Below are 144179 nucleotides of genomic sequence, written 5' to 3' on the forward strand. Positions count from 1 at the left end.
CATGACACAGTACAAAAACTAGACTGAACTACGTAAAAAAACAACACAGAGAGAAAAAAAACACACACAACAACTACACTAAACTACAGACCTACCCATAAAATGCACAAAACAGTGCAGGCATTACAATAAATAATAAACAGGACAATAGGGCAGTAAGGTGTCAGTCCAGGCTCTGGGTATTGAGGAGTCTGATAGCTTGGAGGAAGAAACTATTACATAGTCTAGCCATAAGAGCCCAAATGCTTCGGTACCTTTTCCCAGATGGCAGGAGGGAGAAGAGTTTGTATGAGGGGTGCGTGGGGTCCTTCGTAATGCTGTTTCCTTTGTGGATGCAGCGTGTAGTGTAAATGTCCGTGATGGCAGGAAGAGAGACCTCGATGATCTTCTCAGCTGACCTCACTATCCGCTGCAGGGTCTTGCAAACTGAGATGGTGCAATTTCCGAACCAGGCAGTGATGCAGCTGCTCAGGATGCTCTCAATACAACCCCTGTAGAATGTGATGAGGATGGGGGGTGGGAGATGGATTTTCCTCAGCCTTCGCAAAAAGTAGAGATGCTGCTGGGCTTTCTTTGCTATGAAGCTGGTATTGAGGGACCAGGTGAGATTTTCTGCCAGGTGAACACCAAGAAATTTGGTGCTGTTTACAATCTCTACCGAGGAGCTGTGGATGGTCGCTCCATGCCCTCCTGAAGGGCTTTAGATGGTGTGGAGTTTGTTAGGTGTGTTCAGGAAGGTTTCTTGACACAATACGTAGATAAGCCTACAAAAGGAGAAGACTGTACTTGATTTTGTATTGGGAAATGAACCTGGTCCAGGTGTTAGATCTCTCAGTGGGAGAGCATTTTGGAGATAGTGATCATAATTCTATCTCCTTTGCAATAACATTGGAGAGGGATAGGAACAGACAAGTTAGAAAAGCGTTCAATTAGAGTAAGGGGAATTATGAGGCTATCAGGCAGGAAATTGGAAGCATAAATTGGGAACAGATGTTCTCAGGGAAAAGTATGGAAGAAATATGGCAAATGTTCAGGGGATATTTGTGTGGAGTTCTGCATAGGTACGTTCCAATGAGACAGGGAAGTTACGGTAGGGTACAGGAACCATGGTGTACAAAGGCTGTAATAAATATAGTCAAGAAGAAAAGAAAAGCTTACAAAAGGTTCAGAGAGCTGGGTAATGTTAGAGATCTAGAAGATTATAAAGCTAACAGGAAGGAGCTTAGAAAGGTAATTAGGAGAGCCAGAAGGGGCCATGAGATGGCCTTGGAGGGCAGGATTAAGGAAAACTCCAAGGCATTCTACAAGTATGTGAAGAGCAAGAGGATAAGACGTGAAAGAATAGGACCTATCAAGTGTGATAGTGGGGAAGTGTGTATGGAACTGGAGGAAATAGCAGAGGTACTTAATGAATACTTCACTTAAGTATTCACGATGGAAAAGGATCTTGGTGATTGTAGTGATGACTTGCAGCAGACAGAAAAGCTTCAGGATGTAGATATTAAGAAAGAGGATGTGCTGGAGCTTTTGAAAAGCATCAAGTTGGACCAGTCGCCGGAACCGGATGAGATGTACCCCAGGCTACTGTGGGAGGCAAGGGAGGAGATTGCTGAGCCTCTGGTGATGATCTTTGCATCATCAATGGGGACGGGAGAGGTTCCGTAAGATTGGAGGGTTGCGGATATTATTCCCTTATTCAAGAAAGGGAGTAGAGGTAGCCCAGGAAATTATAAAATACTGAGTCTTACTTTAATGGCTGGTAAGTTGATGGAGAAGATCCTGAGAGGCAGGATATATGAACATTTGGAGAGGTATAATATGATTAGGAGTAATCAGCATGGCTTTGGCAAAGGCAGATCATGCCTTACAAGCCTGATTGAATTTTTTGAGGATGTGACTAAACAGATTGATGAAGGAAGAGCAGTAGATGTAGTGTATATAGATTCCAGGAAGGCATTTGATAAGGTACCCCATGCAAGGCTTACTGAGAAAGTAAGGAAGCATGGGATCCAAGGGGACATTGCTTTGTGAATCCAGAACTGACTTGCCCACAGAAGGTAAAGAATGGTTGTAGATGGGTCATATTCTACATGGAGGTCGGTAACCAGTGGAGTGTCTCAGGGATCTGTTCTGGGACCCCTGCTCTTCATGATTTTTATAAATTATCTGGATGAGAAAGTGGAAGGATGGGTTAGTAAGTTTGTTGATGACACAAAGGTTGGAGGTGTTGTGGATAGTGTGGAGGGTTGTCAGAGGTTACAACAGGACTTTCATAAGATGTAAAACTGGGATGAGAAGAGGCAGATGGAGTTCAACCCAGATAAATATGAAGTGGTTCATTTTGGTTGGTCAAATATGATGACAGAATATATATTAATGGTCAGGCTCTTGGCAGTGTGGAGAATCAAAGGGATCTTGGGGTCCGAATCCATAGGACACTCAAATCTTCTGCGCAAGTTGACTCTGTGGTTAAGAAGGCATACGGTATATTGGCTTTCATCAATTGTGGAATTCAATTTAGGAGCCAAGAGGTTATGTTGCAGCTATATAGGACCCTCACTACAGGAAGGATGAGGAAGCCATAGAAAGGGTGCAGAGGAGGTAAACAAGGATGTTGCCTGGATTGGGGAGCATGCCTTATGAAAACAGATTGAGTGAACTCATCCTTTTCTCCTTGGAGTGAAGGAGGGTGAGAGGTGACCTGATAGAGGTGTATAAGATGATGAGAGGCATTGATCGTGTGGATAGTCAGAGGTATTTTCCCAGGCCTGAAATAGTTGCCACACGAGGACACAGGTTTAAGGTGCTGGGGAGCAGGTACAGAGGAGATGTCAGGGGGAAGTTTTTTTACGCAGAGAGTGGTGAGTGCGTGGAATGGGCTTCCAGCAACAGAGAAGGATATGATAGGGTCTTTTAAGAGACTTTTGGATAGGTACATAGAGCCTAGAAAAATAGAGGGCTATTGGTAAGCCTAGTAATTTCTAAGGTAGGGACATGTTCGGCACAACTCTGTGGGCTGAAAGCCTATGTTTCTAAATACACAGTGCTGAATTGGCAGGTAGCAGTCCTGCCTCTTTCAGCCCTTATTCCACACAGTGCTCTGAGCGCATCATCTTCCTTATCGAGGAAGGCATCACTTAAGTCATGCCAGCAAACGTGCAAAATTGGTTTTCTACAACACGTTGAATGCTTAACGTATGATGATCTCAGCAACACTCATCGGGCCGACACTATCACTACAGGTATACTCTATTAACTGCGGGTAAGATGTACTCTCTTACTTTAAACTGTACTTTAATGGTTAAAAAAAAGTTTATGTTGGCTACCAATCTGCAGCTCTTTGATTATCTGGAAACTTATCACAACTTGGCAGAGAATCCATCACACTACTGTGTACACTGTATTATAGATTGTCACACACTTCAACACCAACAGTGATTAACTGCGTAAAGTGTGAGGAAGCTGGGTGTTGCTGGAAGTTCTGAGCCATTGATGTTGGTCAGTCAGCTTCTGGTCATGTGAGATAATCCCATGATGGAATCACTGAGCTAAGACATTAGAAGCAGCATGAGGCTATTCAGCTTCTCACGATTGCTTCTGCACTCAAAAAGATTATGGCTAATATTTTTCCTAAATACTAATGTATTTTCTTTACAACTCTACATTCCTTGATCCTCATAACTCTACCCATTGCTTTCTTCAATAGGCAGCAACTGGGGCTTCACAGGTTTCTGAGTGAAAATATTTCTTATTTTCTCAGCCCTTTATTTTGAGGCTGTAACTCTTAATTTTAGAGCCCACAAAGGAAAACATCCCCTCTGAACTTACCATGTAAGAATTGTATATGGTTTATTGAACTCAGTTCCCTTTTCTTTAACTCCAGGTAGACCTAAGCTACTTCTTCTCTCTGAATCTGAATCTGAGGAATCAACTGGTGAACCTCGATATTGTAAGAATATCTTGTGTACCAGACATATACAGTATTCAAATTGTGGTCTTGTAGGAGCCCATGTAAATGTTATAAGTCATCTTTACTCTTGTAGTCAATATTTCTTACCATAAGAGTCAGGACTTTGTCGAGTCCTGACGAAGGGTCTCGGCCTGAAACGTCAGCGGTGCTTCTCCTTATAGATGCTGCCTGGCTTGCTGTGTTCCACCAGCATTTTGTGTGTGTTCCTCCTTATCTTTGTTCTGACTGGACATCGCTCTATTTTGAGACAGTGTCCTCTCGGGACAGACTCCCGACCAATGGAAATATTCTCTTCACAACCACTCTATCTAGGCCTTTCAACATTCAATAGGTTTCAATGAGATCCCCCCTGCCCACTCATTCTTCTAAATTCCAGTGAGTAAAGACAAGAACCATCAATTGCTCCTCATACGATAAGCCTTTCATTCCTGGAATCATTCTTGTGAACCTCCTCTGTGCCCTCAACAATGTCAGCACATCCTTTCTTTAGTAAGGGGCCAAAATCTACTCTCAATACTCCAAGTGAGGTCTCACCAGTGCCTTACAAAGTCTCAGCATCCTTGCTTTTATATTCTAGTCCTCTTGAAATGAATGCCAACATTGCCTTTGCCTTCCTCACCACTGACTCAACCTGCAAATTAGCCATTAGGGAATCCCGCACAAGGACTCCCAAGTCCCTTTGCCCCTTGAATTTGGAATTTTATCCGCATTTAGAAAGTACTCTATGCTTTTATTCCTCCTATCAAAGCTCATGATCAAACATTCCATCTGTACATCTTGTCCATTCTCCTAATCTATCTAAATCTTTCTGCAGCTTCCCTACTTCCTCAACACTACCTGCCCCTCCACCTATCTTTCTATCATCCACAAACCTGACCACAAAGCCATCAGTTCAGTCATCCAAATCATTGGCATACAATGTGAAAGAAATCATCCTAACTCCGGCTCTTATGAAACACCATTAGTCAATGGCAGCCAATCAGAAAAGGCCCCCTTTATTCCCGCTCTTTGCCTTCTGCCAACCAGCCAATGTTCTATCCATGCTAGCATCTTTTGGGTAATACCATGAGCCCTTATCTTGTTAAGCAGCCTCATTTGTGCACCCTATCCGTACAGGCCAAGAGTCAAAGTGAAGTTATTGGCATATGCACAGGTGCAATGAAAAATTTACTGCATTGTCACTTCAGGCACGTAACATCAGCTAAGCAACATTCACAAGAAAATTATAAATCAAATATAAATGATACATAATTTTTACAAGAAAGAACACAATTAGAACAGAAAAGAACTTAGCCCTTTATAGCATAAAGTGATCAAAGTGCTTGTTGCGTTGCAGTATGTTATACGATTTTGTTCAGGAACTGACAGGTTGAAGGTGAGTAACTGTCTAAACTTGAGGTTTTGGGACCTATGGCTCTGTTCCTCCTGCCCTTTGGTGGTCGCGAGTAAATGGCTGGGGAAGATCTTTAATGGTTCATGTTGCCTTCTTGAGGCAACGTCTCATGCAGGGACTAGCAGTGGTGGGGAGGGATAAATCTGTGATGGATTAGGCTGAGTTGCTGCTTTCTGCAGCTTTGTACATTCCTGTGAATTTGAATTACTATACCAGACAATGAGAAGTCTTTCAACAGTGCATCTGTAGAAATTTGTGAGTTGTTTTCAGTGACATGCTGAACTTCCTTAACCTTCCAAGTAAGTAAAGGCTTCGGGTGCACTCTCCCTGGGATTGTTACTGTATACAGGGCCCAGGTCTGGTCATCAGAAAAGTTAAATCCCAGGAATTTAAAGCTGCTGTCTGCTCCACTATGGATTCGCCCGTGTAGACTGGCACATGTTCGCACACCTTTACCTTCCTAAAGTCACTGATCTGCTCCCATTTCACTGGCTTTGAGCAAGAAGTTGTTGCAGCACCGCTCAACCGCGTGTCCTACCGTGCTCCTGTAAGCTGGCTCGTCACCACCTGTGATTTGTCCACCAACAATGGTGTGGTTGGCCAATTTGTATATGAGCTATATGTTGAATTTATTCTACTTTGTTCAGTGACACTGGACTTTGGAGGCTTTGTATAAGACAGTGTCATTGTTATATCCTGTGTGTGGCCTTACGAGCAAGAGAGGAAATACCTTGGTGAAGATTTCAATGTTTGTAAGATCAGTCATGTATCTCTTACAAGCTGCTTATTGTATATTTTTAATAATTATTAAAAAGATTAAGTTAAATAAGTAAATATACAACTCTTATACTTCAGTAGTTCAATGGCTCAATTGAATATCATTGTATACATTACACAATTTGAAATTCTTCCTCTTTGCAGACATTCATGAAATAGAGAGAAAAAACCCAAAGAATGAATGGCAGATAAAGTTAGAACCCCAAAGCCCCAACCCCTCCCACACACAGAAGAAGCAGCAAAAGTTGTCAACCCACCACCCCCCACTTGCTCCAGCAAAGCATCAACCCCACCCCCACTACCCACCATGCAGGTAATAGCAAGTCCCCAGAGACCATGATGTGGAGTGCATCCCAACACTTCGACAGCTCAGCAGGCCCTCTCTCTCACTATTGAGGGAGAAAGAGATATCGCTCCTGCTACAGTGAGGGGAGAGGGGCATTAGGTCACTTTTTTGATGTTACAGTCTGCAGTGTCACTTATTCAAGTTCTCCTGACAACTGTGTCCGCTGTCTTTCTGTTTCAATCTCCTGCAATGCTTCCATCAGCAACATCAGGTTGTGTGAGGGGCCAGGCCGCTCAGAGAGTCCCAGAAATGAAAACCCCACTGCCCATGAGAAACGTGGTTTGAGTGCAGCTGTAGATCACAGGCTCTGTTGGGATCTCAGCAACCTTGAAAAGGAAGAATAATAGACATGAGAACAGGAGATTTGAACAGTTTCATGCATGAACTGGAAGAAGTTGCCCAGGTCTGCAAAGACCTCGGGTGCCATCTTTAGCTCCTCCCACTCCAACTGTAGGAAATTTGTCTTCATGAGTCTAATCTGCCAGTGATGCTCAGAGAATGGCAGCTCCCTCCCACCTCCCATCTTCTGACTGAAGGCATTCTTCAAAGAATTTTCCATCCTTGAGACAGGACGGGTCTAAAGCAAGGGTTCCCAACCTGGGGTCCATGGACCTCTTAGTTAATGGTATGGGTCCATGGTATCAGGAAGCTTGAAAACCTTTGATCTAAAGGAAGTCAAGAGGGACTCTGAGATCCACAAATAGCAGCAAGGATGGATGGGATTTGTTGAAGGGGTTAAGACTGGGGAGATTAAGGAGAAGATCTGGAGAGTGGACAGACAGCAGCGTGCAGGGGAAATAAATCGGGAACAGAGTGAGAGAGATGATTACGGTGGATTCTGAGGAATTGGAGTGAGGAGATTCAAGATCCAGGATTGGATTTTTCTTTATCACAGGTACAGTGAAACATTCAGTGAAATGTGTTGTTTGCATTCAACACACCCGCCACACATTCTGGCACCAACGTAGCAGGCCCACAATGCTCAGCAGGACAACACAGAACACAACAAGCAACAAAACAACAACAGCAAAACAAGGCCTATTCCTCCCTCCCATCCACGCTCACACATACACAGTCCTCTAACCCTAAGGAAATCCATCCTCTTCAACCTCCCCCTCCCAGCAGACTTAGGTTCTGACTCAGATAGGCAGAAGTTGGGCCTTTACTACAACAGTGGACTCACAGGGATTCATAGACATGGGGCTCTGTGGCCAAAGGATTTTGACTTCCAGACTTCCAATCCAACACATGGGCCTCAATCTCTGGCATCAACCATGGTTCATAGAAATTGGGATGAAAGGGAGGAGTTAGTGACAAAAAGCAACAACAGAAACTTAAGAAAATGAGTTACATGGAGATATGAGTCCGGGCAATTACTCACTGAAGGTTGCTCCCTTCTTCAGCACTCAAGGGCCTCTCTATTCATGGGTATTGAATGCATAGTAGAATTTTACACGTCGATCATTTATGGGCCATTATTCATTGGTGTTGCTGTTGTGGCTCAGCAAACTCCATCCACAGAACACTATTAGCAAAGGAGATTCTAACTAAAATATGGAATTTAGTCAGCTTGCATGAAGGATTTTGATAATCCTTTAGTGTTGAAGTTGTTGCACTGTGGCATAGAATGTCCAGGCCCCTAAATCTTAGCTTTGTCAGGTCAGCATTCTCTCAGCATTGTCATGGATTATATAACACCTTAATCCACCCCCGAGGCCTTTTCTCAGCGCTGCCATGACCTTTCCTGACTCTCTTGTTCCCATTGTCTTTCTCTTGATCATAATCTTCTCTGACTTCCAACTGTCTCTTTCCAGTGGATGCTAGCTGCGGGCTCCTGCCACTAGTTTATCCTCCCAGTCACCAGTCAGGCCTTTAATTTAGCTTGATGATAAGAGCAACAAGAGGAAAACTGATCAATGGAAGATAGTGGATCTGACAGGATTTCTGTCTTCCCAACCCTGCAGGATTCCATGAACCCTTCTTCTTCCCATAGATGCCAGGGCCTATGTGCTTCCTACTAGGGTGGGCATGGACGGTTAAAGTTCTGATTTAGCCAAACAAAGATGTACCTAGTGCAGGGGTCAGCAACCTTTACCACTGAAAGAGCCACTTGGACCCGTTTCCCACAGAAAAGAAAACACTGGGAGCCGCAAAACCCGTTTGACATTTAAAATGAAATAACACTGCATACAACGTTTTTTTTTGCCTTTATGCTATGTATAAACAAACTATAATGTGTTGCATTTATGAAATTGATGAACTCCTGCAGAGAAAACGAAATTACATTTCTGCATGCAACAAAAACATTTTGAACTCCGAAAAAAAGACGTTGGGTTGAAGGTTACTTTTAAGTAAAATACTCAACGTCTATTTGAGTCCTTCTTGTATTTATGAAAAACGCCAAACTTAAATTTGCCGCCAGCAGCAAACCAAAAATAACATCAGCCAGCTGTCAGCCTGAAAAATAAAAGGACTATTTCACTGAACAATGAAAAAATATGAATATACATAAAATAATAGGCAATTAAAATATTTATCATACTTGGTTAATGGGATTTCTGCTCCTGGACCTCAGCGCACAGCGTCTGCACATCAGGGCTGTATGACGTCACCTTCATCTTTACACAGGATCGCAAGCTGTCATCTGTGAGGCGTGCGCGATGTTTGTTTTTAATAAAGTTCATGTTGGAGAACACCTGCTCACATACAAATGTGGATCCAAAGATCGACAGGACTCCAAGCGCATACTTTTTCATGTTTACATAAATGTCGGGCATAGCATTCCATGTTTCGAACACAAGTTTGTCCGGTTTTGGAAGGTTTTCAATATCACTCCATTTGTGATTCTGAGCAAGAACGGCCTTCTGACGGGCAACATCTTCAAGGTCTGCTGTCAAGCGTCTAAACTTGGACACCCATATGTCTTTGTCGGCTATGTCGGCCAGTTCCATCTCAAGATCAGGTTGACTCACACCTGCCAATGCAGTCGTATTCAGTAGGGAAGGATCGATGCTTAAGGGAGTGACCGGGAAGGATAATGTGTTTTTTTCCTCTCTGAACTCACAGAAGCGTTTCCCAAACGATGTTTGCATTGCGATGATTGCAGAATGTAAATACTCCGAAATTATCATGTCGTGACCTTGTTTGAACTCTCTCAAATTGGGGAAGTGAGACAAAGTGCCTTTCTGTAAATCTCTGGCAAGCACTGTCAACTTGCGCTCGAATGCCAAAACATCCTCCAACATGTGCAGGGCTGTGCGTCCTTTCCCCTGAAGAGCTGTGTTCAGCGTGTTCAGGTGCGCTGTCATGTCTACCATGAAGTGTAGCTTTTCCAGCCACTCTGGCTGTTCCAGCTCAGGAAAGGTGAGCCCTTTGCTGCCCAGGAAAGTTTTCACTTCTTCCAGACACGCGACAAAGCGTTTCAGCACCTCCCCTTTGGACAGCCACCGGACTTTGTTGTGCAGCAGGAGATCAGAATATGCGCTTTCCATCTCGTCCAGTAACAAACGGAATTGACGGTGATTTAAACTTTTTGCCATTATTTTATTGACAATCTGAATGACAACATCCATTACTTCTGTGCATTCCGGAGGAAATGTTTGAGCGCACAGTGCCTCTTGGTGCAAGATGCAGTGAAAAGTCAGCAGCTTTCTGTCCAGCGACTTCTGCAGTAAAGCCACAAATCCCTTGTGCGTTCCCGTCATATTCGGAGCCCCATCAGTAGCTACTGACACCAGATGGGTGGTCTTTATTCCTTTGGCTCTTAAACAATTCAAGACAGCCTCACAGATGTCCTCCCCCCATGTTTGGTCTTTTAGAGGTATCAACTCAATCAGTTCTTCCTGTGGCCCGACAGAGTTTACATACCGGCAGAACAACGCTATTTGTTCAATATCACCTTTGTCTTTAGACTCGTCACAGGCAATCGAGTAGGCCACAGCTGAATTGATGTCTTTAATTTGCTGTCTTGTGATGTCTTCTGCCATTTTTATGGTTCTGTCTTTGCAGAGAGGGGCATATCCCTGATTTTCTGCACAATTTCACTCTTGTTTTTAAAGTCCGTGAATAGATGTTCTGAAATCTTAATGAAAGATTCTTTTATATATTCACCATCTGTAAACTGCTTCCCGTGCCTGATTATTTCCTGAGCGGCAATATAACTGGCGTATGTCGTTGATTTTCCAGACTTCATCCATTTCTGGAACTGATTTTTGCTCAGATCAACCTTCCGCATCAGTTCCGAAACGGCTTTTTTTCTCTCATCTCCATCCGGATATTTTTGAGCAAAGGCTGCGTGTTTACTCTGGAAATGCCTTGCGACATTTGACTTTTTGTTGTTTGCTAGTTTCTCATTGCATATTAAGCATACCGGTAAACCAGTCTCGTCAACAGTGAAAGCAAATGAATCTGTCCACATATCATTAAACGTTCTGTTTTCTTCGGTCACTTTTCTTTTTTTAGAATTCTCCATAGTTGGCTTACCTTGGATCGAAAAATTAAAGAAATCGCGCACTGGCAGGTGTCAGGTATTGGCAGTGGTGACGTATATTAATAGCGATAAAAACACGTTGTAGCGGTGTGCTCACGCAGTCAGTGAATAACTTTATTATCGAATAACTTTATTCGAACTAAACAGCCTTGCTTTTAAGCCTCCCTCAACCCAGCCCCCATGGACGCAGATGCTGCAAAAGACGCGTACTCACAAACCCCCGTAGGCTATCTCCCTTAGCCGGAATGCTGGCTAATTGTGAGCCGTTTCGGATGTGCCAGGAAATGTGTCGCCACACTTAGATTGTACAAGATCACCATAATCTTCAAATTTAGAATTACATTTCAAAAGCTAACAAACTAACATAAAATACATTTTAATTAAATACTGACCAATTATTTCCCAAAGCCACAGGGAGCCGCAGCACAGAGGTGAAAGAGCCACAAATGGCTCGGGAGCCGCAGGTTGCCGACCCCCGACCTAGTGTAATCAGATAATGGGCCATGTTTACAACGTGCAGATAACTTCAGAGCCTGCTGCAAAGAGCCATGGTTAAGTATTTAATTACCTTTTCAATTGATCACAAATGTCAAAGGATTTAACAACCTATTCTTCATTAATAAAACACACTGCACAGAATCAGATTACGCACAAAATCTGAGAAAACTTTTACTATGGATTTGAATGATGATGAAGGATCAATGAAACTGTAAGATGAGGGAACACAAACAAATCCTCATAGATGGATCAGAATTGGAGAGATCCAGGGAGTCGATATCTCTAAGGGCCTAACCTGGACACAATATATTGATGCAACTATAAAGAATGCAAGACAGCAGCTATATTTCATTAGACATTTGAGGAGATTAGGTTTGTCAACTGAAAGACTTGAAAGCTTCTACATGTGTACCGTTGAGAACATCTGACTGGCTGCATCACCATCTGAGATGAGGGGGTTACTGCATAAGATCAAAGCAAGCTGCAGAACCTTGTAAGATTTGTCAGCTCCATCATGGGTGCTAGCCTCTGCAGTATCTAAGCATCTTCAAGGAGTTGTGCCTTCGGAAGGTGATTTCTATCATTAACCCAGGGCATGTTATATGTGGGAAGGAGGAACTGAAACCTGAAGGCACATCCTCAGCAATTCAGGAATAGCTTTTTCCTCTCTGTCATCCACTTTCTAAATAGATATTGAACACATCAACACTACATCACTACCTTTTTAGTTCTGTTTTTTTGCAATGCTTATTTTAACTATTTAAAATATACTTACTGTAACTCGGTCTTTTAGAACATAGAAACATAGAAAACCTACAGCACAATACAAGCCCTTCGACCCACAATGCTGTGCAAAACATGTTCTTACTTTAGAAATTACCTAGGGTTACCCTTTATTTTTCTAAGCTCTATGTACCTATCCAGGAGTCTCTTAAAAGGCCCTATCATATCGTATCTGCCTCCACCACCACTGCCGACAGCCCATTCCACACACTCACCATTCTGCGTGAAAAGCTTACCCCTGACATCTCCTCTGTACCTACTTCCAAGCACCTTAAAACTGTTCCCTCTCATGTTAGCCATTTCAGCCCTGGGAAAAAGCCTCAGACTATCCACACGATCAATGCCTCTCATCATCTTATACACCTCTATCAGGTCACCTCTCATCCTCCGTCACTCCCAGGAGAAAAGGATGAGTTCACTCAACCTATTCTCATAAGGCATGCTCCCCAATCCAGGCAACATCCTTGTAAATCTCCTCTGCACCCTTTGTATGGCTTCCACATCCTTTCTATAGTGAGGTGACCAGAACTGAGCACAGTACTCCAAGTGGGCTACTCTCCAAATGGTTTCTCTCTATATTTATTTATCATGTATTTCATTATACTCCTGCCGTGAAGTTAACAAATTTCACAACATATACAGGTGATATTAAGCCTGATTCTGATTCTAACATTGGACCCTTTCTGGTTTGCTTACCACTCAGATCAGTCCTCTGATGATGCCATACACTCTGGACTCCACTTCATCCTGCCCCACCTGGCAAAGGGTGCCTCATATGCCAGGATGCTGTTTATTGACTTCAGCCCAGCATTAATACGATCACCCCTCAGTAATCTGTCCTTGCTGGGTCTCAACACCTCTCTCTGTAACTGGGTCTTGGACTTCTTGACAGAAACGCCACCATGAGTCCGCGTTGGCAGGAAGATCTCTTGCTCCGTCACGCTGAGCACTGGTGCTCCCCAGGGCTGCGTATCCAGCCGGCTGCTGTTTACGCTGCTGACGCATGACCTCTTGCACTGCTAGATCGAGGTCAGCAAGGACAAAATGACGGCGTCAGAGAAGAGGTAGAGCAGCTGGTAGAACTAATTGAGCACAACAACTTGCATCTCAACTGAGACATGAGCAAAAAGATGACTGCGTACTTCAGGGATGTGCAGGTTGACATCAGAGATACCTAACAGGAGTGCTGTGCATGCAGTGCCTTTGGCATTGTCAGTGATCCCTCCCGTCCGTCCAGCAATCTCTTTGAGCCCTACCATCAGGCAGGAGGGACCGCAGCGTTGGGACAAGAACGGTTAGGATGGGAAACAGCGTCTTCCCCCAGGCCTGAAGACGACTGAACTCCCTGCCACCACGCAGGTCTCATCACAAATGAAGCATTATACTGCTTACTTTTTAACTCGCGTCGTAAGTGCACTTTATAATTTGTTAATGTATCTGTGGTAATATTACCGTATGTGTTCTGTGTGTGAGTTGTATGTAATGTGTCTGTGCGCCGTGGTTCAGAGGAACGTTGTTTCATTTGATGGAATACATGTGTACAGTCGAATGACAATAAACTGAACTTGATCTTGAAGGAATCTGCCATTTACTTCCCACAGTCTGGAGTTAAAATTAAACCCATACTTAATCTGCTGCCAGTGGTTTCCAGCTGACACCTCACTGCTGGCAACACCTCCTGCACTCACCAACCATATGCTCTGTAGGAAACTGAGCTTATATTTTCAAAGGATGTTTCAGAATTTCCAGTTAACTGAAGCCGAACAAAAAGATTTGCATTTAATTCCAGCGCAAGGGCGATTCATAAGTAAGCAAGCTCATAAACATATTGTTGCCAAAGCACCAGTAATTCTTTGTTATATTGCAGTCAAGGAGTGTGCATTAATTTTAATAAGCTGGAGAGGGAAAGAATGGCCAGACAGCTTTATCTGCTAGGGAGTCTAACATTCATAAGGCAAAATTTTCAAGCTCATGATAAGATTTTGGTTGAAAAATAGCAGAAAAAAAGCAAATGAATTGTTAGCTAAAGGATGGGAAGTATAATTTAAAAATATTTAATACATTCAGCACGGCAAGTAGCATCTGTAGAAGTAGTTAATGTTTCAGGTTAATGCTCTTTCATCAGAATGCATGAAGGTAATCTGAAACGATAACTCCAGGAAGAAATGTAAACACCTCTTTTTTTATTTCATGTCAAAGATCACGTTGTGGAATGTTCATCAATGATAAAAGGGATGCATTGGAGATGAGTGTCCCTCCTTCTTCAGTAAATTGCTGACATTATGAAGAGAGATTGCTAACTAAATGTATGCAGGATACTTATCACTCGAGTTAAGGGTGATGTTCTCCTGAGGCTGCAGAGGCCGGCCCAGGATCTGTGTATTCTGTGCAGAGTGGGCGACAGTAAGTGGTGGCTGTGGTTAGTGGTGGGGTCGTTTGGTTGTTCAGTCTCTCCTCTGCGGCGCAGCGGAGGTCGCTGGGATGTAGCACGTCTCTCTCCTGAGCAGATTACCCCCTGGCGTATCTACTGAGTGCAATGCGTTCCCAGTTATTAGATGTGAAGTTGAATTTCTTCAGGATGATTTTGATGTTACTCTGTTCACGCTGACTTTCCTGCAACTGGTTCTGTCCGCGGAGATGTTAGCTTGACATCCAGATGATGGACCTATCCATAGAAATTGGCATTGCTTTATTGTTTTACTGCTTTATTCACGTTGGCTTTCACCAGCACGCTGGAGCTAGTGTATCTGTCAGAAGTTATGAACTACACTGAGAGCAATTAAAGTCAGGGACACTACAGAGCTATTTTTTCTTAGACAAGCACTAATTCATTGTCCCTGCACCCCACAGCACATTTTAAGGCATGGTAGTAATAATTAGGCAATAAAGTGATGCTGAGGCATCTGTACCTCTGTTCCACGGTGTTGTTTTTTGATCAGCATATCTGCGCGGTCTTGGAGAATCTTCCTATTCTGTAACTATAAATCATCTAGAGGTTTTCTCTCTTTCAAATTTTGTGAATCTAATGGAATGTTGTATAATGGAGGTATAATAGTTTCTTTGTTAATAGTGACTATTGCTGAGGAATATTATAACTTTATAACATCATTGGTTCAGTTTCTGCTAGCTAGGTTCAGTGGACTGTCACATACATTTATGACTTTGCACACATCATCACCCTCTGGAAAACTGGCATTGGCAGTTCGGTGTCAGATAATATCTGAAAGAACTTGTTTTAATTTCTCCAAGAGTAGGTCTTCCCCAAACATGGACAAAATTGCATTAAAACTGTGTTCTGTTATCTAATTCTTTACATAGTGATTTACCTTCCATGTTAACTGACTTTATTTCTATGAGCAAGTCCATTAATATGTATAAAATGCTGCACAAGGTCTTAATGTTGGATGTTCCAATTAAATGCAAATATCCATTAATTCCAGGTGTGCTGTCTTTCAATGTGTGACAAAATTAGCCAACGCTATTCAGTGCAATAAGCAATCTTAGCACATCAAGCAGCGTCTGATGGGGGAAAGGAATTGGTGATGTTTCGGCTTAAATTCCTGCATCAGTTCCAGAAATGTTCAAATTTCAATGTGAATTTATTAACAAAGTATGTTACCATACACTGCCCTTAGGTTCATTTCTTGTGGGCATTCACAGAAAATACAAAAAAGCACAACAGTATCAATGAAAAAACACATACAACAAAGATGGACAAATAAGCAGTGTGCAAAAGACAATGCAAACATAAAAGAAAAGGAATAATAATAATTAATAAATAAGCAATAACTATTAAGAACGTAAGTGGCAGAATCCTTAAAAGTAGGTCGATAGGCTACCCATAGGTTGTGGAATCAGTTCAATGAGTGAAGTTATCCCCTCTGGTTCAAGAGCCTAACGTTTGAGGGGTAATAACTGTTCCTGAACCTGGTAGTGGGGGACTCGACACTCCTGTACGTCCTTCCTGATAGCTGCAGTGAGAAAGGAGCACGGCCTGGGTGGTGGAGATTCTTGATGATGGATGCTGCTTTCCTGTGACAGGGATCGTGTGAATGTGCTCTGTTGTGGAGAGGGCTTAACCTGTGATGGTCTATGCTACATCCACAACTTTTTGTAGCCAGTTCCATGCAAGGGTGTTGCTGTTCCCATACCAGGCTGTGATGCAACCAGCCCGGGTACTCTCCACCGCGGATCTATAGAAGATTGTCAAAGTTCTAAATGACGCGCCATATCTGCACAAACTTCTAAGAAAGTAGAGGTGTGTTTGAACCTTCTTTGTAATGACACAATGATGACAACTGCTTTCTCCCCACAAACGTTATTTGACCCATTGGGTTCCTGTAGAAGATACACTCTTGCTCCAGGTTTTAGCATTTGCTGTCTCCGATTGAAATAGCTCTGTGTCTGCAAAAGGAACAAGAAATTGATCCTCTGTAGTCAGGATTGGGAGCCAAGCCTTGCCATCTCTGTATTCACTCCCCCTAATTCCGCTGAAAGGTTTAACATAAAATATCAAACGATGTGGCTGATGCTTCAGAACTTGCAGAATGAATTTCAACGATTAACCATAACTCAGGACTTGTGAGTCAGGATTTTCTAGAGAATAGGCAGGTATATGGTATTGATCCCGTGATCAGATCAGCAGGGATCATAATGAATATTAAAGCAGCCTACTGGGGCTTTATGATCCTGTCCTGCTCCTGGTACATTTGTTCTTACATTCCTATCATAAACAGCAGTGTTATGAAGTAGTTCGTCTGTTTCAGGGTGAGAAGCATAATTTTAAGTAATTAATATGCGAAAAATCAAAAGGTATTTCTACAAAAGTAAGTCCTAGTAATTCCTCCTCTCCTCCTTTGTCTGGACAGCGTAACAGGAAATACGTACCATTATGCAGTAAGCAGCTTGCAGCCATGTGATAGGCTGGAAACCCTGGAGACTTCTTCCTGCTATTCCTGAACAGCAGAATCTCAGAAACCGCAGTGTTCTTCAGATTTTGCTTCTTTCTCTGCTTATTTATTTCCTCTGCCGGGGAAATAAACATTATCCAAGCCTTACAAAGAGAAATATAAAGAAATTAATCACTATTTTTAACACTGTGCTTGCTGAAAAATATGAAGCTGACTTTGCAAGTTAATTTCTTGATCAGAGATGTTGTTCATATACCTACTAATGGTTTATGCTAATACTGCACCATTTTCACCACAGAAAACCCTTTTATTTTTTCAGCATTCGCCTTCAGTTGGCAATTTCATAATTTTGTAAATGAAGAAAATATCTGCAGTTGCTGAAAATATGTAATGAACAGCGAAAAGTCTAAGTAGGACAGGTGACATCATTTCAAGAAGACTAGAATATAAAAACAAGGATGTACTGCTGAGGCTATATTAGGCACTGGTGAGGCCTGACTTGGAGTATTGTGAGCAGTTTTGGGCCCCTCATCTTCGAAAGGATGTGCTGATAATGGAGAGAGTTTAAAAGAGGTTCATGTAAATGATTCCAGGAATAAAAGACTTATCATATGAGTAACGCTTGATGGCTCCAGGCCTGTATTTGCTGGAACTTAGAAGAATGAGCAGGGATCTCATTTAAACCTATCGAATGTTGAAAAGCCTAGACAGAGTGGATATGGAAAGGATGTTTCCTTTTGTGGGGGATTTGAGGACCAGAGGGCACAACCTCAGAATAGATGGATGACCATTCCGGATGGAATTGAGGAGGAATTTCTTTAGCCGGAGGGTGGTGAATCTATGAAATCCGTTGCCACAGGCAGCTGTGAAGGCCAGGTCACCGGGTGTACTCAAGGTGGAAGCTGATAGATTCATTTGATAAGTCAGGGCACGAAAGCATACAGGGGAAAGGCAGAGAATGGGATTGAGATAGAAATGGAACAGCCATGTTCAAATGGTGGAGCAGACCAAATGGCCAAATGGCCTAATTCTGCTCCAATGTTTTAAGGTCTTCAGGTCATATGGACTTGGACAGATGACAACAGTAGGACAGTCAAGTTTGCTGTTAATACTATCTAGATTTGGAGACTCTAAAGGACGTTTCAACCGGCTATAGAGTAGAGAGCAAATGGGTTTAGAGTTAGCGTGTGAAACAACCGAAGGCCATCCACCCTGGGTATTCATAACACTTGACACTTGGTAATAAGACCAAGTGCACCTTTACTTTTTTAGAAGGTGAAGGAAGTTCGGTGAGTTACCAAATACAGTAGCGAGCCCTACGGATGTACTATTGACTGGGTGCATCATAGACTAGTATGGCAGTTCAAATGTGCAGGAATGTAAGAAGCTGCAGACAGCAGTGGACTCATCACAATACATTAATAGCATATCCCTCACCACCACTGGTAGTATTTACGTTATGTTCTACCTCAACAAGGCGACATCTATCATTAAAGATTCCCATCATCTGCGCCATGCCATCTTCTCATACCTACCTCATACTGGACACATGGAAGCTTAAAGTCCTACCACACCAGGTTTGAGAACAGTTATTTCCCTTTTGCAAATTGGTCCTTGAATCAATCTGCACAACTCTAATCACTAGCTTGGTATAGCAATACTATGACCACTTTGCACTAAAATAGTCTTTCCATTTTGTTCTGATTGTGTCCCTCCTTGTAAAAATTGTGTTTAATTTATATTTTCTAGCAAATGGTGTGTATTCGATGCTGCAAATTTCCGGTGATTCTGCGGTAAATAATTTTTTCATTACACATCTCTGCATGCATGTAATGTACTGTGTATATGACAGTGAACTTGACCTTGATTTTGACTCTTGGAAGATAAGGCAGTAGGGCATAGGACTTTTAAATCAAAAGCAATTGAAATGTGTTGTCTTCAGAGAGACCTGGATGTTCTCGTACATAAAACACCAAAAAATACAAAGATCAAGATATAGCAAAAAAATTAGGAAAATAAATGATGTATTGGCCTTTATTCCAAGAGTTATTGAGCACAAGATTAAAAATGACTTACAACACTTACAACATCTATCAAGAGTATGTTTGGAATATTATCTGTGAGTTTGGTCTGCCAGATATTCTTTCAACATGGAGATTACAACAGAGGTTCACCAGTTGATTCCTGGGATTCAGGACTTGTTCTCTGAAGAGTGGTGAAGCAGATTGGGCCTTACTACCTGGAGTTAAATAAGGTAAGCTATTTCATTAAAACATATGAAGTTCTCGACAAGGTGGCTTCAGAGGTGCTCCCCCTTGTGAGCTCTAGAACTAAGGATTACTGTCTCAAAATAAAGGGTTGAGAAAAGAAGAAATATTTTTCCTCAAGAGAGCTATGGAGTCCCAGTTGCTGCAGACAGCAATGGGTAGATACTTGGGAATGAAGAGAATCAAGGGGTATCATGAAGTGCATTAGCATTGAGGTTCAGTATTAGCTCAATGATATTGGTATTAATGGTATCTTATTGAATAATGGAGCAAGTATCAGCAGCTGCAAGGCCACATGCTGCTTCTAATGTTCTTAGGCCAGCAATTCCACCATGGGACTGGTCACTGTAAGATACTGACTGATCACATCACTGCTTTGCACTAGTTCAGAGCTTCTTCCAACCCACCTCCTCACATGCACTTGCAGGTAATCACAAGACTCATTGACACGAACTGTTTGTGCTGATATGAGTGACATTAACAATACAATGTACACAATAGGGCAATAGGTGCTCTGTTAAACTGTGGCAAGCTACCAGGCTATCAAAGAGCTGCTAACTGGCAGCCAACTTAACTTCCTTTCTGAGTTAGAGAATAATTTACAGTAAGAGAAAGCATTTCACCCATAATAGAGAGTTACTGGTGGTGATAGCACAGGTTTGATAAAAAAAAGTTGCTAGGATCTCTTAGTGTGTTGTAGAAATAATTTAGTTTTGTGTGTGTGGTGAACTACATATACCTGTCTGGACACACCCTCCCCCCACCGCTGACTGCTCCTGTGGCTCCTCCCACAGACCCCTGTATAAAGGCAATTGGGGCCTGAGCCCTGCCCTCAGTCTCCAGGATGTAGCATGGTGGTCAATTGCTACTTGTTCTTTCTTCCAGTCAATAAAAGCCTATATCTCGCCTCACGTCTCAGAGAGTTATTGATGGTGCATCAGTGTGTTAGTGATCATTACTTGTGATGCCTCTGGATGGGGAAGGTGATGTGTTTAGAGCACTGTGTGAAACAAAGGATGAAATAGAGTGGGGGTACAACCTGCATTTTGTTTTTCATTTCTACTGTTGGGGATTTAGCCCTCTTTGCAGTGTCTGGCTGGGGGTGGCAAGTCATGGAATAATAAATTTGATGCTTCAACCTCATAAATCAGCTGCTGTCAACCTACCAGTCTGATTAAATTAACTGTCCTGTTTGTAGTTTGTGAACAGGTTATATACCGAGAGGCAACAGCAAAGGTTCATCATACAGGCCTTCTGCCTCTTACACCCGAAAACATGGACTGCTTTTCACGAGTTTGTTGATCCGAATCGCAGTCCAAAGTTGGATGCTATATCCTTATCTGATTTTTGTCACTCCCTTCTTTGAGCCCAAAAATACTGAGGCCAATTAGTGTGGCAGTCAGCACTATGTTATTACAGCTTGGGGCATTCTGGAGTGCGGAGTTCAGTTCTGGCCCCGTCCATAAGGTGCCTGTACGTTCTCTCCATGGTCCACATGGGGTTTCTCTGGATGTCCCAGATTCCTCCTGCAGTCCAAGGATGTTCTGGTTAGTATGTCATTGTACATTGTCCTGTGATTGTGATGTGATGGCATCTGTTAGTCTCGCGAGACCATGGGTCTGATCCTGGAAACTCTTACTTCAGTCTGTCACGGTGATGTGACGCTGCAGGGTCCTCTCTAGGGCGCAGGCCTGGGCAAGGTTGTATGGAAGACTGGCAGTTTCCCGTGCAGCAAGTCTCCCCTCTCCACACCACCAATATTGTCCAAGGGAAGGGCAAAGGCCAATACAGCTTGGCACCAGTGTCGGCGCAGGAGTTGCCAGAATGAGATTGAAGGCAACGTTCAAGCTCTGGATTTGTCTTCAGGGTTTACTCCCGAAGCCTTTCCCATAAATGGGCATGGCCGCAAGGCAGCGGAGGTTTGAAATCAGAGTTTTCCCTGTCTTAAACGGACTGCTTCCCAGGCTGACGAGCTCCATCTACGCAAAGCACTGGTTTTAAGGTGCCAGGACCCACGTTCACCCTTTCTCCTGTCGGTAGAAACAGTTCCACCGGGCTTAGAGGCTAAGCCACACGAGAAGGCCCGGAGTTGGACTTGGCTGTCAGAGGCTATTTGAGGCGCATGCCCTGAGGAGCACATTTAGGTAGTGGGAGCTTGTGTCCACTACCACTCCTCGGCTTGACAACATTGGAACTGTCCCGTGATTAGGCTCAGGTTAAATAGGTGGATTGCTGTGTAGTGAGGCTCACTGGACGGGAAGGGACTGTTCTGCCTGTATCTCCAAATAAATAGTTGTTCCACATAACGATCAAACGTAGCATCTTCTCATCTCACGTTGCTCTCAGACTAAACACCATCAATTTCTTAGGGAACCCTTTTACAATTTACATTAGCCCTCAATGGTTAAAATTTACTATTGATGTTGGATATGGTCCACTTGCGCACGGAGTAACTCTGTAAGGAAGCAGTCTGAACTCTGGTCTTTAGGGGACTTCTAATCCCAGTGCTTGGAATATATTCTGTGCTTGAACAAGTTCAGCACTAACGATTTCCATCTGAAAGTGGTCCACTTGCACACCGATTAAATCTGTAAGGAATTAGTCTTAATTCTGGTCTGTAGGAGGTTCTAAACCCAGTGTCAGAATATATACTGAGCTTGAACAAGCTCAGCGCTAACTGTTTCCATCTGGTTGGATATGAAGGACTGAGACCCGAGTTCACTGATAACACCACAGGGCCTTGAAGCTTAAAATATTATTTCCATTGTGCTGATATTGCCTGTATAGACAAAACAGCGCTGGACCGAAACTTGATCAAAATAATATTTTTTGTTAAGTGACATTGCTATATTAACAGCAAGCATAATTTGGTTTCTTTGTATTTTGATTTCACCTTCTTAACTATTATATCCATACCAAATAATAGCTAGACATTGGTGTAGTGTTATAAGTGCTCAAATGCAGTTGTTTATAGTGAAAACTATGGCTTAACAGTAGAGGTCACACCTTCAAGAAAGAAATTCTAGGTGCAAGTTTCTCTTCAGAATCTTAAGTACACAATCTCAGATCATTCTTTACCGTGGTACTGAAGAAATGTTAACTAACTGGCATGTCATCATTTGATAAAATGTCAAATTGTGGCTCTATAAAGGAATATAAGATTTTAATGCACAATAAAATAGCCATTCAACCTATTATACCCATGTAAGAATTAATATGCAATTGGTTTATTATTGTCACGTGTACAGAGGTACAGCATGCAAGCTATACAGATCGTTCCATCACACCAGTGCATTTAGGTAGCACAAGGGAAAAAAAACAAACATGAGGCAGAGGGAAGTGTTGCAGTTACAGAGAAGGTGCAGTGCAGGCAGACAAAAAAGTGCAAAGCCATAATGAGGTAGATTGTGAGTCGTCTTTTGTACTCGTTCAGTAGTCTTCTAACAGCAGGATATAAGCTGGCCATCAGCTAGTTTCAAACAGTAGGATAAAAGCTCTTCTTAAATCCTATTTTAATCAGACCTGAATACTTTTTGTAGGCATAGAGTTGTATTTTGGCTTACTTAACCATGATTCACACAATCAAGCATGGTATGTTTATTAAAAGACACGGCAAATTTCTGGAATTGCAATAATGGAATTTAACAACAAGGAATAAAAATAGAAAAAAATACAGAGCATTTAAGATATTTTCTTTTTAGATGTTCAAAAGAAAGCTATTAAAAGACTGGAATGATAACTGCTACTTGAACTAACAGTCTCAGCTCCTAATATCCTGGAGCCTGCCCACCATTCAGAAGGCTCAAGTCAGGAGTGTGATGGAATAGTTTCCATTTACCTGGATGAGTGCAGCTCCAGTAGCATTCAGGAAGTTTGATACCATACAGGATACAGTTCCCTGTTTGATAGGCAACCCATTGACTCACTCCATCACTGACTCAGCAGTTTGTACCATCGGCAGGATGCATTGTAACAGCTCACCAGGAGTTCTCAAACATCATCATCCTCTACAAGCAAGAAGGGTAAGGATGACATCAGCACCTGGAAGCTGCCCTCCAAGCCACGTACCACCCTGACTTCGAAATATATAACCACCCCTTCACTGCCACAGCATAGAAGTCCTGAAACAGACAATAAGAATGTGTATCAGAAATTCCAGCATTGCATTCAGATGGAAAGTTGTACAGGGAAAACTTCATGTTTGCATTCCCAGTGTGTAATCCTGTTGTGTGAAGCTCTGCATCAGAACCAATCTAACTTATGAGCAATAACGACTTGCAGCCCCATGGTATCCATTCAGTGTGTTTCGCAGACAAATAATCAGATAAAAATTGGGAAGCAACATCTTAGTCATAGGGACAGGTTTTAAGAGATGGAGGCAAGGAGCCAGAAAGAATTAAAATAGCCTAATTCTGCTCCTCTGTCTTATGGTCTAATTACTGCAACAATAGCACGTAACTCATCTGGTTTAGACTCTCACTCCACATACTGGATGGAGAACTACCTGCCAGTATATACAGTGCTCTCTATCAGCCACATTCAACATTATAACAGAGAATGGGCTGCACAGAGATTTGACAATGACTCAGAGCTCAGCTACTAAAATGTCAGATTTCATACATTAAATGCAGCACATCATAAACTTGCTTTCATCTTGGACTTAAGTAGCCTACGTTGAATGTAAAGACTGAGAGACGTTATAGATTTTGGTAAAACCCAGCAGCGAGATGTATTTCCTCCAAGACAGATCAGAAGAAATTTAGAACACTTTCACCTAAGAGATTTGGAAGCTGATCAGATGAAGCTTTTAGGACTCAGCTTGATATATTTTTGTTAGATCAATCAAAAAAAAAGAAAATGTAGTAAAGACTGGTGCGTGGAATTAATGTACAGATCATATATGCTTTAACAAAATGGAAGACAGACATGTGGAGCTGAGAAAGCTGTGCCAGGTTATATCTTCCTATAAGCTCTGGAGTCAGATATGGACAGTGACCTTGAGTTACACAAAGTGAAGCTTGGATCAAAGCAAGTGTTGTAATAAGCCCTGATGTGCGTGCATTGCTGATCAGATCAGTGGCTTTTGCATGTGCGTAATCTTGGCTTTATAAACAGAGACAAATAATGTAAAAATAAGGAAGTTATGCCAGTCCTTTATACAACTTTGCATAGGCTGAAGTGTAGCTTCTGAATCCTTCCACCATGGCTCACGATGCATGCAAATGCTATATGGAGCAGGAAACTGATTACCAAGAATGTCACCAAGGATAAAAAGTTTCAGATATATAGATTAGTCAGAGTAACTGGAATTAAAACAGTGAAGGTAAATGGGAGATAAGTACAGCCCCAAAGCCATACTTCAGCTTGTTGACAACACTACTGTTGTAGGCTGAATCGAATGGGCTGATGAATCAGCATATACAAGGGAGACTGAGAATCTGGCTGGGTGGTACCACAACAACCACCGCTCATTTAATGTCAGCAAAACCAAAGAGCTGATTATTGACTTCTGGAGAAGGAAACTGGAGGTCCATGAGCTAGTCCTCATCAGGGGATCTGGGGTGGAGAAGGTCAGTAACTTTAAATTCCTTGGCATTATCATTTCAGAGGATATGTCCTGGGTCCAGCCATTACAAAGAAGGCATGGCAACACCTCTACTTTCTTAGAAGTTTGTGCAGCTTTGGCATGCCGTCCAAAACTTTGACAATCTTCTATAGATGAGCAGAGGAGAGTATGCTGACTAGTTGCATCACAGCTTGTACGGGAATATCAAACCCCTTGAAGGGGAAAAATAACTATAAAATGCAGTGGATACAGCCAGTCCATCACAGGTAAAGCCCTCCCCAGCATTGACCACATTTATCTGGAGCACTGTTGTAAGAAAGCAGCATCCATCATCAAGGACTCCCACCATCTAGGCCATGTTCTCTTCTCACTGCTGCTATCAGGAAGTGGGTTAAGGAGCCTCACATCATGCACTACCATATTCGGGAATAATTATTACCCCTCAACCACTAGGCCATTGAACCAGAGGGGTAATTTCACTCACCACAACACTGAACTGACCTCACAGTCTATGAACTCACTTATAAGGACTCTATACCTTGTGTTCTCAATATGTATTGCTTATTTATTTATTTATTTATTTATTTATTTATTTATTTATTTATTTATTTATTTATTTATTCATTCATCAATCTGTTTATTTATTTATTTATTTATTTATTTATCTATCTATCTATCTATCTATCTATCTATCTATTTATCTATCTATCTATTTATTTATTTATCATTATTATTAATAATACGTTTTTCTTTTCTTTTTGCATTTTTACAGTTTGTTGTCTTTTACATACTGGTTGTTTGTCCATCTATGTCATGTGGGGTTTTTTCATTCTACTGTGTTTCTTCCTATTTATTAGGAATGGCCTCAAGAAAATGAATCTCAGGGTGACATGTATATATCTTGACAACAAATTTACTTTGAACTTTTGAACTTTAAACTTTGAGATAAGCAAAATTTTAATAACAATCAGTTAGCAAAGTTGTTGACAACCAGTGGCAAGAAGAGGAAATATCACTGCAGGCAGTTATTATAATCAGGGACATATTTCTAGAAAGGAAGGCAAAATAGATTCAGTGGCAATATTTAAAATGAATTGCACAGATTATTGAAATGGAAAAATGTGTGGGACAATGTGCAACAGAAATTGATCTAATTGGGTAGATCTTTTGAAAGAGGATGATGTTCTCCATTTAGGCTGCAGGATTCTATAATGAAACTGCTTACACCAGAGTTTATACTCTTATAAGTTGTCACTGCACTTCTGAAGTTTTACCATGGGAAATTACCCTATCATACCCTATACAGTATTAACATTTTTGCTGCTTGTTAACAAAAATGCACGCTCTTAACAGAATTCAACTTCAACAGAATGCAGAATTAGGTTAGCAAAGGAATTGCTAGGGCTAATCTCATTTTAACATTTAGGAAAGTCTGGTATTTAGATTTTCTTAATTTTATTTCTATTTGGATAAGGTATCCACAAGTATTACACAAACTTTTTTTACATATACAACCTTTTCCATTTTTATATATGTATAAATCTATATATATTTATACATTCACAAGTACACACTGAGATGATACTAAAAGAAAAATAATTTGCCACTTAAATAGATATTTATGTGCAATTGTAATTCCATACTATTATACTAAATAATAATAATTGTTGTTAAAAATAGTAATAATAATGGTTGAATAATAATTTCCATGTATCTCTTCTGGTCCATTTCTTTCTAGTCCAAAATAATATGAGTAACCCTAAGTAACTTCCATCGTTGGTGTTTGTATCTTAGCATGTTCATGTTTGCTCCTACGCATAAACATACTTATCCAATTCCTGTGTACTTATTTACTTCATTTTATATTTTTTTTTCCCAGATCTTTGTCTTTACTTGTGTTGATTCCACATTTTCCAGGAATAAAACCGTGGACATTTATAACTATAATAATAGCATCAAGTTTCTTCTATGGTTAATCAATAGTAAGCAAGCTATTTGCCAATCCCAGTTTCATTGTTAATTACATGGTTAGTTTGAGCAGTTTATCATTTAACTGTTATTGTCTAAGGCTACTACATCCCCGTTAGTGAGGACCTAGTTGCATTCAGTCAGTTATAAGAAAGGTCAAATCAAGTGCATGCATGACTCTAGACTCTCAAAACTGACACGCTACTCTGAATTCTGTCATGCAAGATAACAGGCAGTCAGAGAAAGAGACTGAAGGATGTAACTCAAGAACCTCACTGAGCACAGGAAAATTCTGGTCCATGGGGAGCATTCCGGTTGATAGTGAGAACATTAAGGCCATGTATCAGGACCACACAATGATCTTGCATGTGGAAGAAGGAATTGCCACCGCACAAGCCACCCACCTGTCTAGCCAGCCACCTGGCCCTCTGTGGTTCCCACATTGGCTGAAAAACCTGGGGTGGAAGTGAGTCATCCCTATACCCAAGGAACTGCCTCAGAAAAAGATGAAATTTTGTCATTCTTGAGCATTTTTTTTACCAATGTTGAGAGAGAGTGGAGATTCACCTAAGTACAAAAGTAAATTGCTGGTAAGTATGAAGATTTAGTGAACTGGGAGAAAGACATACTGCTTAAAAAATAAATGGTTAAGAAGGACGGATTTCAACCTGAGTGCAGAATTGAATAGTCTCCCCCTCAGTCCTATGCTCAGAGTGGGGAGTAAGTGTTGCTCTCTGTTAAAACTCTAAGATAAGTGAAATTTCATGAAATTCCTGCACGCTTCAGGAACTGAAAGCCATACCCTTCCAGAATTTAAGAAACCTCTATTCACTTTTAAAAAGTCTTATTAAGAAATATAAGAAATCAGTCATGTGGCCCACCATTGAATAGAATTATGCCTGATCTGGCCATGGACTCAGCAACACATAATTGCAATTTCCCCATAATCCTTAATTCCTCCGCAATGCGAACAATCTATCTAGTTGAGTATTGAGTGAGGTAGCCTCTACTGCTTCCCTGGGCAGAGAATTCTGCAAACTCACTGCTCTTAGAAAAGATGCTTTCCCACATCTTTGTCCTAAATCTATTTCCCCGAATCTTGAGATGATCTTCAATTTTCCTTCCAAACTGGAATACCTTGCAGGGTAATGTAATGGACACAAACATATGCATCATTCACAATCGCCAATGTTGAGTTGGGGTTCACTTTAAGAGGCTGGTCTGACTTGATGACACGCTTTATGTTTTGTGTTTGGAGGACAATGAAGGAGTTGTTACAGTTTCTCTTAAACTTAAAATACCTCAGCTGTTTTATTTACAAAAGCCTACATTGACAATTCCAGTGCTATTCAACCTAATGGAGCCTCTTCAAAACTACCAGAGTTTTGGGAGCAAAATGCTTTTGCTTGGTTTGTACAAGCCAAGGCCCAATCTTCACTGCAAGAGACCTCAGTAGACGACACCAGATATTACTACATTGTAGAGTCGGTGAGTAGATCTACAGCAGCAAGACTGGTTTGTCTGTTTGAACACCTGCCCAAACACAGTAAATATCCATCACTGAAAACTCACCTTTCACAGACTTTTGGACTTTTGGAGAATGAACATGCCAAATTTGGCCTTCAGAGCTAATAGACCACATGCTGTCACTCCTGTCATCTTTGTTTCATTTTTTTAAGAACTTTTCATGCAGCAAATGCCTGATCAAGTTCACATAGCCCTCGCACATACACCCTTGAATGACTATAGGGAGCTTGCTAAAATGGCTGATTGTCTATACTCTGCCAAACAGAGGCGCATAATTCCTCCTCCTTTCCCTGCCTCAATAAACTCGGTCAGAAAGCACCCCAAGATAAGGGAAGCCCACAGCTACGAAACAGACAGTGCTGGGTCTGTGCTTTTACCAAGCTCGCTTTGGTACAAACTCTAGGAAGTGCCAACCACCGTGCAGTTTGGACAGTGCCGGTGCATCGGACATCAGAGGTCCATGAACACCGTGGGTTCCAGCTGTCAGGATCGTCCCACGAACACCCTTTCAGGGTGGCGCTTCCTGTGTGACACGGGTGCTCAAACGAGTGTGCTGCCAGCATCACCTATCAATCGGAAGGCAAAGAGCGATGAAACCTCGCAGGAGACCTCCAATGGAAGCAGGATCCAGACTTACGGGACATGATGGTAACGCTGTGGGAAAAGTTACATATTGGACCTCATCCTGGCTAAAGTGGCTAGCCCTCTGCTTGGCGTCAATGTCCTGTGTACCCAGGGACTGTTAATTGATCTTAAGAACTACTGGGTTGTGGACGTCAAGGACTTTCAGCCTTTTCCCTGCTCCCCCAGTAAGATCCCCGCAATGACTCTGTCAAGCGCCTGCACCATTGCAAAGGAGTTTACTCAACTGCTGGGTGAACTCCCAAACCTCACCAAGACTACATTCTCAACTACAGTCACAAAACATGGGCTGAGCACAACATTTCCACAAATGGCCCACCAGTCCATGCCCTCGTGTAGACAGGACCCAGAAAAGTCAGCTTAGTTAGGAACTATACTCAGGTACCTGTGTGCTTGGAGAACATTCCCGAAATGGCTGTGATAACCCCATTTAACATGCCATTTGGGCTGAAAAATGCACCAAAGACTTTTCAACAGCTAATGAACTCTACATTAAAAGGTTTTCTCTTTATTTACCTGAACGACATATTTGTCACCAGTGCATCCAAATCCAAACACATATCACATCTCTGCACACCTTTCAAGCATCTAAGCCAACACTGGTTTATTTTGAATCCTGCTAAATGACAGTCTGGGTTGTCAGCCAAAGACTTACTGCCCCTACAGCTAATGCCCAGAATCACATGCTTGTGTTAACAGACATGACCAGAGCATTTGATGATACAAACAAGCTCTTTCCAACACAAATCTACTGGCACACCCACTCCCCAACACAACTATAGCCATTACTACTAATGCCTCAGACTATGTTGTGGGTGCTGTGCATTACCAGTTGTTCAGAGGTGTGATGCAGTTTCTTGCCTTTTTCAGCTGGCAGCTCCATCTCTCTGAAAGGAACTACAGTATGTTTGACCACAAACCTCTTGGTCTCTATCTGGCTGTCTGTCATTTTCATTTTCCTCTAGACCACAAACCCCTTGTGCACACATTAGCTAAAATATCAGACACTTGGTCTGCATGACAACAGTGACACATGGCCTACATATCAGAGTTTACAACTGATGTACAGCATATCAAGGGGAAAAGCAATGCTGTGACTGATTGCCTGTCACGGCCGGCCGTTGAGACCACATACATGTGTGTTGACTCTGCTGATTGCCAAACCAAGCAATTCAGATGCTGATGAATGCCCGAGTCATGTGTAGGGTACAGTAAGGGGTGGAAACATATGCACAGTTCACAACCACTAACACTGAGTTGAGGTTCACTTTAAGAGGCTGGTCTGACCTGATGACGTAATGATGTGAAGCTTTTTACCGCGCTTTATTTTCTGTGTTTGGTTGACAGTAAAGGAGTTGTTACGGTTTCCCTTAAACTTAAAACACCTCTGTTGTTTGATTTGTGAAAATCTACAGCCTAACATTTACCAGCGTTGAATTCCATCTGCTAAACATTGCCCACTCACTTTATCTATATCTCTCTGCAGATTCTCTGCATCCTCTGCACAAGCTGCTTTCCCACTGAACTCAGTGTCATCAGCAAACTTAGATCCACTACACTCAGTCCCTGCTTCCAACTTGTTACTGTATATAGTGAACAGTTAGAAACATAGAAAACCTACAGCACAATACAGGCCCTGTATTAACTTAGAAATTACCTAGGGATACCCATAGCCCTCTATTTTTCTGAGCTCCATGTATCTGCCCAGGAGTCTCTTAAAAGACCCTATCATATCCGCCTCCATCACCGTCACCAACAGCCCATTCCACACACTCACCACTCTCTGTGTAAAAAACTTACCCCTGACATCTCCTCTGTACCCACTTCCAAGCACCTTAAAACTATGCCCTCTCGTGCTAACCATTTCAGCCCTGGGAAAAAGCCTCTAACTATCCACACGATCAATGCCTCTCATCATCTTATGCTCCTCTATCAGGTCACCACACACCATCCGTCGCTCCAAGGAAAGAAGGCCGAGTTCATGCAACCTATTCTCATAAGGCATGCTCCCCAATCGAGGCAACATCCTTGTAAATCTCCTCTGTACCTTTTCTATGGTTTCCACATCCTTCTTGTAGTGAGGCACCCAGAACTGAGCACAGTACTCCAAGTGGGGTCTGACCAGGGTTCCATATAGCTGCTACATTACCACTTGTCTCCTAAACTCTATCCCACGATTGATGAAGGTCAATGCACTGTATGCTTTCTTAACAACAGAGTCTACCTGTGTAGCACCAGATTCTGCTCACCAGAGAAACACCTATTTTTCCTAAGTCTCTGTCTTCTACTATTTTATGAATTCTCTATTCAAGCTAATAGATTACCCCAACTCTTTTCATACTTATCTTATGGATAAGTCTTTTATTCAGCACCTCATCAAACACCTCTGGAAATCCAAAAATTCAGCATTTACCTGTTCCCCTCTTTCCATTTTGTTCTCCAAGAACTCCAATAAGTTTGTCAAATAGGATCTTCCCTTTATGAATCCATATTGTGTCTGCTTGATTGAACTACTTCCATCCAGATGTCTCACTAATTCTTCATTAATGAGGGCCTCAAGCAGTTTCCTGACTAATTGGCCTATAGTTACCAGCCTTTTGCTTACATCCTGCTTTTAAACAGTTGTTTAACTTGTTACTCCGATAGAATTTCTGTATTCTTATGTCCAACAAATGAGCACATATCCCAGTTTTCCCTTTGATTACCTGCCAGAGTGCACTGTAAATACTGTGACTGTGCCCGCCTCAGCCACCTCCTCTATCAGCTTGTTCCAAATACACTTCACTCCGTGTGTGGACAAGCAGACCCTCAGATCTCCTTTAAATATTTCCCCTCTTACTTTAACTGTTTCATTAAGTTTTACATTCATCTGTCTTTAGAAATACACTTTGACAACCTACCCTCTCTATGCCCCTCATTATTTTATATAACTCCGTAAGGTCACCTCACCACCTCCTGTTCTCCAATGAGAACAATCCCAGCCTATCAAACCCATCCATGTAACTAAAGCTATAATTCCAGGCAACATCCTAGCAAGTCCCTTCTGCACTCTTTCCACCTCCTTCTCATTTTTCTATGATGTTTCTATAGTACTCAGACATGAATCTGAATCAGAATCAGGTTTAGAATCACTTTCTAATATGTTGTGAAATTTTTAGTTTTGCAACAGCTGTACAGTGCAAAGGAATAAAATTACTATAAATTAGAAATTAATTTTATTACTATAAAGGAAAGGAATAATGAGGTAGTGTTTGTGGTTTTTTGAGCTGCCCAGAGATGATGATGGAGGGGAAGAATTTGTTCCTGAATCTCTGGGTGTGGATCTTTACACTCCTGTACCTTCAAACTAATATTAGCAATGAGAAGGGATATGTCCATCATCCTTGATAATGGCTGCCACCTTTTTGAAGAACTGCTTCTTGAATACATCCTCGATGGTGTGGAGCACTGTGCCCATGATGGAACGAGCTGAGTCTACAACCCTGGGCAGCCTCTTGCACTACTGTGCCTTGGAGCATCCACGCCTGGCTGTGATACAACCACGAGGAAGTCTGCAGATGCTGGAAATTCAAGCAACACACACAAAATGATGGTGGAATGCAGCAGGCCAGGCAGCACCTATGGGAAGAAGGCTGAGACCCAAAATGTCAACTGTACTTCTTCCTATAGAAGCTGCCTGGCCTGCTGTGTTCCACCAGCATTTTGTGTGTGTTGCTGTGATACAACCAGTTAGAATGCTTTCCACTGTACATCTGTAGAATTTTGTAAGTCTTTGATGACAAACTTCCAACTAAGTAGAGCAGCTGATGTGCCTTCTTGGACCCAGGACAGATCCTGGAAGGTGTTGATGCCCTAGAACTTGAAGCTGTTCACCATTTCCATCACTGATCCTTCAATAAGGACTTGTGGTGTTCTCCTGACTTCCCCTTCCTGAAGTCCACAACTAATTCTTTGGTATTTCTGACATTAGTTGTTTTTCTAATACCAATCTATTACTCTCTTGTAGCCTCCTTGTTGTTGTCTGAGGTTTTACCAACAGCAGTGGTGTCATCTGCATTTTTAAAAATGGTATTTGAGCTGTACCTAGCCACGCTTGAACTGTGGACTAAGCATGCATCCTTGTGGTTAGCTTGAGTTGATTGTGAGTGAGCGGAAGAAATTATCATTGATCAATTCTGACAGCAGTCTCCAGGTGAGGAAGTCGAGGATCCGGCTGCAGAGGGAGCAAATTTAAAGCTTGATGATTAATATTGATAGGATGATGTATTGAACGGCAAGCTGTAATAGACAAGCGGCAGTCTGATGCACAGTGGCATGCAAAAGCTTGGGCACCCTGGTCAGATTTTCTGTTACTGTGAATTGTTAAGTCAGTAGAAGATGAACTGATCTCCAAAAGTCATAAAGTTAAAGATGAAACATTCTTTTCAACATTTTAAGCAAGATCAGAGCATTATTTTTGTTTTGTACAATTTTAGCGTGAGAAAAAGGGAAAGGAGCACCATGCAAAAGTTTGGGCACCCCAAGAGATTTGAGCTCTCAGATAACTTTTACCAAGGTCTCAGACCTTAATTAGCTTGCTAGGGCTATGGCTTCTTCACAGTCATCGTTAGGAAAGGCCAGGTGATGCAAATTTCAAAGCTTTATAAATACCCTGACTCCTCAAACCTTGTCCCAACAATCAGCAGCCATGGGCTACTCTAAGCAGCTGCCTAGCACTCTGAAAATTAAAATAAATGATGCCCACAAAGCAGAAGAAGGCTATAAGAAGATAGCAAAGCATTTTCAGGTAGCCATATCCTCAGTTCGTAATGTAATTAAGAAATGGCAGTTAACAGGAACGGTGGAGGTCAAGTTGAGGTCTGAAAGACCAAGAAAACTTTCCGAGAGAACTGCTCGTAGGATTGCTAGAAAGACAAATCAAAACCCCCATTTGACTGCAAAAGACCTTCAGGAAGATTTAACAGACTCTGGAGTGGTGGTGCACTCCAGGACACCTGCACAAATATGACCTTCATGGAAGAGACATCAGAAGAAAATCTTTCTTGCATCTTCACCACAAAATTCAGCATCAGAGGTTTGCAAAGGAACATCTAAACAAGCCTGATGCATTTTGGAAACAACTCCTGTGGACTGATGAAATTAAAATAGAATTTTTTGGCCACTATGAGCAAAGGTATGTTTGGAGAAAAAAGGATGCAGAATTTCATGAAAAGAACATCTCTCCAACTGTTAAACACGGAGGTGGATCGATCATGCTTTGGGCTTGTGTTGCAGCCAGTGGCACAGGGAATATTTCACTGGTAGAGGGAAGAATGAATTCAATTAAATACCAGCAAATTCTGGAAGCAAGCATCACACCATCCGTAAAAAAGCTGAAGATGAAAAGAGGATGGCTTCTACAACAGGATAATGATCCTAAACACACTTCAAGATCCACAATGGACTACCTCAAGAGGTGCAAGCTAAAAGTCTTGCAATGGCGCTCACAGTCCCCCGACCTAAACATCATCGAAAATCTGTGGATAGACCTCAGAAGAGCAGTGCATGCAAGACGGCCCAAGAATCTCACAGAACTAGAAGCCTTTTGCAAAGAAGAATAGGTAAAAATCTCCCAAACAAGAATTGAAAGACCCTTAGGGGGCTGCAGAAAGCGTTTACAAGCTGTGATACTTGCCAAAGGGGGTGTTACTAAGTACTGACCATACAGGGTGCCCAAACTTTTGCTTCAGGCCCTTTTCCTTTTTTGATATTTTGAGACTGTAAAAGATGGGAATAAAAAAGTAATCTTGATCAAAATATTAAAGAAATCTGCCATCTTTAGCTTTATGCCTTTTGGAAATCAGGTCATCTTTTACTCGCTTAGCTATTCACAGTGACAGAAATTTTGACCGGGGTGCCCAAACTTTCGCATGTCACTGTATGCTTTGCTGTTGTCTTGGTGCCCCAAAGCAGAGTGGAGGACCAGTGAGAGTGCATGCATTATAGGCCTTTTTGTGGAAAATCAAGATGATCTTTGCTCAGCCAGGAGTTAATTTTATTCATAGCCAACCTCTCAAAAAACTCCATTACAGTAGATGTTAGTGCTGCCAATCAATAGTTGTTGAGGCAGCTCCCTCTGCTCCTCCCGGGCACCAGTAAGATTGCTGCATTTTTGTAGCAAGTGGGAACCTCAGTCTGCAGCTGTGAGAGATTGAAGATGTCCATGATGGGGACCAGGTGATCTGGACCCTAGGGTCCTGAAAGAGGTGGCGGAAGAGATTGTGGGTGCATTCGCAATGATCCTTCAAAAATTCATTGAACTCTGACATGACTCCAGAGGACTGGAAAATTGCAACTGTAACTCCACTCTTTAAGAAAGAGTGGGATTGGGAAGTCTTGAAGTAGTCTGAATCACCAGTCAGTCTTCAAAAGGAGAAAAGGGGGAGGTGGGAATAATTGTTGAAAGACTGAAGCGAATGGGCTTGTACACACTGGAACTTAGAAGGATGAGAGGAGATCTGATTGAAACGTATAAGATTATTAAGGGATTGGACACACTGGAGGCAGGAAGCATGTTCCCGCTGATGGATGAGTCCAGAACTAAAGGCCACAGTTTAAGAATAAGGGGTAGGCCATTTAGAACAGAGATGCAGAAAAACTTTTTCACCCAGAGAGTGGTGGATATGTGGGATGCTTTGCCTCAGAAGGCAGTGGAGGCCAAGTCTCTGGATGCTTTCAAGAGAGAGTTCTATAGAGCTCTTATAGATAGTGGGGTCAAGGGATATGGGGAGAGGGCAGGAATGGGGTACTGATTGTGGATGAGCAGCCATGATCACAGTGAATGGCGGTGCTGGCAAGAAGAGCTGAATGGCCTACTCCTGCACCTACTGTCTATTGTCTATAATTACCCAATGTTAGAGAAACCTTGCCATCAGGTTAAAGGCTACCAAGACAAAATTCCCCTCCATAAATGTTGCCTGCCTTGCTGAGGTGCTCTAACATTTTGTAATGTGTTACCACAAACAGCATGTACTTTCAGTCAAATACATCTTTAGATGTAAATAGCTTAAACTATGTTGCGAGGAATAAGTTACTGTGGAGTAAATGGTGTTTTTGCCGACTGTGAAAACAAGATTGAAGCTGCAGGGTAATAATATTTCCGAGTAAATAGCTTGACAACATCTATTTTTTGTTTCTTAGATCAGTGGTGAGGATAGGAGTTCTGCATTTGGGGCTGACGTTGATATTGGGGGAGATTTCCATTGTCAAATCCACAGGTTCTGGTTATTCGTCCTCTGCCGTTGCAGGAAAGCTCCCTGTGCCGCAGCACCGTGTGAAATGCCCCTTACCCCCGTCACTCATCACTCGTTCGATGATGTTCTCGTGCACGCGAAGTGTTTTTGTGCATCGAATCGCTTCGTGCTCATTAACATCTGGATCAGATTCAGAGAGCAATGGGGTGTACAATTCATCCCATTAACCTCGTCTGCTCGAGCCTATATTGCTGTACATTCTGCTTAGGAAATCATTCTAGCGTTAAAGTTTGAACGTTGAGATAGCTAACCACAGATTGTGAACTATCAAATCTTAAATTCCCCATGCAGACGTAGAAAAGGATGAAATAGCTATTGTGTTCCGTGATTGATGCACCATCAATAACTCTCTCTGAGACGTAAAGGCGAAATATCGTCTTTTATTGTCTGGAAGAAGGAACAAGCAGTGAGTGACCATCATACTACATCCTGGAGACTGAGAGGCCGGGCTCAGGCCTCAATCGCCTTTATACAGGGGTCTGTGGGAGGGGCCACAGGAGCAGTCAGCAGGGGGCGTGTCCAGACAGGTATATGTAGTTCACCACAGTGATATAGTAATCAAACAGAAATTTATTCAGAACTGGTCACTTTCTGAAGATAATGCTGCACACAGTGCATTTAATTCTATGTAGAAATGGGGATATACAGAGACTGGGGAGCACGAATTTTGACGTACAACGTGTTTGATATACCCCTCTCGCACATTTAGTTACCAAAATACGTCTTAAAATCCAATTAAACACAGATCCTGGGCTGGAATTATATTTTCCCTGATTCAGGGAAATAAATGTCTGCAGCAGCGTTACGGTCTTGTTCTGGATATTAGGTAGAGTACTTAGTGCAGCTATAAAGAACCAGCACTGCTCCCGGAGTCCAGATCAGAGCACCCTTGTCATTTTTTTGAGCTTCTTACTGGCCGGGGCTTACTTTCGCAGGGTTTAAGGTTGAGGGGATTGTTTATTTAAAATGACAGCATAAATTAAACGAAGGGCATCCACTTGATAATAGCAAACTCGGGAAGGCACTTCCAGTAAACCCCAAAGAAGCAAGCTGTCAGAGCAGCACCACGCCAACCTAATTTCTGATTCTCTCTCTCTCTCTCTCTCTCTCTCTCACACACACACACACACACACACACACACTCTCTCTGTCACATACACACACACTCACACACACACACACACACTCTCTCTCTCTGTCACATACACATACACACACACACACACTCTCTCTCTCTCTGTCACATACACATACACACACACACACACTCTCTCTCTCTCTGTCACATACACACTCACACACACACACACTCTCTCTCTCTCTGTCACATACACACTCACACACACACACACGCTCTCTCTCACACACACACACACACACTCTCTCTCTCTCTCTCTCTCTCTCACACACACACTCACATACACACACACACACTCTCTCTCTCTCTCTCTCTCTCTCTCTCTCTCTCTCTCTCTCTCTCTCTCTCTCTCACACACACACTCACATACACACACACACACTCTCTCTCTCTCTCTCTCTCTCTCTCTCTCTCTCTCTCTCTCACACACACACACACACTCATGCACGCGTGCGCGCACACAGACCTGAGCCACTGATGAGATGATTAGGTGCCGTTCGTTCTCAGCAGATAGCGTCGCCGCAAACTGTACTTCGACCCTACAGCAAATCCGAACGTGGGAAGTGAGAACATGTCAGCCAAAACAGCAAGGTTCTGCGGACAGGCTTTAAAGGGGCCAGTGAGAGATGGGTGAGCGACTCCCTTCGATCTGGTTAGTTGGAGCTGGGACCTGGCCAGTTGACAAGACTTGCGTACAGTGCGAGGTGTAAATGCCCTTTCCCAGCTCCGTATGGCAGCTGCACTTGTACAGACAATTAGTCCTCCGTCGGTGACCACATACATCGGACTGGATCATAACAGGTTTCCTTAAAGCGAAATTCAGCCGAGCGGAACGGGGAAAGGACAGCGCGGACCCACCGCCTCCAGCCACTCTCAGGCCACAGAAAATTCAGAGCTCGGCGCTTTCTCACCCAATTTAAGGATGACGGCAGCACAGGAAGGTGAGGCCGGGACCTTTCTCTTACTGGCGACCTACATCGGCGTGGAGGTGCTGATCGCTATGGCCTCCGTCCTGGGCAACGTGTTGGTGTGCTGGGCGGTCTGGATCAACCGGGCGCTCCGAGAGACCACCTTCTGCTTCGTGGTGTCGCTGGCCCTGGCCGACATCGCCGTGGGCACGCTGGTAATCCCCTTGGCCATCACTATCAGCATCGGGCTGGAGACCCACTTCTACAGCTGCCTCCTCTTCTCCTGTACCGTCCTGGTGCTGACCCAGAGCTCCATCCTTGCGCTCCTGGCCATCGCCATTGATCGATACCTTCGAGTCAGGGTGCCCACCAGGTAATGTGCCGCTTCCTGTGCTAGTTCTTTATTAAGTTAGTGGGAGCGAGTGAAGGAGTTGTGTAATTACTCTGAGAGGTACCTTGCCCGCTACTTCAAGGGCATTGCAGCCGGGGGGAAAGCGAGCGGCGTCTGTTCACGCGAGGTTGATCTGAAGGACAGATCTGATAGCGCGCTGCCATTCACAACTCTGAAAGAATGAAACAAAATCCGCAGCAATGGCTTTTCTTCCTTCTGTCCCCCTGTTGCCCGCTGCTCTCCCCTCCCTGAAGCAGGGTTTCGATCCAGAACCTTGCCCGCCCTCAGCCGCTCTACAGACGCTGCGCGACTCTCTGAGTTCAAACAGGAGCTTTTGCTGCAATAAGAAAGGCTGTAGCCTCAAATATGAAGGGATCCATTATCAGTTTAAACCCGCTGAGTTGCTTGTTTGTTGTTCTCCCTCCCATCCCATTTGACATGACATAGAAGCAGAATTAGACCATTCAGCCCATCGAACCTGCTCCGCCATTCCATCATTTACCCTCTTAATTAAACTTTTAATATCCTTTGACCCTCGTTTTATGGAGATAATATTACACCCTTAATAGGCATCGCCAATTTATGTTTTAATTAAAAATCCTTCAAAATAATTCTGAGATGTGGGGCCGTGTTTAAGGTTGATTGATACACAAGAAACGCTGCTGGTTCGCAGAGGTGGGGGGGGGTGGGGATCAGGACTGCCTGGTGTGATTGTAGAATGAGGGAGCTACTCTCGCCTTCGGTTTCTCTTCAAATACGCGGTGGGGCGGGGTCAATTTTTCGGTAGACTTATTCTGTACCAAACCGTGCGTAATCTTTGAAGTGGAGCTGTGCCTTGTCTGTGTTTTTCAATGTTCTCATTGAGATGCCTCTCCTGCACAGAGAAGGCGGGAGGACGGGACAGCCGCCCTGAGTCCTCCACGCTGGCAATACAGTTAAAACCGAAGGGCGAGTTGTCACACTAAACTGAAGAGCCTGCCTGATCTCCGAAAGATAGCTTCGGAGCGGTTCCGTTACCGGCAGTGTCTCGGAGTGCTGGCTTCCTAGTACACCTAACATCGTACCCTCCGCGCGGGGTTAGGAAATGCGGCACCGGCAAGTTTCATTTTGCAGCAGGGCAAAGAGAAGCGTGCAATGCATTTTGTTTTACAGATGCTGAACTTGCAATCTCCCCGAGGAGCTTTTTTGCAGGACCATTGTGTACTCTGATTTCATTCACTCGGTGTTACCGAGGGAAGTAACTAAAACTATGACAATCTGCTAAGGAACTGAGCATTCTTTGATTCTCCACTATTCTCACTTTCATTCATAGTTTTGTTCCAAAGTGGATAATGTGCATATTTCAAATATCCACAAAACCACACTGTTCTTTTTCCCCCCTCCAGCTTTGGAAGCTGAAGGGAAATCTTATCCTGAGGGACACAGATAAAGGTAAAAGGTCACTGACTTGTTGCCAGGTTAACGGAGACCTGAACAAGCAGCATAGATTTCAGGTGAGAGGGAAAAGCCTGGCAGGGCATCTAAAGGGCAAGATTTTCACAGCAAATGTGGGCATGTGGAATGAGCTGCTGGAGGCTGGTATAATTACAATGTTTGAAAATTATTTCGACAGGTGGATTGATAGAGGTGGGAACAAACACAGGGACCATCTCAGGTAAGGGTGGTGTAGTCCAAAGCTATTTTAAGCTTTTAAGCTATTTGACTTGAAATAAATAGCAAATATTGGAAAAAAAAAGACTAAAAGCCGATAAATATGCAGGACCAGATGAGTTATGTGCGTGCGACCGTGAGATACAGGAGCTGAATTGAGCCATTCGGCCCATTGAGTCGGGTTTGATTTTCATTTTTCAACCACATCCTCTCAGCTTCTCCCCATAACACTAACCTCCTTGCTAAGCAAGAAGCTGCGAATCTTTGCTTAAATACACACAATTGCTTAGGGTCCTGAGGCCTCCGTAACAACAAATTCCACAGTTTGGTCAGCTTCTGTTTAAGAAATTCCTCCTCATCCCAGACCTAAAGGGAAGTCCCTTCATTAAGGCTGTGTCCTTGTATTCCTAGTCTCTCCTAATGATGGAAACAACGTCTCTATATGATGCAAACCCCACCACTATAGGAAACATCCTCTCCACATCCACTCTTTCCAGGCCTTTCAATAGGTTTCAATTAGATCTACCTGCATACTTCTAAACTCTCATAAATACAGGCCCAGAGCCATCAAATGCTCCCGATACATAAACCTTTTTCACCTTGAAATCTTTCTCATGAACCTCCTCTGGACCCTCTCCATTGCCAGTACATCCTTTCTTAGATATGGGGCCAAAACTGCTCATAATGCTCAAATGGGGACTGACCAATGCTTTATAAAGCCGCAACATTACATCCTGGCTTTTGTATTCTAGTCTTCTTGAAATGAATGTTGTCATTGCATCTGTCTTCCTTAACACCGACGTAACCTGCATATTAACTTCTAGAGAATTCTGCATGAGGGTCTCTGCACAAATCCCTTTGCAGCTCAGATTTTTGAACTTTCTCCTCATTTAGAAAATGTTTTGTGCCTTTATTCCTCCAGCCAAAGTGCATGACTATACATTTCCCTACACTACATTCCACCTGCCACTTCATTACCTATTCTCCCGATCTCTCTAAGTCTTTCTGTTGACAGCCTGCTTCCTCAGCACCACCTGCTGCTCCTATCTCTGTAACGTCTGCAAGCTTGGCCACAACACCATCAATTCCTTATATTAACATATAACGTGAAAAGAAGTGGCCCCAACAACGAACCCCATGGCACACCACTAGTCACCAGCAGCCATCCAGAAAAGGCTCCCTTTATACCCACTCTTTGCCTCCTGCCAGTTAGCCAAACTCCTATCCATGTTAGTACCTTTCCTGTAATACCATGGGCTCTTATCTTGTTAAGCAGCCTATTGTGCAGCACCTTGTCAAAGGCCTTCTGAAAATCCAAATAAACAACATCCACTGACTCTCCTTTGTCTATCCTGTCAAAAGATTCCAACAGATTTGCTAGACAGGATGTCCCCATCCCCGGAAGGAAGAGCAGTAGATGTAGTGTATATGGATTTCAGCAAGGCATTTGATAAGGTACCCCATGCAAGGCTTATTGAGAAAGTAAAGAGGCATGGGATTCAAGGGGACATTGCTTTGTGGATCCAGAACTGGCTTGCTCACAAACGGCAAAGAGTGGTTGTAGATGGGTCATATTCTGCCTGGAGGTCAGTCACCAGTGGAGTGCCTGAGGGATCTGTTCTGGGACCCTTACTCTTCGTGAGTTTTATAAATGACCTGGATGAGAAAGTGGAAGGATGGGTTAGTAAGTTTGCTGATGATGCTAAGGTTGGAGGTGTTGTGGATAGTGTGGAGAGCTGTCAGAGGTTACAGTGGGACATTGATAGGATGCAAAACTGGGCTGAGAAGTGGCAGATGGAGTTCAACCCAGCTAAGTGTGAGGTGGTTCATTTTGGTAGGTCAAATATGATGGCAGAATATAGTATTAATGGCAGTGTGGAGGATCAGAGGGATCTTGAGGTCCGAGTCCATAGGATGCTCAAAGCAGCTGTGCAGGTTGACTCTGTGGTTAAGAAGCTGTACGGTGTAATGGCCTTCATCAATTGTGGAATTGAATTTAGGAGCTGAGAGGTAATGTTGCAGCTATATAGGACCCTGATCAGACCCCACTTGGAGCACTGTGCTCAGTTCTGGTGGCCTCACTACAGGAAGGATGTGGAAGCCATAGAAAGGGTGCAGAGAAGCTTTACAAGGATGTTCAAACAACAACACACACAAAATGCTGCCTGGCCTGCTGTGTTCTACCAGCATTTTGTGTGTGTTGTTGTTTGAATTTCCAGCATCTGCAGATTTCCTCATGTTTACAAGGATGTTACCTGGATTGGGGAGCATGTATTATGAAGATAGGTTGAGTGAACTCGGCCTTTTTTCCTTGGAGCAACAGAGGATGAGAGGTGACCTGATAGAGGTATACAAGATGATGAAAGGCATCGATCGTGTGGTTAGTCAGAGGTTTTTTCCCAGGGCTGAAATGGTTGCCACAAGAGGACACAGGTTTAAGGTGCTGGGAAGCAGGTACAGAGGAGATGTCAGGGGGAAGTTTTTTTACTCAGAGAGTGGTGAGTGCGTGGAATGGGCTGCTGGCAAAGGTGGTGGAGGCGGATACGATAGGGTCTTTTAAGAGACTTTTGGATAGGTACATGGAGCTTAGAAAAATAGAGGGCTATAGGTAAGCCTAGTAATTTCTAGGGTAGGGACATGTTCAGCACAACCTTGTGGGCTGAAGAGCCTGTATTGTGCTGTAGGTTTTCTATGTTCCTATGCTGTCTTTGGTCTATATTGACATGTGCATCCAAGTACCCTGAAACCACATCCTTAGTAATCGACTCCAGTATCTTTCCAACCACTGGTCAGGCTAAGTGGTCTATAATTTCCTTTTTTCTGCCTTCCTCCCTTCTTAAAGAATGGAGTGATATTTGCAATTTTCCAGTCCTCAGGAACAACTACATAATCTAGTGATTCTGGAAATATTATGACTAATGCCTCCACAATCCCTTCAGCTGCTTCTTTTAGAACCCTAGGGTGTAGTCCAGCTGATCCATATTATATATGAAGTTCTTCTGCCATTTGTTTGTCCCCATTACTACCTCTCCAGCATCATTTTCCAGTGATCCATTATCCACTCTCACTTCTTGTTTGCTCCTTATACTGTACATGCATGGAATGGGCTGCCAGTGATGGTGGTGGAGGCAGATACGATACAACAAGGTCTTTTAAGAGACTCTTGGATAGATACATGGAGCTTAGTAAAATAGAGGGCTATGGGTAACCCTAGGTAATTTTTAAAGTAAGGACGTGTTCGGCACAACATTGTGGGCCAAAGGGCCTGTATTGTGCTGTAGGTTTTCTATGTCTCTATGTTTCTACATACATCTAAAAAAAACTTTTTGTATCCTCTTTTATATTATTGGCTAGCTTCCCTTCATCTTTCATCTTTTCTTGTTTTATGTATTTTTTAATTTGGCTTCTGTTGCTTTTTGAAAGCTTCCCAATCTTCTACCTTCCCACTAATTTCTGCTATATTATATGCCCTCTCTGTCATGACTTCCCTTGTCAGCAACTGTTGCTTCATCCTTCATTTCGAATACTTCTTCACCTTTGGGATATATCTTTCCTGTGCTTTCCAAATTTCCCCCAAAGAAATGCTGCTCTACCATTGTCAAGCTTGAGCAACTTATCATTAAGCTCCAGTCCATGAAGTGGGCCAGTCCACTTCCCTCCAGCACATTGTTTCTTGCTCCTGCATGTAGAAAGTACTCAAGAAAGGAGCAAAAGTGAAAGAACCATTCTATTCTACCCATTCAACCATTATAGACAGCTACCCCAATTCCCCCCACCCCATCTATTACTCCCACTGTACTGTATACACTTTGCCACTTTTTATACTGTTTACATTATAAATACATGCCAGTATTTATGTATTTCTGCACATTTTATTCCATATCCGTACTTTAGCCTCTAACTTTATTTAATGTCATTCTTTAACCTTTATAATTGTTGAATGTTGTTTTTCATTGCATGCCATGCCTTGACCAGGACCCTACAGCAAATTCCTAATACATATACAGTAAATATACGTGACAAATAAGGTTTATTCTTGAGTTGATCTTCGAATCGGACAATGGACAAGTTGGCTCACAACCTGTAGCCAAAGAACATGCTGAATTATTGGGAGTATGGTGAAAAGACATTTAATAAAGCATAATGTAAGATGGCATTGAAAATGAATTTTTGAATTATAAGAGATAAGTTTACATATAGTGTATTTGGATAGAATATAGAATGTAGAACACAGCACAGGAACAGCTTTGACCTATAATGTTGTGCTGAACCAATTAAATTAGTAATTAAGTGGCCAACTAAATGATTCCCCTCTACCTACACAATGTCCATAGCCTTCCATTTTCTTCAAATTCTTGTTCATAGCTCAATGTCTTTTAAAAACCTCCAATGTGTCTCCCTCTACTACCATCCCAGGTAGCGCATTCTAGGCACAGTGTAACCCTAATGCCCTTCATATCTCCCTTGAAATTCCCCTCTCTCCCCTTAAGTGCATGCCCTCTGGTATTAGATATCTTAACCCTGAGAAAAAGATGTGTCCTCGATATAAGGGCACGTTGAATTTGAGTTGAGGATTACCTTTTGGAAAGGAAGCAGAAACAGAGAAAACAAAGAATTTACACCGGCAAGCTGAGCTCATGAGGGGACCACTGGGAGCAGAGTTTCTGCTCCAGCCTCTGGAAACCATATCAGCAAATTAGTTGAATGTGTTCAGTGAACTTATCCCAGTTTGCTGCTTATTTTAAGCGACAGACCAAGAATATGTAGGTGGGAGAAAGTGTGAAGAAATGAGAAAATTATTGCCTTGGTGGCAAATGTGGAATGTAGAATGGTTTCAAAATAGTGGACTGGGAAATCTTTATAGTTTGCAAGATTTATGTATCCTCTGCCATGAATCACAAAAAAATACTCCTAGCAATTAACAAAGCAAATTGGATTATTACTTTCATTTTAAAGAAATTGATTATGAAAAAATTAGCTGTGCTGTAATGATACTGGGTTTACTGAGATCACACTAAAATTGCTTGGTAAGAGAAGATTGTGTAGACTAGAGTCCTATCCCTAGACTTTAGAAGAATGAAAGATGGTCTCATTGAAATGTATAACATTTACAGAGTAAATGCAGAGAGGAGAGCTTAGACCAATAAGCCACAATCACAGAGTGAAGGATTGCAAATATACAGTTGAAATGAGAAACAATATCTTCATTCAATTCTCAGTCGCAGTGCATATTCAAGACCATTTCCAGTATTAGAGGAAATGCATGGGGAAATGCATGGGAAGATAGAGACTAGGGAAAAGAGTGGGAAGGTAGAGACTAGGGAACAGAATGGGAAGATAGAGACTAGGGAAATTGTGGGAAGGTAGAGACTAGGGAACAGAGTGGGAAGGTAGAGACTAGGGAAAAGAATGGGAAGATAGAGACTAGGGAAATTGTGGGAAGGTAGAGACTAGGGAACAGAGTGGGAAGATAGAGACTAGGGAAATTGTGGGAAGGTAGAGACTAGGGAACAGAGTGGGAAGGTAGAGACAAGGGAACAGAATGGGAAGGTAGAGACTAGGGAAAAGAGTGGGAAGATAGAGACTAGGGAAAGAGTGGGAAGGTAGAGACAAGGGAACAAAGTGGGAAGGTAGAGACAAGGGAACAGAATGGGAAGGTAGAGACTAGGGAACAGAGTGGGAAGGTAGAGACTAGGGAACAGAGTGGGAAGATAGAGACTAGGGAAATTGTGGGAAGGTAGAGACTAGGGAACAGAGTGGGAAGGTAGAGACTAGGGAACAGAGTGGGAAGGTAGAGACAAGGGAACAGAATGGGAAGGTAGAGACTAGGGAAAAGAGTGGGAAGATAGAGACTAGGGAAAGAGTGGGAAGGTAGAGACAAGGGAACAAAGTGGGAAGGTAGAGACAAGGGAACAGAATGGGAAGGTAGAGACGGGAACAGAGTGGGAAGGTAGAGACTAGGGAACAGAGTGGGAAGATAGAGACTAGGGAAATTGTGGGAAGGTAGAGACTAGGGAACAGAGTGGGAAGGTAGAGACTAGGGAAAAGAGTGGGAAGGTAGAGACAAGGGAACAGAGTGGGAAGGTAGAGACTAGGGAACAGAGTGGGAAGGTAGAGACTAGGGAAAAGAGTGGGAAGGTAGAGACAAGGGAACAGAGTGGGAAGGTAGAGACTAGGGAAATTGTGGAAAGGTAGAGACTAGGGAAAAGAGTGGGAAGGTAGAGACAAGGGAACAGAATGGGAAGGTAGAGACTAGGGAACAGAATGGGAAGGTAGAGACAAGGGAACAGAATGGGAAGGTAGAGACTAGGGAACAGAATGGGAAGGTAGAGACAAGGGAACAGAATGGGAAGGTAGAGACTAGGGAACAGAGTGGGAAGGTAGAGACTAGGGAACAGAATGGGAAGGTAGAGACTAGGGAAAGAGTGGGAAGGTAGAGACTAGGGAACAGAATGGGAAGATAGAGACTAGGGAAATTGTGGGAAGGTAGAGACAAGGGAACAGAGTGGGAAGGTAGAGACAAGGGAACAGAATGGGAAGGTAGAGACTAGGGAAAGAGTGGGAAGGTAGAGACAAGGGAACAAAGTGGGAAGGTAGAGACAAGGGAACAGAATGGGAAGGTAGAGACTAGGGAACAGAGTGGGAAGGTAGAGACTAGGGAACAGAGTGGGAAGATAGAGACTAGGGAAATTGTGGGAAGGTAGAGACTAGGGAACAGAGTGGGAAGGTAGAGACTAGGGAAAAGAGTGGGAAGGTAGAGACAAGGGAACAGAGTGGGAAGGTAGAGACTAGGGAACAGAGTGGGAAGGTAGAGACTAGGGAAAAGAGTGGGAAGGTAGAGACAAGGGAACAGAGTGGGAAGGTAGAGACTAGGGAAATTGTGGAAAGGTAGAGACTAGGGAAAAGAGTGGGAAGGTAGAGACAAGGGAACAGAATGGGAAGGTAGAGACTAGGGAACAGAATGGGAAGGTAGAGACAAGGGAACAGAATGGGAAGGTAGAGACGAGGGAACAGAGTGGGAAGGTAGAGACTAGGGAACAGAATGGGAAGGTAGAGACTAGGGAAAGAGTGGGAAGGTAGAGACTAGGGAACAGAATGGGAAGATAGAGACTAGGGAAATTGTGGGAAGGTAGAGACAAGGGAACAGAGTGGGAAGGTAGAGACAAGGGAACAGAATGGGAAGGTAGAGACTAGGGAACAGAGTGGGAAGGTAGAGACAAGGGAAAGAGTGGGAAGGTAGAGACTAGGGAACAGAATGGGAAGGTAGAGACCAGGGAAAGAGTGGGAAGGTAGAGACTAGGGAACAGAATGGGAAGATAGAGACTAGGGAAATTGTGGAAAGGTAGAGACTAGGGAAAAGAGTGGGAAGGTAGAGACTAGGGAAAAGAGTGGGAAGGTAGAGACAAGGGAACAGAATGGGAAGGTAGAGACTAGGGAAATTGTGGGAAGGTAGAGACTAGGGAAAAAAATCAAACATGGCATTGAATGGCAAAGTAATGAAGGGACAAGTAAATTAGAAACATACACTAAAAGAACTAAAAGTAGGTCAAGCAGGATCTATGGTAGGTTGACGTTTCGGGCCATCAGTTCCTAATTCTTAAACCTCATTTCTACTTGTTTCTACTGTATACAGCTAGACAAATCTGTGACATACACAGGCTATGATTTTTTTTTTCTGTTCATTAGTTTAAACTTGAATTGGACTGACCTTGGTGCGTTACTAAGATTTTTAAAAGATCAGAAAATCATTTTACCCATAGAACAAAAATAGTTGTTTTAATGTTTGATTATTATCCAAGAGTTACAGTATATATTGAAAGTTTTGCTTTTCTTGGCAGTTGTTAATGTCAAGATTCAAATTAGTTCTAACTGTTCTTATTTAGTTCATTGGAGTTTTCTATTTACAAAAAATGCCAATGTTAATATACTAATTGGCACTAAATTACATGAACCCTGAGGGGCCAATCAGACCAATTGGATTTATGGAAAAATTCCACCACTGTACAGCTATGAACAATCTCTCAGGGTTTGAAATGTGGTACATTGATGAGGTATATAGCAAAATCTTTGGTCACAGTTGAATACACATCTCTGATAATGACACTGGACACAACCAAAGTATAATTGTCATTGCATTGTACAAGGAGAGAATTGCTAGGCTTTATTGTACTTTTTCAAATATTACATTATAATCATTTTTAACAACAAACTGCAATCGTCACCTTCGTCACCTCATTTTTTGATTTGCCTCAAGAAATTTTCTTGAATTCAACCAATAAATCGTCACTGCATTGCATTTCCTTAATTTGTAAGTTTCTCTTTCATAATAATTTTTTTTGAAAGTAACATTTAGTATATGCTAAACTTTAGAGTCTGCAAGTGCACAGTGTTTACAGTAATAGGAGACAAGTTATTTAAATGCTGGATGTACAATGCTCCTGAATACCTTAATGTCTCCTGGTAACAGGCTAAAGTAAACCAAATCAATAGACCTTGATATTCATAACATGAGTACAATGCCTCAAGAAGATCACTATTTTCCCCTTCCAGGTTTTAGGCTCTATAGCTTCTCCGCTGTTCTCATTGCAATAATCCTGAGTCAACACTGTGTCTCTCTCTGACCATGGAAGTTCTTGGAATGTGTGAGTATAGGAATTGCCTAAGGGACTCATACCAGCCAAGCCTCAGGTTAACAAAATCATCTTTAAAAAATCAAACTTAGCACTAGGGTTTATTTGTGTAGCAATAGGAAAATGGGGAGGTTAAGATGAATCCATTTAGACATTGATTAGTCCACACTTGTACTGAAAACAGTTATGGTATGCGCATTATAAAAATCACGGAGAAGCAGAGGGCTTAGGAAAGATCTATAGAGGTTATGCCAGAAATCTAATGGTACACAGTCCAGGAACAGACTGGCGGGATTTTAATTTGTGCAAATCAAGCGAGGAAACCCAATAGAAATCTTTGTAATGGAATTTTTTAGGATACAGGAATTGACAGTGTGTCAATTTGTGGGGTGGAGCGTAACTAAAAGCCATCAATACAAGATAGTCACCAAGAAGTTGAGAAGGTAATTTACTTCTTGAAAAGCAATTTTATTGTCATATGGCCAAGTGCAATGGAAATCTTACTTGCAGCAGAATTACAGACATGTAAGATCGTATAAGCAGTATTCATAGAAAAAGAAACATAAATTGTACACAATGTTTAGAAGAAAAAACAAACACAACAGATTCTGCAAATGCTGTAAATCCAGAGTATTACACACAAATGCTGGAGGAGCTCAGCAGGTCAGGCAGCGTTCATGGAGGAGAATAAACAGCCAACATTTCGGGCCAAGACCCTTCGTCAAGACTTGGAAAATTAGAACACAGAAAAAGTCTGGAGTTTAAGTGCAGGATGATCATATTGTTACTAAACTGTTGTGATCAGGGTTTTGATGATCAGTTCAAAAACCGAATACCCATAACGGTAAATCCTGAGCTCCCGGTTGCAAGCCATTTGCAATGACCTATCTGTCCTCAGTCTCCTCCACTGCCACGGTGAGACAAAACAGAAACTAGAGGAACAGCCGCTCATACTCTGAGTGGGTAGTCCACAATCTAACGGCACAACCTGTAACCACCCCACCAACCCCGTTCCTTTCTCTCTCCTTCTGATCCACCAGGCCCTCTCACACACCTTCCTTCCAACACACTTGCCCCTCAGCTCCCTGTTATCCAGTTCCCTTCCCCTCCCCATATGGTCCCATTTGCCTATTACCCGCATACCCAACCCATTCAGTAGCCTATGCCTTGTCTCCTTTTTTGCCATCTAACCGGCAACCCTCCTTTATCTGGCTCTTCTTATCAGATTCCCTCATCTGCAGTCTTCACTAATCACCTCCCAGCCTCTGTCTCCACCACCATCAACCCAGATTCACTTATCACTAAGCCCTCACCGATAACCCTCTCAGCAAGTAGCGTGTCAATCCAAAGTATCGACTATCCCTTTGCCTCCACCGTTCCCACCTGGGAGACTGAGTTCTTCCAGCAGCTTCTTTTAAACTCTAGATCCTGGCATCTTGTATCTCCAGTAGAAAGCTCTACGGTTATGTCAGATGAGGAAAGAAGAGTAGAGGTCCAGCTGCAACTTCAGCATGAACGTGTTGTACTGAATGGCCTGTTTCTGTTCTGTACACAATTCCGTGCACTGCAGACTCTTAAACTTCGCTTTGAGTGATGTAACTATCTTTCTAAAGCTCGTGCTAGTACCTTCTTCACAATTTAATTTTTACTAGACTTTGAACTGTATCCAATGTGGAGTGCCAGCCAGTTAAAATAACTAATACTGGAGATTCCTGTTTCTGCCAGTAGCTTTATTTCTAGTTGTGTGCTCTTAACTAGATTGCATTTATAGTGGTTCACAGATTTTCCACCTTTTCTCAGATTATTTTGTTACTCTATGGAACACTATTCTTTATGAGTGAAGCGCACAACTTGTTTAAAACATATACAACTGTCTGCTGTGATCACTGTGCTGTGTATATTCTGTTAGCACAAAGTGTTGTTACCAGTGTTCTATTAGTGTGCAAATCAAAGAAATTATCTGTAATTTTAATCTTAATAGTTCTCTTCCGTTTGTGGTCCTGTTAATATCATGACCATATAGGGTTAGTTGGATGAACGGTAACTCCAAGAGAGCTGTGACACCTCAAGGATGCTCAGTAATCTCCAAAGCAACAGCTAGCGCATTTTACAGAACCCTCAAGCCTGTTAGCTTTTTCTTTTAGTATCTATCATTATTCATGATCCAATTGTTTCTTGTGAGTGCAGACTTTTTGACTGTTATGAAAATGCAGTCTAAAAACCTCATTTGGCCATTTGCCATTTACAGCGTAGAATGGTCTGGCATTCACAGTGAACAAGTAACCATAGTACTGTTTAATCCAGGGGATGGCAGCAATCCTGAAATTCCTCTCACTCATTCATAGCGGGCAGGATTTATTTGATGTTGGTAGATCGTCTGCAGCAGAGTAACTGGAGTCTACTGCAGTGCACGAGTATTACTTACAATTACCAACAATCCTGTATTATACAGGATTTACAGTATCTGAACGTAAAGTTGTCTGACCCACAGGATGCCATGAAACCAGCAGAGGTTGTGGAATGGGGCTGGGAATGTCAGACGCCTTTATAGCAGTGACTGTTCATATTGTCATCCAGTTTGTCCCAGTGACCTGGAGCAGTCCCATGGAGACTGCACCTGAGGTTGCAGGTAAGGCTGCTTTCTGCTCAGTCTATCAATCCCAAGCGTTGCTGAGCCTGGGGCTCGCTTGACGTCAAATCCAGGCATGATCCACACAGATTTCCCTTTTCTGAGTTCACAGTTCTGGCCATGATGAGTCTGATTTTTGGTCTTTCCAATTCTCTGTCTCTACACGTATTTATGAAAAAGAGCTGATTTTACCTACAATGTTTTCGCTCATATCCCTCTATATCTTTCCTTTCCATGAGCCTGTCCAAATGTGGCAGTCATTTAGTGCTTGGCATAACACTCGAATAGAGCTGGCAACCGGACTCAGTTCTGCCTCTGTAAGGGGTTTGTACATTCCCCATGTGACTGTGTGGGTTTCCTCTGGGTGTTCCAGGCTCCGTCTGCAATCGTACGGGTTAATTGGTCACATGGGTGCAATTAGGCAGTGTGGTCTCATTGGGCAGGAAGACCCTGTATCTCTAAAACAAGTGCTGCAGTCTGGATTGTTCTTGGCAAATTGTTCCATATGGCCACCACTCTCTTTGTTATGTTTTATAACTCCAAAACTAATCAAAAGGAAAACACCGGAGCCTGGGATGAACATGTGATTTCATTTTCTCCTCAGTGAGGCACACACAGATGATGTGGTGGTGTGTACTTTTACATATAACTCGTAATGAATTATGTAATCAAACAAAGAATATATTTACAATATCACTCAACTATTACAAGATTACAAGAAAAGGAAAATCCCTGCAAGTAGCCCAAAGTGCCCTACCTTCCTACTCACCTCCATTTGCTCCATCCAGGTGAGGCAACACTTCACCTGTGAATCTCCTGGGGTCATCTATTGACTCCAGTGCTCCCGATGCGGCCTCCTCTACATTGGTGAGAGCCGTCATAAATTGGGGGACCGTTTCATTGGACACCTCTGCTCCATTTGCCAGTAGCGGAGTCTCCCTGTGCCCAGACATTTTAATTCCAATTCCCATTCCCATTCTGACATGTTGGTTCATGTGCCACCCTCAGGATGGAGGAGCAACCCATTTTGTTCCATCTGGGCAGCCTTCATCTTTATGGCATGAATATCAATTTCCCCTTCTGATAAAGAAAAATCCTCCCCCTCCCCTCTTCTCCTATTCCCCACTCTGGCCTCTTACCTCTTGTCACCTGCCTATCAGCCCCCTTGTTGCCCTCTTCCTTCCCTTTCTCTAATGGTCCACTCTCCTCTCCAGTCAGATTCTTTCCTCTCAAGCCATTCCCACCCACCTGGCTTCACCTATCACCTTCTTGTTAGTGTTCTTTCCCCTCCCACCACCTTTTTATTCTGGCACTTTCCCTTCTTTTCCAGTCCTGAAGAAGAGTCTTGGCAGAAACATCGACTACGTTCATTTCCATAGCTGCTGCCTGACCTGCTGGGTTCCTCTAGCATTTTGTGTGTGTTGCTATGGATTTCCAGCAGAATTTCTCGTATACGCAGCTCTTCTCCCTGCCTTGCTATAAACTCCAATACAGGAGCGAGTTTGTAAATTTGGCAAAGGACCTTGGTAATGATGAGTGTGGAGTGCCGCGGGGAGGAGTGGGACAGGTGGCAGAGAAGGAGTGCCAGGAGCGGGGGCTGGTGCAGAAGCAAACAGACGCAACCCTGAGACACCGGGCAAGGTCATTTGATGCCAAACAATTGGTTTAGAAAGTAAGGAGGCATGGGATCCAAGGGGACATAACTTCGTGGATCCAGAACTGGCTTGCCCACAGAAGGAAAACAGTGGTTGTAGATGGGTCATATTCTGCATGGAGGTTGGTCCACAGTGGAATGCCTGAGGGATCTGTTTCTGGGACCCCTACTCTTCGTGATTTTTATAAATGACCTGGATGAGAAAATGGAAGGATGGGTTAGTAAGTTTGCTGATGACGCTAAGGTTGGATGTGTTGTGGATAGTGTGGAGAGCTGTCAGAGATTACAGTGGGACATTGATAGGATGCAAAACTGGGCTGAGAAGTGGCAGATGGAGTTCAACCCAGATAAGTGTGAAATGATTCATTTTGGCAGGTCAAATATGATGGCAGAATATAGTATTAATGGTAAGACTCTTGGCAGTGTGGAGGATCAGAGGGATCTTGGGGTCCGAGTCCATAGGACGCTCAAAGCAGCGGTGCAGGTTGACTCAGTGGTTAAGAAAGTGCTTAAAGATGGTGCATTGGCCTTCATCAATCATGGAATTGAGTTCAGGAGCCAAGAGGTAATGTTGCAGCTCTATAGGACCCTGGTCAGACCCCACTTGGAGTACTGTGCTCAGTTTTGGTCACCTCACTATAGGAAGGATGTGGAAACCATAGAAAGTTTTACAAAGATGTTGCCTGGTTTGGGGAGCATGCCTTTTGAGAATAGGTTGAGTGAACTCGGTCTTTTTTTCTTGGAGTGACAGAGGCTGAGAGGTGACCTGATAGAGGTATATAAGATGATGAGAGGCATTGATCATGTGGATAGACAGAGGCTTTTCCCCAGGGCTGAAATGGCTAGCACAAGAGGGCACAATTTTAAGGTGCTTGGAAGTAGGTACAGAGGAGTTGTCAGGGGTAAGTTTTTTACGCAGAGAGTGGTGAGTGTATGGAATGGGCTGCCGGCGACGGTGGTGGAGGTGGAGACGATAGGATTTTTTAAAAGACTCCTGGAGAGGTATGTGAAGCTCAGAAAAATAGAGGTCTATTGGTAACCCTCGGTAGTTCCTAAGGTAAGGACATGTTTGGCACAGCTTTGTGGGCCGAAGGGCCTGTATTGTGCTGTAGGTTTTCTATGTTTCTAACACATCAAGAGTGTGCAAGGCTGTATAGAGGCTATTGGAACACTTCTGGCTACAAAGTAGCTGCATCCACTATTTGTAGGAAATTTGTGCCTATAAATGGTTTGGCAAAATCCACATGAATCCTCTGCCAGGGCAATGCAGGCCATTCCCAGGGATGGAGAGGCACTGTTCTCGGCATCTTCTGGACGTGTTGGCATCCTGAACAGTGCACGCCAAGCAGCTGGATTTACCAGATTGATTCCAGAAATGAGGGGTTTAGACTGTAAGTAGAGTTTGAGTTGCCTGGGACTGTACTCACAGGAATTCAGAAGAATGAGAGAAAGTCTTATAGAACCATATACAATTATGAAAGAGATAGATTAGCTAAGGGGATGAAACTTGTTTTCACTGGTAGATGAGACTAGAACTAGGAGAACTAGAACTAGAACTCAAGATGCGGGGGATAAATTTAGGACGGAGATGAGGAGGAACTGCTTTTTCCAGAGAGTGGTGAATCTGTGAAATTCTCTGCCCAATGAAGGCTACGTCAGTAAATATATTTAAGACAAGGTTGAATAGATTATTGCATAGTAGGGGAATTAAGGGTAATGGGGAAAAGGCAGGTAGGTGGAGATGAGTCCATGGTCAGATCAGCCAAGATCTTATTGAATGGCAGAGCAGGCTCGATGGGCCAGATGCCCTACTCCTGCTCCTATTTCTTATGTTCTTATGTTCTGATCTATCCCAGGCCATCAGGCAAAGCTTCAAGCCAACACTGTCATTTTGGCCATGCCTGGATGACCGGCTTGTAGCTTCTCCAATACTTCAGCTTTCAGCTTGGATGTACAACTCTCAATCCCCACATAAGGGCAACCCCTGTCTAGGGCAAGTTCATCCCGGCTCAAGTAAAAACAGGGAAACTAGAACTTCCGCTGTGCATTCCAGACAATTTGGTTTGCCGTGTGGACCTGAGACAGCGTGGGGTCTTTCCGGGTTTTCCTTTGGATCATCTCTGCCATAGTTGGGAGGCTTTTGACTCGCATCAAGCAGAGTGTCCCCTGCTGTAAATTTTTCAGGGAGTTTCTTTTCCAAGGATAAACAGATCAATTCACCAGCATGTCCATTAGTGGTCCTCTTGAATTCAATCTTGTACTTTTGTCCTCCAAGAAGCAGAGCTCATCTCTGCCCTAGTGCAGCCGCTGTTAGTGGAACACTGTTCTGTGGATCGAAACTGGACACCAGTAATGAGGGTTAACTCACTCCCATACACGTACGGGTTAGAAGATTTTCACCTCAAAACAGACTCTAGAACTCTGTCAAACCGAGCATAATTTTTCTCTGCAGTGCAAGAGATATGGGGCATTCACTTCTAAAAAGGTTAAAAGGTTCAATCACTCATAACATGTGATATGACTACATTTATAGCATAAGGAGAGGCATCACAGGCAAGCTTCACTGGGCAATGTGGATCATAATGTGTGAGTACAGCGTCTGATGTCACTAGATCCTTAATCTTTTTGAAAGCTACCTCACAGTGTTTTGCCCATCGTCATTTCTTCTTGATCTGTAGTAGTGAGTTGAGAGCACAGTGTTCAGGTTTGGCAGGAACTTGTTATAGTAATAGACAAATCCTAAAAAGGACGGAAATTGTGACGTCCTTTGGCCTTGGGGCATCCACCACTGCTTGAATTTTCTCAGCGTACTTGTGTAATTATTGTACGTCAAGGGTGTGACCACAGTAAGTGATGCTTGGTTTAAAGAATTCACTCTTGTTGTATCATGCTCTGAGACCATACTCTTTTAATCTTTTTAACAATGTCTTAAAATATTTGTGCATGTTTCTTGTCATCCTTACCAGTAACAATGATGTCATCCAGGTAACACTGCAGCCTTTCAGCACCAAGGTTTTCTGCCAGCGTGCAGGTGCAGATAATACTCCAGAAGTAAAGAGTTAAAGCCCTTTGTGAGTGTCTGTGGTGAGAACCACTCCTTCCATCTCCATCTACAGACAGGAGAAAGGGCTGAGCTAAACCCACTTTGCTGAAATGTCTTCATCCAGAAAGATTTGCAAAAATGTCTTCTAACCTAGGCAGAAGTTATTGATCTACTTTCAGTGCTAGATCGATGGTGACCTTAAAATCACCATAGATCCTGACGAACCCACTCTTCTTTGCTACTAGGACCTCTGGCAATGCCCATGGGCTCCTGACAACCTTGAAAAACATTCCTTCAGCCTCCATGGAGTATAGCTCACTTGCTGCTCCATCATGGATGGTGTAAGGAACTTTGCAAAACTTGGATGTGATACTTTCATTTATCACTGTGGTGAACTACGTGCGACCTGTCTGGACACGCCCCCTGCTGACTGCTCCTGTGGCTCCTCCCACAGGCCCCTGTATAAAGGCGATCGAGGCCGGATGCTCGGCCTCAGTCTCCAAGATGTAGTATGATGGTCACTCACTGCTGGTTCCTTCTTCCAGTCAATAAAAGCCGATATCTCGCCTTTACGTCTCAGAGTGAGTTATTGATGGTGCATCAATCACAATTTTACCCTTGACATGTTTGAGTTTTCTAAAGCCACCCTCAAACTGCTGTGCACATCCAGAAGCTTTCTTCATTCACTTTCAGTTGACTCTTTTGACAGGGGATGAGGCATGCAAATGGTGGATTAATCTGCAATCAAGTTGTAGTTGTCTCAACCCCACAATGCTGGCCCTCCTGTTTTTACCACATACAAGCTCAATGTAGCTCATTGCCTGTTCTATCTCATTGCTAAGAGTGTCACTCCCACAGGAGTTACCTTTTCTCCATTATAAGTTCTTAGTTGGATATCCTCAGGCTTCAGTTCCATAACTTTGAAATGCTTTTCAAATTCATTTTGTGGCATAACAGAAACAGCCATGCCAGTGCCCAATTCTATTTTAATTAATTTGCCGTTCACTTCTTGTGTAAGCCACATCGCTTGTCTATTGTTATTTTTCACATTGTAAATCTCAAGGCTAGTCAGTCCGGTATCACTCTCATCATTATTAAATTTTTCATCAACAGCATACAGATTAGTGCTCTATTTGAAACTGTAATTTGAATTGCTATCTTTTTCTTTTCCCTGTGCAGTCCATTTATTTTTGTCTGCCCAGCATGCTCTTTGTATGTATCTCACATTGTAGAATTTTCTGCACATTTTGCCTTTAAATCTGCCTTGGTCCGGTGTATGTGAGCTCCTGCCACAATGCCAACATTATTTGTTTGGCCAGAGCACTTTCTAATTACAAGTTGCAATTCTGTTCGTGCTCACTTTCATTCCGGACTGCAACTCAATCGCACATCTACCTGCTGTTTCCATTGTTACAGCAATCCCAACTGCTCTTCTAACTGTGAGTTGTGTTCAGTTAGCAGCCATTTTCAATGCTCTCTTGTAAGATTCCACAAGCTAAATGATCTCTCAGTGTATCATTAAGCCAGTCACTGAACTGAAATGCTCAGACAATCTCTTCAATTCAGCAACGTATGCTGAAATGGACTCCCCTTCCTTTTGATTCTGCTAATGAAGTGTATAGCATTTTGTAATCAACAATGGTTTCAGAACTAAATATTCCTGCCTTGCTTTCACAATATTAGCAAAGCTCATTTTGGCTGCTTTGGTTGGGGCAGTTAAACTTCTAAGCGTGTTTTATGCTTTTCCACTTATTGCACTGGACAAAATTGGCACTCGCCTTGCAATGGCTAATTCAAATTACTGCTCAATTCACTTAATATACACCACCCGGTTATCTCTTTTGCACTTGAATGTGTCTGCTATCTGATGTAGCCAGCTACTACTGCTGTTTTATAAATTTACTATTATTATAACCTGATGTTCACTGCTTATCTCGTGAATTTCATGTTTCTGCCTTTTTTTTTAACTCAGCTGCCTCCTTCCTTTCCTGAAGAAACCACGTGTTGCACTTTTTGAAACTAAACGTTTTGCTGTGCTTCAACAGTTGTCTCAGGTTCACCTTTTTCCACTGCTATGTTTTGTAGCTTCCTGGCTCCTCGCAACGAGGCCGTTGCTGAGAGCTGCTTGATACTGTGTCATGAACTCTCATCCAGATATGGAAAAGGAGACATTAAGGAATGATCCTTGTGCCTTACTGTATATGCTTTGTCAGGAATTTCACTGATCAGAAATAAAATTGCGCTTGTCATTGAGTATCCTTATCGAACGGTACAGCTCAGGAAGAGGCTCTTTGGCCCATGATGTCTGTGCAAAGATCTCGAGATCATTCTGTATGTCATTACGTTTTCAGTGGATCAGCAAACCATAGAGGTTGTTCTATGAAATGGTTTAAAGTTTGTGACTTCAGTGCTTTATCTTCCAGCATCCTGGCAAGGGTTGTATTTTGAGCAAAAAAAGGAGAAAGCAGATGGTTTATCGACGCCACCCAGTTCCAGGTGCCTCCCTGCTGATTGATAAGAAATCTGATAGGCAGAAAAATGTTAACAGATGCAACATATCAATTAATTACCTTGCATCGATGATGAACTCTGTAAGCAGATTAGACCAGATGGAAAGTTAATTTAAGTAATCCTTCTGCTGTCTACCACCCACCCGCTCCACAATTTTTCCCATTCTACATACAAATTGCCCAGAATGTTAAATAACAAACTTTTAGCTGCTGGTCAGTTTATCTTTTGGTGGTGGCTCCAGACAAAGGGTGTTTGCTTTCTTTCTATGAGTCAATTCGAGTCAGAACGAGCAATTACGCACCTGTCTGGCTTCTAATTGTGGACATATTGATTTCTTCCTTCAGTCTGGACTGAGAGTAGCTTCATTCTCCCAAAAAAGGTAAATGTGCTTTCGCCTTAGTTCAATCCACGCCTCATTTCATTCTGATACAATATCAGCAGAAAGAGTTGAAGAGATTTTAAATAACTCCGATAAGTATTCATTTGCAGTGCCTTAGTTATGAGGTAATTCTTTGCAAGAGGGAAGACATGGATGGCCAACATCACTTGGTCTGACCCACTGCCATGTTTGACTTGGCACCACTCTAGCCTAGTGCAGCACTGTGGGAGGGTTATCGGCAAGCCTCCATGCTCTTTTTGCAAGGGTCTTGTTTTTCCCCACTCCCAGAGGCCTTTGACATGTGTCAAAGGCATTTTCACAAATTATAACTGTTGCTAATATTTTTTGATATTTAATTGCAGTTTAAATGCATTGAAAATAATTTTAAAAGAAAATAAATTTAGCTGGAACAAAGTAGTCTAAATTGATTAATAAAGTGAAATTAAAAGTAAGTCAGTCAACAGCAGAGTGCTGGTTAGAAGCAATGACGCTTGAACTCTAATAGGGCTGCAATTTCCACGTGGCTTGACGACAGAACTGTTATCCATATCATAGACCCGATACAAAATTATTAATGTTAATTATTAATTAAAATCTGGAGCAAAATAACTGAATAAAAGGAAAAGGAAACTAATGGATAAAGCAACAGATGAGTTTAACAAGTCAGAACACTCTTGCAGAGATCCAGCTGAATAATTGCTGTACAATATTAACATCATTCAACTCAATAAACATTCGAGTGAAGAAAGTCTCAAGTTCTGAATCTGCACAAGTGCTTAAGATGTTTTTTTTAATAATTTTCCACTTTAAATCAACTTGGAGATAACCAGACCAACAATATCATCTCCTAGACCTTTACCCCACACCTCCCTCCCTCCATACCACACACCCCTCCCACACACCCTCATCACCATCTTCTTCATGCAAAGAGAGTTGCATATTTGGGACGAGTTGTCAGATATAGTGGCTGAGGTGGGCACATTAGCTCAATAAGCAAATGGATAGAAGAGGTTTAGAGAGCTGTGGGCCAAAGCAGGCAAATGGGACTACCTCGCTGGGCAAGACAATCAGCATGAACAAATTGGGTTTGTCTTCATGTTGTATAAGAGTTGGTCCTTGACCTGAAACCTAGATAGTTTCTCTTTATCAAACTATGGCTTGACTGGCTGGATTCTTCTAGCATTTCTGTTTTTGTTTAACATTCCAGCACCTTCAGTTTTATTTGCCTTCCAACAACAATCCTGACTCATTCAGTATCTTTAATGAGCAAATTACCCCAAGGAGATGTTTCACAGGAACATTTTCAAAGAAGTAAGAGTCTGGCACCAACCACCAAACAAATTAAAATGTTGGGCTTAGTGACAAAAAGATTGATCAAAGTGGTAGCATTTAGTTCATCTATTAAAGGAGAAAGAGGCGTTTCGGAAAGGCATTGCAAGCTTTGAGCCTCAGCAGAATGCTGAATGAGTGGCACATTGGTTAGTGCTTTATCCTGTTTTATTCATCGAGAAACAAAAGAATATTCAAACACTTTAGAGAATGAGGATGAGAGCTGGGAAGGAGGCACCATTGTAGAAACATTTAGTGCAGCAGATCTCTCAACTTCATGCTTCAGTGTTCCTACTCAGACTATGAGCGTTACTGAACCACTGCCCTGCTTAAGTGTAGGGCACGCAGATGCCCATGGGTCACAGTCCCACGGTGTACAAGAGTTTAACGCTATACATAACTGTGGTACTGACATCATCATGATGTAGGTTACCTAAGCATATGGCTAGTTAACTATATTGCACTTTCAAAGCTATATAAATATAATAAATTAGCCACACTCTGAAGATCATGAATATTATAAACACACCACACTGAGTAGCATAAAAGTTCTTGAAGTGGCCTAGGCACCATTGCAAGGAAGGGTATGAATTCTTTCACTGGGAAATAGTTACTAGAAGAAAAACACAACCTGCTGGAAATTCCTAAGCATTTAAAATAACTAATAGCGTGGTGCTACACACAAGGGTCACAAGTAAATGGGAATGAGTTGTGCTGTTCATCAGTCGTGTTAGAATCATAGAGTCATACAACACAGAAACAGGCCATTCAGCCCAACTGTCCATGCCAACCAAGATGTCTTCCTGAACTAATTCCATTTATCCCTCTAAACCTTTCCTATCCATATACCTCACTGAATGTCTTGTGATTGTACCAGCTTCTTCCGTTTTCTCTGGCAGCTCATTCCATTTACTCTCTGTATGAAAATTATGTCTCTCAGCTCCTCTTTCCCAAATCTTGCCACAAGGTCCCATAGAAGGTGCCCACTAGCAGCAGTGTTGAGTAAGAAGCTCAAACATGGCTGCATGATCTCTCAGCAGAGGATGGACAGTACCGCAGCAGTTAATGTAACACTTTTACAGCACCAATCACTGACTGGGTTCAGTTGTACGTTCTCCATGGGCTTCCTCTCACATTGAGTTGTGGGCATGCAAAAGTGTGGCACCAACATGGCATGCGGGACTGCCCAGCACAATGCTTGCCGATTTGATTTGACAAAATGTTTTTAATGTGTATGTGATAAATAAAGCTAATCTTTCTAATCTTCATTAAAGAAAGATCTATATGCAGCGGTTCCTAATAGGGAACACCGATTGAAATGGAACGGACTGCTTGTGACAGAATTGCTCTTGAGTAGTGGGTTAGTGATTGGAAGGTGTGCTAAGTGTCTTTGACGACCTGTGACACATCATGCCATTGAAGGTAGGCACCTGGGGCAAGGACCATAGTGGGGCTGTCTTCCATTGGCTTTTTACTCCAGCCTTTAATGAAAGCTTGCCCTTGGGTTCACAGCTTGTACCGATATGATGCATGTATTTATCATACAAAGCTGCAAGGGCAATGTCAATTTGATTGCTCAATGATTGACTTCACTTCTGTGTGCTCAGTGCACAAAGGTTCACGATGAGCTTCCCTTGTGCATACAGTCTGCGATTGCAGTTAGCAACTGATTTTTAGCTAAAGTTCTGCCAGCTAGCACATAAAGGAAGTGTTACTGTGCAGCAGAATTCCCAGCTTAATGCACAGATGCAGATTCATATTCAGCTAATTTATTTATTACGTGTTCATCAAAACATATGGTGAAATGCGTGGATTATGTTGGCAACCAACACACCTAAGGATGTGCTGAGGGCAGAACGCAGGTGTTGAGACACATTCTGGTGCCAACCCAGCATGCCCACAATGATCAGCAAAACAAGCCACCTTCCTCCCTCCCATCCATCCACACACACAGACTGGCCCCCAGCCCCACCCCAGTCCCCCAGGTCTCCAGAATCCAGGCTTCAACCATCAGGCTTTGACTTCCAGACTTCCAACCAACCTTAATGCTCTGATTGTTGGCACTGAGCCCTGTACTAATCTTTGTACCTATTCAAAGTCCTCCAAGACGACCACCACCTCATTTGGAAGCTTGTGTGTTGACTGGAGCCAGGTCCTTGTGCTTTGACTCCTGGTAGGGTCACCCATGCCAAACAGGTCAAAGGGTAGAGGCCAGACTAAGAGTGGTCCACCATTCCTTCAGTACAGGGTTAACAACCCTGACTGTTGAAACAAAACTGTTACATAAACAGCAATGAAGAATCCTATATCTGTGTGTGACGGTATTCCTGAGTCTCCGCCTGGGATTTGCATGACAGGAAAAACGTGAGGAAGCTACTGGCACAGTGATGGAAGCCCTGAACACCACCAACATCAAGGCCAAAACTGGTTTTTGGAATGCACAAACCAGGTACAAAAGCTAGCAAGCTAACACAAGTAACTGCAGAAACCTGACGTTCCAACATACTTATACCGGGTGTTGGTTTGGCAGACTAAAGGCAGCAACTGGTGAAACAGTTTTATACTGAACATACAGCATCCACACCAAGGTGGAGCTGTACCAGGGCTGTGTGCTGTCCTCACTCTTGTGCGGGTCAGAATCCTGGCAGATGACAGAGCTGTTATCATTTCACATCATGAGCCTCCAGAAGATCCTCCATATTTTCTGGACAAGAAAGGTCTCCATCCATGCCCTACTCCTTCAGTGTCACCAAGAGGTCGAGGCCACAATCATCATGAGAAAACATTGGAAATGGATGGGGTACGTAATGAGAAGAGAGGCCATCTGGATCATCCAGAGAACACTTCATTGGACCACTGAAGGATGGAGGAAATGCAGAAAACCAAAGACAACCGGGCACTATACCACAGAGCCAGAAATGAAGACCCTAACCACATTTGGGGCACAATAGAGAGATTGCCAAGGACAGAGGTGAAGGATCTTCATTGCTGCCCTCAATGCCAGAAGGGTAACAGGCAGTAATGAACTATTAAAGTACTAATGGGCAATCATAATTAAGATCGTTTGCAACTGGTCATCGTAAATGCAATATGATTCTTGATGAGTATAGATATCATGTAAATTAAGTATTTAAAGAACTGTTAGGAATATTTTAGAACACAGGTTGGTGAAGAATGCTTTCAGAAGCTGAGGTAATGACAACAAGAGTTGAAATGTTACGTTATGTTTATACATAATCTTTGGCAATGCACCACATGGTGCGTGGTAGGTCATGTTTAACAAATCTATTAGAGTTTTTCGAGGAGGTTACCAGGAAAGTGGATGAAGGGAAGGCAGTGGATGTTGTCTACAAGGACTTCAGTAAAGCCCTTGACAAGGTCCCGCACGGGAGGTTAGTTAGGAAGATTCAGTCGCTAGGTATACATGGTGAGGTAGTAAATTGGATTAGACATTGGCTCAGTGGAAAAAGCCAGAGTGGAGGATTGCTTCTCTGAGTGGAGACCTGTGACTAGTGGTGTGCCACAGGGATCAGTGCTGGGTCCATTGTTATTTGTCATCTATATCAATGATCTGGATGATCATGTGGTAAATTGGATCAGCAGATTTGCTGATGATACAAAGATTGGAGGTGTAGTGGACACTGAGGAAGGTTTTCAAAACTTGCAGAGGGATTTGGACCAGCTGGAAAAATGGGCTGAAAAATGGCAGATTGAGTTTAATGTGGACAAGTGTGAGGTATTGCACTTCGGAAGGACAAACCAAGGTAGAACATACAAGGTAAATGGTAGGGCAGTGAGGAGTGCAGTAGAACAGAGGGATCTGGGAATACTGATACAGAATTCCCTAAAAGTGGCGTCACAGGTAGATAGGGTCGTAAAGAGAGCTTTTGGTACATTGTCCTTTATAAATTAAAGTATTGAGTATAAGAGTTGGAATGTGATGGTGAGGTTGTATAAGGCATTGGTGAGGCCGAATTTGGAGTATTGTGTGCAGTTTTGGTCACCAAATTACAGGAAGGATATTAATAAGGTTGAAAGAGCACAGAGATGGTTTACAAGGATGTTGCCGGGACTTGAGAAACTGAGTTACAGAGAAAGGTTGAATAGGTTAGGACTTTATTTCCTGGAGTGTAGGAGAATGAGGGGTGATTTGATAGAGGTATATAAAATTATGACGGGTATAGATAGAGTGAATGCAAGCAAGCTTTTTCCACTGAGGCCGGGGAGAAAAAAACCAGAGGACATGGGTTAAGTGTGAAGGGGGAAATGTTTAAAGGGAACATTGGGGGGGGGCTTCTTCACACAGAGAGTGGTGGGAGTATGGAATGAGATGCCAGATGAAGTGGTAAATGTGGGCTCACTTTTAACATTTAAAAAAAAACTTGGACAGGTACACGGATGAGAGGTGTATGTGGAGGGATATGATCCAGGTGCAGGTCAGTGGGACTAGGCAGAAAAATGGTTCAGCACAGCCAAGAAGGGCCAAGAGGCCTGTTTCTGTGCTGTAATGTTCTATGGTTCTATGGAGGCTTTTGTATAGTTCTTGTTGCCACACTAGAACAAAACTGTCTTTAAGTTAGAGGCAATGTAGAAAGATTCATAAGGATTTTGCTGGGTCTGCAGGCTTCAATTTACATGGAGCAATTAAATGGTGTGGGGTCTCTTTTCACTAGAGTGAAGGAGGCAAAGATGTGACATGATGGAGGTATATAAAATTATCAATAGCATAGAGAGGGTAGGTCTCTGTATCCCATGGTAGAAGTGCCTAAAAACTAGAGGCCAGAGGTTTAAGGTGAGAGGTAAAGAGATTAAAGGGGATCTAAAGTGCAAATTTCTGACACAAAATGTAGCGGTTATCTGGAAGGAGCTGCCAGAGAAGGTCATGGAGACAGGAACAGTAACAGAATTTAAGAGACATCTGGGCAATTACTCAAATGAACAAGGTATAAATAGATACGGAATTTTTGCTTGTTTTTGATAGGCCATAGAATCAGGCCAGAGTTATATAGCAGGGAAAATGGTCCATCCATGGTTGATAAGGGTGCCTCCTTGAGCTACTGAGACTGTGTTTGGCTTATATCTCTCTAAACCTTTCTTACTTGTACCTGTCTAAATGTCTTTTAAATGTTGTAATTGCACCTGCCTAAACTACCATTACAGCTTTATCTCGGTAACTGTAACAATAGTAAACCAATTCCATTTCACCTCCCAGACAGAATGCATTATAGAACACCTGCATCCTCACCTGGGGTCCCTGTTCTGCAGTCAGACCTCAGATGTAAATCTGTTAACTGGGACCCAAACTGAAAATTTCTGAGGACTGTGACGTGCATTCAGAAGCATTCTTTCCCATTAACAGATATTAATGATTAACTAGAAATGTACAGAATAATTCCAGGTCATGACAAACAAGAGAAAATCTGCAGATGCTGGAAATTCGAGCAACACACACAAAATGCTGGGGGAACTCAGTAGGCCAGGCAGCATCTATGGAAAAGAGTACAGTCGACATTTTGGGCCAAAACCCTTCGGTGGGACTGAAGGCAGGATTGGGTCCTGCCGAAGGGTTTCATCCTGAAATGTCGACTGTACTCTTTTCCTAGATGCTAGCTGGCCTGCTGAGTTCCTAGCATTTTGTGTGTGTTATCCAGTTTGTGACAGCGAATTACCTGAGTAAGATAAATTAGCTCAAGAAGTAAGTTTCAAGGACTTGAAGAAAGAGCATTTGGGTCAGTAGCTCATAAGAAGTTCTAGCAAAATAATCACTGGACTATCATCTGAAGGTCTGTGCTATTGATTTAGGCACAAGTTTGAACCCCATTACAGCAGTTGAGGAACGTAGCTTCAAAGAATTCAATTAAAATCCTGGAATATAAAGCTAATCTCAGTAGTGGTAATTATATTATTATGATTGTTGCGAAAGACTATCTAATTCACTAATTTCTTGCAGGAAAGGAACTTCCTTGGTTTATGCTGTCTAGTCTAAATGTAATTATACACACATTTATTCAGAGACAATTGTAATGTAAATAAACCACATGCTGTACTTGAAAAATCCCCTTCTACAAATGAATTAAATATTTGACTTCAAAAAGCCTAACTGTGTATTCATTATATTCTCTGTTCTTGAGTAAAATCTTTCTGATAGTTATCAGTTTTTGCAAGCTGAATAAACACTATTCAATAACACCACTGGCATTGTTCAGCAGCACCAGATTTATATTAATTTAATTCAATCATCAAGAACAGTTTGGCCAAAAACTTGGACATTTCAAAACATTACAGCAGTAGTAAAGTGATTACAAAATGCAGAATATAGCGTTAGAGCTACAATTACAGTGGAGGTAGGTTATAACATACAAGGGTCATGAAGAAATAGATTATGAATTCTTAGGAATGTGTATGGCAATGGTAAAATTCAGTCTCTGTCACAATTTATCCTACAAACAACCTTACACACAGGCACAGTCTCCTGAAACTGCAGTCTGATATATCTGTAGCCATAGCCAGTGTGGGTTATAACGTGCAGATCACCATGACCCAGCGCAACAAGCTGAATTAAATAAAAGGATAATTTATGGACAGCTTTCAGAAAAATGGCCGTAAATTCGTCAGATAGGTATAAAAACCCAAATAAATGTTCTTCACATGGCTACACACGTCTCTAGTAACCTGCTCGGATGCAGATATTTTTGCTGCAGTTACACAGGTTTGAACGAGTTTTCCACCTCTGCAATCTTTCCTGATTAGGAACTGAAGTAAAGAAAATACTCACAGAAATTATCCCCAATGGCAACTCCTCTTGAACCATTTACTGTAAAATTAACAGCCCTCTACAGTGTCCAGTATCCCAAATGTATTCACAAAACTAACATAATATTGTTTATTTTTATAACAATGGTATCTGATCTGCAAGATGCAGATTATCCACAGCAAAGAAGCCAGTTAGGGATTAAAGATAGAAGCCTTTGAAGTCTATTGTAAGATGTAAGGCTACAGAGAGAGCAATTCCTTCTATATTTAGAAATTCCACAGTCATCTCATTAATAAGTATGTGAAAGTTGATACATTTTCTAATGTGTATGAAAACAATCATTGCGCAAGGGAAGATCTTCCTTCAAAAATTGTCCTCCTTTTAACACTTAAATTATGTCATGATCTTGATGTTCTATTTTTACCTTATTGTTGTTCTTTCCCTTCTCAAGATTAAGTACAATGTTGGCACTGCAACGCTAATGTTCCCTGCAATCCCATGTCACTGCTGACATGATGATGGCTAATGCACTCAAATACTCCAGATCTGAAGGTTTCTGGGAGCTGCAAGTGGAAATCTTACTTTGGGCAATGATTGCGAGTGTCCCAGTGCACTGCTTCCAACTGTACTTATTTAGCTAATGATGTCATGGAGCCTAACAGTGCAGAAATAGTTTCTTCAGCCCATCATGTGCATGCCGAGCTTTTTGCCCTTCCACACTAATCCTAATTGCCTGCCTGCAAATAGAAATATTCCTAAGTATTTCAATTTGAACTTTACTGATGAGTCTCCGTACTGTGGAAGTATGGATGTCCAGTAATCTGTCTTTTTGAATTATAGCAAAAAGGACCTGAGATTTTTGTTTATTTATTTAGAGATACAACATGGATTTTCTAGACTGCAAATGATGCACCAAAATATGAAAAAAATATTCACTGCCATAGGTGAGAAGCATGGTAGACAATGTCTGTACAAGATGCATAAAGAGAATCAGCAAAATGGTAAAATGGCAACAAAATCTTCTTTAATGATTTTAGTTGAAGGATAGAAATTGTCCATGAATCATAAATCTGTCAGACAGGAATAAAGCTCATCTATTCTTCTTTTATTAGAGACATTAAATCATTTCCATCCACCTCAGAGGTCAAATAGTGCTTGGTTTCTCAGTTGGCCTAATATTACTTCAATTAATCAGCCATCACTTGAGTGTCACCCAGGTTTGATGTAATGTTTTATTATGTGAGGAACTGACTTAAATTGACATCAAAGACCATCATGCCATTGACTTTTTCAACAGAGGGAAAGCCGTTCTAGATGCTGCTGAAGTTGATTAGGTTGAGGACATTAAAACAGTTGAGCGTGGAATTTTGTGATGGTGAGGACTTTCAGAAGGAAGCCAAATAGGCTTTAAAAATTTGAGCATTTCTCTATACTGAGGATTGCCATCCAGGGACAGGATATTCCTTGATTGTTTCTTATCCTCTGGTTTAATATTTTCCACTAGGTGTGGTAGAACTATACCTGGTCTGTGGCTTATGGAATTACAGTGGATTCCAGTTAATTGGGACCAGTACATTTTGGCCCAATCAAGTGGCTGCACCAATTAGCGAAGTCAACCTGAATAACAAATTGATGTACGGATTGAAATAAAATACAGGGCAAAGTAGAGTTCTACCAATACTACTGCAGAATGATACCACTAGTTGCTTATACTTTCGATGGAGGAATTCACCCAGCCACGTTCTCTTGACTAAATGAACAAAATCAGCACTGACACTTAATGCACATGATGGAATGCCTTCATACAATGACGTTGATGATTTCATCCTCCAGATCTTCACTTTCAGTGTAACATTCAAGATGATTGTTGATACATTCAAATTCTTCATAGTTTCTAACTTGTTGAAGTAGTGAAATTGCTTCACTTTCAATCCCAGCAGTTTCTGGATCTCCAAGCCTGAATGCTTGAAACTGCAGTGAGCAAAATTGTCCTACTGCTTATCTCTCAGCAAACATCAGTGACAAAAATCACTACTTTGTGAACACAGATACACACAACCAATGCTATTTAAAAATTATTCACTCAAAGCACAGTGTTGTATCTAACAGCCATGGAAGTGCGTGTGACTAACACCAGTTAGAAACTGTTCAGCAAGGCTCCTGCCTGAATTAAGTGGTAGAGTGTCCCAAATAAATGAGGGGAATCCCAGATATTTTCTCGATTAGTTTCTGTTCTTTAAGAGTTTTCCCAAATAAGCAGCTGCCCCACTTAACCGATAGCCCAATTAACCGGGATTCACTGTACTTAGTTCTGTTTATAACTAACGTCCCACACTTTTTGGCGTACAGGTACACCACTGTTGTAACTTTACCAGACTGATCAGAACAAACGACATTTTATCTCATGAACTTTCATCTAATGACAAAACAAAGTCTTGACAATTGCAAATCACAAAGCACTGACTTTCAATAAGTACAGCCACTGGCCTATTTATTCCTCGATATCAGAGACTGCAGTAATTACCAGGAAGCGATACTGATCTTCACTTCTGAGGAAAATAGCATATACATCAAGTGACACTTATCCTGAACTCTGAGGGAGGATTTAATGCACTCTTTTGATGTGAGTTGCACCAACTTTTTAAACCAAATGAAACAGGGCTTTTAAACTCCTTAACTTTTATCATTCAAAATATCAACTCTGAAGTTGTTCTATAATTACAGAGTAGGATTGAGAATTTCATCCTCTTTATTTTGTTAAGTAATGCACACAAACTGCTAGAGGAACTCTGCAGGCCAGGCAGCATCTATAGAAAGAAGTGCAGTTGACGTTTTGGGCTGAAACCCTTCGGCAGGAAGTATCAACTGCACTTTTTTCTATAGATGCTGCCTGGCCTGCAGAGTTCCTCTAGCATTTTGTGTGCATTATTTGGATTTCCAGTGTCTGCAGATATTTTCTTGTTTGTTCTTTATTTTGTTAAGTGGTTGTCATTTTACTAATATATTTTCAACAAATCTGTTCATTGTTGAAATACATCATTACTATTGGTGTGCTAACTCAGCAGCATTCATTTTCAGGAATTTGATTGTACGGTTCAGACAGATTTTAGTTCCAATATGAAGGTTCCATTGGCACTTCATTTCTCTAAAGAGATAATTTAACAATTGTGAGCTGCTGAAAACATTGGAAATAATCAGTGTCTGCAGAAGGTCAATTATTTCACTTCAGGAACTCACCTGTCATCACATTAGAGGACTAGGATATAGTAACTTGGCATTATATTAGGACTGAAAAGAACAGAGAAAAAAGTGTGATGATGACTTTAACTAATGGATTAATTCCCACTAATTTTAATGAGTTTAATAATTTGCAGTTTTTATGAGCAGTTTTCGATGAAAAAGAAACACGAGATGGTGAGAAGACAAAGGATGACACAGTGCACAGATAGTGAAGTGTGTAGTATCTTTAATAATAGGTTCACAGTGCAACCATTTATTGTTTCTTCAATTGGATCAGAAGCAGAGTTCATAGAAGAAAAGTCGTTGGTTATTTGGTCTTCACAATCAGAACTTATCTGATCATTTCCTTACGCTGTCCCATATTCATATCGGGCCCCTTGCTTTCAATATCATTTCCACCCTGTTCATGACATTGCACTTCCAAAACCTCAGTTGTCTAGATCCAGGGAATCGTTGGACCAGGGTTGGTCATCCATGGTCAAAGTAAGACAGCTTGAAACAGGGAATTGGAAGCTATTAGAATAGTGGAGACATGTGAGTGACCAAGGAGGGAAAGGATAGAGTTAGTGTAGGATGTTCTGTGGGGCCAGAGAATATTAAAATAACCAGTCTACTATGGTGGTTTTTCTTGGATTTGATGTCGAGGCACAAACCAAAAGAGACTGCAGATGCTGGAATCTACTACTACAGGTAATTTGCTGGAGAAACTCAGTGGGGCAGGCAGCATCTGTGGGACGGAAGGAATTGTTGACGTATCAAGTGGAAACACTGCATCAAGACCTTTCTGCCACAGATGCTGCTCAACCTGCTGAGTTACTTCAGCAGATTGTTGTTGCTCCGTAAACTGGCTGTACAGGTTGAGAGAATTCAAGGCTACAGGCGGTGCAGGGCAGATCCTCTGAAGAAATGAAGTAGGTGACTGTCTGCAAGACAAAGCTTTGAAGTTTCCTGAACAACTTTGGTCTGCATCCTGTTGCAGACAGAATCTCTCATTCTCTCATCCAACCTCCTTCATACAGCTTAACAGAAATTCATTTTCTCACTTTTTCCAGTTCTGATAAAGGTTTATTGAGCTGAAGCATTGATGTTGTGTGTTCTCCCCTGGATGCTGCATGCTCTGCTGAGAGCTTTTACCATTGTATCTGTTCAGCCATGTTTGTTTAAAAGGTAACAGTAACTTGTCATAAATTCCACAATAGTACAGAATCTACTGTAAACACAGAGGTTCTGCAGATAGTCGAAATCCAAAGCAGCACACACAAAATGCTGGAGGAACTCAGCACGCCAGGCGGCATCTGACTGCACCTATGAAAATGAGTAAACGGTCAATGCTCCAGCCGAGACCCTTCCTCAGGACTGGAATGGAAGGGGGAAGATGCCAGAATAAAAATGTGGGGGTGGGGAAGGAGAATAGCTGGAAGGTGATAGGTAAAGGCAGGTGGGTGGGAAAGATAAAAGGATGGAGAAGGAGTCTGATAGGAGAGGAGAGGAGAAAGGGAAGGAGGAGGGGTACCAGAGGAAGGTGATAGGCAGGTGACGAGAAGAGGTAAGAGGCCAGGGTGGGTAATAGAAGAACAGGGAAGGGGGAATATAAACATTACTGAAAGGAGAAATCGATGTTCATACCATCAGGTTGCAGGCTATCTAGACGAAATATGAAGTGTTGCTCCTCTACCCTGAAGAGGCCCTGGAGTGACATGTCAGAACGGGAACGGGGATAAGAGTTAAAATGGTTGGCCGTTCAGGAATTCTGCTTTTGGCAGATGGAGCAGAGGCGCACAACAAAGCAATCCTCCAATTTACTTTGGATCTCACCAATGTACAAGGGGATGTAGGAGCACAGGATACAATATTCAACCCTAATAGAGTCCCAGGTGAAGTATTGTCTCACCTGGATGGACTGTTTAGGGTCCTGAGTGGAGGTAAGGAAGGAGGTAAATGGCCAGGTGTAGCATTTATGTCTCTTGCAGGAATATGTGCAAGGTGGGAGATTAGTGGGGAAGGATGGATGGACAAGGGAATTATGGAGGGAGCGATCACTGTGGATAGTGGAGTTGGGGGGGAGGGGAAGTAAAGAATTGTTTGGTTGAAGGATCCTGTTGAAAATGGCATAAATTGTGGAGAATGAAATATTGGATGCAGAGGCTCATGGGGTGGTACGTGAGGTCAAGAGGAACTCTGTCCCTGTTCTATCCCTACCAAAACTATTGACCTTAGTAAGATGGCTATGGGTGCAGATCAATGGGACTAATCAGAATAATAGTTTGTCATCGACTAGTTGGCCCAAAGGACTTGTTGCTGTATGACTCTACGGCAAGTAAGATATCTTGCACCACAAAAGGTGTATGCTCTACGGTTTTCGTTTTGGTATCAAAGTGCCCGTCTGAAGAGAACCCAGAAAGAGGATGCAAACCTTGTCCATTAACTCCACCACTTTCCGGAATTCCTGTCTATATGCATCTGGCCGTGCTCAGCATTTAACCCCAATGCGAGATCGTGGCCAGTTATTCCAACCATCAGCACCTTGCTTCAACTCATCCAAAGTATCAAGACCAGCTCGAGTTAGCACCTTCACTGTAGTGAAACATAAAGGGCTGCTCACATGGGCAGACGTGAGTGGTGATACATATATAGGGTTGGTGACTGAACGCTTAGTTCGATAGTCATCTTAAACAGATAGAGTGAGAAAATGTCATGCTCAGAAAATTCCAGGGCTCAGGAAGTTGGTAGGTGAAGTTGGAGCAATTAAAATCAGCAATTGTCAAGAGCTCAGAGTGGAATGGACACACGTCTCAGATGTGTATTCTGTTGAACAAGTCTACAGAGGCAGAGTGAGGTGAAACAGCAGACATTTTAAAGCATAGATGTACATTTTAACATTGAGTTGTTGCTTAACCAGGAACTAGTCCAGTCGGCACGCATGCGATGATGGGTGAAGCAGACTCTGTAAGGACTCAAGCCACAAAGTTTGGAGAACCTTGTGTTTAGAATGGGGCAAAGGCAGGTTCCTGGCCCCTTAAGGCCAGTCACTTTGGGCAGATGAGGCTCATTAGTTGTGGTCAGCAGCTCATTTAGGAGAAGGAAAACTGATTTCAAACCTTCCACTGCCTTGCGGCTATACCCACTCATGAGGAAGGCTTCAGGAGTAAACCCTGAGGGAAAAATCCAGAGCTGGAGACCTTAAGGTAGTTACATTGAGTTCAATACTGACTGGGAACTCCCGTGACTTCGCTGGTACCAAACTGTATCGGTCTCTGCCATTCCTTTGGTCTCATCAGCTGCGTGGAGAGGGGGAGCTTGCTACACGGGCAACAGCTTGCTCTCCATATTGTACTGCCCAGGCTTGTGTATCTCGACAGCTAGGACACAATATCGATGGTCAACTCTGACCAGCGGAGACCCTCACCTCACCTCACCTCACAAATGATAAGACTAGAAAAAGGCAGTCAAAAGTACATTGGAATAATCAAGGATTTTCTTGAGCAGTGTCTGAGAAGTTAGAGACAGAGATGTGGGTTCTAATCTAGTACAGTTTTGTGAGAGAGATGGAGAGGATCATGAATTCCAGAGTCTAGGTACAAGATAGGTGAAAATACTAAAGCAGGAAAAGTAAATTAAATTGATATCAACTGTACATGATATAAAACTCTATAATTTATGGTCAAGAATTGCATCCATACCATACTTGAAATTATAGAAAGTCAAGAGGTTTCATTTTTATAAAAGCTGTAATGTAGTGGCGCCAAGCACTATGAAAGGATCACACGGAGGCAGAGAGAGCTGAACTCGGAATGGGTTTACTAACTCCAAATCGCACACTTAAATCTCCCCTCCCATGGATCCCTGCGACCCGTGGGGCGAACGTGACGTCAGACCGTCCCCAGAAGGTCCGCCCCGAGCGATCTGCGCGTCTGCCTGTGGCTCCCGATGGCGGATCGAGTCCCATGTGTGTGGACCGCCACAGTATAAACTTTAAATTTACTTGAAACATCAAATTTAGAAGTTAATAAGATTTGTAATTATCAATGACACTGCATGATGGGGGTCAGTAGTCGAAATATCTTCATTATAAATATTTTTCAGAGTCACTGTCACCTTCAGATACGGCCACAAATTTTTTAAATTAATTGTGTATATTTTTATATTAATCAAGATAACTCTACAAGTACCAGACAGCTACTTGAGTGCCAGGACAGTCGGCCCTCCTTATCCGCGGATTCCGCATGCGCGAATTCAACCAACCGCAGATCGCGAAAACCCGGAAGTGCTCTTCCAGCACTCGTCGTTCAAGCATGTCCAGGCTTTTTTTCTTGTCATTATTCCCTAAACAAGCAGTATAACAACTAGCTTACATAGCATTTACATTGTATTAGGTAATATAAGTAATCTAGAGATGATTTAAAGTATACGGGAGGATGTGCGTGGGTTACCATGCATCAGGATCGAAAAAAATCGTAAGTTCTCTTACTAAGTAAGTCGGAACAGGTGTATCCGGTATTATTTAGCGTCAGTTGGTCAAACATTTGTCTTAGAATATTGTATATATTTTACCTTTCTATGCATATAAAACGCTTAAGAATGTATGTTTCAGTGCAGGGCTTGGGAATGGAAATTCTCAGGACTCGGGACAGGCTGCTATGGAGTGCGCTCTCCACCGTGCCGGGTTGATGTGGAGGATCAAAAACCCAAAACCCCAAAACCCAATAATTAAACCACTACGTTGCTTAGTAATAGTTGTAGCCTTCATCAGGCCAGGGCCTTTCTCCCTTTATCCTTTAAAATTGTTCCGATCGTTGACTGACGTAGCCTAACACTTTTCCAAATGACCGATGCCGTTTCACCTCTTTCCGATCGCTTTATTATTTCTGCTTTATTTTCAATCGTGATCGTGATTATTTTCGTGAACAGAAACACTGTGGATTCAGAGCTGCACTGCCGGGTCCTAATGTTCACTGCACTGAGACAGGTTAAATAGGGTCTGGAGTTCCACTGGGTCCTAAGGTTGACCTGAGGTTGAATAAGGGACTTGAGCATCCGCGAATTTTGGTATCTGTGGGGGGTCCTGGAACCAATCCCCCACGGATAAGGAGGGTTGACTGTACTATGCAAAACCAGTAACTCTGCTGGAACAGAATTCCTAAAGCAGAAAACTATTTCCAAAACTGTGAAGAGGTTACACAGGAAGAAATTGTTGATAACACCAAACATATTTCCCAAATATTTCCCATAAACACCAAACATATGTACTCATTCCCCAATGTTTGGTCCCAGAGCCAAAAATTGTTGGCTAATAATTTCTATCTGCTAGAACTAAAAATAAATCCACATCTCTCACATCATCTCAACCGTCAGAGCAAAGTTTTCCTTCAGACAATTGAATATTGTTAAGGATAAACCTTGCTGTAGGTTGGATTCATTAGTCTCCATTATTCTTGGCATATCCTCAGTGTCAACAAGATGAAGCAGATGGTTATCGACTTCAGCAAAACTCTCACCACTCACACCCGTTTACATCACCAGATTCTGGTTCTTTATACTCACAAATGCTGAATGCTTGCAACTTTCCTGAGCTCATTGAACTCTCTTCCAGCTTAAAATCAAGGCACACCTCACAAGTAACTGCCTGATTAACATATCAGAAGCTTTCTTAGACGTGTTGCCTACAAAAACTTTTGTAGTTAGACCATTATGTCACTATCATGATTCCTCTAAGCAGCATGGCCCTTCCTTGGTCCAATATACTTTCCAACCAGAGGCACAGAGGTTGACACCAACACCTGTGTGCCCTCTGTTGGGCAACGGTTCATGGTGTTCAGCATGGAGGTGGATTCAGTAATCCGCATTCAGTTGATTTTGTTGTAGGGGGTGTGCTATGTGATAGTGAATGGATCTCCAACCACAGGCCCACAATGCTGGTCCTCCTGTTTTCACCACACACAAGCTCAATGTGGCTTGTTGATTGTTGTATTTCACTGTCATGAAAGTCATTTTCAGAGGAGTTATCTGATGGCTTTAGTTCAGTACATCTGAAATGCCTCTCAAACTCATTTTGTGGGTTGACTGAAACGGTTGAACCAGTGTCCAATTCCATTTTTATTAAATTTGCCTTTCATTCTGATATAAGCTATATTGCTTGTCTATTGCTAGTTTTCACAAATCTCAAAGGTATGCAGTCCTATGTCACTCATTATTATCATATTTTTCAACAACATCGTGCAGATTAGTGCTCTTTGACTTGAGTGTTTAGCCTTTTCTCTTCCCTGAGCAGTCTGTTTATTTTGTCTGACCAATATGCTCTGACTCTGTCCTGCTTTGTTGCATATTCTGCAAGTTTCATCTTAAAACCTACATTTGATTTGTGAATGTGAGCCCCTGTCACAAGGGTAACATCATTTGTTCGGCCAGGCCGATTTCTGTTTAGACTTTGCAACTTTGTTCATGTTCACTTTCATTTTTGACTGTAATTCATCTGCATCGCCAGAGTTTCTGTTAACACAGCAATTACTACTGCTGTTTAAATGTAAGGTGCTTCAGTTAGGAGCCATTTTTGAATATTTTCCTGTAAAATTCAACAAAGTAAACAATCTCTCAGTGCATCTTTAAGCCCATTACTGACAATCTCTTCAATTCAGCTACATACGCTGAATTAGATTGCTCTTCATTTTGATTCTGCTTACGAAACCTAAAGCATTCAACAATCAACAGTGGTTTGGTTGTAAGTGTTCCTGCATTACTTTTACAATATCAGCTAAGCTCATTTCTTTTGTTTTAGTTAGAACAGTCAAACTTTGAAGCAAACTGTATGCAAAATTGGTACTTATTTGAAAATGAAATGAAATATATGCAAATGAAATGGCCAAATATTGTTCAGTTAGCTTAGCTTACATATTCCAGTTATCTTTTATGTAATCAAACATGTCAATTTTCCCAATGTAACCAGCCATTTCTACATTGTTTATAATTATTATCATCCAGTACTCACTTTTTATGAATCCTTGAAATCCCCTTTTTACTGTCTTTTTTTTTAAGCTCGACAGGCAGCATGGAATGTGTTTATCACTCGTCTTTCTTCACTGTGATGATTTTTTAGTTAGAAAATCTCACTGTGCTTCAACAGGTAGATAACCATCTTGGGTTTATTTAAAAAATACCTCATCAGCAATGTTATGTTTTGCAACTTCAAAACATCAAACTAATTTAAAGGGAGGTACGGGGGTCTGAAATGTGAGTATAACTTTGACATGGTAATATGACGACATATGTAATTCACATATTTATACATACAACCCATAATGAATTATCTAAACGAACAAGAATGCTTAATCAAACAAGATTAATACAATAAGTACAAGATTACTCAAATATTACTGAAATATTAAGTACACGATATCTACTGTTTTGTCTTCTCCAATGCTTTCTTATTTGGGTGTGCTTAAGTGGATGCCTGATTACAATCCTTCTAAAGCACCCAGGGATATTTGCCATGTTAATGCTGTTACATTAATGCGATTACTGTTGTTGGAAGATAGCTGCTACTTATCTCTTCAGTTAGGCTGCCATTTACAGTGCACTGACAATGTTTGAGAACATTGAGAACATTGTCAAAACATTACTGCATGATAAGTCACATAATCTGCTGCTAACCAGGAGGTAAATTAGCATCAGTAATGCCCTGTCCAATAAGAATATTTTAGCCTCCTTGTACACCAACTACTCCAATCATCAATCGTGTTGCATTTCTGCCTTAAACTATTTAGTTATATTTTGGAGTTATGTATATACACTTAGAAAACCGCAAGCAACCACAGCTTACAGCATTTTGTTTTTGTTAAACAAGATCCTGAAAAGCTGAACAGATCTCAGCTGTTCAGTAGGAAACTACACTGTGCTGCAGTATTGGGGCAGTCAACTGATGTGATTGGCAGAATTATTTATTAACTCAGATTCTGAAGTTTATTGTAACATGTTTTAAAGTAATAATAATAATAAAGAGTAAACTTTTTGCTTTAGCTTTCCCAAATTGGAGCATTTCCAACCAGATAATCCATAAAAAAGCATGTCTCTGATTCAGTGGAGAAAAGTCGGGCAGGTTTTTCAATGCATGACCAATTCTCCATCCGCTGTATTTCAATTTGTATTCCCGACAGGCGCAAGTGGTGAAATACAAAAGCAGAAAATGGTATTACATTTTCCTTTTTTGCCCTACAATTCCTTGATCTATATGTACAGCAGCCTTCTTTGGAAAACAGGAAGTGTAGCAATGATTCACTCAAATGAAATGAGTTACCTTTTTAGAAGCTAATTTACAGTACAGAGTAATAGTAATTTCAGACCCAATGTATGATAAGTGAAGAATGTTTGACGAGAAGACTTTGGTCAGAAATACCAGGAAATCAGATGCCCAATCCTGAATTTTTTCCATTCCTGTGGTATTTCTGGTGTGGATCTGCTGAACATTCTCGATAAAGATGACTCAAGCTTTTGTCATGATGTCATACTCATACAGTGATGCTCTGATGTAATAAATTATGTTGCAGTGGGTCCAAGGTTAATATGTCCATTGCCACTTCATGCAACAACCTTTACCATGCTACTAAAAGAGCAGATGAATTTGCCTGCGATGAGGCTTAAGATTTTCATCACTATGTCTTTCTTTTATTTTCTTGGATTTGTCTGATATGGAGTAGCAGCTGAACACATTTATATTCATGCAATTTCCGGGATGGTAAACTGCATGAATGGAGTTTACTTTTGTCAAATAAAATCTATGATATTAGAACTTTAATCCTTTTAAAGGTGTACCTGTGTTTGTTCAGTCAGTTAAGAGGAGCAGTTGCACAGGGAATTAATCTATGGGCAAAGCTGGAGCAGTACCTCACAGCTGGGATGAGCCTACAGAGTACCAGATAACTTCAGTAAGTTTACATCATTGGAGCAGGTGCCACAGGCCTCGCCAGTTTCCAATGTTCACAGGGCATAACAGACCAGGGGAATTCTGATCTTGAAACACTCCACAATCCATCCTACAATCTCGGCTGGGAACAATTTGATGAGTGATGGCAGGGTGGCAGTCTGGAAAGACAAAACCTTTACAGCCAACATCTAGTGTTCATTAAATGTCACAGAAGTTTTGAAAGATTCTGATGACTTTTGAACAAAAAGATTGTTAGGTTGAGATAGCCATATCAGTTGGAAAGTTAAGAACATTTAGCAAGAGAAATCTACCTATATTTATCATAAATAAATACAGCAAAAAGGGTGTTTACCCCGAACTTTGTGGAATCATGGCCCCATTCCGGGTCAAATTCTATGATCACTTCATCATCCAACTCCAAGCCCAACCTTAGTGTCCCTCACCAGAGAAACGTCCCCTTAATCCGGCCATCCTAATTGGATGGCACACAATTCTCCTATCTCTTGTCTTCAACAGTAATCTGAACAAGCAGCTTGCAGCAGCATAACATTTTAAAAAACGAACCAGGGCATTACAGTTACACTGTTTGATAATGATACCAAATTTGAAGTGTATATTAGAGGATTACATGAAAAAGTGTGAGATTATTTAATAGAGACGAACGGAAAACATTGAATCTCGAGAATGAAGGTAGTAACAGAAATATAGTTACTGTGTTCATAGAAATGAACACAGAGAAATACAAAAAAAATCCTGCTAATTATCATGATTCCACCATCCTGCCTGCACAAATTTCATTACCAATTGCCTTAGTATATGGACAGTGTGGCCATTTGAGTTACACATGTAAGTTCAAGCCACCTTGCATTACGTAAAGCCTCCCTGCATTGATTAATGAGGAGACGCATTGTGGCTGCAGCAGGTGGAAGAGGTTCTCCAGAACATGATTGCAACTTCATGCAATCTCTGGCAGACAATAAGGGAGAGCAAGAGGAGTGACCTTCAAAAACGGTAAGGGAGGCCATATTTAAAAGATGGGAAGACCAGGTGTGTACTGAAAAAGCAGTGAAAGGATTCAGTTTGGATTTGAATGCCAGAGGTCAAGGCCTACATGAAAGTACACCTAAAGTGAACAAATCTTCAACTGATTTTCTACTATATCATCCAAACGGTGCATGGCAAAATGCAGTATTGATCAATGACTCTCTATCACAATGTGTATCCTTCCCATAAATCAAAACATTTGGGTGATAGGAGACAAAATCGAAAATGAATCAAGACACATGGGAAAATAATTAACAGGCTCATCTGAATTGAAATCTTAGTTCTTCTTGGTAATAAATATTGTGCTTTTTATCTAGTGTGATGTCAAGGAAACAAATAACACAGCAGTGTTCAGTACATTGCACCAATCACAATGCAGATTCCTTCTGTAACTGGCCACATCATACTCCTACGTTTACTTTTGCAACATGCAGTCAATCTTCCTTTTAGTCAGAAGATGCTTGAATCAAGAACGAAAACAGACAGCAGAATACTGGAAGAAATGAACATATCAAGCAGAAACCATGGAGGCAAAAGGTAGAAGTCAACATTTCTAGTCAATACCCTGTATCAGGACTGTGAAGTCATAATCAAAGTACATTCCACACCATGAAACACTTTGTCCTTGAAACACTAAAATTGGAGCATGGGAGAGCTAAAGAAAACACCTGTAAATTAAAATGAATACATTTGGAACTAATATCCTACTGTAATAATAACTGAAGGTGAAAGATTCAGCCCTCTTTAAAATTCCTGTCTTAAAGGTTTAAGAAAATAAAAATGTCCTTTTCCCCTTTAAAATAATTTGAGATGAAATCTTCTGACGTCATTATCAGAAGCAGACATACTGGAAATGTTCCACTTGTTCAGTCACATTTGGGAACCTGTCCAACGTTGTGATAGTGAAGTATCCAGTTGGTTTATTAATCAAGCTCTTATATTCTTTGATAACACATATGCTAGGCTGTACCAGTGTCATTGATTTTACTGTAGATTTATGTGCATACCAGATCAGATTACTACTTCTTCAGCTCACTGAGTAAGCTGTTGAACTACCTTGTTAATGACCTCAATAGTACCAGTAGTGACATGAGGACCAATTCCCATTATTGGATTGTGTTCATCATTTTCTCACAGATAATGCACACACAATCTTTTGAAACCAGCACTGTACTTATAAATATTGTTGCATTAATCAGAAAGATAAGTTTCTGATCAGCATTATGTCAGCGTAATGCTAATTGTAAGTTAATGAGTTACTGCTGAAGTTACACCAGGGGGAGAATGTAGCCCAAGGATATGGCAAATTTAAAGAAGTAGTTGGAAGACAGGCCTCATGCTTCACTACCTAAATACTTATTTCCTTTGCTCGGGTCTATTTTTAAGGAGCAGAGTATATTTGTTGGATAATTTCTGTTAAATTTTCATATTGTAAGATAATGGGTTAGGGTTAGGGCCCCCTAACCCTAAGACAATGGAAATTAGTGGTTAATATACATTTTCTGAGATATTCCAAAATATCGTACTATCTGTATATCAAGTAGACTGTTAACTCCATTCTAGGTATGGTATCTCATGGGCTTCCAGGTTCATGTCTCGACTGGACTCCTGCATCTTGAAGACATTTAGGATTACAGATTCTAACAGGGAGCACACACTCAACCCCGTTCTCTTCCAGAAAGGGCTCTATAAATGATATATTACAAGCAAATTGAGCTTTTTCCAGCCAAATTTGAGATGTCTTTGACACACCTTTTACTCTTTAGTACGTCATTACATCAATTGATAAATGATGCACTGGTTCCAAGGGTTAGGGTTTCACCTTGCTAAAATGGGACACTTTAAGCAAGGTGAAACAAGCAACCATCCTCAAAAAATAAAGGTTTCCAGACATTAGAAAAAGTTAAGAACATTGGAACAGTACAGTTAGCCATTCTGTCTTATTACTCCTCCATTCCTTTTTTCCTCTAGCTTGGCAAAAATATTGTTACTTCTGTTGCTTTCTCCACAAATGGTACTCGGACCTGAAGAGTACATGTTTTCTGTTTTTCATTCTATATTCAGCTTTTGACTTGCCTAACATCATTTCTAGGGGAAGTGCTGAAAGGCATTGTGACAAATGTGTTTTATTATCACTGAAAGGTTGCAAGTACTGGAGGGACTCCGGGTGTTAACATTGGCATGTGCTAAAGGTAATGCAGTCGTTATGGGAGATTTCAACATGCAGGTGAACTGGGAGAATCAGGTAGGTGCTGGACCCCAGGATAGGGAGTTTGTGGAGTGTCTAAGGGATGTATTTTTGGAACAGTTTGTGCTTGAGCCAACCAGGAACGAGGCTATTTTGGACTTGGTGATGTGTAATGAACAGGAATTGATAAGTGATCTTGAAGTAAAGGAGCCATTAGGAAGTAGTGATCATAACATGATAAGTTTTTATCTACAATTTGAGAGGGATAAGGGCAGATCAGAGGTGTCAGTGTTGCAATTAAATAAAGGAGACCACGGAGCCATGAGGGAAGAGCTGGCCAAAGTTAAATGGGCGGATGCCCTGGCAGGAAAGACAGTGGATCAGCAGTGGCAGATATTTTGGGGGATAATACAAAAGATGCAAAAGCAGTTCATTCCAATGAGAAGGAAGGATTCAAAGAGGGGGAAGGGGCCACAGTGGTTGACAAAGGAAGTCAGAGATTGTATAGCATTAAAGAAAAAGAAGTATGACAGGGCTAAGATGAGTGGGAATACAGATGATTGGGAAAGTTTTAAGGAACAGTAGATCTTAACTAAAAAAGCAATATGGAGAGAAAAAATCAGGTATGAGCTCAGTCTAGCCAGGAATATAAAAGGGGATAGCAAAAGCTTTTTTAGCTATGTGAAGAGAAAGAAGATAGTTAAGAACAATGTTGGCCCCGTGAAGAATGAATTGGGAGAAATTGTTATTGGAAACAGGGAAATGGCAACAGAATTTAATGCGTACTTTAGATCTGTCTTCACCAGGGAGGACACAAGCAATCTCCCAGATGTATGGATGGGCCAGGGTCATAAGATATCAGAGGAATTGAAACAGATTGACATTAGGAAAGAAACTGTGATGAGTAGACTGATAGGACTGAAGGCTAATAAATCCCGGGTCCAGATGGTCTGCATCCGAGGGTTCTAAAAGAGGTGGCTCAGGAAATTGCGGATGCATTGGTAATCATTTTCCAATGTTCCTTAGATTCAGGATCAGTTCCTGATGACTGGAGAGTGGCTAATGTTATCCCACTTTTCAAGAAGGGAGGGAAGGAGAAAACGGAGAACTATCGCCCTGTTAGCCTAACATCAGTCGTGGGGAAGATGCTTGAGTCCATTATTAAGGATGAAATAGTGGCATATCTTGATGGCAGTAATAGGATTAGGCCGAGCCAGCATGGATTTACCAAGGGCAAATCATGCTTGACTAATCTGTTGGAGTTTTTTGAGGGTGTAACAAGGATGTTAGACGAGGGTAAGCCAGTGGATGTAGTGTACCTAGATTTTCAGAAGGCATTCGATAAGGTGCCACATAGATTGGTGAGTAAAATCAGAGCTCATGGCATTGGGGGCGGGTTTCAACATGGATAGAAAACTGGTTGGCAGATAGAAAGCAAAGGGTAGCAGTGAATGGGTGTTTCTCGGACTGGCTGGAGGTGACTAGTGGGGTACCATAGGGCTCTGTATTGGGACAACAGCTCTTTACGATTTATGTCAACGATTTAGATGAGGGCATTGAAAACTATATCAGCAAGTTTGCTGACGATACTAAACTGGGTGGCAGTGTGACATGCGAAGAGGACGTTAGGAGAATACAGGGAGACTTGGATAGGCTGGGTGAGTGGGCAGATACTTGGCAGATGTCATTCAATGTGAATAAATGTGAAGTTATCCACTTTGGAAGCAGGAACAAGAGGGCAGAGTATTGTCTGAACGGTGTAGAGTTAGGTAAGGGAGAAATGCAAAGAGACCTAGGAGTCCTAGTTCATCAGTCAATGAAGGTGAATGAGCAAGTGCAACAGGCAGTGAAGAGGGCAAATGGAATGTTGGCCTTTATTACAAGGGGAATTGAGTACAAGAGCAAGGATGTCCTTTTGCATTTGTACAGGGCCCTGGTGAGACCACACCTGGAATATTGTGTACAGTTTCGGTCTCCAGGTTTAAGGAAGGACATTCTGGCAATTGAGGAAGTGCAGCGTAGATTCACTAGGTTGATTCCTGGGATGGCAGGGCTGTCTTACGCAGAGAGATTGGAGAGATTGGGCTTGTACACACTGGAATAGAGGAGATTGAGAGGGGATCTGATTGAAACATTTAAGATAATTAAAGGATTTGATAGGATTGAGGCAGGAAATATGTTCCAGATGTTGGGAGAGTCCAGTACCAGAGGGCATGGATTGAGAATAAGAGGTCAGTTATTTAAAACAGAGTTGAGGAAGAGCTTCTTCTCCCAGAGAGTTGTGGAGGTGTGGAATGCACTGCCTCGGAAGACGGTGGAGGCCAATTCTCTGGATGCTTTCAAGAAGGAGCTAGATAGATATCTGATGGATAGGGGAATCAAGGGATATGGGGACAAGGCAGGGACTGGGTATTGATAGTGAATGATCAGCCATGATCTCAGAATGGCGGTGCAGACTCGAGGGTCCGAACGGTCTACTTCTGCACCTATTGTCTATTGTCTATTGTCTATTGTATTCAGTAAGCTACTATTTCAATAATTCAATTGAGACCTTTGCAAAGTAATAAAATTATTGGCTGATGGCTCCTGAGTATAATTTTAATGTTGATGTTGATGAAATATTGCTGACAAAGTCTATCTGGTGGGTTTGCTCTGGAAAGAATTTGCAAGACAGTATGATTATAGGTTTTGTTTAACTTTTTCTTTGATGCAAGGGTTAAATGTGTCTGACACCTTGAAGTGTTTCTAAAAACACAGAAGTATAAACTTGAGAATCAGAATTGTTTTCACAACCATATTACAAACCAGTTAGCTCAGCAGAAAAGCCACAGAAGACAACATGAGAAGCCACTGGCATCTCTGATTTTGAAGACAACACATTTTCTGGAGGGTATTTTTCACAGTAACAATAATAATGGACATGGCATAATTTATTACAATATCACTGACAGATACGTGACAAGTATGGTATAAGAACCTTAAGCTTTTCCTGAACAAAGTGTTGAGGAAGCCGATGACCAAAGTTTATCTCTTTCCCAGATCGCCCCCTGATTACAGTACATCATAGAACATAGAAGAGTACAGTAGGCCATTCAGCCCACAATGTTGTGCCAAACCAACTAAAACGCAAACCAAAAACACCCAAACACTAATCCATCCTACCTGCACCATGTCCCTTTCCCTCTATCTTCTTTACATCTATGAGCCTGTCTAAACATCTCTTCAAATCCTCTCATGTGTTTGCCTCTAGCACCATATCAGGAAGCTCATTCCAGGCATCTGCCACTCTCTGAGTAAAAAACTTAGGCCTCATGTCCCCCTTGAACCCACCCCCACTCACCTTCAATGCATGCCCTCTGTTATTAGACATTTCAACAGATGATCTCTGTCCAATCTATCTGTGCCTCTCATAATTTTGTGAACCTCTATCAGACCTCCCCTCAGCCTATGATGTGCCACAGAAAACATCCCAAGTTTATCCAGCCTCTCGCGATAGCACACACCCTCTAAACCAGGCAGCATCCTGCTCAACCTCTTTTGCCTGGCACTTTGGGGAAATGTTTCTTGAAACACGAATGTATAAACACAACATCTGCACAGCATCCTTGAGATTATGAGTGGCGTCTCTAAAGTGACAGATTGATATGCTGCAAAATGTGTAAGACCACATCTTCATCAAACTATATACTATCTCCACAGAAAATGAAACATGGTCAGCTCTCTTTGAATAAAGAGCATCTATCAGATCTCTAATACATTAGTATGTAGAAGACTATCATTATCTCCAACTCCAGCATGGAACAAGCCCTATATTTGGAACAGTCATTCATAAAGTGGATCCCTGCCAACTTTCAGGCTGGAGTATAACCAGGACTTGATATCAGTGAAAGTGTTCTTACTGAATCATAAATCCTATGCATTGTCCTTCATGAATTGTTGGTAGATGTGGTTTCTTGCTAAGAAGCCTTCTGCTACTCCTTTCCCCCTTCAAGCAGACTGCTTCGCTCTGCAAACCGTACTCACTTGCCCCGCATGCCACACTCTAATGGAGGGTAATGCAAGCTACAGTGTACAGAGACAGCAGGTGCGTAGGAACAGCATTACTGCCATATCCTTCACTGTCATGGCTCAGACAGTTTCTGTAGGTTTGTAGGGACGGTTTTGGGGACAGAGAGCAGAGTTAAAAGTCAGGTTAAGATTTAAGGACAGAGAAGAGGGCCAGTTGGAAATTAGGGGTATTAAATGTACAGTCTCGGCACGAGTTTAAGCCCAGGTCGAAGCGCTCCACAATCAAACATCAACAATCCTGGAAGTCATGTAACAGGCACTGAGGAACCCAGCAATCCCCAGGCTGGAGACCATTTCCAGGTTGGAAGTCCATGTGGGTGGTGAGTCCGAGGTGTGGGTTGAAGTTATATGGCCTGTGATCCCCCCCACCACCCACCCAAGTCACCAGGGTAGGAAGTCCATGTGGATACGGAAGCCAAGGCCCAAATGTCAAATCCAGCAAAGTCCGGAGGGTAAAGCCAAACTTTGAAGTCCAGTGCACAGCGTGTCTGGAGGGAGAAGGCTAAAGGACAAGGACCGAGGAGGACACGTGAAGGACCTGCGTCACGGGGGTCAGAGGACCATGCCAGTCTGTCTTGGGGATGCAGGCCTGACTGGCTGGGAGATATGGGAAAAGGGCTTATCTTGCTGTTGTTGACCTGTCCTGGTTTGTTAGTGTTGTTCTGTGGATCACTGTGGGCATGCTATACTGACACTGGAATGCGTGACAACACTTGTAGGCTGCCCCTAACACATCCCTGATTGTGTTGGTTGTCAGTGCATACAACAATTTTACTTCCTAAATTTTTTTTTAAGAGGCGCAGCTCAGTAACAGGCCCTTCTGACCCAATGAACCAGCGCTGCTCAATTACACCTATGCAACCAATTAACCCGCTAACCCGTACTTCTTTGGAAGTCAGGAGGAACCGGAAGCCCACCACGCAGTCACTGGGAGAACGTGCAGACTCCTTACAGACAACGACACTGTACAATGTTACACTAACCACTACGCTGCCCGTATTTCACTGTATGTTTTGACATACATACTGCAAACAAATCAGAAGATGTGAGGAAATATGGATTAACTTTCCCCCCAGTAGAAATAAGTGAATTGGATGCAACTATTTTGTCCATTGATTAATAAATGGTAATATACTTTCAATTCAATACGAAACCACTTTCAGAATCATAAGTACAGCTGTAGCATTTTCTAAATCCATATATGTATTGACAATAGTGCAGAAATGAATTATTTAAAGTGCCAAATTGAAGAAACATTATAAATCCTAAGCAATTAATTTCAAGAACACAAGAATATGTACAACACTGTAGAAACAATCCTTGCATTATACACTAGACAAACTGTTAATATCACCCAATATCTTCCCAGCACAAACAGAAGGATCAGCGAGAAACTACTGGCCTCTTCAGATCCACGTCTGGGAATTATTGACAGAACTGAAGAGCAGGCACATGGCCATGTCTTTTCTTGTCAGGTTACATAATACAGCAGCATGATACACGTGAGACTGCATTTGTAGCGTTCACCAATAAAAATATTCCAAGCGTAAAAGTAACTTGAGATTTTTATCTGGGCGCATCTGACTCCTAGTATTTTTTCTGCATATTTCTGTCTTTGTGATCAGCTTCAACTGCTTCTCCAATAAGTAAGAAATTTCCATAGAATTAATTTTTAAGTGTAGGGTACATAAATTGTTCCCTGGCTAGGACATTTCTTTTATATTTAAAATATTTAGAAGTATCTGATATTTGATTCTTGTGTAATGTCAAAGGAATACCAGGACTAGTGAGAGAGGGGCACACGGAGCGAGCGTGATTAGTGTTGTAGCAATACCCTATTGAAGCCACCCCATACTATTTCAAGCTAGACCACATTATTTAAAGTGGAGGTGTATTGTGACTTGGAGTTCTAAAACTGAAACTGGCCTAGGAAGATTTAGACAGTAAGGTGTCTTTAGCTTTTTAAAACTGCTGTAGACCAGAATGGAGAGGTGTCCTATACTCAGTGAAGGCCAGAGGCACATTAGCCATGCATTCAGAAGGCAGTAGCAGAAGTGACTTCAGGTGAGTGGGCTGAATTGGTGGATGCTTCTTCAGATGTCATATCCCAGTAACATATCCTCTGGACTCTAATGTGCTCAATGTACCACATTTACTTCAGCAACCCACCAATGAACCCTATCAGAACGGGGTCAGGAGCAAAAAGTTGGCGAAAGATTTGGTATTGATTGTGATGCTCATTGCTGAGGCTGCATGAAGATATCAATATCTTCATGCTCTCTCCTCCATCTCTGCTACTGATATCTCACAATACAAGATGTAGATGGCATAAAATGCAACAATTGTTTTCCCTTTGTTCAGATACCCTTAACTTTTTATCTTTTTATTTCAAATAATCAAGAAATGCTACCTAGCAAAAAAGTGAGTGAACTACCAAGTAGGCAGTAATAACGATGTCCACAGTTGGCAGCACTGGATACAGCTGATAGAGCCATTGTCTCACCATGCCAGTGAGCTGCATTTAATCTTCATCTCTAGTGCCGTCTGTGTAAAGTTTACACATTCTCCCTCTGACCAGGTGAATTTTCCCCAGGTATTCTGGTGCCAGCCACGTCCCACAGATCTGCAGGTTGGGAGGTTAATTGGGCACTGTATATTGATCCTAATATTTAAAACATTTAAGCCACAGGTGAGGTGCTGGAGAGCTGTAGGATAGTGAATGCTGTTCCACATTATTCAAGAAAGTCTTAAGTAAGCTGGAAATTTATAGGCCAGTAAGTCTGACATCAGTAGTGGTAAGTTATTGGAAGGTATTCTAAGGGACTGATTAGAGTTCATCAACATGGCTTTGTGAATGGTAGGCCGTTTCAAACCAATCTTAAAGTGTTTTTCGAGGAAGTTACCGGGAAAGTTAACGAAGGCAAGGTGGTGGATGGTGTCTACAATGGACTTAAGCAAAGCCTTTGACAAGGTCCCGCATGCGAGGTTGGTCAAGAAGATTCAATCATTCGGCATTCAAAATGGGGTAGTAAATTGGATTAAACATTGGCTTTGCAAGAGAAGCTAAGGAGTGGTTGTAGATGACTGCCTCTCTGATTTGATGCCTGTGACTTGTGATGTGCCGCAAGATTGGTGCTGGATCCATTGTTGCTTGTCATCTATATCAATGATCTGGATGATAACATGGTTAAACTGGATCAGCAAATTTACAGATGATACCAAGATTGGGGATGTAGTGGATGGCAAGGAGAACTATCAAAGCTTACAGTGAGATCTGGACCTGCTGGGAAAATGGGCTGAAAAATGCCAGATGAAATTTAATGCAGGTAAGTGGGAGATGTTGCACTTAGGGAGAATCAGCCAGGGTAGGTCTTACACGGTGAGAGTAGGGCACTGAGGAGTGTGGTTAAGCAGAGGGATCTGGGAATACACATCCACAATTCCCTGAAAGAGGTGTCATGGATAGACAGGGTAATAAAGAAAGCTTTTGGCACTTTGGCCTCCATAAATCAAATCAAATTGTTGAGTACAGGAGATGGGATGTTATGTTGAAGTTGTGTAAGACATTGATGAGGCCTAGTTTGGAGTATTGTGTGCAGTGTTGATCACCGACCTACAGGAGAGATGTCAATAGGATTGAAAAAATGAATGCAGAGAAAATCAACAAGGATGTTGCCAGGACTTGAGCACCTGAGCTATAGGGAAAGGTTGAATAGATTAGGACTTCATTCCCTAGAGTTTATCTTTACCAACATAGAAGTGGGAGTACAAATTCATTATCAACGTTTGGGAACTCAGCCATGATACATCATCTGACAGATAATGTTGCAGGCACTGTTACAACATAAGCAACAACTATACATAGTATATGTACACCAGTGAAGTTCATACACTGTATCATAGTTTAACATAAAAGTAGACTATTCAATCCTTCAAGTCCATGCTGGTTTATAGAGAATCCCATTCCAGAACCTATTTTCTCCCATCATCTCCACTCTGATTCCGCTATGAAGCATCTAAACTATGCATAAATTACAGTAACAAATTAACCCATGAATGAGTACATCTTTGGAATGTGGGTGGGAACTGGAAAACCTCAGAGAAACCCACAAACGACCCAAGGGACTGGCCCGGCCACACAGATAGTACTAGGCAACAGGTTTGAACTGATAGTGACAATACTTGCAGTCTGCTGCCGTACTTTGTGTAAATGCAGATATTGCAGTAATCAGAGTACCAAATGCTTGAAACCATGACAAGAGGCAATACGTTCATAGAAAGAAGTATAGCTTGAGAGGAACATCGAGTATACTCTTTTCCATCGATGCTGCCTGGCCTAGCGAGTTCTTCCAGTATCTTAGGTGTGACAGCTTTAGAGGAGGCTACTTGGTTCATAATTTCTATATCAGCCCAAAATCAACTTTAGGTTAATACCATTTCCCAGTTTCTGGTCCATTTCCCTGAAACCTCAACAAATATTTGTGGTTGTTGGGACATTATATTTTTCTTTAGAGATACAGCATAGTAACAGGCATTTCTGGCCCAACGAGCCCTTGCCACCTAAACACACCAGTGTGACTAATTAACCTTCTAACCGTACATCTTTGGAATGTGGGTGGAAACTGGAGCCAAGGGGAATACATGCAAACTCATACAAACAGTGGCCAAATTGCCCCGGGTCGCTGGTGCTCTATCAGCATTACGCTGACTACTAAGTGTAATTAAATCAAAGTCTGAAGGGTACATGGGAAAGGGAAAGAAATAAGGTGCTTCAAGTGCTCACTTCCTTCTTTACAATGGATGTATTCTCTATCGAAGAAGACAGAGGCACACACAAGTTCTTTCATGAGTGACACTCTGCTTGAGTCTTGGTCATGCCCATCGGCAAGCCAAGTCAGACTGTTGCTGTGCATGGTGAAGTGGGATTATTCAGAGCTGATCTCTCTCACTCTGGATCCGCTTGAGACCTTCTTCCAGAGTCTCCTTTACTGGGCAAACTTACCACCAACCATGCTGGGTTACAGTTAATGTAACTCTCTCAGCAAGTGGGAAATTCTTTACCTTCAACCTGGACAGGAGAGGGCTTTGGAGGTTGACCCCTATCTTCATCTTCACCTCAATTTGTTCCTCAGCATACTCGAAACTGGCTTTTCACTTAGTTTCTAATTAGATGGTAGAAATGAATAGACTGTTAAGTGTGCATTGTAAATGAAAACAGAATGGTTTGTAAAGTTCAATCAGCCCTGAATTGTCTGCAGATTACTACCCGTCAATCAATACAGTATCTGCACTACTTCCAACAAGACTTCACATTGTCATTGAGGTCTGTACGCACTACAAGCAATGCAAGTTAGTTCCCCAAACCATATCCTGTTTTTGTCGGCTTAACTGAGTAATGATCAGGTAGGGGGACTCTTGAGGAATATTAGTTCTGTTTTTCTTTAATCTTATCTTACCATGGTCATAGCTTGTAACCAGCAGTGGATACCAGTTCCAGAATTTGTCTGGTGTATAAGATTTGCCTTTTCACTAACCTTTTGAACTGTGACTAATGGTACTTTAAGCAGCTGTAAGGCAAGTAAGGTACTAATTAGCCATTACTTTGGACAATATTGAACATCTGAAGAATTTGCAGATACCTCGAACTGTGGACCTTGCATCCCGGAAATTAGTCAAGAGTTTAAGGAGAGGGGAGCAAGGTGTTTATTTAAAACAGAAGTTGCAATCTACTTATACTGAGATTGTGATGTTAACATTATTGTGGCTAGGTTGCAACATCCCTATCTCCACTTTTACAAGGGTAGGTGAGTAATTCCACAAATAACTGCTGGATTTCACACATACTTCAAGTGCCAGCAAGTTCAGGATTTCTGCCTACAAATACAAGAGCCTTGATGGATTTTTGCTGATGTTTCTTTGATCATAAACTTTCTGAAGTGCATGAATTGTGGATATTTTCCCACTATTTATTTGAGGGGAATCTCACTGATTCTACTTCTCCATTCATTTCAATAGGGAAATTGGCTGAATGGGATTAATTATTTTAGACTTTTGATTGCTTCAGTTTCTTTAAATGTTTAAAATTATATTTATGCCATTTAGTTTTAGATTTAAGGGCATTTGGTTCACAAAAGGATACTTCAAAAGGTGGTTCCAATTTACAGCGGAGACCACTGAAATTCCTCATAAAATGCATACTATGCATTCAAACTAGTAAAGAATACATTTTTGGTGAGTGTATCTATTGAAGAAACTTCTAGTGTGTGCTTCTGTCCGTCTACAATGTGAAAAACCATAGCACTGTATTTGACCAGGTGTGACCTTTTTCCTATTTCTGGCAAATAATCTTATTTTGTGTTTTATTATATATTGATACTTGGGGGAACAAGGGCATGGATAAAGGAATTAGTTGTAGAAAAATCGGTCAGCTTCAGAGCTAGGCAGTGTTGCAAGAGTGTCAAACAGTTTAATAACATTGTGAATATGTGGCTAGATGATTATTGTGGGATTGAAAACAAAACAGCATGGCTTCATTTTGTATTATTGCCTGAAGACAATAGAAGTGAATGGTTAGGAAATGAGGCTTGTGATGCTGTAAACTGATTCTGAAGAAATCTCACTTTCCTGCAATGTTAGCTCAGTTTAATACTCTAATGATGCTGCCTGACCTGCTGGGTATTTCCAACATATGCTATGTAGGAATGTGCTAAGTACAGGATCTTTGGAGGCATCAGAATTATCTGTGTAAGAGTGGGAAAGAAAAATCAATCGGAGGTGAATCTCCAGTTATAAATGGACAGATAAGAAATGGAAGTGGAAAATATTACTCCTATCTGGATGGGTGACAGCGGCATTTTGTTTCTTAATATTTGTCAAAAGCATAGGGGTGATGAATGATCTAGATAGTCTGTTAGTTGATTGTACTACAGTTTTGGATGACTTCAGCTACCATGTCATAGGATACGCACAAGACAGAAAAGGAGAGAAATAGTTTCCTTCTGTCATGATCTCCTTTTTCCAGCTCATACCATTGAAAGCTGGAATCATGACATTTGAAACTTTATATAGTGCCTTTATAACACTGAGAAATATGTGTGAAAGACAAAATAATATAATAGCTGTATCCATCTCATGGACAACTTATAAGGTACCCCTGAGCTTCTGTATCTCCACAATTTCCACCATCTCCCAAGGGATCCCAACACCAAAGATATCTTTACCTCCACCTCACTTTCTGCTGAGGTTGCTCCTTCCATGATTCCCTCGTCCATTCATCCCTCCTGGTACATATCCCTACAAGTGGCCAAAGTTCTACACCTGCCCATTCACCTCTTCCCTCACCTCCATTCAGGGCCCCAAAACAGTCCTTCCAAGTGAGGCAACACCTCATCTGGAAATGCCCATTTCCTTCCCCCCACCCCCCCCCCGTTGTATTCCAGCGTCTTCTCCCTTCCTTTCCAGTCCTGAAGAAGGGTCTCAGCCTGAAATGTCGGCAGTTTATTTATTTCCATAGATGCTGCCTGACCTGCTGAGTTCCTCCAGCATTTTGTATGTGTTGCACTGTATTTCCAGCGTCTGCAGTATTTTGCATGTTTAACATCATGTATAATGCACTGGTCACAGGTGCTACTTGCTGAAACCAGTTTCTACCATCTTACTGAATGTTACCAACTGACAAATTTAAACATCAGCACCCTGGAAGATTCATGACTAGTGATGTTCTGTTTAGCTTGGCAATTGATGACTTTTCCCAAACTACAGGTATGGCTGTAACTTAGATCGAATTCCTAAGGCAAGTAGATTGCATAAGGTGCTTAAACTGTTTTGTCCTCAGCACTGTGTAAAACAGCATCTGGAATTCAGCCAACTGCAGATATCAACGCTGTCTGATTCAGTTTTACGGGACATTACTTTCAAGGTACTTCAGATCAACATTCAACTCCTGAGACTTGTTTTATTGATGTCACAATGGGTAGGCAAAGCCTAAACTGCTTGCAATAGGCTGTGAAATCTTACAGCAGCACTCATTCCACTTCCAGGGGATGAAGCTGTGAGGTTAATATTTCATAGTGATAATGCTGATCTTGTCATTCTCATCTTAAAAAATCAATTAGCTAACTATTAATTAAATGTAGATGCTTTTCATTGAATTCCTCCCTTTTTTCCGTTTATTGACTATTTGGGAACTTTGGAAAGTTATCATAGACAACCAATCGCCTTATATGGACCAGAATATGTTTTGCGTGTTCCATCTTCTGGGCTTGTCTACAGTCCTTAGCATTGCATATCAAGTTTTGGTTATTACCTTTAACAAACTGAAGGGTTATGCTGTTAATTTTTCCCAAGATTCAATATCTCCACATCCCTTATCAGAAATTATTGTGGCGATACCAAACATTAACTAAGGGTGGCTAAATCTCTAGTTTCTCCTTAATGAAGGGGAGCAGTTGCTTCAGGTTGGCACCTCCAGCAATGAGATGGCAAGGATTGATGGGGTAGGCTATTGACCCTTCAGTCGTGGTCTTTTTTAATGTATACCAAATTAGATTTTAGACTAAAATCATTCTGAAAGGAAAGTGATTGGAATAAGCTTGTATATAGATGATTTCACTTAGTTCTCTTATTTTTCTTCTACAGTTACAAGAGTATTGTTACACAGAAACGAGCTGGAACTGCTGTTTTTCTATGCTGGGCCATATCTATAATTGTTGGCATGACTCCTATGTTCGGATGGAACAAGTATACTGAAGTAATCCAAGAAGGGGTGAACTCTACTCTTGCAAACAATATCATTGTGTGCCAGTTTGAAACTGTAATCAGCATGGACTATATGGTCTACTTCAACTTTTTTGGCTGGGTGCTGCTTCCTCTTATACTGATCTTTGTGATCTATGTGGAAATATTTAATCTTATACGGAAACATCTGAACCAGAACATCTCAATCAACAATGCTGATCCACACAGGTACTTTGGGAAGGAACTAAAACTCGCCAAGTCATTGGCGCTCGTATTGTTCTTATTTGCAATATGTTGGCTTCCTCTGCACATCATCAATTGTATTACACTCTTCTGTCCTTCATGCGACAAACCACCTATAATAATGTACATTGCCATCTTTCTAACCCATGCAAACTCTGCTGTAAATCCCATTGTGTACGCTTTCAAGATAAATAAGTTCCGAGTAACTTTTCTCCAGATATGGAGCCACTACATTTGCTGTAATAGAGACCACAATACAAATAATTTAAGCAGAGAACAATTAAGAGGTATAAGAGAACAAAGTATTATGTAACTTACTGTAGATACTAGAAGTAATTGTCCTGGATAATCAATAAGATCATTATCGATGCTGATATCCTTATACCACTATGGAGAACATTCAAGGACCATCAGAATACTCTGCAAAAAGTAAAAAATACAAAACAACCACCATCAGCAGCCACCTACTCTGGCAAAGATCCTTTGTTTTCATTGCTTAAAGCATACATGGTGAAGCTTTAACCACTCTTTATTCCTCTTCTGGGTTTCCTTCGCGTTGTCCACTTTCCATGTTCACACGTTCTCAGATATGAAGAAAGGTACTGAATCACTAACCCAACACTTTGCTGGGCAACAGAGTGAAGACTTTGAAGGACACTGCAGTTTAAATGCAATGAAGAAGCCTTTAGCAGCATGGGACCAATTTAAATCAAAACACTGATGTATTTAAAAAGGCAGAAAAGTTTAAGACGATTGTTTGAATCACTTTAAAGAAGAAGGTAGTCTGACAATTTGCTCTATACAATTTACTTAGGTCTTGTGTATTTTTTGACACTGTAAGATATAACCAGGAGGCCTTAACTTCAGTTGAAAATAAGCAAACTATTAATGTTGCTTTTTAATTGACATCTGAATCTATGGTTGTGTTAGAAGACAGAAATTTGTGCATTCATTGGTGAATATTAGTTGTGTGAAATGCTATGTATGTTCCTCACAGCCTGCTACAGAGATTGTAAAATGCAACATGTTTATGATCTTTGTTTATATCTAATTTCAGCTTTTGCTGAATTTAGGTGCAGTAAAGCAAAAGTGAAAATGAATCATTTCCATGGGTTTAGTAAATGCTCATCATTATTTCACATCATACAAGTGCTCCCAATACGATCAATGATTTACGGAATGACCCCCAGTGGTTTTTCATTCATACTTTAACTGTGGGCATGACAGCAAGGCCAATCCTTAATTCCATTCTTTCTTCTTCTTGAGAAGACATAAAGTACCTATGATTCCAACTGCTCCAATTGTTGTGAAGAAGGTATTCCTATTGCAATATTAAGTAGATGCTCCCTTGTATTCACCCTTTGCAATGCCAGAAATTGAGAGACTAGAAAAATTCCAAGGAAAATATTTACTCCCAAAGAGGAATGGTAAAAATGTGCTTATTATGATTTTAGGAGGAGCATTGCAGATGAAAATATTTTTAATATTAATATTAGAATGAATAATATATATACGGATGCTGCAATATAGATAATGGAATGATTGATACTACGATAATGGTAATGGAACTATAGTGTTCATTCTGATACAAACATTAAAATTATTAGTCGTCTTAGTACAGTTAAATGAAAGAATGTAAGAAAAATGCTCAGGATACTTGGGATCAGAAATATAAAACTGCAATGCATGCAAGAGTGTCTGATTAAAGAGAAAATGTTCATGAATCATGTTGCAAAAATGTTAAATACCCTCCTCTTCACAGATGCTACCAGGTCAGTAAAAATATGTATTACTTAACAAATGGTGATGCTGGATTCAGGGGAGTCTCCTGATGAAGGGTTTCAGCCTGAAACATCGTCACTACCTCCTCCCATAGATGCTGTCTGGCCTGCTGAGTTCTGCCAGCATTTTGTGTTTTTATTTATTTCCAGCATCTGCAGATTCACTCATGTTGAGTCTGTTGAATGTTAGTTTTTGTAAAATCTGACCATAAATCCTACCATAACTCCAATTTATATTGTTTTACACAAAGATCTCAATGGGCACTCTTTCACAATGAGGATTGGTTTTACTTCTCATGGCTTTATGATAATTATATTTAATTGAGTTTTTTTCTCTCCCTTTATATATGTTGGTTTGAACCTCACCTTGTTACAGATTAAATTGAAAGGTGCTATTTGTAGCAACAGTTCACAAACAGAAAAATCAGCTCCTTGCTAGTACAAAGGGAAAGGTAAAAGTACCCTGAGAGGAAAGTTTCAATTTGGATCCTGAATTAGTGCTCTTTTGTTGAGCTCAATCCCAGCATTATGAAGGTGTTGCAATTAGAGTCAGCATCTCTCTATAAAAGGGTCTACTTCTAATTATTATCCAATGAATCATTTTGACCCAGAGCCTTGTGTGGTTAATGGGTGAGAGAAAAACTCGGCTTAGTTGTGGTGCCTTCCCAGTGAGATAATGGTCCATTACTCTCACTCTAGGCCACATGTGAAGGATGACCATTTATTTGAGATTGTTGGTGGCTCTTGCAGATTAATATCTCAGGATGCTCGAGGAAAGAGATCTACCATTCTGTAATTGTGCCTCCTCCCAAGACAAGTTGATGAATTTCCATTAGAAATAATTCAAGAGAGTGAATATGTTGAGGTCTGGGTTCACCAGAGAGTATTCTAGAGAGGTATTACACCATCCTTAACAATTCAAGTTAAAATATCCTGGTAATTTTACATTTTACAGAAGTCAATAAACCATCAAGCTATGCAAGCTTAAAACAGCATTTGTGCGCATGGTGTACTTGCTAGGGAGGATGGCAAATCTATTTCATGTATCAATAAGCGTCACAAAGGTGCTTTATTGCTGTGAGAACTACCTCCTTCATTTCTCTATTGTGGCTGTTGGGCAAAAGGAAGATGAGAGCTAGAAGGACAAGTAAAGCATTGTACAGTAAATATTGGTGTTCCCCATAATATGACATCACTTTGGTGACATAAACTAATCCGATTGATCTCCTCTGCATTAAAGTCATTCAATTATGGCAACATGATAAATGAGCAATTATTGGCATTTATACATTAAAAATTGACAATGCATTTCCTCCTGCAAGTCCTGCTCCAGCAGATTGTTTGAGATCTCAGCACCTGCCATCTCTCTCTCTCAATTCTATAAAAATTTCTTTTAACAGGATAATCATTTTCCTGAGAAATCACATCATATTTCAGAATCTGAATCAGCTTTATTATCCCTGACATACGCTGTGAAATGTGTTGTTTTGTGGAGCTAGTATAGTGCAAGACATAAAAATTACCATGTTAGAAAAATAAATATAGGAATAGTGTGAAAGAGAAATAGTGAGATAGTGTTCATAGACCATTCAGAAATCCGATGGCAAAAGGGAAGAGGCAGTTCCTAAAACAGAGTGTGAGTTTTCTAGCTCCTCTCCCTCCTCCCCAGTGGTAGTAACGAGAAGAGGGTGTGACCCAGATGGTGAGGTTTCTGAATGATGGATCCTACCTTTTTGAGGCAAGTGAGACAACCAGTAAGAGTATTTTCCATTGTTGGCTGTTGGATCAATACTGTTTCTATAGCATTAGAGGCTGGATGTGACAGGAAGGAGCAACACACAGTCCACCATTGGAACTTGACCAAGTATATCACCTGTATTTTTTTCCAGTTTATCTGCCTTCTTCAGGAATCCAATCCCTCCTATCAAATCCATTTGAGAATTTTAATTTTTTTCTGTTAAACTCTTAGAATGAAGTTTTAATCAGAATGACTGGAAGAAGATAATCTGTGATTGTGATAAAGCAAATGCTGCTTCTTTGTTTATTCTACTAATCAACAATTCTTCAAGTCATAAATGTCAGTGTCGGTTGGTATGACTAAATATAGTCAGAGGAGGGAACGAGAACTTCACATGATAATCTTAAGGTTATAATAAGAATGATTCACGAGTGAATCCACACAATGGTCATTTTGAGCAACTAACTAGGCACAAGTATAACCATTGTTGTCAATACATACAAGGTACCTCAGCTGGATCTTAACACAGAATAAAAGCTTTGAATTGGATCTCTTTGGCATAGCTAACTTGAATGACTTACATGATAGAAATTAACTGTTAATTAATTAATCAGGAGAAATGAGCAGCGTATTGAAATGTGGTCCTGAAGTTTAACTCTTTCAGTCTCGTCTCAGAAAAAGGTTTTGAAACAGTCTTTGAGCTGAGCTCTCATTTTGTAACATGTATTGACTTTTCATCACATTACATTGCTGAACTCTTCATTAGGCCATTTGAATGTTCCCTTACTGTGTATAATATTTTCCATTTGATACTGTTTAGTTAAAAAAATGTAATTCCCACAAAGCACAAAGGGAAAAGTGGCTCTATACAAATAAAATATTGTTCAAATTACTTGGTGAATGCAAACTTCAAGAGTCTGATGTAATATTCATATGATAGATAAATGTGTAAAATAAAATATGTATTTGCAGTTGTGTTAGAATAAATAAGATGACAAACATGAATATCTGAACATATTGTTGAATCAATTCCCACATTACAGATTTGATATCTTTCTCCTCCAATCATATCACTAGATAGTTGGACACACAAAGCTCTGTCTGAAGAAACTAAGTTGTCCACTGGCATACGTGGGAAACTTGAGGTAATTCTGTCCTAAAAATTATGTGTCCTTAAAAATAGTGGGAATAAACATGAATTCTACACTTGCTAATATTTAAAATTTACTTAAGAATTTTCAGTGCTACAGTGTGTTGTTCATAGTTTATGGTTGGTTTAAATTTCTTCTGAAACAAATATTTTAAAAGATTAACACCTTACTATTACACACAAAATGCTGAAGGAACTTAGCAGGTCAGGCAGTATCTATGGAAATGAATAAAGATACAACATTTCAGGCTGAGACCCTTTATCAGGACTGGAAAGGAAGGGTGAAGATGTCAGAATAAAAAGGTGAGGGGAAAGGAAGGAGGATGGCTAGAAGGTGAGAGGTGAGGCCAAGTGGGTAAGAAAGATAATCAGCTGGAGAGAAAGGGATCTGATAGGAGAGGAGAGTGGACAATAGGAATAAAGGAAGGAGGATGGGACCTAGGGGGAAGTGATAGGCAGGTGAGAAGACCAGAATAGGGAATAAAAGAAGGGGAGATGGAGGGATTTTTTTTAACCAGAAGGAGAAATTGATAAAAATTTTATCAGGTTGGAGGCTACCCAGACAGAATATGTTGCTCCTACATCCTGATGATGGCCTCATCAAAAGGAGGCCATGGACCAACATGTCAAAACAGGAATGGGAATCAGAATTAAAATGCTTGGATACCGCAGAGCTTAGCTTTTGGTGGATAGAGGCAGAGGTGCCTGATGAAGTGCTCCCCCAATTTACGATGGGTCTCTCCAAAGTAGAGAAGACCATGTCGGGATCAAAGGATACAATAGATCACCCCAGTAGATATCTGGGTGAAGTGTTGTCTAACCTGTTTGGGGCCCTGAATGGAGGTGAGGGAGGAAGTGAATGGGCAGGTGTAGCACTTTGGCCACTTGCAGGGTTAAGTGCCAGGAGAGAGATTAGTGGGGAGTAAAGAATGGTTAAAGGAATCACAAAGGGAGCAATCCCTGCGGGAAGTGGAGAGAGGGGGCCAGTAAGAAAGGGTAGTGGAAGTTGCAGAGAATGATGTGTTGGATGCGGAGGCTCATGGGTGGTAGGTGAGGACTGTTTAAGGTGATGGGAAGATGGGTTGAGCACGCATGTTCAGGAAGTTGAGGAGATGTGGGTGAGGACAGCATCAGTGGTGGAGGAATGAAAAGCCTGTTCTTTGAAGAAGGAGGATATTTCTGATGTCCAGGAAAGGAAAGCCCCATCCTGGGAACAGATATAGTGGAGGTGAAGGAACTGCCTTTCAACCCACAATGTTGAGCTGAACCAATTAGAATGGTAATCAAATAGACAATTAAACTAATCTCTTCTGATTACACAATACCCATAACCTTCCATTTTACTCACATTCACGTGCCTGTCTAAATATCTCTTAGATGTCCTTATTGTGTCTGCATCTGCCATTACCTCAGGCAGCGCATTCCACGCCTCTACTACTCTGTGTAAAAAACTTGCCTTTCACACCTCCTTTGAAATTACCCCCTTTCCCCTTAAATACACACCCTCTGATATTCGCCACTTTGACTTTTGCAATATGATATTGTCTGCCTACTCCACTCATAATATTTTAAACTCCTGTCGGCTCTCTCCTCAGGCTCCTCCACTCTAGAGAAAACAACCCCAGTTTGTCCAATCTCTCATTAGAGTACAAACACTCTAATCCAGACAGCATCCTGTTAATCCCCTTCTGCACCCTCTCTACAGCCTCAAAATCTTTCTTATAATGGGGGCAACTAGAACAGTAGGCAATACTCCAGAGGTACCCTAACTGGAGTTTTATAAAGCTGCAACAAAACTTCCTGATTTTTGAACTCAATCCCTCGACTAATAGAGGCAGACATGTCATATGTCTTCTTAATCACCCGATCAACCCATGCAGCCACTTTGGGAGAGCTATGAACTTAGACCTAAAGATCCCTCTCCTTGTCAACACTGTTAAGGATCTTGCTGTTTGCAATTGACCTGCCAAACTGCAGCACTTCCCATGTGGCTGGGTTAAACTGCATCTGCCACTTCTCCACCCATATCTACAAATGATTCCACCGTATTCTTTGCAGTCTTCTATGCTATCCAAAACACAAGCAGTCTTTATATCAGCTGCAAATTTACTAACCTACCCATCTACATTTTTATCCAGGTCATTTATGTATTGTACAACAGTGGAGGTCGCACTACAGATCCCTGAGGAATAACATTAATCACAGACCTCCAGCTAGAATAAATCCCTTCAATCACTTCCCTCTGACTTCTATAGACAAGCCAGTTCTGAATCTAAAAAACCAACTCACCATGGATCCTAAGCATCTTAATCTCTCGATGAGCCTCCCATGAGGGACCTGGTCAAATGCCTTACTAAAATCCATGTAAACAACATGCACAGTTCAACCTTCATCAATCACCCTCATCAAAAAACTCAATCGTGTTAGTGAGACACGACTTGCCCCACACAAAACTATGGTGGCTATCCTTAATTAAGCTATGGTTTTCCCAATACTCCTATATCCTATTCCTAAGAATTCTCTCCGGTAACTTCCCTACCACAGACATGAGACTCACTGTCTAGTTTCAGAATCATCCCTGGTTCACTTCTTGAATAATAAAACAATATTAGCTACTCGCCAGTGCTCCAGGACTTCACTTGCTACTAGGGAGAACACAAAGATATTTGTCAAAGCCCCAGCAATCTCTTTGTACCCTAGCAATAGCCTGGAGTATATCCCATTAGGCCCTAGGGCCTTAATGCTCTTTAAAGGACCCAACACTACCTTCTCCCTTATATCAAAATGTCTTAGCCTATCAATAAATTTGGCACTGATCTCCCTGCCCTCTGTGTCCTTTTTCTTGGTAAACACCAATGTAAAGTATTCAATTAAGGAAATCATCTACATTCCCCACTTCCAAGCAAATGTTACCTCCTTTTTCCTTGATTGATCCTGCTCTCTCCCTAATTATCCTCTTGTTCTTGATGTATGTATAGAATGCCTTGAGATTCTCTTTACTCCAATTTGCCAAGGACTTTTTCTAATTCCCTTTTTGAGTTTTTTGGCTTCTTTATAATCCTCAAGGGCTCTGTTTGATGTTAGCTTTCTTGACTTTACATACTTTTCCTTTTTCTTCTTGACTAAGTTCATCACCTTTCTCAACATCCAAGGTTCTCTTACCTTGCCATCCTTGTCCTTCCTTCTGACTGGAACACAACTGTCCTGTACTCCCTGCAGTTTAAACACCCTCCACATGTTAGATGTGGACTTGCCCAAAAACAGTTGTTCCCAAATAACTTTCCCTAGTTCTTGCCTAATGCTCCAGTTTAATACTCTCCTGCAAGATCCAAACTTATCCTTATCTATAGCTACCATAACGCCCTGGGAGAGGTTTCACTGCTAACGTAATGGTTTTTCAGTAGCAGCAGTGTTTGGGTTGTGGCTAGAGATATCTGAGGTTTTGGAATGTGGGCTGTCCAATGAAGGGAATATTTTTTTCTTGTTGTGTGCCTGAGAATGAGATGATCTGGGTCTTTTGTTCAGCGAGAGATGAAGAGAGAAGACACCAGAAAGGAGAGGTCATAGACAGCAGGACAGAGTGGACGTGGAGTAGTGCCAGGAGTCGACAAAGCCTGGGGAAATCATTGGAGGACCAGTGGAAGAGAAACCATGAGCTCCAATATGCAGATTAGACTGTTTCATTAAAAAGGGACCTTTTTGATTTTTTTTTCCTTACAAACCCTTTAGTCAAATTAGGAATTAAAGTGCTGAATCATTTGATTGCATATGGTGCACTTCCTGTTATTTTGTGGTACTGATATGTAACTGGGGAACAGATCACACAGCATCCACACAAACAAGAGGGTTTGCCCCTCAGATTTCTCGTGCTTGACCATCTTCCCTAGACTAACACCGCCGGCTGAACCTGAAGGTTGAACTATCTTAAAACTTAGAGTTGTGGTCATTGTTCCTTAACTGCTGATCCACTGCAAAGGCTCATCACTCAGCGCCAGCTCAGGTACAGATCCTCCTCTTGTTGGACTATCCACATACTGCTTTTTAAAAGCCCATGACAACAGCCCTTTTACACCTTTCCTTAATCTGCCAGCATATCTGTGTCTATTGGGGGAGGGGTGCCTAGTGCAATCCCAACAGAGCGATTGCACCTTTCCTTTCTTTGAGTTCTGCCCAGTGGACAAGTCCTCTCTGAGTGATACTATATTTTTTTTATTTTGAAATACAACACACAACAGGTCCTTCCGGCCCAACGAACCGAACACCCAGCAGCCCACTGATTTAACATTAGCCTGATCACAGGACAATTAACCTGCTAAACAGTACATTTTTGGACTGAGAAAGGAAACTGGAGCCCACATGGTCACAGGGAGAACATACAAACTCCTCACAAACGGTGCCAGAATTGAACTCCAAACCCCAAAGGCCTGAGCAGTAATCGTGAATCTTCATCCCCCTTGGTCCAGTTCCTTCACACCTATGTTCATGACACTTCACATGCTCTTGGTCTCCTCAAAAATTTTCAATGATTTTCACCATGGATGCCCAGTCCTACTCTCATCAAGAAGGCCTTAAAGCTCTCCGCCTCTTTCTCAACAATAGATCTGACCAGTCCCCCTCACCACCACCCTCCACAATCTGGCAGAACTGGTCCTCACCCTCAGCAATTTCTCTTTCAGCTCCTCCCACATTTTCTAAACTCGAGGTGTAGCCATGGGCACCCAGATGAGCATCTGATATGCCTACCTTTTCATTGACTATGTGGAACAGTTGATGTTCTAAGCCTTCCTAGTTAATGCTCCCCAGCTCTTTCTACATTGGTGCTGCTTCCTGCACACACCCTGAACATCTGCACTCACCCCAAACATCTGCACTCACCCCATCTTCTCTCCACCCTAACAGGGACAGAGTTCCTCTTGTCTTCATCTACCACCCCATGAACCTCCACATCCAACATATCATTCTCTGCAACATCCACCGTCTTCAAAGGGAACCTACCACCAAACACATCTTTACCTCCCCCATCCACCCACTCTCCACTTTCTATAGGAATTGCTCCCTCAGTAATTCCTTGTCCATTCATCCCTCCCCACTAATCTCCCTCCTGGTACGTGTCCTTGCAAGTGACATAAATGCTACACCTGCCCATTCATCTCCTCCCTCACTTCCATTCAGAGCCGCGAACAGTCCTTCCAGGTGAGGCAACACTTCAGCTGTAAATCTATTGAGTTCGTCTACCATATCTGGTGCTCCTGATGAGGCCTCTTCTACAATGGTGAGGCCCATCATAGATTGTGGGGACCACTTTGTTGAGCAGGATTTCCCAGAAGCCAACTATTTCAGTTCTAATCCCCATTCTCATTCCAACATGTCAGTCCACGATCTCATCTTCTGCCACGTTGGGATCATGGGAAGCAGGTCAAAATCTAAAAGCATGCTTGCCATGGCAGCCAGAGTAACGTAGCTTAAAAGACTGCCCTCCCTCCCTTCCCCTTGTAGAAAAATACAAATATGGTGTTTCAATTTCGAGGTGTGTCTTTCAAATTTCTCGGTGTTTCAATGCAGGGAAGAAAGACAAAGAAATGGAAAGAGATTAACTCTATTTCCTACGACATTCCTCTTTGGGAAAGTTTAGTGAAGTTGATGGAAAGGGGTTGCTTTCAAAAGGGCAACATTTGAGTTGAGTTGAAAAATTTGGGGCCCTGAATGGTGGTAAGAGAGGAGGTGTAGGGACAGGTGTAGCACTTACGCTTGCAGGGATAAGTGCCAGGTGGGAGATCTGTGGGGAGGGACGTGTGGATCAGGGAGTTGCAGAGAGAACGATCCCTGCAAAAAGCAGAGAGGGGTAGAGAGGGAAAGATGTCCTTAGTGGTGGGGTCCTGTTGAAGGTGGCGGAAGTTGCGGAGGATAATATGCTGGATCCGGAGGCTGGTGGGGTGATAGGTGAGGACAAGCGGAACACGATCCCTATTGTGGTGACGGGAGGATGGGGTGAGGGCCGAAGTGCGGGAAATGGAGGAGATGCAGGCGAGAGCATCATTGATGATGGCAGAAGGGAAACCATGATTCTTAAAGAAAGAGGACATTTGAGATGTCCTGGAATGGAAAGCCTCATCCTTGGAGCAGATGCGGCGGAGATGGAGGAACTGGGAATAGAGAATAGCATTTTTACATTTGGCAAGGTGGGAAGAGGTATAATCAAGGTAGTTATAGGAGTCAGAGGGTTTATAGAAGATGTCAGTGGACAGTCTATCTCCAGAGATGGAGACTGAGAGATCGAGGAAGGGGAGAGAAGTGTCCGAGATGGACCAAGTGAATTTGAGACTGGGTGAAAGTCAATGAAATTGACGAGCTCAGCATGGGTGCAGGAAGCAGCACCAATGTAGTTGTCAATGTAGTGAAGGAAAAGTTGGGGAGCAGTACCAGTATAGGTTTGGAGCATAGACTATTCCACATAACCCACAAACAGGCAGGCATAGCTGGGGCCCATGCGAGTACCCATAGCTACACCCTTGGTCTGAAGAAAGTGGGAAGTGCCGAAAGAGAAGTTATTAAGTGTGAGTACCAGTTCCGTCAACTGGAGGAGTGTGGTGGTGTTGGGGAACTGGTGAGGTCTATTGTCCAGAAAGTAACGGAGGGCTTTGAGGCCTTCTTGATGGGGAATTGAAGTGTATAAGGATTGGACATGCATGATGAAAATGAAGCGGTCGGGACTGGGGAACTGGACGTTATTAAAGAGGAGGAGGGCATGGGATTTATCCCAGATGTAGGTAGGGAGGGACTGAACTACGGGTGACAAAATGGAGTTGAGGTAGGCAGATACAAGTTCAGTGGGACAGGAGCAGGCTGAAACTATAGGCCTACCAGGACAGTCAGGCTTATGGATCTTGGGGAGGAGGTAAAACCGAGCAGTGCGGGGTGTGGGAATTATGAGTTTTTTGGCTGAGGATGGAAGGTCTCTGGAGTTGATAAGGACAGTGATGGTACGGGAGACAATGGTTTGATGTTTTTTGGTTGGGTCCAGTACATCTTTCCCTCTCTACCCCTCTCTGCTTTTCAGAGGGATCGTTCCCTCCGTGACTGCCTGGTCCACACATCCCTCCCCACAGATCTCCCACCTGGTACTTATCCCTGAAAGCGTAAGTGCTACACCTGTTCCTACACCTCATCTCTTTCCACCATTCATGGCCCCAAACAGTCCTTCCAGGTGAGGCAACACTTCACTTGTGAGTCTATTGGGGTTGTCTATTGCATCCAGTGCTCCCGGTGCGGCCTCCTCTACATCGGCGAGACCCGACGCAGATTGGGGGACTGCTTCGTCAAGCACAACAGACAGGATCTCCCGGTTGCCACTCATGTTCGAAGTGGCCAGTGAGTGAGTGGGCCAGTGAAGGAGTGGAGATTTGAGGCTTTGACCCGAGAGGCTTCAACAAGAAGAGGCTGAGGACGAGCTTCACTCCAAGTGAGGTAAGGCCGGGTAAGTTCCTTTCAAAGGAGAAAGTTTCAAAAGTTGAGGCAAGTATTGGGTAGGTCATGGCAGCTGAGATCGGCCCCATGGTTTGTTCATCCTGCAGCATTTGGGAAATCAGGGATACTTCCAGTGTCCCTGACGACTATGTGTGCAGGAAGTGTGTCCAACTGCAGCTTCTGGCAGACCTCATTGAGCGTCTGGTGCTGCAACTGGATTTATACTAGAGCATCCGCGATGCTGAGAAAGTCGTGAATAGCACGTTCAGTGAGTTGGCCACACCGCAGGTAAAGGCTACACAGGCAGAAAGGGAAGGGGTGGCCACTAGCAGTAGGCAGATAGTGCAGGAGTCCCCCGAGGTCATCTCCCTCCTAAACAGATACACTGTTTTGGATACTGTTGGGGGAGATGTCTCATCAGGGGAAGGCAGCAGCAGCCGAGTTCATGGCACCATGGGTGGCTCTGTGGTACAGGAGGGAAGGAAAAGGAGTGGGAGAGCTATAGTGATAGGGGATTCGATTGTAAGGGGAATAGATAGGCATTTCTGCAGCCGCAAACGAGAACCCAGGATGGTATGTTGCCTCCCTGGTGCAAGGGTCAAGGATGTCTCTGAGCGGCTGCAGGACATTCTGGAATGGGAGGGTGAACAGCCAGTGGTCGTGGTGCACATAGGTACCAACAATATAGGTAAAAAACGGGATGAGGTCCTACAAGGTGAATTTAGGGAATTAGGTGATAAACTAAAAAGTAGGACCACAAAGGTAATAATCTCTGGATTACTACCAGTGCCACATGCTAGTCAGAGTAGAAATAGGAGGATATTTCAGATGAATACGTGGCTTGAAAAATGGTGCAAGGGGGAGGGATTCAAATTTCTGGGGCATTGGAACCAGTTCTGGGGGAGGTGGGACCGATATAAACAGGACGGTCTGCACCTGGGCTGGACTGGAACCAATGTCCTAGGGGGAGTGCTTGCTACTGCTGTTCAGGAGGCTTTAAACTAATGTGGCAGGAGGATGGGTTCAAGTGCAGAGAGACAGAGGGGTGTAAAATGAGGGTAGAAGCAAAAAGTAGTAAGGTGAAAAGTAAAAGTGGCAGGCAGGCAAATCCAGGGCAAGAAGCAAAAAGAGCCACTTTTCAACATAATTGTATCAGGGCTAAGAGTGTTGTACAAAAAAGCCTGAAGGCTTTATGTGTCAATGTGAGGAGCATTCGTAACAAGGTGGATGAATTGAATGTGCAGATAGTTATTAATGAATATGATATAGTTGGGATCACAGAGACATGGCTCCAGGGTGACCAAGGATGGGAGCTCAACATCCAGGGATATTCAATATTCAGGAGGGATAGACGGGAAAGAAAAGGAGGTGGGGTAGCATTGCTGGTTAGAGAGGAGATTAACGCAATAGAAAGGAAGGACATTAGCCTGGAGGATGTGGAATCGATATGGGTAGAGCTGCATAACACTAAGGGGCAGAAAACGCTGGTGGGAGTTGTGTACAGGCCACCTAACAGTAGTAGTGAGGTTGGGGATGGCATTAAACAGGAAATTAGAAATGCATGCAATAAAGGAACAGTAGTTATAATGGGTGACTTCAATCTACATATAGATTGGGTGAACCAAATTGGTAAGGGTGCTGAGGAAGAGGCTTTCTTGGAATATATGCAGGATGGTTTTCTGAACCAACATGTCGAGGAACCAACTAGAGAGCAAGCCATTTTAGATTGGGTATTGAGCAATGAGGAAGGGTTAGTTAGCAATCTTGTAGTGCGAGGCCCCTTGGGTAAGTGTGACCATAATATGGTGGAATTCTTCATTAAGATGGAGAGTGACATAGTTAACTCAGAAACAAAGGTTCTGAACTTAAAGAAGGGTAACTTTGAAGGTATGAGATGTGAATTAGCTAAGATACACAGGCAAATGATACTTAAAGGGTTGACAGTGGATATGCAATGGCAAGCATTTAAAGATCGCATGGATGAACTACAACAATTGTTCATCCCAGTCTGGCAAAAGAATAAACCAGGGAAAGTAGTGCACCTGTGGGTGACAAGGGAAATTAGGGATAGTATCAAGTCCAAAGAAGAAACATATAAATTAGCAAAAAGAAGCGGCTCACCTGAGGACTGGGAAAAATTCAGAGACCAGCAGAGGAGGACAAAGGGCTTAATGAGGAAAAGGGAAAAAAGATTGTGAGAGAAAGCTGGCAGGGAACATAAAAACTGACTGTAAAAGCTTTTATAGATATATGAAAAGAAAAAGATTGGTCAAGACAAATGTAGGTCCTTTACAGTCAGAAACAGGTGAATTGATCATAGGGAACAAAGACATGGCAGACCAATTGAATAACTACTTTGCTTCTGTCTTCACTAAGGAGGACATAAATAATCTTCCGGAAATAGTAAGGGACCGAGGGTCTAGTGAGATGGAGGAACTGAGGGAAATACATTTTAGTAGGGAAGTGATGTTAGGTAACTTGAAGGGATTAAAGGCAGATAAATCCCCAGGGCCAGATGGTCTGCATCCCATCGTAAGGAAGTAGCCTAAGAAATAGTGGATGCATTAGTGATAATTTTTCAAAACTCCTTAGATTCTAGATTAGTTCCTGAGGATTGGAGGGTGGCTAATGTAACCCCACTTTTTAAAAAAGGAGGGAGAGAGAAACTGGGGAATTATAGACCAGTTAGTCTGACATCAGTGGTGGGGAAAATGCTAGAGTTGGTTATCAAAGATGTGATAACAGCACATTTGGAAAGAGGTGAAATCATCGGACAAAGTCAGCATGGATTTGTGAAAGGAAAATCACGTCTGACGAATCTTTTAGAATTTTTTGAAGATGTAACTAGTAGAGTGGATAGGGGAGAGCCAGTGGATGTGGTATATTTAGATTTTCAAAAGGCTTTTGACAAGGTCCCACACAGGAGATTAGTGTGCAAACTTGAAGCGCAAGGTATTGGGGGTATGGTATTGATGTGGATAGAGAATTGGTTGGCAGACAGGAAGCAAAGAGTGGGAGTAAACGGAACCTTTTCAGAATGGCAGGAAGTGACTAGTGGGGTACCGCAAGGCTCAGTGCTGGGACCCCAGTTGTTTACAATATATATTAATGATTTAGACGAGGAAATTAAATGCAGCATCTCCAAGTTTGCGGATGACACGAAGCTGGGCGGCAGTGTTAGCTGTGAGGAGGATGCTAAGAGGATGCAGGGTGACTTGGATAGGTTAAGTGAGTGGGCAAATTCATGGCAGATGCAATTTAATGTGGATAAATGTGAGGTTATCCACTTTGGTTGCAAGAACAGGAAAACAGATTATTATATGAACAGTGGCCTATTAGGAAAAGGGGAGATGCAACGAGACCTGGGTGTCATAGTACACCAGTCATTGAAGGTGGACATGCAGGTACAGCAGGCAATGAAAAAGGCAAATGGTATTTTGGCATTCATAGCAAAAGGATTTGAGTACAGGAGCAGGGAGGTTCTACTGCAGTTGTACAAGGCCCTGGTGAGACCGCACCTAGAATATTGTGTGCAGTTTTGGTCCCCTAATCTGAGGAAAGACATTCTTGCCATAGAGGGAGTACAGAGAAGGTTCACCAGATTGATTCCTGGGATGGCATGACTTTCATATGAAGAAAGACTGAATTGACCAGGCTTATACTCACTGGAATTGAGAAGATTGAGGGGGGATCTTATTGAAACGTATAAAATTCTAAAGGGATTGGACAGGCTAGATGCAGGAAGATTGTTTCCAATGTTGGGGAAGTCCAGACCGAGGGGTCACAGTTTAAGGATGAAGAGGAAGCCTTTTAGGACCGAGATGAGGAAAAACTTCTTCACACAGAGAGTGGTGAATCTGTGGAATTCTCTGCCACAGGAAACAGATGAGGCCGGTTCATTGGCTATATTTAAGAGGAAGTTAGATATGGCCCTTGTGGCTAAAGGGATCAGGGGTATGGAGAGAAAGCAGGTACAGGATTCTGAGTTGGATGATCAGCCATGATCATACTGAATGGCGGTGCAGGCTCGAAGGGCTGAATGGCCTACTCCTGCACCTATTTTCTATGTTTCTATGTTTCAACTCTCCTTCACATTCCCACTCGGATATGTCTATACATGGCCTCCTCTACTGCCATGATGAGGCCAAACTTCGGTTGGAGGAACAATATCTCATATACCATCTGGGTAGTCTCCAGCCCCTTGGTATGAACATCGAATTCTCCAACTTCCGGTAATTCCTTCCCTCTCCCTTCCCCCATCCCAGTTTCACTCTGCCTCCTCTTCTAGCTGCCTATCACCTCTCATGACTCTGCCACCTTCTACTACCCATAGTGCTTTCCCCTTAGATTCCTTCTTCACCTTTCCTGCCTATCCCCTCCCTGCGTCCCCTCCCCCACCCCTTGATCTTTCCTCTGATTGGGTTTCCACCCTCCCCCCACCTTCTTTATAGGGCCCATGCCCCCTCCTTCTTCAATCCTGACGAAGGGTCTTGACCCGAAAAGTTGACTGCTCGTTTCCACAGATGCTGCCCGACCTGCTGAGTTCATCCAGCGAGTTTGTACGTCTTGATTTGACCACAGCATCTGCAGTGCACTTTGTGTTTCACATAATGATCTTTGTACTGAATGCAATTGGATAAAAACAGCATCATTTTCAAAGAGTCAACATTTGCTGTGTATGATAGATTATATGTTATCATAACACCAAGCTCTTGTTTCAAGGATACCTCATAGCCTCTGTTAGATTGTATCATGAGATGGATTCAACATAGGGCATCATTGCAAGTGCTTGTGTGTCCTAACCTTTGTCACATTTTAGCTCACTTGTTCACGTTCAGCTTTCTGTTTTTATCTTAAGAAGTGCTTCCAGTGAACTGTTCAGATGACCTGGAGCAGATATCCCCATTCCAAGCGCACATATTTCTAATTAACATATCTGTCTTTTTTTTGTGTGTTCACTTTATATTTCAACTTCTACTCTTGGAAGCGGAGAGAAGGGAGTCGGCCTCAGTTTAGAGGACCATCATGTTATGATGACCTTTGGCAAAACTCTTTTGTAGATCTTGAAAATAATTGTCATTTTAATATATTTTTATATCACAGGAAACATTATGATTAACAAATGAAATGCTTGGGAATAAGATAATTTACAGTTTTATCATGAAACACAAAGGTGTTCTAGCTGAACTGAGCTTCTGTGGAGGGAAATAACAACAAATGTTTCAGGCTGAGACCCTCCAACAGGACTGGAAAGGAAGTGACCAAAAGCCAGAGTTGGAAGGAAAGGGGTACAAGCTGGTAAGACCAGGTGAGGGGGAAGATGGGTGGGTGCAGGAGCTGGGATGAAGTTAGAAGCTGGAAGAAAGGCTGAAGAGAGAGGAATCTAATAGGAAAGGAACTGGCTACATCGATGACTACATTGGTGCTGCTTCCTGCACCCAAGCTGAGCTCATCAGTTTCATTGACTTTGCCTCCTAATTCCACCCTGCTCTCAAATTTACTTGGTCCACCTCGGACACGTCACTCCTCTCTCTGTCCTCATCTCTGAAGACAGACCATCCACTGACATTTTGGAAACCTACAGACTCTCACAATTATCTTGTCTTTACACCTTCTCACCCTGTCACTTGTCCCTTTTCTCAGTCCCTCTGTCCCCATTTCATCTGTTTGCAGGATGAGACTTTCCTTTCTAGAACATATGAGATGTCCTCTTCATTCAAAGATCAGGGCTTCCCTACCAACACCATTGATGCTACTCTCATCAACATCCCATCCATTCCCCATCCTCCTGCCACCATAACAGAGATAGGGTTTATCTTATCCTTACACACCACCCATTCAGCCGCCATATCTAGCACATCATTCCCCGTAACCTCTGTCATATCCAACAGGATCCTATCACAAAGCACATTTTTCCTTCCCCTCCCACTCTCCACTTCCCACAGGGATCGCTCTCTACGTGACTCCCTTCTCCACTCATCCCTCTTCACTGATCACCCTCCTATCCCTCAAGTATGATGAGTGCTAAAGCTCAACTTCAAGTTCAATTGCCATTCATCCACACACAAGTACAGCCAAATGAAATAGCATCCCTCTGGCCAAGGTGCAAAACAGAGTACTAGCAGTCGCACACAACACACAGCACGTATAATTATGATTAAAGAAAATCTTGCTGTTACAGAAAAATAATAATATAGACCAAGTCCCCGAGTGTGTCATGGCCTGTAGATTTATGGCCCATCACTTCCCCTGACTATCATACTGAGCCCCAAACATTCCTCTCAGCTGCAGCAACACTTCAGTGAGTCTATCAGGGTTACCTATCGTATCTGATGCTGCCGGTGCAGCCTCCTCTAAATTGGTGAGACCTGACGCAGACTGAGCCAATTACCTTCTCTCCGTCTGGTGCATCAGGCAAGACCTTCTAGTGGGCAGCCATTTCAATTTGACTTTCCATTCCCATTCTGACTTGTCCATTGATGGCCTCCTCCATTGTCATGATGAGGCCATTCTTATCTTGGAGGAGAAACACTTCATATTCCATCTGGAATAAGGATACAACTCCCCAAGTCATTGGCTAAAGTGACTTTATAATTAAGGATAATTGTCCATCAGGAAAATTAAGTGTTGCTAATACTGTAGATTTCTCTAACTTCTACTAATTTCTCCCTCCTCCCTCCTTCTCTCTTTTGTCCACTCCCCATTCTGATTACCTCTCAGCCCTTCTTCTCTCCTCACCTGCCTATCACCTTCCCCAGGTTCCCCTCCTCCGTCCCTTTCTTCCATGGTCCAGTGACCTCTCCTAATAGTTTCCTTTTCCTTCAGCCCTTTTTGTCTTCCACCTATCAGCTTCTTACTTCATCCCCTTTCCTCAGCCACCCACATTCCCTCTTAGCTGTCACCTACCAGCTTCTATGCCTTCCCCTCCCCTCACCATCATATCTATTTCTTTCCAGTCCTGATAAGGGGTCATTTTGGAGAGGGAACAGAAATAGTGAGGAGATAGTGCAAAGATACATTATTGAACAAACACCAGCTGCAAGACAATAAATAGAAAGTAAATTTCAGACCTGAACCAGACAGATAACTGGCAGTCTGATTTTAAAAAATGGTCTTCATCACTTCCTGTTTGATCTATTTATTGCCAATGAAGGCATCAATCAGTATTAAATAAACTTTCTCTTCCTTGTCTCATGAGGTTCTAATCCAAGACCACTGAAGCCAGCACCCCAGTCAACCATTTATGTAGATACTACTATTTTTCAAGCTAGAAATTTATAGGGACAAATATTCAGCTGAATAGTTGTTTGAATAAATTCACAAACACAAGAGATTCTGCAAAATGTTCTCAGCCTGAAACGTCAATGGCTTATTTCCCTCCATAGATACTGCCTGACCTGCAGTGTTCCTCCAGCATCTTGTGTATTGCTTTCACTAAATTTAACGTTTTAGGGTGACTTTTAGGGTTCTATTGTACTGTAAATTCTGGAAATGCTACTTCATACATGCATGTCTAAAGATGCAAATGTTGCTTCATACAAAATTTGGTTTGGTAATGAAGGCTGTTTCTTAGTACCATGCAAAATGGAAGTTGGCAGTAAATACATACCATATGGTTTGACCTTAAAATTGATATGTATCTCCTATACAATCCAAAAGTGGCTGGAATATCTCTGGAATGTTAATAACATGATTAAAAAGTGAATAATCTATAGTAATTGGCAGTCCTCAGCAGCCCTGTGTCCACCGTGGAGAACTTCAGGTTCCTGGGAACCACCATCTCTCAGGATCTGAAGTGGGAGCAGAACATCAGCTCCATCCTGAAGAAGGCCCAGCAGTGGATGTACTTCCTGCGGCTCTTGAGGAAATATGGTCTGCCTCAGGAATTGCTGCTGCAGTTCTACACTGCAGTCATTGAGTCTGTCCTGTGCACCTCCATCACTGTGTGGTTTGGAGCCGCCACCAAGCAGGATAGAACCAGACGACAGCGCACAGTGAGGACTGCCGAGCGCATCATTGGAGCCTCCCTGCCCTCTATTGTGGACCTGTACTCTTCCAGGTTGAAGAAGAGGGCGGGGAACATCATAAAGGACTCCTTCCATCCTGCGCACGGACTGTTTGAACTGCTTCCGTCTGGTAGGTGCTTCAGATCCCTCCAGACTAAGACTAATAGGCACTGGAGAAGTTTTTTCCCTACTGCGGTCACTTTGCTGAACAGTTAACTGCCGGTTAACTGTCGGCTAACTATTACTTGGATTGCACTGCTTGTATGTATAATCTATATTTTCATTTATATTTATCATTATTATTGTTATGAGCAGAGAGACAACATCTGCTGGAAGTAAATTCCTTGTATGTGCACAGGTACTTGGCGATTAAAGTCTGATTCTGATTCTGATTCTAATTGCATTAGGGTTTAAGCCAGCTGGTTTTGTGCAATACAGACTTTCCTGCTTTCCTTGCAATGTTTTAAGATCGTAGATCATGAGAAACTTATCCCCATATACATGTAAATGCCTATAAAACTAGAGGACATAAGTTTAAGGTTAGGAATAGGATGTTTAGAAGCAGTCTGCGGAAATATGTTTTCATTCAGTGAGTGAAGAAAGAGGATCTCACAACATGCTTGGTGAGCAAACAAATTGCCGAGGCATAATTGGCGAAGAGTCAAGTACCGGAAAACGGGATTAATGTAGATCGAACATAGAATAGTACAGCACAGCATGGGCCCTTCTGCCCACAATGTTGTTCCATCTCTAAAATCAATCTAAACTTTCCCTCCCACATAGTCCTCCATTTTTCTATCATCCATGTGCACAGGCTTGCTATATTATATGCTTGTTACCTTATATATTCTTGCTATATGTGCCTTGTGCTGTGTATGACTATTGAGGCTGTGTTTTGCACCCTGGCCCCAGAATAAGGCTGTTCCATTTGGCTGTATTCAAATTGTTCAATAACAATTAAGCTTAAACTTGAACTTGAATTAGCATAGATAAAATACCTAGGGGTAAGGGAATACATCATTAGTTGCCGAGCAAAGTAGAGGACAAAATTACACATTATCTATTGATTCAGAGATGGTATCTGAGAACACAATAACTGTAAATGTTACGTTCTTGTTTAGAGTGGGTGTATAAAGATAAACATACCTGTCTGTCTAGCCTCATTGATATGGAATCTTGCAGAAACAAAAAACTGGGATAAATCAGCTCTCATTTGGATATTGCAGATTAACGAGGAAAAACGGTTTGGATTTGTTGAAGATAAATGAAGTCTAACTAACTTGATAGTATTTCAGGGAATTGCAATTAATACGGGGTAAATGGGTTTCCAAAAGATATTTGATAATAATCTATTAAATAAAATTGTATAAAGATTGAAGGCAATGCCTAAAAGGGATTACATTACACAGGGGCTAAGTAACAGGAAACGGCGGAGAAGGGAAAGCTCATCTTTGGTTAGGAGATATAGCGGAATCACCACTTTAAAATTAATAATTTGGTATTGAGTGCATGGGTACAATTTACAAAGTTGTAGATGGCACAAAAGTGGGCAGATTGGTGGCAGTGGAAATCTAATGCTGCAAAGCATGAAGTAGTCGTATTTTGGTAGGAGAATAGAAAGACTGTGTAAAGGGCACGTTGTTTTTAAATGGGATACATGAGCAGAGAGATCCGAGGGTCTTTCACTGATTCTGTTATGACTATTATTCTATAGATCTATTGTATGCCCACAAGAAAATGAATCTTAAGGTCATATATAGTGACATGTATTTACTTTGATAATAAAATGTACTTTAAACTTTAAAACCTCAATAACTTGGCACTTGGTATTAGTATAATGAATTTTCCAGTGGACTCAGTGATGTTTCATTTTTGCTAAAATCCTACCCATGTTCCTGGCCCTTGCTGTTCCAGACTCCATTCCCACCAATGCCACACCCTGGCCCAGGCAGCTGTACGGACCCCGACTCTGCCTATGCCCACAGACTGGAGCATGGGTGAACCGAATGCTGGAGCATCTGTACTTCGATTAGAAATCGTTCTGTTTTACTGTGATATTTTTGCCAGAGCAAAAGGCAACTTTCTGACATAATTCATATATCACAGGAGTGAATGACAACATTTTCACCCAGTTTTACAACATACCTTTCACACTTCTTCTTGAGAACTTTTTCACACTTAAGCAACTACTACCTGAAGAGAGGGGAGGCCACATCTGGATCAGTTGCCAGAGGAAGCGATTGAGGCAGATACACTAACAATGTTTAAAAGAAACAGATAGGAAAGGAATATCGAGCAAATATGTACAAATGGAACCATGAGCTGAAGGGCCTATTTCTGCACTCTAAGACTTATTGACTCTGAGACCTCAGAAAACACCTTCACCCTGCCTTAAGGAATTTTGATAATGAAAAGAGAACAATACTGCATGTTGTTTTGGCAGGAGTATTACTTGCAGTTTCTTATACATGCAATCAACTGTAGTCAGCAACCTGACTGGAGCCTGTGGCCTTGGCCAGCTGCTACACCCATGACATTGACCCTTGGTTGCAATCACGAAGCAAACATAATCACTGTGGTTTGCTAAATATAATTATTATGACTTTATTTTCTGAAGAAGTTTATTTCCAGAAATAGATTCAAAGATAATTATAGGGTTAGTTTGGATCTGTTGCACAAACATTGTGTTATTTTCAAGGGATGAACTATCAATTTAAAAGTAAAGTGTGAAGCAGTCTGTGGTTCCACTCAAACATTACTTAGTCTGGATTTGTTTGTATTCATGTTAAAACTCATCAGATGATACTGAGATTCAATTTACTGTATCTTGGCCTAACTTTAATACTGCAGCTTATTTTCCATGATTCAATTTTATAGTGTTGCACCAGCAATTGTGATGCTCAATTCACTTTCAGACAATATTAGAAACAGCCAGTTGAAAACTGAAAGAGTCATAGAAATGGTCTAAAAGGTAACACATCCTTGTGTGTTAGGAAAAAAATCGAACTGAAAAATTAGAGAATGTGATAGTTTGCCTTGGCTGAAATGCCAATAGACTAGAGGGTAGCAAATGCTCTGCTGTAGTTAAGAAGGTGGCAAAGAAAACCTGGGAACTATAGGTCAGCAAGCCTAATGTCTGTTACTGATGGGAATTCGGGGGATAACATATCTGTACTGCACATGTGGAGCGATGGGTCGGTTAGGAATAGTCAGAATGTATTTGCGCATGGGAGATCACGTCCAATGAACTTAACTGAGTTTTTTAACATAGAAACATAGAAAACCTACAGCACAATACAGGCCCTTCAGCCCACAATGTTGTGTCAAACACATCCCTATCTTAGAAATTACTAGGCTTACCTATAGCCCTCTATTTTACCTATCCATGTACCTATCTAAAAGCTTCTTAAAACACCCTATCATATCCGCCTCCACCACTGTTGCCGGAAGCCCATTCCATGCACTCACAACCCTCTGCGTAAGAAACTTACCCCTGACATCTCCTCTGTACCTACTCCCCAGCATCTTAAATCTGTGTCCGCTTGTGACAACCATTTCAGCCCTGGGAATAAACCTCTGACTATCCACACGATCAATGCCTCTCATCATCTTATACACCTCCATCAGGTCACCTCTCATCCTCCTTCGCTCCAAGGAGAAATGGCTGAGTTCACTCAAACTATTCTCATAAGGCATGCTCCCCAATCCAGGCAACATCCTTGTAAATCTCCTCTGTACCTTTTCTATAGTTTTCACATCCTTCCTGTAGTGAGGCGACCAGAACTGAGCACAGTACTCCAAGTGGGGTCTGACCAAGGTCCTATGTAGCTGCAACATTACCTCTCAGCTCCTAAATTCAATTCCATGATTGATGAAGGCCAATACACCATAGGTCTTCTTAACCACAGAGTCAACCTGCACATCTGCTTTGAGCGTCCTATGGACTTGGACACCAAGATCCCTCTGATCCTCCACACTGCCAAGAGTCTTACCATTAATACTATTTTCTGCCATCATATTTGACCTACCAAAATGAACCATTTCACACTTATCTGCGTTGAACTCCATCTGCCACTTCTCAGCCCAGTTTTGCATCCTATCAATGTCCTGCTATAACCTCTGACAGCCCTCCATAGTATCCACAACACCTCCAACCTTTGTGTCATCAGCAAACTTACTAACCCATCTCTCCAATTCCTCATCCAGGTCACTTATAAAAATCATGAAGAGTAAGGATCCCAGAACAGATCCCTCAGGCACTCCACCGGTCACCGACCTCCATGCAGAATATGACCCATCTACAACCACTCTTGGCCTTCTGTGAGAAGCCAGTTCTGGATCCACAAGGCAATGTCTCATTGGATCCCATACCTCCTTACTTTCTCAATAAGCCTTGCATGGGGTACCTTATCAAATGCCTTGCTGAAATCCATAATCACTATATCTACTGCTCTTCCTTCATCAATGTGTTTAGTCACATCCTCAAAATATTCAATCAGGCTTGTAAGGCACAACCTATCCTTTACAAAGCCATGCTGACTACTCCTAATCATATTATGCTTCTCCAAATAAATCCTACCTCTCAGGATCTTCTCCATTAACTTACCAACAACTGAGGTAAGACTCACTGGTCTATAATTTCCTGGGCTATGTCTACTCTCTTTCTTGAATAAAGGAGAAACACCCACAACCCTCCAATCCTTGGGAACTTCTTCCCATCCCCATTGATGATGCAAAGATCATCACCAGAGACTCAGCAATCTCCTCCCTCACCTCCCACAGTAGCCTGGGGTACATTTTGTCCAGTCCCGGCAATTTATCCAACTTGCTGCTTTCCAAAAGCTCCAACACATCCTCTTTCTTAATATCTACATGCTCAAGCTTTTCAGTCCAGTGCAAGTCATCACTACAGTCACCAAGATCCTTTTCCATAGTGAATACTGAAGCAAAGTATTCATTAAGCACCTCTGCTGTTTCCGCTGGTTCCATACACACTTTCCCACTGTCACAGTTGCAGACATCCCCCCCCCCCGCAAAAACTCATTTCAGGGAGGTAGCAGCCCCACCCCTTGCAACCCTATATCCCACCCCCAGGCCAACCTCCAAGGGTGTATGCCATACTTTGTTTAGTGATTGTGTCTAATCTGTAAACCAAGTTAGGTATATTGAAAAATCTGACATTAAAATATGTACTTTATTCTATTATCATGGAGTCATATTTTTATTCTATTACAACCTTAAGCAAGTCTACAGGGAGTTTGGCCTCATCACGTAGGACATCAATAAAGTAGCTCCTCAGCAGCTAGCCAGCCAGTTTAAGTAACATTAGCTATGCTAATGAACCTGTTAAACTCACCTCAACATGTCTTTTACCTTTTAACCCACCCTGGGCAATAGAAAAGTCACTGTTGCACAGTGCAACGAGCAGCACTGTCATTATTTTTGAGATTGGCTGTAAAGCCCGCCCACAGAGAAAACTGATAGGTCTACTTAGCACGAGCAATCAGGATGCTCCCTCTCACTCTCGTCCTTCCTCTTCCTCTCCCTCTCCTTCTCAAAAAATTGATTTCTGAGCTATTGTATATAATTTGCGGGAGTCGGGGAGCTGCTATCAGTATGCGGGAGACTCCCGGAACTTCCAGGTGAGGCGGGATGTCTGCATTTGATAGGTCCTATATTTTCACATCTTACTCTCTTGCTCTTCACATACTTGTAGAATGCCTTGGGGCTTTCCTTAATCCTGCCCACTAAGGCCTTCTCATGGCCCTTTTTGGCTCTCCTAATTTCCTTCTTAAGCTCCTTCCTTGTAGCCTTATAATCTTCTAGATCTCTAACATTACCCAGCTCTTTGAACCTCTTGTAAGCTTTTCTTTTCTTCTTGGCTAGATTTATTACAGCCTTTGAACATCACGGTTCCTGTACCCTACCATAACTTCCCTGTCTCATTGGAATATACCTATACAGAGCTCTACACAAATATCCTGTGAATGTTTGCCCCATTTCTTCCATACTTTTCCCTGAGAACATCTGTTTCCAATTTAAGCCTCAAATTTCCTGCCTGATAGCTTCATAATTCCCCTTACTCCAATTAAACGCTTTTCTAACTTGTCTGTTCCTGTCTCTCTCCAATGTTATTGTAAAGGAGATAGAATTATGAACACTAGATTAGAATTTTTGATATGTGACCAAGGAAGTTGATAAGGGCAGGGTGGTAGATGTGGTTTATATGAACTTCAGTAAGGCCTTTTATAAAGTTCCACATGATAGGCTGCTCTGGAAGGTTAAGTCATGTGGGATCCACGGGGAGCTTGCTAATTGGGTGCAAAATTTGCTCGAGTACATAAAGCAGTGTGTAATGGTGGAAGTTTGCTTCTCAGACTGGAGGTCCATGACTAGTCGTGTGCCTCAGCAGCCAGGACTAAGGCCATTGTTGTTTGCCATCCATATCAAAAAACTGATTAGAATGTAAAGTTTATTTTTAGTAAGTTTGTAGATGATACGAAAATAGGTGGTATAGTGGAAAATGAAGAAGGTTATCAAAAATTACAGCAGGATCTTGATCAGCTGAGTAAGTGGGCCAGCAAATGGCAAATGGAGTTTAATCTGGACAAATGCAGGGCATCACATTTTGGAAAGTCAAATCCAGGTAGAACTCGCACAGCAAATGGCAGAGCTCTGGTGGGTGTTGTGGAACAGAGGGATCTTAGAGTACAAATATATGAATCGCTAAAAACAGAGTCACAGAAAGGCCAAGTGGTGAAGAAGTTTTTCGGAACATTGGCCTTCATAACTCAGGTCATTGAGCATAGAAAATGAGAGATTATGGTGCAATAGTACAGAACACTGGTGAGGCTACAACTGGAGGATTGTATTCAGTTTTTGTCGCCCTGCTGTAGTAAAGACGTCATTAAATTGGAAAGAGTGAAGGAAAGGTTTACAAAAATGTTCCAGAACTTGAGGGAGTGACTTTATTGCTTAGAGCATAGAGACTGAGAGGTGATATTACAACGATGCATAAAATCATGATGGGTATGGATAGGATGAATCCACTCAGTCTTTTTTATTCCCAGGGTTGGAGAATCAAGATTTAAGCTGAGAGGGGAAAGGTTTACTAGGAGTTTGAAGGGAAACTTTTTACACAAAGGATGGTGTATCCGTGTAGAACAGACTGCCAGAGGAAGTGGTTAAGGCAAGTACAATAACAACTTTTAAAAGAGAGTTGGGCAGTTACATTGACTGGAAAGGTTTAGAAGATTATGAGTTTGGATTTTGCACCTTGATTTCTGACCCAGTATAATGCCTGGTCCCATTTGCTCCGTGGGTCATTAGTTCTCAATCATATACCCAGTCTTGTTTCTGGGTCTTCGGTCCCTGGTCTCAGAACCAATCTTTCTTAAGGTCTTTGGTCTTACTAATTCTGACCATAGACCTGTGATTCATGGTCCAAAATCACTGGGTTACTGAGTCCTTGATCCTAATTTGAGTTTCTGAGACTAGACAGCACTCCCAGGGACAGATGTGCATGGAACCAAGGACTGTTTGGTCCCGGGACAAGCTGAGACTCTGGGGAAAAAAGTAGTCCCACAACCAGGAGCAAACGATCCAGGAAATAAACAGGGTCTAAGATCAGGCATCACAGATCTAGGTCACAGACTGAGCCCAGGGCCAGACAATAAGGTAAGGGACCTAAGGATCAAACTGGATCAGGGACCTCACACTCATACAGAAGGCTGACACAGATTACCAGGGATAATGACGGAAACCAAACAAGACTGATCCCAGTGTTAGGATCAATGATTCAGGGGTCAGTCTGGAGTTGGAGCACATGACCAGAAGAGTCAGAAGGCAGACTAGTCATAGGATTTGACCAGATCGGCCAAACCCCAAGTACTCGGCCTACGAAAAGAAATCACGTTTCCAGGCAGCAGTCTGGGCTCAGTACCAGGCAAGAGAAACAGAAAACCAAGGGTTAAGCTGGATCTCGGAATTAGAGACAAAGGATCAGTGACCCAAAGATCAGAAAGGACAAGTGATGTAAGGGTCAAAAAAATAAATCAGACTAGTTCTGCAAATAGGGACTTGAAACTCCATTCAAGGACAGGTCCTGGGACCTGGCAGCACTGTCCAAAGCTCAGCATATTAATTTGCCTCTCCTCTCACATTCTTTCCTCCAGAGATTCACAGGTAATTAAACAAAGTTCAGTTACAGTCACAAATTAAACATCCCTCTCCGTAGCAAGATTTAGGCAGAGGTTGATGAATGGAAAGTAACATCCAACAAGTGCAAAAGTGCAAAGGAATGACATCAGAAAGGGAAAGTTTACCACCTACCCTTCGCCATGGAGTCTCCACCATCGACATCCAGGGAGTTGGCATTGACCTAGCCACCGGTGATTACAAAAGCACGAGGTGAGTGGTTCATGATGCCCAAAAGCCTTTAGACCATTGACAAAGCTGGGTTAATATTGTGATCAAATACGTTCTACTTTCCTGATCCAGCTACACTTAAGAAGCTCATCTCCATGCTGGATTAAAGACCCTGCTGTGACTTGCATGCTAACTACCACCATAGATAATCCTTTCCTCTGCCTGCAACGCACAGTCACATCTCATCTCATCTCGAAAACAAACTGCAGTCCTTTCTGTGGAAGACTGATTGCAAATCCCAAACTTGCAGCTGCTATGATCAGCAGAGAAATCTCGGAAAAGAGGGCACAGCCTCAGATTACAAGGAAGTTTCTTTAGAACAGAGATAAGGAGGAATTTCTTCAGCAAGTGGAATTTGTTGCCACAGATGGCTGAGGAGGTCAAGTCATTGGAAATATTTTACATGGAAGTTGATAGGTTATTGAGGAGGAAGGGTGTCAGAAGTTATGGGAAGAAGGTGGGAAAATGGGGTTGAGTGGGAAAATAAATCAGCCATGATCAAATGGTGAAGTTGACTCAATGGACCAAAAGGTGTTGTGGTTTAAGAAGAACCAAGTGCATGAAACTACCACCACATGCAGGTTCCCCAATTCATACTGTAAAATTAATTGTCATCTTACTACTCAGTGTAAATCCTTGAACTTATTATCAGATAACACTCAGGGAGAAACTTCAACAGGACACCAGTGATCAAAAAGGTAACACAGAAGTAGCTTTTGGTGGTACAAAACTGCTGGAAGTGGGACCCACATCCTGAAAATTAAATAAAAGTAGGATTATCACCAGTGATTCTGAGATGTAGCCAAATCATCAAACTTATGAAGACCTGGTTGTGCAGTGTTCTTCATCAGGCCAAGTCACATGGATCCAGTAGGCCCCATGTGCACTACAGGTGGGAGGTTACAGGTCAGAGAGTTGGAAAAGTTGGGAAGACTTGTCTATGATAAACATCCTCCATCAGAACCTCATTCGTACTATTGTCCCATTGTGAAGCATACAAGGCACATAGAAGTGCATTTCTCCAAGAAGCTAGCTACTACTTGAGTAAGCTGTTCACATATTTTAAATACTAAATAAACTTTATCCATAAATTTAAAATATTTACAAGAATAAACCATAATTTCATTTTTTACATTCAAAGCCTTTTCATTCTTTAATTCAAAGTCAATGCTTTCAGTCCTATTCTACACACGTGTATCACTGCTGCCAATCAGATACGGTTCAGGATCCGTCTTGGAAGCATAGAGACAAGATTATGAAATTGACCTGATGGGGTGCAGCACAGATGTAGCAAGTTACCTTTAGCATTACTGCGCCAGTGACCTGGGTTCTATTCCCGCAGTCCGTACAATTTTAAAAAAAAATTATTTCATTTTATTTATTTCAAAATACAGCATAGAGCATGACCTGCTGTCCCAGTGAACTGCACCGCCCAGAAATCCACCAATTTAACCTTATTCTAATCACAGTACAGTCTACGATGACCAATTAAACTACGGACCAGTACATCTTTGGAATATGGGAGGAAAATGGAGCAGTTGCAGGAAACCCCCACACTCATAAGAAGGATGTACAAAATTCTTGCAGGTGACATTGGAACTGAATTCTAAACTCTGACACCCCGAGCTGTAACAACATTACACGAACTGCTACAAACCATTGCACGTGTGTACAGTCTCCCTGTGGGTTTCCTACAGCTGGTCTGGTTTCCTCCCACATTCCAAAGATTAGTGGGATAAACAGTCACACAGGTGCAATCGGACAGCACTGACTCACGGGCCGGAAAAGTCTGTTGCTGTGCTGTATCTCCAAATTAAATAAATAAAGCGCAGCTGGAAGTACAAATATTTATTGAACGCCTAAGGAAAGCAATGAAGATAATAATTGGCAGGCCATCATATTGATTGAAAGGTCAACTACAAACATGTGTTTGTGCATCACACACTAAGTGAACAAGACAACTGTCAGGGATATCTCCACTGTTTTTCTCCAGGGGAACAGAAAATGGAAACACTCTGGAGACACCCTCAGAGTCATGGATGAGATGCCGGTGTCTGGCATGAATGGAATGGACTCGTTCTCCTTCACAGTTACTTGCTTTAAGTTTGCATCCTTGGAGGGGATTGAATTGAGGGAGTATATTATTGAAAGCCTTATCCCCTGGGAAATAAACAAATTCAGAGGGCTCTGGTATAACTGCAGGGAAATAAAAGCAAATCCTGATCTTCCATGGAGAACGTCTGGCCTGTCTGTACTCATTAGCCATTGGTTAAATCTTTCCGGATTATCCAGATGCCAACTCTAATAATGTGCCTGAATCTCCATGGACTTCTTAACGTATGGAAAGCAGAGCAAGACAGGTGTTAACTCCGAGTCTGTTTTGATGCCTAATCCTTTTCATCATCAAACCTCAGGGTGCAAATCTTCAGCAGCTTATATGCCATCTCTCCTACTCTCTGCCTTTTATCATCTCTCTGTAAAACCTTGCATTATTTACATATTATCCAAAACCCCCCAGGTGACAGGTCTAAAACGAATGTTCTTTATGAAGAATTGCAGAGTGACCATGTTTTCAGTATAAATGTTAACAAGAGTTTCTTCCTAGTCCCTGCTGTAGTCTTTAGCTGTGGTCTCCAGGCAGCCTTTGTTCAGCATCATCTAACCATGAGGAGGAGTTGTTTTTTGTGTTTTATTTTTTACATTTGTAGGGATGGTTTTGGGGGCAGGGACATGCAATGATTTGATCTGGATGAACAGTATGCAAGACATATGACAATAATAAACCAATCCCCAGTCCAACTCCAACAATATTGTACAGCTGACAGATAACAACCAGGGTGATCAGGTCCATTTTCAATCAAAGCCAGGAACTTGACAAAGTCCAACATGATAGGCTGGTCTGTAAGGTTGGGTCCCATGGAAACCAGAGAGAACTAGTTAGATGGAATCAACATTGGCTCAGAGGTTGGTGGCTGAAGATTGTTTCTCGGAACAGATACCACAGACTAGTGGTCTACTGCAGGAATTGGTGTTGAGCCCTTTAAATCTGTTATTTATAAAAATGGTGTGGAAGCAAACACACAAGGCTTAATCAGTTTGTGGATAACACAATATTAGGAGGTGTTGTTAATAGTGAAGAAAGTTATTGTAAATAATTTAATAGATATTGTAACTGCATATGATGACACCTTGTCCTGGTCAAGAAAAAAACAATTAACACTTGTGTATTCTGTTCTTTAATTATTATCACCCAGTCATACCAGACTGTCATTTGGTTGTTGCTGGTTCCCAGATGAGCAATCACTTCCACTCCATTCTCATTCTCCTTATTTTCCCTGTAGCTCTCCCACACACCCATCAACATTCCTTTGTTCTTGCTACTTACCAGGAGACTATTTACAGCAGCCGAAGAGTGTGGGGGAAGAAAAGGAATACCTGGGAAAGTCCACTTGGTCACAGGGAGGACACTGGGATTGGTCTGTTATTGTCACACGCGCCAAGATGCAGCAAAAAACTTGCCTTGCATACTGTACCTACAGATCAAAATCGTTACGGAGTGTATTGAGGTAGAACGAAGTAAAACAACAACATTGCAGAATAAAGTAAAGGAGAATTTAGATTTAATGGAGTGGGTTGACTGTAGTACAATCAATGAGTGTATCTGAAAGGAACAGCTTGCAACAAGTTGTCACACTTCAGCACCACATGAGATCTGTATCAAGCCTGGGTCCCTGCTGCTGTGTACTAATTGTCTCTCCACTTCATCATCAATGACTCGTGAGAGAAGTCTAATTTTCTTAATGTCCTGCACCATGTTTGGCCTCTCAGTAGTCCACAACTTGCAATCTCAGTGCTGTAGAGCAAGAAAGAGAGATGAAAATTCCTCTGGGCCAGCAGCCAATTAAATATCAAACACCTACAATACAATGGAATGATCTATATACTTGGCAGATCATTCTAAATATATAACAGAACTTCATTGCATCTTTCCATAACTAATTTTTCATGCAGCCATACAGTGTGGAGATGGGCTTTTCAGCCTACCATAACATTGCACTATTTTTTTCAGATTATTAAGGTACAAAACTTTGTACACAATGTGAATGCGATGTCACTGAGATGAGAGAATCCAAAAACACAGTGTCTGCAAGAGTGTAATGTCAAAGATTGGGAAGAGGTGGGTGCTGTTTCTGAGATGATGTAGGAAGGAAAATATGAAATGGACAGATTTTGTATCAAAAGATGATAGAACGACACACAGCAGAAGAAGCCAATTTGGATGACTGTTCCTGCTCTATTATATCCATCCAATTAGTCCTACCTTTCAATCCATTCTGTATTGCAACATAAAACTCTCTTCCTTCACAGGTTGAGACAACCCTCTTTTGAGTGTTACTATGGAATGTGGTTCCCCCATCATAAGGGGACAGGAGGCTGGACCCAAGTGCAGGATGCAGGCACTGAAGTACTAGGGGCAGGACAGGAACAACTAAATGAGAGTCAAGACGTGGAGACCGTGGTGTGCGTGAGGGATGTGACGTTCTGAGAGAGTTCAGGCAAGCAGGGGGATCCCGGGGTTCAGGCAGGGTCTAGGAGTTCACTGGGCAGGCCGCTAACTCAGACCTCCCAGGCAGGAACATGGGCACCTGGGTAGGTAGCGGGACACAACCCATCAACAACAAGAGATAGGTGGGGGCAGAGACCTTTGGGCGGGCTGCATAACTCCTAGGCCGGGCCCGGACCTCCCAGGCAGGAATATGGTGGCCTGAGCAGGTCACAGGGCGCCTGGGTAGGTTGTGGGGTACAACCCATCGACAACGAGAGATAGGTGGGGGCAGAGGCCTTTGGGCGGGCTGCATAACTCCTAGGCCGGGCCCGGACCTCCCAGGCAGGAATATGGTGGCCTGAACAGGTCACAGGGCGCCTGGGTAGGTTGCGGGGTACAACCCATCGACAACGAGAGATAGGTGGGGGCAGAGGCCTTTGGGTGGGCCACAAAACTCCTAGGCAGGGCCTGGACCTCCCAGGCAGGAATATGGCAGCCTGAGCAGGTCACAGGGCGTCTGGGTAGGTTGCGGGGTACAACCCATCGACAACGAGAGATAGGTGGGGGCAGAGGCCTTTGGGCGGGCTGCATAACTCCTAGGCCGGGCCCGGACCTCCCAGGCAGGAATATGGTGGCCTGAGCAGGTCACAGGGCGCCTGGGTAGGTTGCGGGGTACAACCCATCGACAACGAGAGATAGGTGGGGGCAGAGGCCTTTGGGCGGGCCACATAACTCCTAGGCAGGGCCCAGACCTCCCAGGCAGGAATATGGTGGCCTGAGCAGGTTGCAGGGCACCTGGGTAGGTTGCGGGGTACAACCCATCGGCAGCAAGGGATGGAAAGGGGCAGAGTTCCCTGCCAGGCAACGGCAGTCCAGCCAGGCTTGCCCAACAGAGGCAAGAGATAGGAAGGGAACTAGGTTCAGGGTGACTGCCAGACTTACTCAAAGAACTCGTCTTTAACAAAGGGAAATGAAATCCAGGCCAACCAGAGGAACAGGACAACTCCACTCAGTCCCAGAGCCCCCTATATACACCGCCAGCCGATGAACATCGGGTGCGCCTCCTTGAGCCCCAACAAGTCACGATGATCCACAGGTGTGACTAAGTGGGCTCAAGGGTGAAAGGAGGGACGGCTACAAGACCCAGAGTCCAGAGTCTGTGGACCGGATCAAGACCTGGAATGCGGGCTCCGGACCGGACCATAACACCTCCACCTTCTGGTGATCCACTGCTCTTCCTCATTACCACCTTCAGCCTCCTGAATTGCCACCAGATCACCTTTGGGAGCTCCAATGCCAACTGACCCTCTCAAGACCATTCAACCACATCAATTAATTAATGAGACAAAACATACATGACTCTCCCATCCATGTGGAATTCACCATTTTGAACATGAATCATTTCTGGCTACTCTTTGTTTCTGGATTTTTCAATCATGTATACCTACTTTATGTATACCCATGTTTAGCCAGTCCTCTATCCATGCCACTGTATTATCTTCAATATCTTATACAAGTAAACCTTTTATGTGATAACTTACTAAATAACCTTTGTAGATATAAATGCACCATACTGATTGGAACTCTCTATCTGCCTACATTTGCAAAAAAGCATAGTGAAGCTTATCAAACATGAATTCTTTCAGTGACTCAAACTAACCATCTAATTACTTTCCAGCATTTTACTGACAATCGTTGTTATGTTAACCTGCCTGTGGTTCTTTGTTTACTTTTCTCCATGTTTTTTTTGTCTTGAGGTAAAATGTTCAAAGCTGCATTCCCATCCGCTGAGGACTTTCCAATATTCATTTGAGTGAACCAACCCAACTCACTGTAGAATCTTGGATCTTTCCTCTGAACAGACACTTTGCAGTACTTCCAGATATCCTCAGAGCTCATACAGCCTGCCCAGCAGGATGAAGTCCTCCTTGGTGCATCAGATTCAACGTCTATGCCTTCAAAAATTCCCGTTCCAAAAGACCCTTTCCTGATTGTTCTCAAGAAGGCAAAAGCAAGTTATTTTCTTCAACTTCTACCAAGTTTCAGGATTTAGATTCAGCGAAGATGAAGAAATTCTACTTTCGGAAATCTACAGTCAACCTCAGCAGTATTTTTGCAGTCACTTATTTTACAACTCTGGAAAGAATGTCATTTGGTCCTTGCAGACTTGGTTTGCCTTCTACATATTCTCTAGTGGGCTAATTTGTTCAGGCTGAGGCTGGAAGATCCTAAACAAACCTCCAGCATTGGTTGTTTTCATGCAAGTGCCAGACTGTGTCCAGACCCCACAGGCGGGGAGATGCTGCTTTCTGCAGTCTCAGGCTGATTTATACTTGTGTGTATGGGCTACACTGTAGCCCTGAGTTTCACTTCTGCGTAGGCATTCGCATGCGTTGGTGTGCTTCAAAACGCTAGCTGGCGGTGGGGTTTCTACACCACTGTGATGAGTTTCTTCATGAGAGACATGGACCAGGAAATGCATTTCAAACATTTTCGCATGCCGACAGGTAGATTTGAGGGTTTGGTTCATCTATTTTGCAATGGTGTACAGACATGGCAGGAGAAGAAGCAATCGGAAATGCGTAGGAGGAAATGCGATGCTACCAAGCGGACCAATCACAGTTGTTGCGGTCTGCGTCGCCACAACACGGAGTTACTTTTTTGGGGGAGGTGCACGTCACCCTATGGCATAGGTACCTACGGCATAGATGCGACGCACAAGTATAAATCAGCCTTTAGGAACAGGCCTCTCCAACTCAACACCATGCCAGACCTAACACTTGTATTAATGAGGGCTTTTGGTTTGAAGCATAGGAAAGTTTGTGACCTTTTTGAAAATTATTTTACATTAATGTTCTGTTTATATTGACTTATGTACTTATTTACAGTACATCACCATTAATAATCACTGAATGAGATCATTCATATAAAACTTTGGAAGTCTCACCAGTTTTGACATGAACAAAGTTCGGCTTGTATTTTTGGCTCCCTTCAAGTGATCCCACTGAGCTCTGGGGGTCTGAAGCTCAGCAGAACATCTCGAGTCTGATTCAGTGTTGGGGCTTTGACATGCCTCACCGCCTACCTGTCAGTGGTGACAGTCCTGTCCATCCAGCCCCAGTGAACGCCAAACCTGTGCAGAGGGGAAACACAAGATTCTGCAGACACTGGAAATCCAGAATAATGTAGAATAATGTAGAATAATGTAGAATAATTGCTGGAGGTTCTCAGCAATTCAGGCAGCATCTACAAACGGGAATAAGCAGTCAATGTTTTGGGCTGAGACCCTATTGACCATTAATAACGATGGTGGTAATGATAATGATTTGTTCAATCCTGACGAAGGGTCTCAATGAAACATCGACTGTTTATTCCTATGGGAAGTGGGTCTCAGGGTCAGTCCAACCCAGCCTATTAATTAGTTCAAATTCTGAATCCATATTCCCCCATCATTTTCTCTGCCTTTTTCCCCAGAAATTATTATTCTGAAAATTATTAATCAATCATGTACTGTTATGCCTGACCAGCTCAAAATTAGTATATTCCTTCATTAAGGATACAATATATTGTTCAGTTAATTCTCCCTCAAGACTACTTCACCAATTTGGTATGCCTGGCCTATATAAAAATCTAAATTACTTTATATTATTACATTGCCTGTGTTACAGGACTTCATTGCACTTTAATAGTGTGGGAGTGGGAGCACCTTTGCATTATTTCCTGGAGTGTTTTCTACCCCTTGTTATTTTTTATCTCCATTTAGATTAATGTTACAAATTGGACAAAGATCCATCCTCATTATTACTCTGTTATTATGGGAGTTACACTCACTTTGCTTATCCTGTGATGTTAAGCAATCTGCAATATTTATTTCATTCTTGGTTTCTATGACTTAGAGGTTAATGTGCCAGTAGTTCATCTGTCTTGTTATGAATATTTTGTGCATTCAGTTAAAGTCCCTTCAGCTTTGACTTTTCACTATTTTTCTTCCAGGAACCTATGTTCTGAATATAGATCATCCCCAGGTTATGAACACCCCGACATACACACAAGCTTCTATAATGCTAGTAAATTCATATGTATGAACAATGAATGGCAGAAACTCGTTTCTTTTCTTTGTCCACTTTTACTAATTGTTCTGTTTTATCTGCTTTTGATGCCATTTGTTAGATACTTTAGTCACAAGTAAATTCATGGTATCAAGCCACTTCTGTGTATTTTCCAACTTACAGACAGAATTAATAAATGGATTTCTGTGAGACCAAAACTCATTTGTTTCCAAGGTGTGGTCTGTACTATCCTACCTTGTCAGACTTTGCTTTTCCTCATCAACACCACTACAATACACTATTAGTTTGTCTTCACTCACAGACATTCTGTATTTTTCATCATTTAAAGGTCCCGCTCCTATCAAAATATTTGGTTTAAAACCAAATATTTGCAGTCTTTCAGCTTTAATCTCTCACCAATTGTATCAATCTCATTGCTTCAGCCTGTTATTATGAGGATTGTTTGATGGCTCTGTGCCTTCAGGACACTGTGCAGAACAGCCCCTGCCCAGCTCGGTGAACTGCGCTGACTAGCCTTACGTCTCTGAAATGTGGGAGGAAGCCCAGAGACCCAGAGAGAACCCAAATGCTTCATGGGAAGGATGTACAAACCTCTTACTGACGTTGTTTGATTTTCCAGCATCTGCAGATTTCCTCGTGTTTGCTCTTACTGACAACGCTGGAATTGAACTCCAAACTCCAATGCCCTGAGCTGTAATGGTGTTGCGCTAACCACTACACTACACTGGGGCCCCAAAATGGCACTGGCATTCCCAATGGTCTCCCATCCAAGCACTAACCAGGAGCTAAACAAGTATTAAGTTTCGAAAAATGAGGGGAAGTCTCACCTAAACCTACAGAATACAGAATATTGAAAGGCCTATAATGGACATGGAGAGGATGTTCCAATAGTGGGATTTTCTAGGATTAGAGGGCACAGCTCCTAGAACAAATGCTCTTCATGGCACATGTCTCAAACAGCCTCTGACAACCAAGTCCAACTCCCGGCCTTCATGTGTGGCATAGTTCTTATGCCCAGTGGAACTGTTCTCACTGACAGGAGAAGGGGCAAAGGTGGCCCACTGGCGTCTGGGCAGACGGGGCTCGTTAACCACGGATGGTAGCTCATCTAGGAGAGGGAAAATTCTGATTCTAAACCTCCGCTGCCTTGTGGCCATACCTGCTCACAGGAAAGGCTTCGGGAGTAAACCCTGAGGAAAAATCCGGAGTCGGAGTCCTGAAGGCGGCTGACTGATGTACCCAGCACCGGCACGGCAACTCCCGCGATGCTGCTGGCACCAAACCGTATGGACTTACGTCGTTCCTTTGGCATGGAGAGGGGGGTCCCACTGCATGGGCAACAGATGGATCTCCATATCAACTCTGCCCTGGCTTGCGCCCTGGAGAAGCCACTCCCAGTGACTACCAGAGGCGCAGTACCCATGGTCGACCACGACCAACGAAGGCCACACAGAGGGCAGAGCCTCAAAAAAGAAGAGCATGAGGAAAATTTTTCATTAGTCAGAGGGCGGTGAATTTTTGGAATTCTTTGCCACAGGCTGTGGAGACCAAGTCATATTTAAAGTGCAGGTTGATGGTTCTTGGTTAGTAAGGATGTCACAGGTTACAAGCAAAAGGCAGGAGAATGAGGTTGAGAGGGAAAAGTAAGTATCACAATCAAAAGGCAGAGCAGAATCAATGGGCCAAATAGCCTAACTCTGCTTCTATGTCTTATGGTAATTGTTTTCTTCCCTAATACAGCACAATATCTGGAGTTCAGATTCTGAACCGGTTTCTCAAACTCCTGGTACTTTTAGCTTTGCTTTGGCTTGGATCACTCTGCTCTGTGCAGCTTTCTTTATTTTATTCTTTTTAGGATATTTTGTATTCAATCTCCTAATTATAGTTCTACTAATAGTTAACAATCTCATTTAAGTTAATTATTTTATTTGGAGGCTTCAATGTCCTTCCTGCAATTTAGCTCACATCTCAATTCAGAAGATGAATGGCTGTAAAAATCAACTGCATTAAATTCCCATCACAATCTGGACATCTTCAATTTGTCTGCCTGCTCCCTTGTCTTTCTATTAATGTAAAGCCCTTAGCTAGCTGTCTCATTACCTTTCTCCTTTAATCTCTCTCCTATTGTATCAAATTTTGTTGCTTCAACCTCTTCCCACTGCCTTGCTGTTCAGTCTCTTCCTGTTGTCTCCATGTCATGCTGCTTTCATCTCCCTCCCACCAATGTGTTGTCTCTCTGCTTTATATTTCATGAGAAGTTTGAGGAGATTCGGTAAGTCACCAGAAGCTCTGCAGATGTACTGTGGAGAGCATTCTAACTGGCTGCATCACCAGCCAGTAGGAAGGGGCCACTTCACAGGATCAGAAAAAGCTGAGGTGGGTTGAAAATTCACCAAGCATCGAGGATATTTTCAGAAGGCAATATCCCAAAAAGGCGGCATTCATCACCAAGGACTCCCATCACCAAGGTTAAGCTGTCCTCTCATTGCTACCATCTGGGAGAAGGTACAGGATCCTCAAGGATGAAACAAAGCTGATCCATAAATCTCAAATGGTTTCCATCACCAGCGCCACAACCCCGGGTGACAACCTTTTGCTTTTGGGTTGCCATGGTTTTCACTGAAATGTCAAATAACAGTGGCAATGGGAAGTTCTGATATCAACCTTGGGTGAAAACCCATTTAAGGACTACAACATATATATGGCATAGAATCTTAACCTGAGCTGTCTATGAATCTGGAGGGATTTGGCTTCACTCCATCACAATGATTACACATACAGGCTGAGTAACTCTTACCTAAATATCCAAAAAACTTCCAAAATCCAAAAATTTTTGAGCGCTGCTATGTCGTCACAAATGGAAAGAATGCTGCAAAGCTTCCCAGGCGATGCGCAGGTCTCTGTGCTCCCCGATAGTTCTGAGAAGCGACCTCACATATGTAATGAACAGAAGTTAGTTAAAACTAGAAAAACGGTATATAAAGCAAAAAAATGAAGATCAGGAACTCATATTGAAAGAGTTGATTCTTCAGTGTTGGAATGAACATATGCCACAACTGCATTCTGATCATGCAACAAGCAAAGATCTATCAGAACAAACTGAAAAATGAACATCACTGTGAATATTTAACAGGCTGGTTGCAGAAGGCACAGCATTCAATATTTAAAGTGTCTGCTGATCACAAAGCAGCAGAGAAATTCATTGATGAGTTTCCCCAGGATCCTGGCTGATGGAAATCAACACCAGAACAAGTCTAAAATGCTAACACGAGGAAATCTGCAGATGCTGGAAATTCAAGCAACACACACAAAATGCTGGTGGGACGCAGCAGGCCAGGCAGCATCTATAAGAAGAAGCACTGTGGACGTTTTGGGCCGAGACCTTTCGTCTAAAATGCTGATTGTTTTTATGCCAAACATAAAACCTAAAAATAAAAGTAACATACAAATGCAGAGTACTGTAACTTTTTAATGAGAACATGGCATCATAGGTGGAGATTAAAAGCCTGCTGATGGTTGCTGTTGTGCAACAGGTGATTCAGGTATTCTCCTAATGCTGCTTTTGTTGCCCTGCACACATTATATTCTCATTATATTAATGGTATGTAATAATTTTGACTGTTCAGTACATGTGTTATAAAGAAGTGTAAGACAAAGACTGCTTGCAGGTAATATTCAAGAGTGTCAGGGATGTGAAGTTTGTGCAGTGAAAATTATGACTGAGAAGGTGCTCAGGAAGCTTCATGATCTGAGGGTGGATAGAACTCCTGGACCTGATGGAATGCACCCTCGGGTTCTGAAGGAAGTAGCTGGAGAGATTGCAGAGGTATTAATGATGATCTTCCAGGAATCAATAGATTCTGGCATTGTACCAGATGACTGGAAAATTGCAAATGTTACTACGCTATTTAAGAAGGGTGGGAGGCAGCAGAAAGGAAACTATAGGCCTGTTAGCCTGACATCAGTGGTTGGCAAGTTGTTGGAATCGATTGTTAGGGATGAGATTACAGAGTACCTGGAGGCACATGACAAGATAGACCAAAGCCAGCACGGTTTCCTGAAAGGAAAATCCTGCCGGACAAACCTACTGCAATTCTTTGAGGAAATTACAAGCAGGGTAGACAAAGGAGATGTAGTAGATGTGGTGTACTTGGATTTTCAGAAGGCCTTTGACTAGGTGCTGCACATGAGGCTGCTTAGCAAGGTAAAAGCCCATGGAATTACAGGGAAGTTACTAGCTGGTCGGCAGAAAACAGAGAGTGGGAATGAAGGGATCTTATTCTGGCTGGCTGCTGGTTACAGTGGAATTCCACAGGGTTTGGTGTTGGGACCACTGCTTTTCATGATGTATGTCCATAATATGGAGTACGGTATTAATGGATTTGTGGCTAAATTTGCCGATGATACAAAGATAGGTGGAGGAGCAGATAGTGTTGAGGAAACTGCAGCGAGACTTAGATAGTTTAGGGGAATGGACAAAAAACTGGCAAACAAAATACAATGTTGGAAAGTGTATGGTCATGCACTTTGGTGGAAGAAATAAACAGGCAGACTATTATTTAGATGAGGAGAAAATTCAAAATGCAGAGATGCAAAGGGACATGGAAGTCCTTGTGCAAAATACCCTAAAGGTTAACCTCCAGGTTGAGTCGGTTATGAAGAAGAAGAATGCAATGTTAGCATTCATTTCAAGAAGTATAGAATACTAGAGCAGGGATGTGATGTTGAGACTCTGTAAGGCACTCATGAGACCACACTTGGAGTATTGTCTGCAGTTTTGGGCTCCTTATTTTAGAAAGGATATACTGACATTGAAGAAGGTTCAGAAAAGATTCATGAAAATGATTCTAGGAATGAAAGGGTTATCATATGAGGAACATCTGGCAGCTCTTGGGCTGTATTCCCTGGAGTTCAGGAGAATGCGGGGGGATCTCATAGAAACATTCTGAATGTTAAAAGGCCTGAACAGATTAGATATGGCAAAGTTATTTCTCATGGTAGGGGATTCTGGGACAAGAGGTCACAACTTCATGATTGAAGGATGTCCTTTTGGAACTAAGATGTGAAGAAATTACTTTAGTCAGAGGGTGGTAAATCTGTGGAATTTGTTGCCACGAGAGGCTGTGGAGGCCAAGTCATTGGGTGCATTTAAGGCAGAGATAGATAGGTTCTTGATTAGCCAGGGCACCAAAGTGTGAAGGCAGGGGGAGTGGGGATGACTGGAAGGACTGGATCACTCCATGATTGAATGGTGGAGCAGACTCAATGGGCCAAATGGCCTACTTCTGTTCCTATATTTAAGGTCTAATGGTAACACATAAATTCAGAGTCGGAGAAAGTGGCGATCCCAAGTTATCTCATTATATATTCTAAAATTTGAAAAACATCCAAGATCTGAAGCACTTCCTGCCCCAAGCATTTTGGATAAGGGTGCTGAAGTGTATTTCTCAGTCTAACTCTCCATTCAGCACACACATGAATCAATGAAACATGGGAGCTGGTGCTGTAGGATTACTGTACATAAATATTGGTTAAGTTCCCCATGTTCTGAACCTGAAAAATAGGGAAGGGAATATTGATCTCTTAAATAAAGCTGACTACTTTTTTGCCCACCTTCTATAAAGTTGTTAGATACTTAAGGACATGGATGGTGCTAGATCTGAAATGATTATAATTCTGAAATCTTGCAGAGCTATGATTTCCATCACTCCACTGCCTTCAATCTGGAATTATTTGTAAACCACTATTTTTAAGACACTAGTTAAAATTTATGAGCCTGGTTGTGCTGAGAATTTTTCTGTGGAGAAGGATCCCGGAACTGTAGATTATATGCTGGTGTGTTCCTGATTTCTGGGGGCTGTGCTTTGAAGAACTGACAAAGTCAATGTCAAAGTAAAATTCATTATCAAAGTCTGTATTTATTACCATACAATACCTTGAGATTCATGTACTTGCGCCATTTTAAGGAAAAAAGAAATACAGCAAGATTTATGAAAATCCATACATAAGCGAAGACTGACAAACAATCAATGTACAAAAGATAAAATGTGTAAATAAAAAATAATACTGAGAACATGACTTGAAAATAAAACATACTAAGAGTCAGATGGCAGTATGCCTGCTCTGTTGCTGGACTGGCACTGATGATGAACCAACAATTCTACTACGCAAGGAGTTTAAGGAAGGGTGCCCTTAACATCTGGCATCTCACATTTCTACCAGATACAGGTGGTGCGCCTAATGCAGCCCCATTCATCTGAATGGGCTTTATCAACCTCGAAAAATTCAAGTGAAGGTAAAACGTTTAAATAATTCAGTTTAATTAAAGCTATGGAAGGAGCCATCTCACAGCACAAGCTGTCAGGCTTTCTGGACAGGCTTCTGGTCACCACATGACCACAAGTGTCTAGCTTTGCCTCATTCAGTGACCACAGCAGCAAGGCTGGCAGGACATTGAGAGCCGAGAGCACAGAGGACATGCAAATGTAGGCGTCCCAGGACCGGTACAGCATGGGTGAGGGCCAGCGCAATCTAGCCTGGTTTTATATTGCTTTGAGAACATTTTTAGGTACTTTATAGATCCTGAAGTTACTCTGTCAAAAACTGTGTGATTATCATTCCAGTAACCTGGCTTGAGATTGTTCTGCTGTAACAAAGGTACAGCAAGGTAATGAAGTGTGAGGTGATCACTCCTTGTGATTATGATGCTTCAATTCCACGTGCATCCACCAGATGGAGCTTCGTCAAAAAGCAATGACACTGCTCTTCATTTGAAGAATTAGCCACTAACGAGAAGATTGAACAAGTTGGAAGAAGTGTCAATGTCAATGAAAGCCTACAGTTATTTTGTGATTTCACTCTAACCAAATAGCCTAAGAAACTTCATTCGAATCAGTTGACACTGAAACACAAATGAATACAGATGAGCAAAACTTCACTGAAAATATATGTGCTTTAAGAATTGCTCCAAAGAAAGCAAGAGGAATAGGCTCTTCTGGGGGCTGAACCGGAATACTTCAGAACATATGTTTCAGCTGGTTCCATGAGTTGGCACTATTGTACTTAGAGATAATAAACAGGGAGGGCATCTTGCTTTCCACCCAGAGGAGAGATTCCAGTGATTCCAGCAAGTACTCACTATTCTGAGGTTAATTCAAAGGCCAGAGAACTAACAGTGTTTACTAATGACGCCTGTTGCAACCGTCAGGTGACTTCAGGACCAATTCTATCCCATGGACATTCAACATGGAACTTGATCATAGCTCCCAGAAAATTGGTAGAAAGTGAGAGCAAATTTCATAAACATTGAAGGAAAATTTGGTTCATGTGTGTGGCACCTGGGTGAAAAGGTGTAGAGCTATGGAGGTCTAGATATGTTTCCATGTGCAGATGGCTGGAACTTTAGATAAAATGTTTAACACCTGTGATAACATAGTGCATAGAAGAATATGACACGAGTACAACTAGCATTTTGTTGCAATATGATTAATAAATCAAAATATAGCTTGACATATTAAACTGCCAGCTGAGAACTGAAAGAGAGCTGTTAAACCTGCGGGGAGGAAAGCAGAATTGCCAATGTTGTGAGTACTGATGGGCCAAAAGGGACAAACTAAGCTCAGCAATGTCTTGAGGAAAGTATGAAGATGGGAAAATGTTCAGGCTTCAGACCAGTGACGGAAAATGGTAAATAAAGCAAAAACAGCTAGTAGGAAGGTCACAATCTTGGTCAGAACATTGAAGAGCTCCTTGAATTCCAGTCTGAAGGCAAGAATGGAGAAGACGGAGTCAATATTCCAAGAAGACAATTTGAAGGGTAAGGAATCTGTGTTGTCTTTGTATTCAAAGATGATCCTGGAGTAGAGAACATCTAGAGCTTTACATAAGCCAACTGGATCTTTGTGTGAATGGCTGAGCCATTTATTCATCATTTCCACTCATGAATGCAAGTTTTCAACTTAAGCAAACTGAGATGATGCTATACCAGATAGGCTGCCTGGGCAAGGGAGACTAATGCTTTTAAAGGAATGTATTGTCTCATTAAAATCTAATTTTATATTTAATCACTGTGCAGATGCACATATCAGACTTCATTAAAAAGAAAATATTCCTTCATTAAAATCAAATGTATTGTACGCATTATATCTCCAAACACGAATTCAACCCCAACTTTTGATACAGACTCACAACCAAGTTACATTTATTAAACATAAATATTGGTTTATTTTATCTGTCTATTTTAACATGTTGTCCTTTTTGCATAAGTAATGAAGCATGCCATATTGCAGGAGCATGATTCCAGAGTCCCCTGTTATTTGGCTCATTTAGTGGCACTGAGCTGACAATTAGTTCCCTTGTGTACTGAGGTTATTCTTTACTGTTCTAACCATTCAAAGAAGGCATGCATTGTTCCTCAGTTTAAATAAGCCACAGGCATTATTACAGGAAGTATTCAACTAAGACATTAGAAAATTATGGATTGTAATTTTTAGATTATCATTTTTCATTTTAACTAAAATATTTACATAATTCTTCTGCTTGGAGCAGTGTATATAATAATGCACTGCAAATTTTAGTACAATTTACTTTCCTTTTTGTCTCCTTAAGTTATAATCTAAGATTATTAGGAGGTTCATGTATATTTTTTTCTGAAAGGATCTGGGTCTATTTTTCATCTGAATCAACACCAGACTCATTTTGAAAACACAGTTATTTTCTGCCTGGAAGTATTTACCCACTGAGTTTTCATACTCACTAAAGTACACTATTTACCCATGTGAACGTTGTACTTAAATTTTTTAACAATACAAAATAAAAATAGAATACACTAGAAACAGCAGGTTATGCAACATCTAAGGACAAAAGCACAGAATTAAAGATTTACATTAGAAATTCTAGATCAGAACAGAGAAAAAGAAAACTCCAGTTAATGCCAGGTCTCCGAGAAGCTGGAGCAGGTCTGAATAGGGATAAAGGGAATATCTGTGATAGGGTGAGGCTATGGTTGCTTTGGGGATAAGTTGTATAGGTCAAATAGATTAATAGGGCAGCTATAAGCAATTATTTAGAATATATTTTAAAGAGCAGGGCTGTGAGAGTGCCTGGCAGGTCTGAGTGGGCTAATGGAGGGTAAAAAGCTGATCTAATATCAGAGTTGGCTTACACTGAAAGTGATCAGACCTAATGCAAAGAAAGTGAGCCACTCGAAGTTGGAGTAGTCAATAGAGTCCAAAATGCTACAACGTTCCCAGATGGAAGAAGAACTGCTGTTCAGGTTTATGATGGACTTCATTGCAATTGTGCAAGAGCTCTGAGTAGGAGGGGACTGGCAGACAAGGAGGAGCTCTATTACCCCTGGACATTGTAGGAAAGAGTTCTGTAAAGTGGTTTCCCAATCTGAACTTCCTATCTCCACTGTAAAGGAGATGACATTGCGAACACTGATTGCAGTACACTGGTTTGGAAGAACAACCGGTGAGCAGCTGCTTCAGCTGAAAAGACATTTTGAGACTTTGAATGGTGGGAAGGGAAGAAGCAGGAGGACAAAAGTTGCATCTGGATGCTTGGAAAAGTACCATCAGATAGGAGAGAAGAGCAGACCAGCAAGTCACAAAGGGAATGCCCCCTTTACAAGGGGATGGGAGGAGGTGGTGGGCTCAGTAGCGAAAATTGTTCAAGATGGCCCATTAGTAATGAATACAAGAGAATGGCATATTCTTTTCTACCAATGTTACATGCTCACAGTTTGATCATAGGACAGTGGGAGGATGTAGTCATCTCATGACCGTGGGGTGATGTTATATCACGTGATGGCATGTTCCAAGCGGTATTTAAACCGAGCCGCGGTCTGTGACACAGTTCTCATTTTTATTTTTGTGCAACGTTGTTGTTTCCGGTCAGAGGTGTGGAGGCTCCAGCAGTTTTGTTTGTTGCACGTTTATTTTTCCCTTACAATCCAGTATTGTTACCAGAGTTATCCGAGTTCAGAGGATTGGAGAAAGTTAATTTTGTTCAGCGTTTTGGGGAATGATAAACCTTTGTGACTTCATTCAGGAATTGTGGCATGCACCTTTGAGTTAAACCCCTGCAAGTCGGGAAGGTTTGTGCAGTGACCACCCTCCAGTCAAAAGGTCAGTTCCTTTTACTTCCTTGAGATTTCTTTTAACAAGCATCTCTCGGCTGTGGGATCGGCAGATTCGTCATTACTTCGAAGGAATCGTTTCAAGGAAGTTTCTCCTTACTGACTGTATAAATCACATGGACTTCTTGAATTTATCACTTTAAGTCTGTGCTTGGATGAGAACTCATTAAGAACAGTTTCTACTTTTGACTGTTTGTTAAATATTGCCGCCTAACTGTTAACGTCCAGTTAAGTTAGTCGTTTGTTTACTTTTCTAAGTTTTGAGCAGAGGTTAATAAATCTCGGGATTTGTTTATAAACCCTGTCTCAGTTCCATATCGATTGCTGCTGCTGCATTTGTAACACCAATTGATCTGAGAAATTTGATAAGACATAAAAATTAAGCAAAGAACTTTTCTCATGCTCCACCAAGTATGGCTACTTCCTTTGTTTCTACTTCCTTCCATTAGCTTTCTGTCAACTGAAAACCACTGAATGTCTGAAAACCTTTCTCTATTATCTCTTATATTCCATGATTGTACTTAATATTTCAGTAATATTTGAGTAATATTGTAAGTATACTATTTGATTAAGCATTCTTTGTGCTTACATAATTCATTATGGGTTATATATAAAAATACATGGATGGTACACATTATTATGCCACAATGTCATCTGTGTGCACCTTCCGGGTTTTTCTTTCCATTAGTTTTTTGAATTACAATACATAACAGTGGTGATGAGGAAGTTTTAAACAAACCTGAGATATCTACCTACCTGTTGAAGCATAGTGAATGTTAGAGTTAAAAATAAATGTAGCGCATGTTTCTCCAGAAGGGGACAGAGACAGATGAGTTTAAAAAAAGGCGGAAAGCAAATGAAATTCACGTGTTTTTTTTAAAACAGTAAGTACTGAGTGATAATCATCTTTTTTATAAAAGCAGAAACAGCTGGATGTTGTAAACTGAGTGAATTGAGCAGTATTTGGAAGCAAATGAAA

The 144179-nt window shown here is 42.1% G+C and overlaps 1 protein-coding gene across 2 annotated transcripts; it reads left to right on the top strand.

Annotated features, from left to right (window-relative positions):
* The first annotated feature begins 37977 nt into the window (after window positions 1-37977).
* Window positions 37978-100317, top strand: LOC132381240 (adenosine receptor A1-like). Of its 2 annotated transcripts, none has more exons than XM_059950619.1 (2): window positions 37978-38847; window positions 95536-100317. In XM_059950619.1, the coding sequence occupies exons 1-2, from the start codon at window positions 38489-38491 to the stop codon at window positions 96188-96190; spliced, it is 1014 nt and encodes a 337-aa protein (XP_059806602.1). In that variant the 5' UTR covers window positions 37978-38488; the 3' UTR covers window positions 96191-100317. The 2 variants fall into 2 exon arrangements, with proteins under 2 accessions (XP_059806602.1, XP_059806603.1); XM_059950620.1 differs by lacking the exon at window positions 37978-38847 and adding an exon at window positions 81101-81179.
* Window positions 100318-144179: the final 43862 nt, after the last annotated feature.

Source organism: Hypanus sabinus, chromosome 25, assembly GCF_030144855.1.
Source record: "Hypanus sabinus isolate sHypSab1 chromosome 25, sHypSab1.hap1, whole genome shotgun sequence".
NCBI classification, from domain to species: Eukaryota; Metazoa; Chordata; class Chondrichthyes; order Myliobatiformes; family Dasyatidae; genus Hypanus; species Hypanus sabinus.

What these genes read in the sequence shown, in the direction of transcription:
- LOC132381240 (XM_059950619.1), top strand. Translation starts at nt 38,489, where the DNA reads ATGACGGCAGCACAGGAAGGTGAGGCCGGGACCTTTCTCTTACTGGCG. An exon ending in CGAGTCAGGGTGCCCACCAG is followed by an intron (nt 38,848 to 95,535) that starts GTAATGTGCCGC and finishes TTTCTTCTACAG; the next exon opens with TTACAAGAGTATTGTTACAC.